General features: G+C 39.6%; 9 protein-coding genes and 2 long non-coding RNA genes across 14 annotated transcripts; 7 read left to right on the top strand and 4 right to left on the bottom strand.

Moving 5' to 3' along the window:
• Positions 1–666: 666 nt before the first annotated feature.
• LOC131125474 (uncharacterized) lies at positions 667–11,020 on the top strand. Its single transcript, XM_078791623.1, has 20 exons — positions 667–871; positions 972–1,024; positions 3,582–3,659; positions 3,768–3,905; positions 3,989–4,245; positions 4,333–4,417; positions 4,509–4,568; positions 4,734–4,868; positions 4,953–5,209; positions 5,307–5,391; positions 5,481–5,699; positions 5,784–5,921; positions 6,597–6,853; positions 6,932–7,016; positions 7,092–7,556; positions 7,685–7,893; positions 7,958–8,111; positions 8,194–8,498; positions 8,584–8,713; positions 9,701–11,020. Exons 1-20 carry the CDS (start codon positions 795–797, stop codon positions 9,841–9,843), a joined length of 3,330 nt encoding a protein of 1,109 aa, XP_078647749.1. The 5' UTR covers positions 667–794; the 3' UTR covers positions 9,844–11,020.
• An 8,265-nt stretch (positions 11,021–19,285) lies between these two features.
• On the top strand, positions 19,286–24,207 carry LOC144898573 (uncharacterized). The gene is made up of 5 exons (XR_013627461.1): positions 19,286–19,305; positions 20,489–20,506; positions 20,629–20,646; positions 22,719–22,786; positions 22,867–24,207. It is a non-coding gene; the product is annotated as an uncharacterized LOC144898573 (long non-coding RNA).
• A 7,327-nt stretch (positions 24,208–31,534) lies between these two features.
• On the bottom strand, positions 31,535–60,776 carry pax3a (paired box 3a). Of its 2 annotated transcripts, XM_058066749.2 has the most exons (10): positions 60,716–60,776; positions 60,453–60,558; positions 59,952–60,187; positions 59,708–59,837; positions 59,478–59,621; positions 42,851–43,050; positions 42,162–42,327; positions 40,253–40,476; positions 35,991–36,254; positions 31,535–32,581 (listed from the first exon to the last, which is right to left on the bottom strand). In XM_058066749.2, exons 2-10 carry the CDS (start codon positions 60,535–60,537, stop codon positions 32,564–32,566), a joined length of 1,467 nt encoding a protein of 488 aa, XP_057922732.1. In that variant the 5' UTR covers positions 60,538–60,558; positions 60,716–60,776; the 3' UTR covers positions 31,535–32,563. The 2 variants fall into 2 exon arrangements, with proteins under 2 accessions (XP_057922732.1, XP_057922731.1); XM_058066748.2 differs by having other exon boundaries at positions 60,453–60,772.
• LOC144898637 (uncharacterized) lies at positions 46,831–48,305 on the top strand. Its single transcript, XR_013627562.1, has 3 exons — positions 46,831–47,135; positions 47,657–47,732; positions 48,210–48,305. It is a non-coding gene; the product is annotated as an uncharacterized LOC144898637 (long non-coding RNA).
• Positions 60,777–71,549: 10,773 nt separating the features above from the next.
• Positions 71,550–72,298, top strand: LOC131126138 (RING finger protein 228-like). The gene has a single exon (XM_058068358.2). The coding sequence runs from the start codon at positions 71,658–71,660 to the stop codon at positions 72,204–72,206; it is 549 nt and encodes a 182-aa protein (XP_057924341.2). The 5' UTR covers positions 71,550–71,657; the 3' UTR covers positions 72,207–72,298.
• Positions 72,299–79,794: 7,496 nt separating this feature from the next.
• Positions 79,795–91,119, top strand: acsl3b (acyl-CoA synthetase long chain family member 3b). Its single transcript, XM_058068385.2, has 15 exons — positions 79,795–80,033; positions 81,389–81,862; positions 82,766–82,943; positions 83,576–83,685; positions 83,781–83,919; positions 84,501–84,651; positions 86,260–86,383; positions 86,475–86,546; positions 86,619–86,758; positions 86,965–87,137; positions 87,208–87,282; positions 87,353–87,544; positions 87,708–87,822; positions 88,771–88,928; positions 89,003–91,119. The coding sequence occupies exons 2-15, from the start codon at positions 81,512–81,514 to the stop codon at positions 89,158–89,160; spliced, it is 2,136 nt and encodes a 711-aa protein (XP_057924368.2). The 5' UTR covers positions 79,795–80,033; positions 81,389–81,511; the 3' UTR covers positions 89,161–91,119.
• Positions 91,120–95,774: 4,655 nt separating this feature from the next.
• On the bottom strand, positions 95,775–104,774 carry LOC144898574 (uncharacterized). The gene is made up of 3 exons (XM_078791005.1): positions 104,680–104,774; positions 104,473–104,549; positions 95,775–96,530 (listed from the first exon to the last, which is right to left on the bottom strand). The coding sequence occupies exons 1-3, from the start codon at positions 104,764–104,766 to the stop codon at positions 96,341–96,343; spliced, it is 354 nt and encodes a 117-aa protein (XP_078647131.1). The 5' UTR covers positions 104,767–104,774; the 3' UTR covers positions 95,775–96,340.
• A 582-nt stretch (positions 104,775–105,356) lies between these two features.
• scg2b (secretogranin II b) lies at positions 105,357–108,030 on the top strand. The gene is made up of 2 exons (XM_058068314.2): positions 105,357–105,459; positions 105,588–108,030. Exon 2 carries the CDS (start codon positions 105,605–105,607, stop codon positions 107,327–107,329), a length of 1,725 nt encoding a protein of 574 aa, XP_057924297.2. The 5' UTR covers positions 105,357–105,459; positions 105,588–105,604; the 3' UTR covers positions 107,330–108,030.
• Positions 107,399–113,674, bottom strand: ap1s3b (adaptor related protein complex 1 subunit sigma 3b). Of its 3 annotated transcripts, XR_009129113.2 has the most exons (7): positions 113,533–113,674; positions 111,620–111,798; positions 111,379–111,487; positions 111,157–111,294; positions 108,914–109,033; positions 108,751–108,812; positions 107,399–108,610 (listed from the first exon to the last, which is right to left on the bottom strand). XR_009129113.2 is itself a non-coding variant. In XM_058068316.2 (6 exons), exons 1-5 carry the CDS (start codon positions 113,533–113,535, stop codon positions 108,771–108,773), a joined length of 471 nt encoding a protein of 156 aa, XP_057924299.2. In that variant the 5' UTR covers positions 113,536–113,674; the 3' UTR covers positions 107,404–108,610; positions 108,751–108,770. The 3 variants fall into 3 exon arrangements, 2 of the variants coding, with proteins under 2 accessions (XP_057924299.2, XP_057924300.2); XM_058068316.2 differs by lacking the exon at positions 108,914–109,033 and having other exon boundaries at positions 107,404–108,610; XM_058068317.2 differs by lacking the exons at positions 108,751–108,812; positions 108,914–109,033 and having other exon boundaries at positions 107,414–108,610.
• A 167-nt stretch (positions 113,675–113,841) lies between these two features.
• dhrs12lb (dehydrogenase/reductase (SDR family) member 12-like b) lies at positions 113,842–118,579 on the top strand. The gene is made up of 10 exons (XM_058068315.2): positions 113,842–114,029; positions 114,323–114,456; positions 114,533–114,615; positions 115,467–115,562; positions 116,111–116,192; positions 116,279–116,340; positions 116,436–116,540; positions 116,611–116,701; positions 116,935–117,072; positions 117,145–118,579. Exons 1-10 carry the CDS (start codon positions 113,974–113,976, stop codon positions 117,309–117,311), a joined length of 1,014 nt encoding a protein of 337 aa, XP_057924298.2. The 5' UTR covers positions 113,842–113,973; the 3' UTR covers positions 117,312–118,579.
• Positions 118,580–118,755: 176 nt separating this feature from the next.
• LOC131126480 (cullin-3-B-like) lies at positions 118,756–127,457 on the bottom strand. The gene is made up of 16 exons (XM_058069062.2): positions 127,145–127,457; positions 126,546–126,743; positions 126,358–126,471; positions 125,348–125,508; positions 125,165–125,279; positions 124,859–125,087; positions 124,646–124,791; positions 123,030–123,206; positions 122,782–122,952; positions 122,596–122,703; positions 122,336–122,460; positions 122,160–122,256; positions 121,952–122,086; positions 119,487–119,673; positions 119,226–119,371; positions 118,756–119,136 (listed from the first exon to the last, which is right to left on the bottom strand). Exons 1-16 carry the CDS (start codon positions 127,202–127,204, stop codon positions 119,005–119,007), a joined length of 2,301 nt encoding a protein of 766 aa, XP_057925045.1. The 5' UTR covers positions 127,205–127,457; the 3' UTR covers positions 118,756–119,004.
• Positions 127,458–135,402: the final 7,945 nt, after the last annotated feature.

Consider the following 135,402-nt stretch of genomic DNA (forward strand, 5'->3'; position numbering starts at 1 on the left):
TATTATTATTATTATATTTATTTATTACTGATTTTCTTTATTCTTGATTTGTTTATTTATTTTTCATGTTATTTTGTGCAGAAAAATAAAAATTAAGATATTTGAGAACAGTGGAATGTTTTATCAGAGCTTTTATTGTAGAAAATCGGAACCAAAGCACTGAAAAAGTATGTATATTTTTCTGTTTTTAATAAATGTGGGTTTTTTGGGGGAAAACCTGATGCGGCCCAGCCTTGCCCAGACCCTAGCTCCAGTGGCCCCCAGGTAAATTGAGTTTGAGACCCCTGCAATAGCGGACATCCAAAAGGTTCTGGGTGTACATTTTTGGTCAGTTTGTCAGTTAGAATAATTGTACTATAAATTGAACTACGACTAACCTTCCGAAAGTCTGTAACTTTTTTGTGAACAGATTTCTGTATTATCCTGGTTAGTGTATCTTTGACGCTCTATGACGTTTATTTTTTATAACCCAGCAACACTAAAACGCTGACCTTATCTGTTGCCACTTCCTGTAAAACTGTGTTGCTGCCGTTGTCAGTGGAAGAACATTTCTTTTATGCCACAGCTTTTGACCTGTTGTCTCCACCCACTGCTGTGATTACGTGGTTCGGCAGTGGGCTATAAATGCCCCACGCCCTTCGTTTCGCTCTCAGACTGACACCAGCGTGTCCATCACAGTGCGCTGGCAGTTGAAAGGTCACGTTCATTATATTAAACACCCAAAAAAAAAAGCTAGTCATCAATATTCATACTGAAGCTCATCAAGGGGCACGTATTAGTAGCAGGGATCAGCCATGCTTGGAGGCTTCCACACAAATTTGTTAGTCACAGCGACTCTACTCCTTCTAACTCAGACTGGCACTCAATGCAGGTAAGTCGAACAATAACTTAAGCTTCTCCCTTTTATTTAAGCTCATATGGGTTTTGCAGTAATTTGTCAAAATGTTATAATATTCTTTTTCCATTTTCAGGGCAGAAAATGACAGGTCGCCTGTTACTTTACCAGACTGGAGAACAGATGCTGGTATTCACTGTTTTTGTCTTTACAACATACTGTAGATCATTTTCAAACAACATGGATTTTAAAAAGTAGACATAATTTGAACCAGGCCACAAAAAAACATTTAGATGTCATCAAAAAATCAATACACAAAGACCTTTTTTTTTTTAAATGATGTCGCATTCAATGTAAATTTATAGCTACATATAAATAATGTGGTTTCTTATTCATTCATTCATTTTCTAACGCTTATCCTCACGAGAATCTCAGGGGTGCTGGAGCCAATCCTAGCTGTCTTCGGGCGAGAGGCGGGTACACAATCACAGGGCACATACAGTGCATCCGGAAAGTATTCACAGCGCTTCACTTTTTCTACATTTTGTCATGTTACAGCCTCATTCCAAACTGAATTAAATTAATCTCTTACCTCAAAATTCTACACAAAATACTCCATTATGACAATGTGAAAAAAGGTTTTTTTGACATGTTTTGAATTTATTAAAAATAGAAAACAAAAAAATCACATTTACACAAGTATTCACAGCCTTTGCTTAATACTTTGTTGATCCACCTTTGGCAGCAATTACAGCCTCAAGTCTTTTTGAATATGATCCCACAAGTTTAGCACACCTATCTTTAGGCAGTTTTGCCCATTCTTCTTTGCAATAAGTCTCAAGCTCCATCAGGTTGGATGGGAGACGTCTGTGCACAGCCATTTTCAGATCTCTCCAGAGATGTTCGATCGGATTCAAGTCTGGACTCTGGCTGGGCCACTCCAGGACATTCACGGAGTGGTTCTGAAGCCAATCTTTTGAGATCTTGGCTGTGTGCTAATGTCTACTGTCTATATGGTCAAGGTACATGACCAGTCTACTGAGGTGAAGAGCGCTCTGGAGCAGGTTTTCATCCAGGATATCTCTATATATTGCTGCATTCATTTTCCTTCTATCCTGACTAGTCTGCCAGTTCCTGCTGCTGAAAAACATCCCCACAGCATGATGCTGCCACCACCATGCTTCACTGTAGGGATGGTATTGGCCTGGTGATGAGCAGTGCCTGGTTTCCTCCAAACATGGCGCCTGGCATTCACACCAAAGAGTTCAATCTTTGTCTCATCAGACCAGAGAATTTTGTTTCTCATTGTCTGAGAGTCATTCAGGTGCTTTTTGGCAAATTCCAGACGGGCTGCCATGTTCCTTTTACTAAGGAGTGGCTTTCGTCTGGCCACTCTACCATACAGGCCTGATTGGTGGATTGCTGCAGAGATGGTTGTCCTTCTGGAAGGCTCTCCTCTCTCCACAGAGGAACGCTGGAGCTCTGACAGAGTGACCATCGGGGCCTTGGTCACCTCCCTGACTAAGGCCCTTCTTCCCCGATCGCTCAGTTTAGAAGGGCGGCCAGCTCTAGGAAGAGTCCTGGTGGTTCCAAACGTCTTCCATTTACGAATAATGGAGGCCACTGTGCTCATTGGGACCTTCAAAGCAGCAGAAATTTTTCTGTATCCTTCCCCAGATTTGTGCCTCAAGACAATCCTGTCTCGCAGGTCTACAGACAGTTCTTTTGACTTCATGCTTGGTGTTTGTGCTCTGACATGCACAGTCAACTGTGGGACCTTATATAGACAGTTATTATATTTCCAAATCATGTCCAATCAACTGAATTTACTGCAGGTGGACTCCAATTAAGCTGTAGAAAGATCTCAAGGATGATCAGTGGAAAAAAGATGCACCTGAGCTCAATTTTGAGCTTCATGGCAAAGGCTGTGAATACTTATGTAAATGTGATTTTTTTGTTTTCTATTTTTAATAAATTCAAAACATGTCAAAAAAACCTTTTTTCACATTGTCATAATGGAGTATTTTGTGTAGAATTTTGAGGTAAGAGATTAATTTAATTCAGTTTGGAATGAGGCTGTAACATGACAAAATGTAGAAAAAGTGAAGTGCTGTGAATACTTTCCGGATGCACTGTATATAGACAAACAACCATTCACACTCACATTCATACCTATGGACAATTTGGACTGGCCAATTAACCTAGCATATTTTTGGAATGTGGGAGGAAACCGGAGTACCCGGAGAAAACCCACGCATGCACGGGGAGAACATGCAACAACAGAGATGGTAGAGGGTGGAATCGAACTCGGGTATCCTAACTTGCGCATGGTTTCTTGTTAATAATTAATAAATAAGCCAACTTTAAATAATGCTCCATCCCTTCCATGCATCCAGATGCACCAAATACCTTGTGTATTATTCAGTCATTTTGGATTAAAGTTAAAAGGAATGATCCGGACTTTCAATAACAGTAAAGACGCAGTTTCCATTTTCGTCCAATCACTTGTGTAAAACTGGATTTTTGGCCCTGACCACTACCAAAATTGGACTCTAATGCAAAATTGGCAGTAAAAAATAGGCTGCGCCTTTCACTCAAGCATATTATACTACACTGTTTTCATTTTCTCTCTAGAAAACTCCAGTCGGGGAGTCAATATTCATTTTGTGTTTGGTATGTTGTGTTATTTTATATTTTGCTTTTCTTTGTTTTCATTTCTTTGGTTTGTTTCATCCTACCCATTCAGCCGAGCCTGGAACTACAGAAAATCCTCCAGAAACGACTCCCTCTTCAACTCTTCCATCTCATACACTGGATCCAGCTTGTAAGAGAGTAACAAAAAAAATCTGAGAAAGTACACACACCTATTATTGTTTGTGAGCCAAGTATTCATAATTTAATGGTGAACTCACTGTAGTTGTTTGAACCACAGTATGTCCAATAAACTGCGACTTTGAGAAGAATCTGTGTGGATGGCAGCAGCTCATGCAGGACTCCTTTGATTGGACAAGATATTCAGGCGCCACTCCAACAAACGGAAGCGGGCCATACCATGACCACACCACTGGGGGTAAAATCCAAATGTCACCACCGCATCACATCATGGATGGAAGATTACATTGCGAGACAATTCTGTATGATTTGTCTTTCTAGCGGGCTTCTATCTGTATATTGAGGGGGACAGCGTAACCCATGGAGACTCAGCACGTCTGTTGAGCTCTGAGTGCCATTACAACGGCCCAGCCTGCCTCAACTTCTGGTACCATATGTATGGTTCAGCCACAGCCATGGCCCTCAATATGCATCTGCTCCAAGGAAATAAAGCTACCAAGATTTGGTCCATGAAGAACAACCAGGGACAGGAATGGCATCCAGGAAAAATCGATATCAACGTCACCAGCCCTTTCCAGGTAAGCTATGGACCTTGGATATTCTTGTTGCCAGTCAGTAACGTTGATTTGATCTTACTTTGTTTATTCTCATATTGACTATGCCAGGTCATTGTGGAGGGAATTAGGGGCTCTGATGCTCTGTCAGATGTGGCCATTGATGATATTTCCATTTACTTTGGAGCTTGCTCAAGTAATGTCAAACACATTTCTCATCAAATCAGTGAATGATACACCATAGCGTCTTATGATGTTAAAGTGTAATTCTTTATCAAACTCTTTAGGTAGCCTGGAGAGTGGAAACGAACCTCCCTCAACTGCAGAAGTCCTTCCCTCAGACCCAGGTTGGTGCCAAGAAAGCTCAACTTTATTACTCAGTACCTTCCGCTTTCAAAAAGTGGATGTGGTGTTGCGCATTAACATCGATGTTCTGTACTGTACACCGAATACGCTTTTGATGAGTTGATTAATAGCAAGTTATAATTTCCCATGTTTGGTTCCTCTTGTAGTTTGCAGTTTGAACTGTAGCTTCGACAGCAGTTTTTGCAGATGGAATCAGATGAGTACGGATGCATTTGACTGGACATGGAAAAGTGGCTCTACACCGACCTTAATGACTGGGCCCTCTGCTGACCACTCTGGTGGTAGGAAATAGAATAGAATAAAGGCTATAGAACAGATTGCCAAAGTCAACTTAGCTAACAAATAGAATCCTGTCTCCCATCTAGATGGTCACTACGTCTACATTGAGGCCAGTAGTGTGTACCATGGAGACACGGCCCGTCTCATCAGTTCTGAATGTTCTGCCATCGGTCCTCAGTGTTTACAGTTCTGGTACCATATGTACGGCTCAGCCGATACTATGGGCCTCCATGTATATTTGCTACAAGGGAAAAAAGCAGATGCTATTTGGTGGAAGAGGAATGATCAAGGTAACAAATGGCACTTGGCTCAGGTGGACCTGACCGCCACAAGAGCCTTCCAGGTTAGATATTTTTTATCAAACATCCAGTTCTGAGTTTTCAATCAGTACGGCTACAAATATGGTATACAGAATAATCTGTTATTGTTTCTGCCTTAAGATCATCATTGAAGGACGCAGGGGCTCCAATGAAGAATCGGATGTCGCCATAGACGATGTCATGCTTTACCATGGCCAATGTTCAGGTGTGGCACATGCATCCAGACATATACTTATGTATTGTTTACTGTCAGTTCCAAACTCTTTAAAATGATCTTTTTTCCTGCTTGTTTAGAGCTAAGTGATGTGGTGACCACGTACCCTCCTAAACCTGATGGAAACGCCACAGCTCCCCCCCATGTCACTTTGCCTGTAACTGCAGTTACAGAGCTTCCTGCAGTGAATGTTACTGATAAGTTCCCTGATACAGCTTGGCCACCTGTAGCAAATGCCACCCTACCTCCCATCATTGAAACAACTGATTCTATTACACAGAACAAATCACAACACTCAGGTACAGTGATGGTTCTATGACAGTACTGTAGGATTTTTACATTATTTGTTGAGGGTTACTAATGGTATATTTTTGATTTTCCAGAGTGCCAGCTTAGTTGTAATTTTGAAAAAGATTTATGTCAGTGGAGTCAGCTGCTTGCTGATGCTTTTGACTGGACAAGACACAGTGGGGCAACTCCCTCCTTGAAGACGGGGCCTTCTTCAGATCATACCACAGGACGTAATTAACCTTCTAACACATCCATCATGAAGTAGCTTACGTTGTTAATGAAGCCACAAAGTTAATCGATAGACACCTATTATACACCTATTATATAGATAGATATAATAGCCTTCAGGCACACCTTAAGATAATTTTTGGATGTTGATTTGTTTAATTTGAGTAGGTGTGTCACAATGCACTCAGCTCATGAGACAATACGATACATGATACAATACAAGGTTGAATATGAGACAATATTTTAACATTACTTTTAAGCAAAGTACAATGACAATATATAGGACTGGACAAACAGACTTTTTTAAACTGAGTCATAAAACAATGTATGTACATTTTTAAATGTTCTATAACTTTGCATACATGACCCAAATATTATGCTTTTAATTGTTCAACTAAAAATTATAAAACTTAAAATAACGATGGCAGTTGTAGCTGCTACTACTTATTATTTATGTTGATGTGTAGTTATGTTAAGACACATGTAAAGAGGATTGCAATAGATTAGTTTCATGTTTACACTTAAAGAATTGCAGTTCCCATGATGCTTAGAGTGCAGAACACAGAAATAGTGAATTGACGTTTTGATGTAAATGAATATTGTTTAATCACATGCCATTAATACTATAGAATATAATTCATATGACTAATCACACTCCTGTTTGATGCATGATGCAGATGGCCACTATCTGTATACTGAAGCCAGTGGTGCATACCATGGAGACACAGCTCGTCTCATCAGTTCTGAATGTTCTGCCACCGGTCCTCAGTGTCTGCAGTTCTGGTACCACATGTACGGCTCAGCCGATACTATGGGCCTACATGTATATTTGCTGCAGGACAAAAGAGCTGATGCAATTTTGTGGATGAGAAATAACCAAGGAAATATGTGGCGTCTCGCCCAGGTTGACTTCACCACAGCTGGACATTTTCAGGTGAGAAAAATCTCAGTGTTTAATGTGCCAGTTTTTACAGAAACGATGATAGGACGTAACATTTGTTCTTAATAACAGATCCTTATCGAGGGACGACGAGGTTCTACTGATCGGTCAGATGTGGCTATAGATGATGTATCACTATATCGTGGGCGCTGTGCAGGTAATCAAATACTTCAGGTGAAAGTCTCCTCTGGTTATAACCAGTGTATCTGATTCAGGTTGATCTATTTTGCAGATCTAACTAATCCAACGCTCCCTCCTCCCGTAACACCTGATTCGGTTACAGACATTTCAAACGTTACACAACCACAAAATACAAACTCTACATCAACAACAACAGACACAACTGGCGTAAACCCACAGACTACCGCAACACCTAAGACCCCAAATCCGAACGCCTCAACAACAATGTCAGCAGCTACAACCGACCACCAAGTAGATGAAGGAACAGAAGAACCGGAACCGGAACCAACAGCTGAGGAAATAACAACAGCGATTACATATCCCGAAACCACAGCAGGACCCCTACCAACTGGGCCCCACCCACAAACATCAATTAAACCAGAAACTCCACTCGGAACAGTAACACAACCAACAACAACCGATGAACAACAATCAGCAACATCCAAACCACAACATCCAAATGGAACTCAACCAGCAACCACTGCTCTACCGCAGCTTCCAACCACTGCTGGATCAAGTACGTAAGAAATTCCTGTAGTCACAACAACAGATTAAGTGTTGTCCCTGTTGCTACTAAATTGAGAAGTGCATAATGTTATATTGGATGTTACATTTATTATATATATTTTATATTTCTTTCCCCAGCGCCCCCCTGTCCACAGCATAGTCATTACACAGCTTGTATGTCCGCCTGCAGCCCGACCTGTCGATATGTCAATGGCCCACCACAATGCAATGACACTGAGGATTGTGAGCCGGGATGTGAGTGTGATGATGGCTATGTGCTGAAACGGGGCGTTTGTGTACCTGTCCGGCAATGTGGTTGTGTGGACGCAGATGGCAATAAATACAACGTAAGTGACTTTGCATCATTTCAATTAATATCATTACTACTGTGACGGCGTTCTCTTGTTTCAGTTTGGTCAAGTGTGGTACACCAGCCACTGCAGTCACAAATGCGAATGTCAGAGGGAAGACGACCTCGGGGAGATTGACTGTGATGAAGATGAGTGTGACGATAATGCTGTCTGTCTTCAAAATGATAAGGGAGATTACTACTGCCAGAAAACAGGTACCAAAAGTGACAACAATGTGACCAAGCTGGTTGTGCCTTTCATACGTATTTACAATCGTTGTAATTGTTTGCCCAACAGGTTTTGATACGTGCTTGATAAATGGAGATCCAGAGTACAGAACTTTTGATAACATGAAGCATGACTTTGAGGGTGAGCACTCTTATGTGCTGGTCCGAAGCAAAAATTTGCCCGGTAATCTCCCGGATATCTACATAGAGGGCAACAATGCACCCATTAAATATGATAAGGACAGTAGTAGTGAAGAAGATGACGACGATGATGATAATAACAGCAGTGAGGATGATGAACACCACAGATTACATGGGCTCACGATCAAGGTGTACAACCACACGGTGGAATTCAAGAAGGGTCGGAAATTATTTGTAAGTTCGAAGGACTTTTATAACTATGCATTTATTGTATTCTTAGTTACTTGTTCAAATGGTTCATGATTCTACTTCCTTATAGGTGGATGGAAAGAGAACTAAGACTCCGGTTTCACCATCACTTGGTTTGAAGATTCAGAAGCAGTCCTCTCACATCTACGCCAAGACTGACTTTGGTCTCAAAGTGAAGTTTGATGGACGCAATGATGCAGGTAACTATTATTTATCTCTTAGTAGCGTTTCAAAGTTCATATAGCATTGATATTTACACTAGAACCTTGATAAGCGTGTTTTTCGACAAATGTCAAAAATTTACACCAACATTTTGCCTCGATTTGTGTACATTTTCAAGTTTTAGTACAATATGGTGCAAGTCTTAGTGTGGTATTAATACACTGCATGAGTCCAAATGTGTTTTTTAATGTATTTTTATCAACAATGTCCTTGTTAGCATCCTTAGCTTGCTCACAAATTTCGAAAAACATGCATTCATTCATTTCTACCGCTTTTTCCTCACGAGGGTGACAGGGGATGCTGGAGCCTATCCCAGTTGTCTTCGGGCGAGAGGCGGGGTACACCCTGGACTGGTGGCCAGCCAATCACAGGGCACATATAGACAAACAACCATTCACACTCACATTCATACCTATGGACAATTTGGAGTCGCCAATTCTTATTTAAAAATTGAATATTTTCATTGTTAGCATAGAAAATTTGTTTGCAACCTTTTAAACACAGTTTTTAACATTATTAGAGCCGTGTCGCCCAAAAAACATGCATGTTAGGTTAAATGCCAACTCCAAATTGGTTTGAATGGTTGTTTTTCTGTGCCCTGTCTCTCGCTCGAAGTCAGCTGGGTAGCTAGTCAGCTAATATACAGTCAGCATAGCCCCGTGACCCTGGTCAGAATAAGCAGCATAGAAAATGAACGGATGTAGCACCTGCATTTTTTTAACTGATTGCCCAATGTGGGAAAAGTGTGTGGCTGTTCCACTGGGTTCTATTCCTCCATTGAAGAATGATGGCGGACGGCATGAGTGACAGTCATCAACATCTAGAATGTCACAATGCAGCTTCAGATAATAGAACCACACCATGTACTTACCTTGATTATAGAGCTTAGTGTCAAGCCACGGAATGTGATCCCAGTGGGTCAGCAGTTAATTAAATAATTATTTTTATTTTATTTGTTCCCACAGAAATAACTCTACCACGTGTATACAAACGAAAGGTTGGGGGTCTCTGCGGAAACTTTGACGGCAGAATGCTGAATGACCGGATGAAGCCTGATGGTACCATGGCCAAGACTGTTCAAGAGTTTGGAGAGAGCTGGAGAGTGTGACCATAAATTGGATGAAACAAACAGCTCTTAATAACTAACTCTTGACCTCCGATATACGTCATAGCTTGATAACATATCTGCATTCATATGTTGTTTTTTTTCTCTCTGTCCAAAATCTGACTCGTCATTTGCTTTGTCCACAGCTCACAGATTCATATTTTATTGAGAAATGTGTGTACTTTGCTCAACTGTTGCTAGAACTTAATAAAAATGCTATGTGCAGTATTTCAAGCGAATGCCACACATGATCCCATAACTTATTGTAACCAAGTGTACATGACATGCAGCATATTCAAGTTTGTTCTGTTTAGAAGGGTCTTCAGCATTTTGCTGGTGTAGTTGGGTCTCTGCAAAGATGCCACACTCATGTGAAAAAATTAAAAATGAGCTGTAACTCCTGCCTCTGCAAGCAGCCAAGCAACATTCCTTCGAGTAACAGTGAAGGGTGTGTCAAGTGAAACACATTATTTGACAAGAACTAGAACAAGACAAGAATTAGAACTTAATAACTTAGACACACATAAGGATAGCGTCAGATTGGTAAGACAGAGGCCACAATAAGCAGTCACACAATGATGGATCATTTGGGGGGATATTTCCTTCTATTGTTACTCGTACCTTCAACAATTGGTGAGTCATTTTCACTTGATTTAGTTGCTGTTGAGTATGTGTGGCATACCTCGTCTTTATTAAACAATTACAATATATTCATATAATATAATATAATATATTCATTCATATATAGTCACTATATTGGCAGTTACTATGGTACCCATTATGTCATTGTATGGTCATATCACCTCGTACTTCGGTACAAGGTGCATTATTAAAAAAAAAAAAAAATACTTAAACTGTATTATGGAAAGCAGGAAGTGAACAAATGTAACAGTTAGTGATTGTAAAAGTACCAGATGGAGGGGTAGGATTTAATAAACTTTGCTTCTTCCTACTCCTTTTTGACATGTGGAACTGATTATGGGATGCACTCAATTGTAATCTGATGCATGTTCAAATGAAATAAAACCATTACCATTACCATAATGCACATTGTAACATGGTACATGGCATCTCAATATAATCCAAACATTCGACATTCGATTATGTGTAAGTATCTAATTTAACATTATGAACAATGTGTAATTACTAGGGGTGTAACAGTATGGCATTATCACAGTTACCCCAGTTTTAATGATTCGGTTTAGTTCAATTACGGCACTGGATGGGAACAAAATGCAAAAAAACTGCTGTGTGTATATTAGTTATGTATTATAGTTTCTAACATTTTTTGGAGGAAAATGAAACAGTAATAATTTTAACTGTCTGAATTATTATTTTAATAGTTCCTAGCTAGTAGCCGCCATCACTCATCTGTACTGAACAGTGACGGAACAATGAAGTCAGCCTTCCTCCACATGACAGTTTTAGGTGAAAATGCAATCCATTCCACTTTTTATATGGAAAACACACCTCACTAAAACTCCACGCTTTCCGTGCAATCAGTTATTATAGCAGCACCATGGTGTGTCTATATAATTAGCAGAAAAAAACAAAATGTGTAGAACAACATCCAAGAAGACCAAAATGGATATAAGAAAGTTTCCAAGCAAAGTAACCTTTTTTTCTGTGCATTCTAAAGATATTAAAGCAACAAAGTCAGCTGGGATAGGCAAGTCTGTCACGCCCTGTGTGGGTTCCTAAGTGACAGTTTGGGTTTGAGTTTACGGTCTGGGCTTTGGTTTCCGTTTGGCACGCTCTTATTTTGTGTTTGACTTCCTGTTTCGCCTCATTTGCCTCCATTGTCATAATCATCCACACCTGTCCCTAATTTGCGTTGGTACAGTAAAGTCTCGTTATATCGATATCGGTTATAACGAATTACTACTTATTACGATACTATTTTCATTTCCCAGCAAATTTCTAGTCTTTTATGATATAATTAGTTCCGTTAGTACGATACACGGTTATTATGATAATCCGGTTACTACGACGCCCTTTTCATCTCCCGCCAGCCAATTTGGTCTGCTTATATCGATACAAAAGCAGCTTAAATCAATCTTTGCTTAAGGATTTCAATACCAAAAAAGAACACGGCGAACGGCTGCTTCCAGTCAACTTTATTTTTCACACTTCCACCACCAGAGCGCAGCACACACACCGATTCCCGCACTTCCTGGTTCACAGGTCATGCTCAACCCGCCCCACATAGCTGGCCAAACACATGCCTGCAACAGAAGAACCAACTGACATAGCATACACACCTATTCCAACGAAGACACAAGCGTACAAATACATGTATTTAATTGTGTTGTATTCAGATATCTTTTTATCGCTTGCAATAATCACTGTTTTTCATATGTACATGCTGGCGTTCGTGGTTTCTCTCGTGAGAGAAACCACGAACGCTGTTGCAGGCATGTGTTTGGCCAGCTATGTGGGGCGGGTTGAGCATGACCTGTGAACCAGGAAGTGCGGGAATCGGTGTGTGTGTGCTGTGCTCTGGTGGTGGAAGTGTGAAAAATAAAGTTGACTGGAAGCAGCCGTTCGCCGTGTTTTTTTTTGGTATTGAAATCCTTAAGCAAAGATTGATTTAAGCTGCTCGACATTGTTCTATACTATAGAACAATGTCAAGTGCATTATTGCCCACTTTTAATGCAGTTCGGCGCAGGATCGGATATATGGATAGCCCGGTTATATCAGTATTTTTTCCGACTCCCGAGAATATCGATATAACGAGACTTTACTGTATTTAGTTCAGGTGTGTGCTTCTCGCCGTGTGGGATTATTATCATTTGTCCTTCTGCTACCTGCGTTGCCTTTTTCCTGCTGCCGCATTTATTGCAAAAAATAAATATTTTTACCTGCATTCGGTCCTGCTCTCTGCATCCTGAGATGCCGAAACGTGACAAATTCGTTGGTTAGTGTATATTCTTTTAGGCACAACCATCACACCAGGCAATCTCCAACACCTCTATTTCACACAATTTATACATTTGTAACGAGGTAGCTACAATAGACAATATTTCCAAGTAACCAGCTACATTTACTTAACAGTCTCTGCTAATACTGTATGCTTTAAGATGTCTAAATGCCGACAACAGACAATCAAATATTCTCATACATTATTATGCTCCGCTAAAGTAAGCTAATCCATTTTACACTAGCTCTTGCTGAAAATGAGCTCATACAGTGAATCAAGTAACCAACTACATTGACTCAACATTCTTTGCCAATGTGCTTCAAAATGTCCAAATCTAGCCATTACACATGGACATATTATTGCAATTAACTACACAATTTGCTGAAGCGTCCATGTCAGTGTTTTTGTCATTGTTTTTTTTTCTTGTGTTGCAGTGCAACGCTGTAGTGGCAGGCGCAGAGCCGTCAGCACACACATGTTGCCAGTTGGTCATTGCCAGACCATAGCTCACGGTTTCCGCCTTGCCCGGCCTGCCCGGTAGTATGCTTGCTGTGTACTGGCTTTCGTTTCCATGCTAGTTGTTACCGTATCCCGCTTGGTCTTCCACCAGCGCTTTGTCTTTTTGCCTCGCTCATTCTTTAACCTTTTTTTTAACTTGTGGTATTTAGCTTAGTTTTTCCATATCAGCTCTGTTTCACTGAAAGTTATTGTGTGTGAGTATTTTTTCTGCTTACCTGTTTTGTTCCTTCCTTACCTGTGGACTCTTTTTGTATTTTGTTATCATTTGCACATTTCCCCTCCTGCAGAGGACACCTTTTGTTATTAAAGAGGACCTATTATGCTTGTTCTGCTCGTGTTGTGGACTCCGATAGAGCAGCTACACACAATAACCCACATAGAAATCTTTCTAGAATCTGCACATATTCCAGCTGTTTTTCCTTGGATTTCCAAAAACGATCTGACCAAAACAGACATGAACTAACGTGTTTCACTCGTTCAAATTTACAAGAAACAGATTTAGGCATTTAGGCATTCCACTCATATTAAAAAAGTAACATGGATTTATGTCTTCATTTGTAAATCTTGTAGGCACGACCATCTCACCAGGTAATCTCAACACCTCTGCTTGAGTTTTAAATGACCAAAACAGACTTGAAGTAGTGTGTTTTACCCACTCAAATTAAAAAAGTAACATGGATTTATGTCTTCATTTGTAAATCTTTTAGGCACGAACATCTCACCAGGTAATCACAACACCACTATACATTCTATACCTTTGTATTACCATTCCAATTTAAAAAAAAACATGGATTTATGTCTTCATTTGTAAATCTTGTAGGCACGAGCATCTCACCAGGTAATCTCAACACCTCTACTTGAGTTTTAAATGACCAAAACAGACTTGAAGTAGTGTGTTTTATCCACTCAAATTAAAAAAGTAACATGTATTTATGTCTTCATTTGTAAATCTTGAAGGTGCGACCAGCTCACAAGGTAATCTCAACACCTCTATACATTCTATACCTTTGTATTACCATTCCAATTTAAAAAAAAACATGGATTTATGTCTTCATTTGTAAATCTTGTAGGCACGAGCATCTCACCAGGTAATCTCAACACCTCTACACATTCTATACCTTTGTATTACCATTCCAATTTAAAAAAAAAACATGGATTTATGTCTTCATTTGTAAATCTTGTAGGCACGAGCATCTCACCAGGTAATCTCAACACCTCTAGTACTTGAGTTTTAAATGACCAAAACAGACTTGAAGTACTGTGTTTTATCCACTCAAATTAAAAAAGTAACATGGATTTATGTCTTCATTTGTAAATCTTTTAGGCGCGACCAGCTCACAAGGTAATCTCAACATCTCTACACATTCTATACCTTTGTATTACCATTCCAATTTGAAAAAAACATGGATTTATGTCTTCATTTGTAAATCTTGTAGGCACGACCATCTCACCAGGTAATCTCAACACCTCTGCTTGAGTTTTAAATGACCAAAACAGACTTGAAGTAGTGTGTTTTATCCACTCAAATTAAAAAAGTAACATGTATTTATGTCTTCATTTGTAAATCTTGAAGGTGCGACCAGCTCACAAGGTAATCTCAACACCTCTATACGTTCTATACCTTTGTATTACCATTCCAATTTAAAAAAAACATGGATTTATGTCTTCATTTGTAAATCTTGTAGGCACGAGCATCTCACCAGGTAATCTCAACACCTCTACACATTCTATACCTTTGTATTACCATTCCAATTTGAAAAAAACATGGATTTATGTCTTCATTTGTAAATCTTGTAGGCACGAGCATCTCACCAGGTAATCTCAACACCTCTAGTACTTGAGTTTTAAATGACCAAAACAGACTTGAAGTACTGTGTTTTATCCACTCAAATTAAAAAAGTAACATGGATTTATGTCTTCATTTGTAAATCTTTTAGGCGCGACCAGCTCACAAGGTAATCTCAACACCTCTACACATTCTATACCTTTGTATTACCATTCCAATTTGAAAAAAACATGGATTTATGTCTTCATTTGTAAATCTTGTAGGCACGACCATCTCACCAGGTAATCTCAACACCTCTGCTTGAGTTTTAAATGACCAAAACAGACTTGAAGTAGTGTGTTTTATCCACTCAAATTAAAAAAGTAACATGTATTTATGTCTTCATTTGTAAATCTTGAAGGTGCGACCAGCTCACAAGGTAATCTCAACACCTCTATACGTTCTATACCTTTGTATTACCATTCCAATTTAAAAAAAAACATGGATTTATGTCTTCATTTGTAAATCTTGTAGGCACGAGCATCTCACCAGGTAATCTCAACACCTCTACACATTCTATACCTTTGTATTACCATTCCAATTTGAAAAAAACATGGATTTATGTCTTCATTTGTAAATCTTGTAGGCACGAGCATCTCACCAGGTAATCTCAACACCTCTAGTACTTGAGTTTTAAATGACCAAAACAGACTTGAAGTACTGTGTTTTATCCACTCAAATTAAAAAAGTAACATGGATTTATGTCTTCATTTGTAAATCTTTTAGGCGCGACCAGCTCACAAGGTAATCTCAACACCTCTACACATTCTATACCTTTGTATTACCATTCCAATTTGAAAAAAACATGGATTTATGTCTTCATTTGTAAATCTTGTAGGCACGACCATCTCACCAGGTAATCTCAACACCCCTGCTTGAGTTTTAAATGACCAAAACAGACTTGAAGTAGTGTGTTTTATCCACTCAAATTAAAAAAGTAACATGGATTTATGTCTTCATTTGTAAATCTTTTAGGCACGAACATCTCACCAGGTAATCACAACACCACTATACATTCTATACCTTTGTATTACCATTCCAATTAAAAAAAAAAACATGGATTTATGTCTTCATTTGTAAATCTTGTAGGCACGAGCATCTCACCAGGTAATCTCAACACCTCTACTTGAGTTTTAAATGACCAAAACAGACTTGAAGTAGTGTGTTTTATCCACTCAAATTAAAAAAGTAACATGTATTTATGTCTTCATTTGTAAATCTTGAAGGTGCGACCAGCTCACAAGGTAATCTCAACACCTCTATACATTCTATACCTTTGTATTACCATTCCAATTAAAAAAAAAACATGGATTTATGTCTTCATTTGTAAATCTTGTAGGCACGAGCATCTCACCAGGTAATCTCAACACCTCTACTTGAGTTTTAAATGACCAAAACAGACTTGAAGTAGTGTGTTTTATCCACTCAAATTAAAAAAGTAACATGTATTTATGTCTTCATTTGTAAATCTTGAAGGTGCGACCAGCTCACAAGGTAATCTCAACACCTCTATACATTCTATACCTTTGTATTACCATTCCAATTTAAAAAAAACATGGATTTATGTCTTCATTTGTAAATCTTGTAGGCACGAGCATCTCACCAGGTAATCTCAACACCTCTACACATTCTATACCTTTGTATTACCATTCCAATTTGAAAAAAACATGGATTTATGTCTTCATTTGTAAATCTTGTAGGCACGAGCATCTCACCAGGTAATCTCAACACCTCTAGTACTTGAGTTTTAAATGACCAAAACAGACTTGAAGTACTGTGTTTTATCCACTCAAATTAAAAAAGTAACATGGATTTATGTCTTCATTTGTAAATCTTTTAGGCGCGACCAGCTCACAAGGTAATCTCAACACCTCTACACATTCTATACCTTTGTATTACCATTCCAATTTGAAAAAAACATGGATTTATGTCTTCATTTGTAAATCTTGTAGGCACGACCATCTCACCAGGTAATCTCAACACCTCTGCTTGAGTTTTAAATGACCAAAACAGACTTGAAGTAGTGTGTTTTATCCACTCAAATTAAAAAAGTAACATGTATTTATGTCTTCATTTGTAAATCTTGAAGGTGCGACCAGCTCACAAGGTAATCTCAACACCTCTATACGTTCTATACCTTTGTATTACCATTCCAATTTAAAAAAAAACATGGATTTATGTCTTCATTTGTAAATCTTGTAGGCACGAGCATCTCACCAGGTAATCTCAACACCTCTACACATTCTATACCTTTGTATTACCATTCCAATTTGAAAAAAACATGGATTTATGTCTTCATTTGTAAATCTTGTAGGCACGAGCATCTCACCAGGTAATCTCAACACCTCTAGTACTTGAGTTTTAAATGACCAAAACAGACTTGAAGTACTGTGTTTTATCCACTCAAATTAAAAAAGTAACATGGATTTATGTCTTCATTTGTAAATCTTTTAGGCGCGACCAGCTCACAAGGTAATCTCAACACCTCTACACATTCTATACCTTTGTATTACCATTCCAATTTGAAAAAAACATGGATTTATGTCTTCATTTGTAAATCTTGTAGGCACGACCATCTCACCAGGTAATCTCAACACCCCTGCTTGAGTTTTAAATGACCAAAACAGACTTGAAGTAGTGTGTTTTATCCACTCAAATTAAAAAAGTAACATGGATTTATGTCTTCATTTGTAAATCTTTTAGGCACGAACATCTCACCAGGTAATCACAACACCACTATACATTCTATACCTTTGTATTACCATTCCAATTAAAAAAAAAAACATGGATTTATGTCTTCATTTGTAAATCTTGTAGGCACGAGCATCTCACCAGGTAATCTCAACACCTCTACTTGAGTTTTAAATGACCAAAACAGACTTGAAGTAGTGTGTTTTATCCACTCAAATTAAAAAAGTAACATGTATTTATGTCTTCATTTGTAAATCTTGAAGGTGCGACCAGCTCACAAGGTAATCTCAACACCTCTATACATTCTATACCTTTGTATTACCATTCCAATTAAAAAAAAAACATGGATTTATGTCTTCATTTGTAAATCTTGTAGGCACGAGCATCTCACCAGGTAATCTCAACACCTCTACTTGAGTTTTAAATGACCAAAACAGACTTGAAGTAGTGTGTTTTATCCACTCAAATTAAAAAAGTAACATGTATTTATGTCTTCATTTGTAAATCTTGAAGGTGCGACCAGCTCACAAGGTAATCTCAACACCTCTATACATTCTATACCTTTGTATTACCATTCCAATTTAAAAAAAACATGGATTTATGTCTTCATTTGTAAATCTTGTAGGCACGAGCATCTCACCAGGTAATCTCAACACCTCTACACATTCTATACCTTTGTATTACCATTCCAATTTGAAAAAAACATGGATTTATGTCTTCATTTGTAAATCTTGTAGGCACGAGCATCTCACCAGGTAATCTCAACACCTCTAGTACTTGAGTTTTAAATGACCAAAACAGACTTGAAGTACTGTGTTTTATCCACTCAAATTAAAAAAGTAACATGGATTTATGTCTTCATTTGTAAATCTTTTAGGCGCGACCAGCTCACAAGGTAATCTCAACACCTCTACACATTCTATACCTTTGTATTACCATTCCAATTTGAAAAAAACATGGATTTATGTCTTCATTTGTAAATCTTGTAGGCACGACCATCTCACCAGGTAATCTCAACACCTCTGCTTGAGTTTTAAATGACCAAAACAGACTTGAAGTAGTGTGTTTTATCCACTCAAATTAAAAAAGTAACATGTATTTATGTCTTCATTTGTAAATCTTGAAGGTGCGACCAGCTCACAAGGTAATCTCAACACCTCTATACGTTCTATACCTTTGTATTACCATTCCAATTTAAAAAAAAACATGGATTTATGTCTTCATTTGTAAATCTTGTAGGCACGAGCATCTCACCAGGTAATCTCAACACCTCTACACATTCTATACCTTTGTATTACCATTCCAATTTGAAAAAAACATGGATTTATGTCTTCATTTGTAAATCTTGTAGGCACGAGCATCTCACCAGGTAATCTCAACACCTCTAGTACTTGAGTTTTAAATGACCAAAACAGACTTGAAGTACTGTGTTTTATCCACTCAAATTAAAAAAGTAACATGGATTTATGTCTTCATTTGTAAATCTTTTAGGCGCGACCAGCTCACAAGGTAATCTCAACACCTCTACACATTCTATACCTTTGTATTACCATTCCAATTTGAAAAAAACATGGATTTATGTCTTCATTTGTAAATCTTGTAGGCACGACCATCTCACCAGGTAATCTCAACACCCCTGCTTGAGTTTTAAATGACCAAAACAGACTTGAAGTAGTGTGTTTTATCCACTCAAATTAAAAAAGTAACATGGATTTATGTCTTCATTTGTAAATCTTTTAGGCACGAACATCTCACCAGGTAATCACAACACCACTATACATTCTATACCTTTGTATTACCATTCCAATTAAAAAAAAAAACATGGATTTATGTCTTCATTTGTAAATCTTGTAGGCACGAGCATCTCACCAGGTAATCTCAACACCTCTACTTGAGTTTTAAATGACCAAAACAGACTTGAAGTAGTGTGTTTTATCCACTCAAATTAAAAAAGTAACATGTATTTATGTCTTCATTTGTAAATCTTGAAGGTGCGACCAGCTCACAAGGTAATCTCAACACCTCTATACATTCTATACCTTTGTATTACCATTCCAATTAAAAAAAAAACATGGATTTATGTCTTCATTTGTAAATCTTGTAGGCACGAGCATCTCACCAGGTAATCTCAACACCTCTACTTGAGTTTTAAATGACCAAAACAGACTTGAAGTAGTGTGTTTTATCCACTCAAATTAAAAAAGTAACATGTATTTATGTCTTCATTTGTAAATCTTGAAGGTGCGACCAGCTCACAAGGTAATCTCAACACCTCTATACATTCTATACCTTTGTATTACCATTCCAATTTAAAAAAAAACATGGATTTATGTCTTCATTTGTAAATCTTGTAGGCACGAGCATCTCACCAGGTAATCTCAACACCTCTACACATTCTATACCTTTGTATTACCATTCCAATTTTAAAAAAAAACATGGATTTATGTCTTCATTTGTAAATCTTGTAGGCACGAGCATCTCACCAGGTAATCTCAACACCTCTACACATTCTATACCTTTGTATTACCATTCCAATTTAAAAAAAACATGGATTTATGTCTTCATTTGTAAATCTTGTAGGCACGAGCATCTCACCAGGTAATCTCAACACCTCTACACATTCTATACCTTTGTATTACCATTCCAATTTGAAAAAAACATGGATTTATGTCTTCATTTGTAAATCTTGTAGGCACGAGCATCTCACCAGGTAATCTCAACACCTCTAGTACTTGAGTTTTAAATGACCAAAACAGACTTGAAGTACTGTGTTTTATCCACTCAAATTAAAAAAGTAACATGGATTTATGTCTTCATTTGTAAATCTTGTAGGCACCGCCAGCTCACAAGGTAATCTCCGACACCTGTACACATTCAATGTAGCAACGTGCCAAATATGCTTTAAAAAGTCTGAATATAACCGCACTGTGATTTCCTTTGTCATCCCACCACATGTCAGAGTTTTTCTAACAATTATGAAACCCAACTTACAACGTAATTGCCTGAAGGGTAAAAAAAAAAATAAATATCAGTTGTGTTTTCTGTGTTAAATCTTTCATGTCGTAACAACTCATCAGGTAATCTCACAGGTCGCTACTTCAAGTATTATTTATTTTGTAACAATGATCTACACGAGGGGAACTTGGGCTTCTCGATAATTCCTCATAAATCATAGAGTGGCTACATTACACTGCATATACACTATCAAGACAAGTTATTACTATTTAGTATTTAATCATGAAAATGATTGAATGAAAAAGTCCTGCCACCAGCTAAAACCCTGTACTTTCCTGTAAAATGTTTCATAAACCATGTTCAGTAGTTTTACAAAGATGATCTATGAATATATGTTCTGCAAAGTATTATTTATCCATGCAGTGTTTTATCTTTGACCTACAGCTGTCAAATACAATGTGCAAACTTTCACTCAAAAATAAAATGGCAGTAAAATGCAATTCATGTAGCAAATCAACCTTGTGGTCACCACTTGTCACCACTAGGTGTCAGCAATACATCATCTACAATAGCCTGCCTGCCTGGCCAACACTAATAACAATAGAATAATAATTAAATACAGCAACACCAGTAAAGTGCATGTTTTTGCAATGGCATAAAGTATAACTAAAAGATCTATGAAGATTATCATTTGATTATTTCATGGTTAAACTTTGCATAATTCATTTTCTATTCACCATCAATGTGTCCAGTGTTTTTTTTAAATAATATTTTTTTTATGAAATTAAACCCAAGAAAAGGAAAAATTAGAAAAATAATAAAATAAAATAAATGTGAAAATAAAAATAACTGAGAAAACCCACGCACAGGGAGACCATGCAAACTCCACAAGTGGAGACCCAGGTCTTCCCGATGACTGTGTGACCAACATGCTAACCCCTTTCCACCGTGCGTATAGTAGTATAATATCTAATAATAACACAAAGCTCTGTTTTTAAATATATTACATATAACTTATTTTTGGGGCTGTCAAAGTCAACGGGTTAACAATATGGAGAAAGAAAAGAGTATTTTGATTGAAAAGTTAGCGTCAAAGCCCTGGCAGATGGCTCTTGTAGCAAGACAAACGTTATTTGTATCTACTGTCGCTGTGTTTGAGTTATCATGGATTACATCGCCTGCCAGAGAAAGTGAAGGTGTTGTTTTTATTGTCATATTCAGTGGTACCTTGGCATAAGAGTATCCTAACTTCCGCTGATTTGCATTTGTACATTTCATGAAGGAAAGGTGCATAGTGGCAAATATTTAATAATAATAATTTCTGAATGAATTTTCTACTCATAAATTTAAAAACAGTATCATAATAAACAAATCTTATTTTGAACTGACACTGTAATAAAAATATATATTTTGTGTCAGTCTGACAGGTCTCACTCGCACACATTTTGTATTTGCTGAACGTTTGTGATCAAGTTTAATATGCCAATTTATTCTTTCTCTTTTCCGGCTTTTCCCTTCAAGGATCGCCACAGCAAATCAATCTCCTCCATCCAACCCTGTCTTCTGCATCTGTCTCTCTCACACCAACTACCCTCATGTCCTCCTTCACTACATCCATAAACCTCCTCTTTGGTCTTCCTTCTATCAATATATTCACTATCTCTCCTCTGGACATCCCAGCTATCTCAGTCTGGCCTCTCTGACTTTATCTACAAGGCTTCTAACATGTAATGTCACTCTGATGTACTCGTTCCTGATCCTATCCATCCTGGTCACTCCCACTGAGAACTTCAGCATTCCCATCTCTGCTAAATGTCGTTCAATCTGCGTTACCTCTGGACAAAATATGATTAATTGACATTTTACAAAAAAACATTAAACTATGTTAAAAACATCATTGTGGCCCCCTGCAACGGCGCTTGGAAAACGTTTGATCAACAGTATTTTTTCTTCACCTTTCCCAACAGTGCTCGCACACTTCAAAGCTCAAGTGAACATGAACGGGGCTGCCAACACCACACAAGCTTTCCAAGATGTAAGTACACCAAACAACGTGCACAGTATTCTAGTGAACAACATGTTTTCACTCATAATTGGATGCGTTCTCTCCCGCAGTTCTTCAGTGACTTCATTCAAAGGTTCTGTCCAAATTGCATTGTTACCATTAGTCGTCGCACGCTGACCGCAGTCTGACTGGAATTGGGTATTGTACAGCATAGACGCTTTCTGCAACTATTTGCTTCCTGGCAGATGAAGTGCGGCACATCACATGTGAATATATAATCGATAGCAGGGGAGTATCGGTTTGGGATCAATACCAGCATGATGATATTTATATTTTGAGTTCTCTTTCATGTTTATTTGTGGTTTTTGTTCACTCTGGGCTTCAAATTCCCAAATTCACTCATGGTTTTCAAAGCTATATTAGTTTAAAAAAAATGCATATTGAATCAAATTTTACGTTTTTTTGGCCTAGACTTTCAAGCATAGAAATGGCTAAATTAGGTAAAATACATATATAAGTTATTCAGACATGTATTGCCACTGTGACTGCATGACAATGCAGTGGCAAAAAGTGTAAACGCCTCTTTATTTATTTATTATGTCTACTAAATTGGGTAATATGAGTGTAAAACTATAGGGATGTTATATTAAGTCAAGAGGGCTCTAATATATAAGGAATCCTACTTGACGGAAACTGACTGTTGGGTCTGGAAGCAATTAACCACAATAAACAATTGATTACTGTACTTATATATTGTTAAATTGATCTCCGTTCCTACACTCACCTGTGGTTATGAGCTTTGGGTAGTGACCCAATGGACAAGATTGCAGATACAAGCGCCCAAAATGAGCTTTCGCCATAGGACGGCTGAGTTCTCTCTTAGAGATAAGGTGAGAAGCACTATTACCCGAGAGAAACTCGCTGCTCCTCCACATTGACAGGAGCCAGATGAGGTGGATGCCTTCCGGACGCCTCCCTGGGGAAGTGTTCAAGGCATGTCCGACTGGTAGGAGGCCTCAGGGAAGACCCAGGACACATTGTCGACGAAGTAGCCGGGGGGAGGGAAGTCTGCATCGGCTTCCCTGCTTAAACTGCCGGCCCTGCGACCCAACCTTGGATAAGTAGAAGATGTATGAGTGGATATATTGTCGACCAAATCCAACAACCAATAGTAGTTTTGCATTTTACACTATTAATTTAGTTAATAAAATAGGAATAAGTTAATTATTTTTTATATTGAAATATTGTTAAATTCTTCACAAAAGTGTGTTGGCTGATATGTTTTTGAATCTAGTTTTTTATTGTGAATAAATCAAAATCATTCAGTGAGCTTGAAAAATGTACACATAAAAAGTATGATTATCTGCCATGCTGTTGGCAAATTGCCGAATTTGTTACTAAATCTGGTGACATGCCGAACCCTCTCTGCGACTTACTGCCTCACCAGCAACGAGAGACAAACTAGCTACTTTTTCTGGCAAAGGTTTCCTTCCTTCCTGAAGAGCTACGCTCTATTTTCCCTCTGATGCTTAATATTACCATTTTATTCTCAGAAATTTACGACATGCTCGTAATATTACAACTTTTTCTTGTAAATTTACGACCTTAGTCTCGTAAATCTTTGACTTTATTCTCGTAATATTACTACTTTTTTCTTGTAAATGTACAACTTTTTTTCATGAATTTACAATTTTATTGTCATAATATTACAACTTTATCTTGTAAATTTACAACTTTATTCTCATAAATGTACGACATGCTCGTAATATTACAACTTTTTCTTGTAAATTTACGACTTAAGTCTCATAAATCTTTGACTTTATTCTCGTAATATTACAACTTTTTTCTTTTTTTCATGAATGTACGATTTTATTGTCGCAATATTACAACAATTTGTGAATTAACAACTTTTTTCTCGCACATTTACAACTTTATTCTCATAAATTTACAACTATTCTGGTAATTGTACAGCTTTGTCTTGTAGATTAGCTGCTTTATTCTCGTTATATTACAATATACGACTTATTTATTGTAAATTATTCTTGGAAATTAACAACATTTGTAATATTACAACTTTTTTATAAAAATACTTTATTCAACAACTATTATTCTTGCAATATTATTATATTATTTTTCTAAACTTAAGACTTTATTTTCGTTACATTACAACTTTTTTTCTTGTAAATTTCTGACTTTATTCTCGTAATTTTTGACTATTTATGACTATTCTCATAATATTACAATTTTGTCTCAATAAGTTAATTAGTTAATAAGTTAATTACTCAATTAGTAATATTCTTTCTCATACATGTACGGCTTTATTCTCGTAAGAGTAGAACTTTTTCTTGTAAATTTCACGACTTTAACACGACTTCTCGAAATATCAGATTTTTTTGTTTTTGTTTAGTGTAGCCGTAATACTGCGTCGTACTTATTCAACCCTCTCCCTGATGAACCTTATTTGTGCCCTCCTGTCTTGTGGAGCTGCTAATATGACGCGTCCTCTCCCCTGTGTGTGCACTAATTAAAAGCGTGTGTTCTCTTTTAAACACAAGCCGGCTGCACAATTGAAGTTAATTCTGCAGACTCCGGTTCACATTTCGTCACCACTTTGTAAATTTAGATCATATGGGGTCATTGAGGGGTTGAGACAAGCCTGCAGCCGCATGTCGACTCTCCAAAGATCAGTTACCATGTAATGGTGAAGGAATGTCACCCAGTCTCTGGAGGTTATTGCATTTTTTTGTCTTAATTTTAAAGTTTACAGTGATATAAAACTGCAACACTTTGAGGTGGAACATAGGAGGGACAATCTACAAGAAACCCATTTTAAATGCTTTACAAATAATTGATTTACTATAGAAGTGAAAGAAAAAAATATCTCAATCATAATTATGCAAGATTTCCTCTGGGATTGTTTTTGAAGGAGTGTAGTGTTGGTGGGCTGCATGGGAGGGCAGACTGCAACAGCAAATGTTGTTTTTATTATGGCAAAAAAAAATGTATGTATTTATTAATATTATTATTTAATTGTTTTCAGCAACCATCAGAATGTGGAGAACATTGCAAAACTGTACACTTTAACTGAGAGCGATCACACACACTGGAATAGAGCCTGTGACAAAGTGTAACTGACAACATTTTAACAATGGCGGTTCTGGCTTGAATGACGCCCTGACAATATAAACAAAAATGTAAATATGTAAGTATCAAGTTATATGTTGCCATAAAACTTACTTGAAAAAATAAGCAAAAAAATATTCAACACACATTCAAGGGAAAATGTTATTTTGGGGAAAATGTTTTTGCAGTGAACAAATCCCTCAAGTACAACACTTCTCAGGCCTCAACAAACGTTTTCCAACGACTGAAATGTGCTTATTTCACAAACTCAAGATCCCCTTAAATTGTATTTGACTTAAATCCACATTTACACAATGAAAACTAAACAGCAGTTAGCTTATAGGCACCAAGTAGCGTTAGCTTATTCAAGCATATACACTCCATAATATGGTGTACATAAAGTGATGGTATAGGGCCATACCTTTATCTTTCGCCCGTTTCTCCTCTTCTTTCTAATTTATGCACCTGGTGGTGGCTTTGATTTGGTCTTTTCTATGTTTTGTTGACACAAATTAACGATATTAGCGATATTGTCATCATCTCCTACCGTCACTCAACAACCAGGCAAGGCTAAACCAACTTTCACTGTCACATTTTCAAAGTGAAATAGTATTTTTCAGGCTCGTGGTCTGCAACATAATAAAAAATTACATTGTATTAACAGTTAAATGTGTTTTATTTTTGAGCAATTACTGTTGTAAGTTCCATTTTTTACCTTATGATTAACCTGTAGGCCCCCCCTTGCAAAACTTGCATGGTTTCATCCACATCATGTGGTGGATTGGCGTTTGGGGTTGTACTATCACACGCCTGTAGAGGGCGCTCGTCTGTCAAGTGCTCACTCAATGAGGATTTGGTGTGCCGCTGAGCATTAGTAAATATGGTATGTATATATTTATTTCTACCTATGATTGAACCGTTAGCTTCAAAACCCTGGCAGATGATAAAATAACAATAAGCTACATCTATATAGTATATACCTATATATTCCTGATTGTTTTTTGTCACACTTACAGTAAATGTTTCAGATAATCAAACAAATTCAAATATTAGTCAATGACAACACAACTGAACACAAAATGCAAATCTTTCAAATCTAACATTTTATTATTAAGGGGGGGGAAATCCAACCCTACATAGCCCTGTGTGAAAAAGAGATTAACCCCCCTATTAAAACATAACTGAGTTTCATTGAGAAAAGGTTATAAAGCCATTTCTAAATCTTTGGGACTCTAGCAAACCGCAGTGAGAGCCAGTATCCACAAATGGTGAGAACATGGAACAGTGGTGAAAGTTCCCAAGAGTGGCCGGCCGACCAAAATGACCCCAAGAGCGCAAAGACAGCTCATGCAAGAGGTCACAAAAGACCCCACAACAACATCCAAAGAACTCACTTGCCTCAGTTAACGTCAGCGTTCATGACTCCACCAATGCACTCAAACTCTTTGAAGTATATTTTGCTTTTTCTTAGTCGTGATGGCAAAGAGAAAACGTGTGGTGACGTCCATTGAAGCATAAATGTAACATAAATGTAACATTTGGTTAATATGAACAATACAGTCAATTAGATGTCAAATACAGTACACACACAAATGACCAGTACTAATGCACAATACTTATTAATTACAATTATGCCTACAATATAATATAATTTAATATAAGGTCAAATGCAGCTTGGTCCCTTCTGTAAAGCATCTTCAAAGAGCAAGTAGTTTTACTTTATTTGAGTTTTATTTAGTTTTATTACCCAGTTAATTTCCCTTTGAAATTAGACCAACTTGGAAGTCAACTAGCGTCCAAACATAATGAAATATAATATAATATAAGGTCAAATTCAGCTTGGTCCTTTCTGTAAAACATCTTCAAAGAGCAAGTAGTTTTGCTTTATTTTTGTTTTATTTAGTTTTATGACCCAGTTAATTTCCCTTTGAAATTAAACCAACTTGGAAGTCAACTAGCGCCCAAACATAATGAAATATAATATAATATAAGGTCAAATTCAGCTTGGTCCTTTCTGTAAAGCATCTTCAAAGAGCAAGTAGTTTTGCTTTATTTTAGTTTTATTTAGTTTTATTACCCAGTTAATTTCCCTTTGAAATTAGACCAACTTGGAAGTCAACTAGCGTCCAAACATAATGAAATATAATATAATATAAGGTCAAATTCAGCTTGGTCCTTTCTGTAAAACATCTTCAAAGAGCAAGTAGTTTTGCTTTATTTTTGTTTTATTTAGTTTTATGACCCAGTTAATTTCCCTTTGAAATTAAACCAACTTGGAAGTCAACTAGCGTCCAAACATAATGAAATATAATATAATATAAGGTCAAATTCAGCTTGGTCCTTTCTGTAAAGCATCTTCAAAGAGCAAGTAGTTTTGCTTTATTTTTGTTTTATTTAGTTTTATGACCCAGTTAATTTCCCTTTGAAATTAAACCAACTTGGAAGTCAACTAGCGTCCAAACATAATGAAATATAATATAATATAAGGTCAAATTCAGCTTGGTCCTTTCTGTAAAGCATCTTCAAAGAGCAAGTAGTTTTGCTTTATTTTAGTTTTTTTAGTTTTATTACCCAGTTAATTTCCCTTTGAAATTAAACCAACTTGGAAGTCAACTAGCGTCCAAACATAATGAAATGTAATATAATATAAGGTCAAATTCAGCTTGATCCTTTCTGTAAAGCATCTTCAAAGAGCAAGTAGTTTTGCTTTATTTTTGTTTTATTTAGTTTTATGACCCAGTTAATTTCCCTTTGAAATTAAACCAACTTGGAAGTCAACTAGCGTCCAAACATAATGAAATATAATATAATATAAGGTCAAATTCAGCTTGGTCCTTTCTGTAAAGCATCTTCAAAGAGCAAGTAGTTTTGCTTTATTTTGGTTTTATTTAGTTTTATTACCCAGTTAATTTCCCTTTGAAATTAAACCAACTTGGAAGTCAACTAGCGCCCAAACATAATGAAATATAATATAATATAAGGTCAAATTCAGCTTGGTCCTTTCTGTAAAGCATCTTCAAAGAGCAAGTAGTTTTGCTTTATTTTAGTTTTATTTAGTTTTATTACCCAGTTAATTTCCCTTTGAAATTAGACCAACTTGGAAGTCAACTAGTGTCCAAACATAATGAAATAACCCTTTCAATAATACCCCAAGTAGAATGATTGCTCTAGTTGTGCATGTTCTACTTTTTAAGCCACACATGTGGACAACTGCAACACTACACAGCCATGTTGGTGAGGTATCGCTTCTTCCTGCAGTGGTGGTGTGTGTTATTGATCCTGATTGGGCCTCGCGGGAGGAGATTCCGGCCTGCCATTGACCCACACTTCTCCATGTTTCCACCCTTCCCTACGATCATCAGAGGCAGCTGTCTTCTCCTGCCAGCAGGCCGGCTCGTGTGACATTTCTGATTGTTAGATGTAACGGGGCGAAAAAGGAAGAAAAAAAAGTACCTCAGGTTTTTGCAAAATCACTAGCAGGTCTTGGCTGAAGTAGTCAGTGCTGACGTTTCCTTGGCTTGGAGGGCTGTCAAAACATTACCCCCCGCCTTTGCTTTCGACGAGATTGTGGCTCACAGGCGGCTCTCGTTTTCAAAGTCAAACTTGCCCATGTGGCCTGTGTTGAGTTTTTTTTTTTTTTTTTCTTGTCGTCTTCTTTTTCTTACAGGTTGTCATAGATCTCCTTGGAGCTGGAGGCGGCAGTCGCAGGCCGACGCTGGGAGCGGTCCTGTTGTCCATGTGGTGTCTGTTGGGGTCCTGAAGAAGCTGCTGGCATCTGAACAATAGAACAAACAGGAGGGGCTGTGGTGGAAGGGAGCTATTTAAAATGCCTAAAAAGGTAAGAAAGTGACACAATGAGCACAGCAGGTGGTGAATATCGTGAGTCTCGATAAGGTGCCGTTGCACTGAAATCACTTGGTTTGCCCTTGTTGCAAAGGTTCTCAAACATTTTACGGCAAGTCCCACCTCAGCAAGTGTTGAAACATTTTTGTTTTGCTAGTCCAGTGCCACGATTTGTTATATCATCGTTTGCCATCGTGGTTTGAATATGTGGCTTATACTTAGTTAATTGGCTTGTACCATGTGATGAAATTCAGTGGATACGTTTGCAATATAATTTATTTTTCCACTAATAGCACACCAGTGGTAGAACTCATGCCGTACTGGACACAACAACCATCTCATATGAGAGAATCGGCGCCCTATTTTTATGTTATTTCACCAATTCCATCCAAACCTACAGGCTACAATTAACATTCCACTCAGACATTGTCATTCAAAGCATTCTCGGCCTTTTTTCCTTTTGGAAACATTTCTTTGTCCTCTTTCCTTCACTTTCAATTCGAGTGCTTGGAAGCCGCACAGACTCTTGGATTGTTGTCACCTCCGGTCAAGTAGTCTACTCGTTTCAAAGAGGCTTGAGGTCAAAGGTTAAGTTGTCTCCAGTGTGTTGCTGCTTGACTGACACACCGGGCCCAAAGCATCCGTGGTGCCCTTTTTAAGCTATTGTGTCTTACAAGTTTAGCACGTTTTAAGAAATTTTAAAAAAACTAAAATGGCATTCAGACCTCTGTGTGCATCGGAATGGATTCCGTAATCAGGATTCATGCATTATTGAGAGAAATTCCGGAAAATACAGCCTTGTTCACGGTGTCATTTTTTTTAAATCCTCACCACAATTACACACAAATAATTAGAAATAAATAATAATAGCAAATAATAATTACTTACATAACATTTTATACAAAATACAGTATATAATAAAAATAACATTTTGGTTTTGTTCAATTAAATTTACCAGAATATATTCATTTCATTAAAACATAATTATCATCTCTATTTCATGAATTAGCCTATCATGGAAAAGCTACAAAATAATTGATACTTTTGTTGCTACTTTCTTCCATTCCAAGCATACAGCAATTTTTTTCCTACAAGGGGGCCGTTAGATTGAAATGATTGAAGTAAATACAAAAAAAAAGTGTGTTACTATTTTATTTAGTTTTTCTGTCGGATAAACTGCCCCAAATATCTTTATTTGATATGTATTTTAAGGCCAAACTGTTTAAATGTGAAAAAAACAGCAGTTTTTGTTCATTCGGGACACATGAGTGAGGATATAAACACTTGAGGGTTCATAAAATCTAAACATCCATGCTGAAGAATGTTTATATCGGACGTATGAATGACACCAGCAGCTGCACACCTGATCCCAACAATGGTGGGAGCGATAAAAAGTCACCAGTGATATTTGTAGGCTTTTGTGGAGGTGACCAGTGGTGTTTTCCTTTTCTTTGGGGGGGGGGGAGTGGGGAGTGGAAAAACCTCTGAACCTTGCGCAGTCGTGTCAGTGACTGATGTCCAAGTGTGTCTGTGGGCCACTGGGGCCCGGATAATTTACAGCAGCTCTGCTTTAGCCATTAAGGGGTGTCAAGGAGCCCCTAGAGAGCAGGAATTTGTCCAAAGGAGTGGTTATGAAATGGGATATATTTATGATGGAGTGCTTCAAGAGGGTGCAACAGTTGTGCGGATAGATGATATATGTTGAGTTGACTTGGGTTTGTGTGTTTCTATCATACGTTATTATTGACATCATGTACAGTAAATGACAAAAATCACAACTTACTTTTACATTCTTTATTATAAATAGTAAATAGTGCTGTATTGTACACAAAAAAGCCTTCCAAGAAAATCATTTTATGCCAAATAAAAATTATACAAAAACAACATGAATAATGAACATTGTTTAAGACTTACAGTATTTAAACATTTTGTAATTACAGAAAATACTTCAGCAACACTAAATAAATAAAAATATCAGAAAGTTCCAAATGAAAACTAATTTAACACATGCAAAATTATAAAAAATAAAAATAAAAATAAAAAAAAATAAAATAACTGTCCAATAGGAAATGTATATACCTGTAAGTGTTTTTTTTTTCTTTCTTGTTTTTTGGCTTCTCAGTTTAACACTGGGCAATGCACTCCACCCCAAAAATACTGTATGACAGACGTCATTTAAAATAAAATAAAAAAGTATGACTTGGAGGACATGTACATGTGATGGGTGCTCGTTCATGAGGTATGAAGGTATTGCACTTTCTTTGGGTTGCAGTGGTCCACTCAGGGTAGATTTACTGTCTTTTTCATCACTGTCAGCTTCGGAAGAACATCTGGCCCCTTTTGACAGGAATAAAAATCCGTTCTTCCTCTGTTAAAATGACGTCACTTATTTTGAAGAAAAAATGCTTTCCTTCCTTTCGGGTGTCTTTAAGAAATGGTGTGTTTTATGTAGAGTTTACTGACAAATACAGTTGGTCACAACTTTGACCTGACGAAAGCATGGCATTGGGTGGGGGGCAAAAAAAAAAGAGTCTGCCTCAAGTTGCAAAAATCAAATCTTGAATGTATTAAATCCGTCCCTCCTACCACAGCCCTTTTTTTTCCTTATCCTCTTCAAGCATGAACAAGCGGGCTTGCGTCCTCGGAGCATGACGAGACGCGCGAGGTAACTGGAGAGGCTGCACCTTTGGTCCTAATTATTCCAGTCGACCGTCGCCATCAGTATACCCTCCATCGAGGTGGTTTTCCTTTTTTATTTCTGGGAGGGAGCACACCTCTCCGTCTCCTCCGGTTGGCCTTGGAGAGGCTGGCAAAGACAGCCGAGTACCAAGTCGAGTGTCTTTAAATAATGAAAGGAACCTGAAGATGACAAGAAAAGAGAGAAATAAAGGTTAAACCAGATGGGTGGATGCATGGTGTTGGCTGGGAAAATTGACTCGGTTTAAGAGCAGGTGAGAATGGAAAGTGAGGTCCGAGGTTGAATAGTAAATCCACCAAAAAACAGGTGAAGCGCTTTGGGGATCTCTTGAGAGACCCCCCTTTGAACCCAGTGTGGTTGGCTGGATCTCTCTAGTTCTGCTCCGTTGATCAATAACTAAATCTGACCTCCACTTGGACACATGGTTCCAATACGGGCCTGCCAAGGGTCATAATCGCCCCCCTGTTAAAGAGCCCTTACCTTAACACACACAAAAAAAGCTACATGTGGTTTTCTGCCAGGACGGGCTAAATTAATGCGATCAAGATGTAGCCACTGATGGGGTAGTCAACATGTGCTCGTGTAGGAGCCACCCGCTCCCCTCCTGTCCTGTCAAACACACTTTTAGTGGCTTCTCTCTTTAAGTCAGGCCAACATGGGGGTCATTACATGGATAGGTGAGCTCCATTCTCATCATCACGGGGGTCATGAAAGGACAGTGAGTGTGTGTCGGTAAAAGCCTGCCACAAAATACCTCAGCACCAGGCTGTAGGTTTGATGATCCTAATGTAAACGGAGGTAACCTGCTGTAATTTCAGCACACAGCGAGCTGATTTGATGATTTGAGACTCATCAGAAGGGTCCGTGCAATTAACGTGGTTTACGTTAGGTAGAAATCCTAAACGCAGCAGTGCAAACCCAGGCGAGCCATAAAAATTCACTTCAAAAGAGAAGCTATATTTCGTCACTTTACAGTATTGTGATAATACAATGGAACCTACCTTCCAGAAAGCCAAACATGTTCACACAAAATGTGTTTTGTTGTTTAGTTAGCGCTTTGCATGCGGAAAACCCTTCGAAATGCGTATAAATGTTGAAGGAAATGGATTAATCAACATTTACCGTCAGCGGGATCCACTCAGACACCACCAGTTATTTTTCAATTCAGTTGTGTTTCTCAACGTCTGTATCAAAATGGCGGCACTGGCGTTATTGGGTTGTTTTGCAGTCACGATCAAAAGAAAAGAAGAGACGTGTAGCGTAACTTGTAGTTAGTCAACCGGTGATGATATTGTAAGACAGTCCCTGTTTTTGCGTATTAGCAAGCTAAAAATATTTTTTCAAAAGCTGTGACAATTTTGACTGATTTTTCTAGGCACACAGAATATTGATTTGACGACTACATAGACAAGGTATCTACCGAAAGAAAGGTTAGACTCGTATCTTTCATCATAAAAAAAAAAGTTCGTTTCTACCTTTTTCCGTTCTTTAGTAATCAGCAGTGGAAAATACATAAGTTTCAGGAAAATATCAGTTCCTAACTAGAAAATGAAGAAAAACAGCTTTTTGTGAAGATACATTTCAAGCATTACTTTCACATAGCCCTAGCGTAACTTGTAGTTAGCAAGTAATTACAGAGTCAACCGGTGATGATATTGTAAGACGGTCCCTGTTTTTGCGTATTAGCAAGCTAAAAATATTTTTTCAAAAGCTGTGACAATTTTGACTGATTTTTCTAGGCACACAGAATATTGATTTGACGACTACATAGACATGGTATCTACCGAAAGAAAGGTTAGACTCGTATCTTTCATCATAAAAAAAAAAGTTAGTTTCTACCTTTTTCCGTTCTTTAGTAATCAGCAGTGGAAAATACGTAAGTTTCAGAAAAATATCAGTTCCTAACTAGAAAATGAAGAAAAACAGCTTTTTGTGAAGATACATTTCAAGCATTACTTTCACATAGCCCTAGCGTAACTTGTAGTTAGCAAGTAATTACAGAGTCAACCGGTGATGATATTGTAAGACGGTCCCTGTTTTTGCGTATTAGCAAGATAAAAATATTTTTTCAAAAGCCGTGACAATTTTGACTGATTTTTCTAGGCACACAGAATATTGTGTTCAAGGACTACATAGACATGGTATCTACCAAAAGAAAGGTTAGACTCGTATCTTTCATTGGGAAAAAAAAGTTAGTTTCTACCTTTTTCCGTTCTTTAGTAATCAGCAGTGGAACATACGTAAGTTTCAGGAAAATATCAGTTCCTAATAAGAAAACGAAGAAAAGCAGCTTTTTGTGAAGATACATTTCAAGCATTACTTTCACATAGCCCTAGGGTAACTAGTAGTTAGCAAGTAATTACAGAGTCAACCGGTGACAATATTGTAAGACGGTCCCTGTTTTTGCGTATTAGCAAGCTAAAAATATTTTTTCAAAAGCCGTGACAATTTAGACTGATTTTTCTAGGCACACAGAATATTGTGTTCGATGACTACATAGACGTGGTATCTACCAAAAGAAAGTTAGACTTGTATCTTTCATCAGAAAAAAAAAGTTTGTTTCTACCTTTTTCCGTTCTTTAGTAATCAGCAGTGGAACATACGTAAGTTTCAGGAAAATATCAGTTCCTAACTAAAAAACGAAGAAAAACAGCTTTTTGTGAAGATACATTTCAAGCATTACTTTCACTTAGCCGTTTATATTTTTGCCAAAATATCCAAACAAATATGCCACGACATAACACAAAAAATGGTTGTTATACATAAAAATAACTTTTTTCACTTCAATGCTCAACACCCTGCATGCTATCCCTGTGCTTTTTCACTTCCTGCTGCACTAAACATGAGCTCTTCTATTGTGCAGTTGTGTCATCACCTCTTTTTGCCTCTTGCGCAAAAAAGACGAATGAGTTAAGAACGTGTATTACTGTACACAGTGTATTAACTCATTCAATACCAATGTTTATATATATTTTTTAGTAAAAAGAGGTGATGACACAACTACATACTAGTAGATGTCACTTTTACAGCAGTTTTGAGCCATAACAGCGGCCACAAGGTGACAGAAGTGCATTTGATGAGAGCTCGGCATGGAACATTTGCATGTAAAAACACAATAGACAGCAAGGAGGTCAAGGAAGAACATGGAGGAGTGTAGCATGCAGAAGGTTACGCATCGTAGGGATATTGTAACACATGCACACACACAGTTTAGTTCCAAATGTGAAAATTGTAAATACATGTAAAAACAGTGTATTTGTAAATAATCTTTCATTTGGTATGTTCCATGTTTAAATAGCCATAGAACACTATATTCTGTGTGCCTTAAAAAATCGGTCAAATTTGTCTCAAATGGCTGGTACTGAAGGGGTTGTCTTTTGAAAAATGGCTGGGATTTATTGAATGATTCACAAACAAAATGAAATAATTAGAAAATTAGAAAATAAATATAGAGTCCATGAGTTTGTTCTAAACTGTTTTAAATTTTAAATATCAAAATCCTTAGATTTTTAGAATGCAGCCCTCTGTGGAAAATGTTTTGCCTCATGTCTTTCTTCTGTGGAAACCTACCTTGCTCTGAGTGTACTGTCCATACTGGTAAGACGGGTGGTGGTCCACGGCGTAGGCTGGCGAGGTGTAGGAGGGCGGGCAATAAGACTGCGTGCTCGGCAGGGCGGGCATGCTGGACAGACCCGGTAAAGCCTCCAGTCGCTGGGAACCGTGACAGCTCGCAGCCATACCGCCATTCGGCTCTAAGCCCCCGGTCAGCGGGGAGAGAGCGAAGTCACTCTGGGGCTGATGAGGTACTCCTCCTGGGTTCAAAAGGCCCATCACCTGTGGGGGGAGACAGAAGGAAGGTGGGTGATTAGGAGAAAAGAATGAAAAGACATTCGATCAAATCCACTCGGGTGGGCTTGGTCGTCATTGTTCATTGTCAGACACACACTGGGCTCACCTAATACTTTCTTTTTATTCTGCTTCACTGACTGATGACCAAATAGACCTACAGTTTGTTTTATATAGATAGAAATCACTGGAAAATAAGTGGATGATGGAAACAATATGGTCACTAATACAAATAAATACAGTATACTAGTTATTGATAATGACAATAATATCAATTGCAGTAAAAACTACATATCTTGTGTGAATATGAATGCATGAAGTTATCGACTTGACAGCACCTGCATGTTTTGCCATGAGTTATTTCTTGAATTCAGTTGTTCTCACCTTCTTTGGCTCCATTTTGGGTTATTTTGCAGCCGTGAGCAATCAGAAAAGCAAATTCAACTCAAGAAATAATTCATGGTGAATAATTCATGGTGTGTCCGTGTTGATCTCGCTGGCGCAGTCAGTGTCGGTGAACGTACACTTAAATGTTCATTTATGTCTTTCATTCATCCTTTATATGTGTTTATATGCATTTGGAATTTTAAAAATATCATTGTACAACTATAAAAAACATGTTTGGTGATACCATTTTTGTCTTTTCAGAACAAATTAATTGTATTTGCGATGACAACACAAATATTTTTGTGGAAATTGTTATATAGCACTTTTAGTGCAATCGTGCTAACTAGAAATTAAACACCTACAAGCATTTAAAAATTGCTGAAGCAAACTTCTTGGCAATGTTTCATGTTACATTGTGCATCATAAAAACTCAAAATCTTTGTGCGACTTTTTTACTGAAAAATGCTGGTCCTATTCCATTTGTTTGTGAAGCAATTTTAGCATGATTGGACTAACTAAATAAAAACTAAAAGAGCGATGAAAACACATCTCCTTTGCAAAAATAGTAAAAAAAAAATAGCTGAAAATATGCCACTTTGAAGTATTTAAAATTTATGTTTGTGTCTGCCTTCAGACTGGTGCGTCTGTTCAAAGCAAGATACCCCTTGTTCACAATCTCTTGATGCCCCAAAATCACCGTGTCCTTGTGAGGCCTAGAGGCCAAAAGGGTACGTGGGAACGAGGGGTCAGTGTGTGTGTGTGTGTGTGTGTGTGTGTGTGTGTGTGTGTGTGTGTGTCGTCAATGTGTGGTACCCATACAACAGTACTAGTGTGTGTTGTTGTGTGTAGTCATTTTCTTAGCAGTTTTTGCTCTGATGTCTGGGCTGCAGTCGGTGTTGCTGGGGATACATCATGAACAGCTGCACGCAGGTTTGCGTGAGAAACAAAGTCATGAAATTGTCTTTTAAAAAAGGGGAGGGGAGGGGGTGGGGGGGTAACACAGCGAACAAGACTTCCAGAGAAAGAGTTACAGTCCGTGTAATGAAGAAAAGAGGTGAGAGAGTTGAATGGGAAGGCAACGGAAATAAAGTATGACAAAGATATAAATAAGGCAGTTTGATGCGTAAAACATGAGGCTTCCCACAGTGGCAGCCAACTGGCATTATGAACATACTGATGTGTCGTGTACAGTATAGTATGATAGTATGATATGATATGATATAGTATGATAGTAGATATCAATGAGCTGGCCTTACACATTTCAACACGCTGACACCGACAGTTAAGTAAGAAAATAAACAAGAGAATAAAAGACTTGAACTGGAACCATCCAACAGCAAAGAATGTTAAGAAAGGAATAAGTAAATATAATAATTATATCATAATTTATTTATGACTTTTCTGAATTTGAAGAAAATTATACAATAACATCATAATAAATGTTTATCAAATTAAATGACTATGTAATTATAGTGAGACATGATAAACAATGCATGTTTTTAATTAATACAATTTTTATAAAGCCTAAAATGCAATTTGCAAAATAAATTTGTAAAAAAAACAATTAAATATTATAGTTGATCACATTTTTATTATGATTACAGAAAATGTGAAAAAGATACTTAAGAGAAAAAGCGACTTGTGTTTCAACAAAGTAATCAAATAAGTACAATTATTTAAAAAAATATTTAAAGAAAAAACGTAATGACTAATAAATATAATAATAATAATAATAATAATAATAATAATAATAATAATAATAATAATAATAATAATAATAATAATAATAATAATAATAATAATAATAATAAAATATTATAGTTCATCACATTTTTATTATGATTACAGAAAATGTGAAAAAGATACTTATAACATACTTATAGATACTTAAAGATACTTATAAAGTGACTTATAATAATAATAATAATAATACAATAATGATAAATTATAAAAATATTTTGACACAAGTTAAACACTAGTATATCCCAATAAACATAATCTTAAATATAAAAACTATAATAATAAAATCTAACAAAATATGTTGAGTTATTTTTCAAGCCTTTCCTGTTATCTAATGATAATTTTAAATAATGAATCCCTTATCATGTTATGCAAATCAATCAGGAAACCTACACTAATATAATAATAAAATTCAATAACTTTAACTCTAACTTTATTTTTCTGAAGCGGTAAGGTTTGGAAATACGTCAACGGTTCTGCAGCCGCAGTTCGCAATGCCGTGTCTGTTTTGAGGTGGTTCCGGGGATTAGGTCTCAGGGGGGTGCAAATCCCAGCCGCTCGCTTCCTTGGTGAGAACGGATTGCTTTGGTATGCACCAGATCAGCAGAGGGATGTCGGGGACTCTTGCACCTAAAGTGGAAGACTCGCAGCGCTAACCCCTCCAACAAGAATCTCCCTCATCTAAAACCAACCTTTATCCATATCAGCTGCTAGGTCATGATATGACCATATCTGGAGTTAAGCGAACTTCTCAATCTTCTGATGGATGCAGAGTGGCGGGGAGTGAAGATCACTCGCAAAATTGGAGTTCCGATAAGCAAATAGGGGAGATTTAACAGAAAACGGTGCTGAGTTGGAAACTTTCGAATGTCTTCTGAATGTCATTGAATGTAATCACTCCTTCCTCTTTATTTAACCAAAATCAGCAAATTAATTATTCCTTAATCTGGAAAGGGCGCGAGTATGCATTCCAACAGCTGCAGTGAATACACAAATTAAAAGAAATTAGCCAACAAAGTGAATCATTTGCATAAATTACACACTGCGTTATAACAGGATAGAGTACTTCATTCGAATCAATTAAGAAGCTGTGTGATTGCAATTCCAGACTGACATTCCGGGAACTCCGTACCGCTGTAAGACCTTCTGATGAAGAGCTGCCCGCTAAAGGTTAATGCTGAAACCAGCCACTAGTCCACACAACCTTTGGCCTTTTTTATTGGCAGACCGGTCGCTCTGTGACCCTTTGAGTGCGCCACGTTCACTCTACGGGTCTCTAATTTTTCAGTTTCGGTACAAAAGCAACACCTTTCATGTGTATGACAAATGCATTGAGGACTTCATTTGGCCTCCATTCTTCATTTCAAAGGCAGCCATTATAATGCGAGGCACCTATCACTTCCTCCCAGTGCAGGCCATAATAAAGATACTTTAAATACATACATCCTCAGGCATTTTAGGTTAGTAACAAACCAGCCTGAGGCATTTCTTGTGTTTATCTGTGCCTGACAGGATGCAGAGATGCACTCCATCATGGGAATTAGTACCCAGCGTGCTTTGCATCTGGGCCCGGCCACCCTTTGTGGCGACTAAAAGCTCGTTTTCCGCCTGTTAGTCCATCTTCTGGCCCCGGTAGGGAGCCACTGATGGAGCCTGATGACTGTGTAATCGACCATAATTGTCTTTTCAGTTTTGATTTGTGTCATCGCATGGCATCCTTATATCTGCAGCCTTCCTCAAAGACTGACATTTGCCGCATTGCAAATTCATCAACCCGTCCGGATGAACACAAATGAAAAGCTACCTAACAAGGATCTCATCAATGTCAAGGCAATAACAAAGCAGCCGTGCAGACAAACCTGAGGTGAGAGGCTGTTGGCGATGGCGGCGGGGTTGACGGTGTTGGTGTGTCCGGTCGGGCCCACGAAGCCGTCCGAGTATCCTGAGAAGCCGTGGCGGCCGGAGGAGAGGCAGTATGCCGAGCTGCCGTCCTGAGAGCTGGACGATGAACTTAGGGCGCTCTGGTGTACAGAGGTGGGCGGCAGAGGCTGTGGCCGGTGGACCGTACTGGGCTGCTCGGTGGCTGTACGCATTAGAACAGAACCATTTACAAACATGCTTATGGCATGTATGAAAGATAACTTCAGGTACACCTGCACAATGTAATGAGGCTGTATGAAAATGTTGAAAAGATGATGTCATAATTGAACATTTGACAACATTAAACATTCACTAAACATTCAGTTTTTTTTTTACATCTTCACGACAAAAGTCAGAAAAAAAAAATTAGGACACCCCATCTGGATAACTGTACCTAACATTTTTGGCATCACTGTTCAAAATGCTTTATAAGACATGTGTGCATACATGAGAATCATATCTTACGGAGAATAGTTGCTATTTTTAATGCAATGAGGCTGTATGAAAATGTTGAAAAGATGATGTCATAATTGAACACTTGACAAATCCACTAAATTCCAGTGCAAATTTTACGTCCTTTTTTTTACATCTTTATGACAAAAGTCAGAAAAAAATTAGAAAAAAAAAGACAAAATTAGGACACCCCATCTGGATAACTGTACCTAACATTTTTGGCACCACCGTTCAAAATGCTTTATAAGACATGTGTGCATACATGATTTACAGAGAATAGTTGCTATTTTTAACCAATTTTCACCCTTTTTTAGATATATTTAAAAAAACTGCACCTCAGCTTTGTGATATACACTAGGAGAAAAAGCCTGTTATTAGTGTGATCTTTGGTCTGTGACCCCCCCATTTTTTATGTTTTTTTTTAATTTTCTTCTTAAATTATCTTTGTAGATTTTCTTTTTGTATTATATATTAGGACAGTATTCACATAATATTCAAACATTTTCCCTAAGCCAATTGTCTAAAAACTACAACTTTATTTGTTTTGTTTGTTAAATTCTATGCTAAAATGCTACAATTTTTCCTCATGATATTATGAGTTTAATCTTGTAAAATTCCTTCTTTTTTTCAGGTTTGAATCCAATTTTTTTGTCTTAATATTTTCACTTAATTCTTGGAAAATTCCTGAGGATTTTTATTGGTGGCGGCACGGCGGTCGAATTGTTAGCGCACAGACCTCAGAGCTAGGAGACCAGTGTTCAATTCCACCCTCGGCCATCTCTATGTAGAGTTTGCATGTTCTCCCCGTGCATGCGTGGGTTTTCTCCGGGTACTCCGGTTTCCTCCCACATTCCAAAAACATGCTAGGTTAATTGGCCACTCCAAATTGTCCATAGGTATGAATGTGAGTGTGAATGGTTGTTTGTCTATATGTGCCTTCGCCCCAAGACAGCTGGGATAGGCTCCAGCACCGCCGCAACGCTCGTGAGGTAAAGCGGTAGAAAATGAATGAATGAATTTTTATTGTTTGTTTTTTTTTGTATTCCAAATTGTAATTCTAACATGCTTTTATTTCCATTATATTTTGACTTCATTCTCATAATATTCTAGCTTTTCCCCAACTTTAATAGTTAGTAATATTAGTTTACTCTAATAAAGTTTATTCTTGTAAAATTGTGCCATTTTTTCCTCTTTTTGTGATTTTTTAAAGTTTATTGCAGATCTTACCATTTTTGTTGTTTTTTTTTCTTTTAGTTTTTCTGTTAAATTCTATTTTTAGAATGTGTATAGGCCGCAAATTGGACACCCCCGGCTTACACTAATGCACCATAAAGTATACACAACTCTAGTATTGAATCTGATGCAGGTGTGCCAGAGTGTACCATGCATACCCACCCTGAGCTATGGAGGTTGCGGGGTAGGGGCTCTCGGGCAGCTGATAGGGTTGCAGGCCCGACATGGCTGACGGAGGGAAACCGCCTGGGATGAGGTGGTTAAACGCCATCAGCTGATTGGCTCCCGCTTGCTTCCTCCAGCGTGCTCTTCTGTTGCTGAACCACACCTAAGAGAAGAAGAAGAAACACGCTTGCTGTGTTTATATATCAGATGACCTTGTTTTAAAAAAAAAAAAAAGTTGACTTTCACAGCACTATGTAAAGACCCTTCTGTGTCATTACAGGCAGCTGAACTGATAGAGATCTTAACATGTGGAGCGTGCAGTGAAACCACAGACATCTTTGTGTAGCGCGGCCAGTCAGAGGGTTCAAATAAAGCCAGAGGGCTGTTCCAGCTGTTAAAGCCTATATCAGCACACCATCTCAATGAGCCATCATGTATTTTGGGGATCTTTACATCGCCTATGACAAAAATAGGAAGCTGTCCTGACACACAGTGGGTGCAGTGTATGCGTCTGTCTGCATGTCTGGGGCGGGCGGCGGGTGGGGGGCTGGGATTGTGGAGGGTTGTGAGGGTTTAACACATGTCTAGGAGCGCTGTACGGAATGTGTGGCAACATCTCCAGGCATTTTAACACCCGCAGATCCGTGACAAGAGCAGCTCATCGCCTGACAGTCGAGATATCCAACCTGAACGCGAGCCTCGGTGAGTTTCGCCCTCTGAGCGAGCTCCTCCCTCGTGTAGATGTCAGGATAATGCGTGCGCTCGAAGGCCCGCTCCAGCTCCTCCAGCTGCTCCGCCGTGAAGGTGGTCCGACTGCGACGCTGCTTCCTCTTCAGCGGAAGGCCCGGCTCGGAGTCTACATCAGAGCCCTCGTCCGAGTGACTGGCTGGAAAACAAATAAAGTGTTACTTCAGGAGGCTCGCTAAGCTGCCACACAATAGCCAGCTCAGAGACAAAAGGTGTCAGTGAATGCAACACATGGTACAGAGCCACTTTAAATTGTCTTCTACTGCTTCTTTTAAACTCCTCTGTGGTTCCTGAAGGGATCAAAAGCCAGAGGCTGCTTGAACACGGATTAAAGAGGACTAGATCTCTCCGGGGGCTTCCATTCCCTGGGACACTGTGTCTCTCCTGGTCTTAGCCATGCTGTGCGCTATGCCGATAGGGTCCCAGAGTTAAGGGCACTTGGCTCTTTTGCAGGTGCTTCTTAATCTGTTTGTTCTGCTGAGGGCAGAGTGAGCGATGGAGGGATCGCTTTTGGGGTCTAATTCAGCAGAAGACGGGAATCAATGAAGGCCTGAAAGTAGAAGACGAGGACTATTGCCGAGTTCGGGGGGGGGGTTACCCATCTATTAAATAATGATTAGGCGCCGCAAACTGGCGTGACAGCCAGCTATTGTCCCCAATTACACGTATGCGGTCCCCCCTTCGCTTTCTCAGTCACAAACATGCATCTGCTACGTCTCGGCCTATGCAGGCTTTCGCTCAAAGAACACAGATGGACTCCAGAGAGAAAGAATCCACTCCCAAATCCATGAGGAGGGTTCATTGCACCTTTTCGACGTTGGAACACAAGAAGCGAGAGGTTAGAGCGAGCACCAGGACAGAGGCCGGTCTGTCTCCCCACTCTCCAGATGTAAAGCTTTAATTAAAAAGTGCCAAGTCAGACATAGAGGAAAGGGGGGGTAGAAGCGATCTCCCCTTGCCTCTGGAGCCTCCGGAGCCAAGCAGGAAATGTTTGCGCCGGTTGCTAGTGTGCGTCTGACCAGGCATTACACACGGCTTTGGGCCCCGGGAAGTCGCCGGCGCTCCGAACCGCCAGCACAGAAGATTTTGATGCTGAGAGGAGGTCTTTATTACATTTGTACAAAGGAGTGCCATGTGAGTGCCGGCATGGGGGCTCACACAGTCTGGATGCTTGAATCGTCTGTGTGGTTGGCGTTATGAAAACATCACTTGATACTCTTCAAACTTTTTGCAACGTCCCTTAATTGGCAGCAAACAAAAATTCTAAGGTAGATTATGGTAGCTCATATACACTCTTAAAAATACTGGGTTAAAAACAACCCAATCTGGGTTGTTTCCCAACCCAACGCTGGTTAAATATTGGACCAACCTCGCGTTGGGTTATTTTAACCCAACAAGTTGGGTTGGTTCTCTTAACCCAACAATTGGGTTGTACATTGGGTTGTTCATATGACCCAACGCTGGGTTCATATTGACTACACGGCTGGGTTATTTCAACCCAGCAAGTTGGGTTGCCAATATACCATATATATATATATATATATATATATATATATATATATATATATGAAGAGCTTGCAACCAAAAGGCGCTAAATCCAATTTTCACTAAGTTGCATGTTTTTCATGAGTTTAATAGACCTCTGTCATGTGTATCCAAATCACATATTTTGGTCTTGAAATCATTTTAAAAAATATGAAAAAAAGTGATACGAAATTTATGCTTTCAACCAAAAGGCGCTATTTCCATTTCAGATTTCAACCAAAAGGAGCTAAATCCCTTTCTTTATTCTTTATTCTGATTGGCCCAAGTTTCCCATCTATTGATAATCTGACCAATCAGAGAGAAGAATACAATTGGCACTGCACATACAGAAAGCCAGTATCAGTGCGCATCCTGTTTTGTTTGTGTACATTAAGTACATGTATGATAGTTACAGTATGTTATGCAATTCAGGAGAACACAAATTGTGTTTTTACAGTATTCTGTAACATGGAAGTTTTTTTTACACCATAAAAGGCCTGTCTCTACCTTGACACCAACTTTCATGAGAAACATTATTTTACTTGTACTAAAAAACATACAATGTAAAGAGTTTGTAATGAGATGATTTTTGTCACTGTCACCTTCATGGTGCAGTCAAATATGAGCACTGCTTTTAATAACATTTTTATTGTCTGCAAATTGTTATTTTTCATGTGTCGCTCTACTGCAGCCAACAGGTTGAATGCACCTGCAATGTATGACATGTCTTGTACCATTGTCTTGTATAATTGGGTATGTTGAGTTGTGTTAAAGCTGATCATCATGGAATGTGGATGATGTTAATGTGTGCTATAATATCTTAACAAAATTTTATCAGTAACAGTGTACTAGTGGTAGGTTATAACATTTTAATTAAAAATCATTGATTTTCTCGAAATCAGTCAAAATGGAGTTAGCGCCTTTTGGTTGCAAGCTCTTCATATATATATATATATATATATACATTTGTTATATTTGTTATATAACAACTCACAACATACAGTATATGTGTATACAGTGGACTATCGGTGGCTAACGGAAGCCCGCTAGCATGCAGCGGTCTTGCTTAAAAAAAACCCAGCACGCTCGTATTAATTCTATAACTTGATATCACATAAAATGGCAAATTGACGAGATAACTGACGTTGTCCTCATAACTATCACACATAGTGCATGTCTCTTGTAATTTCAACAACATAGTTTGGTTCCTACATAGCTCGCCAGCGAATGTGTTCGCTTGCCACTTTTGGAGGGAATGGAAGTTTGCTAAGGTTACTGATCGATTCCTAAAGCTAGTACTCAACTTACATTTTAACAACTTTATGAAGCTGATTATAAATATATAAATTCAATTCTACGGTAAAACAATAGTGGGAATGTAACAAACTTTGCTCCGTGCTGAAATTGGTCTCCTCAGATGAAATGTGCGGTCCGAATGAAGTAAGTTTGTGGGCGGTGCTTTTTTGCGCATGTCCAAAATTCTACCCAACGCTTTGGGTTGTCAATCACAACCCAGCAGCAAATAACTTAGCACCCAACAGAGATAACCCAGCGAATTGGGTTCTCAGAATACCCAATTCAATAAAAATTACCCAATTAAATGACCCAACAGGCTCAACCCAGCGGTTGGGTCAAAAAAATAACCCAGCATTTTTAAAGGTAAAAGGTCCTCATTGGCACAGTAACTCATGTTAACTGCAGAGTGGGGGTGGACCTCGCCTTCCTAGCCCCCCTATATTTCTCTCCCCCTCTCTTGTTCCTTGTTTTTATTATTAGAAACTGGAGAAAACACTCCGTCACAGACTGTCCCTTAATGGCGGATGACAGTGTTGCTTTTGTCATCCTCTCCTTTTCTCTTTTGCTCTCTTCCTCTCTTGCTCTGTGTCCTTCTTTTTTTTGTGGAAGTGATGTGGCCAAGTCTTTGTATCTTAGCAGGGAAAAGCCTGTGGCAGGGCTCTATTGGACCGATTACCACGGTCCATCTGTAGGACCCATCAGGGACGCCCGGGCCCGCATTCAGGGGCCTGTCACCTGCCCAGCAGGGAAGAGAGCGTGAGGGAGGGGGGGTTCAGTGGGGGAATGAAGGGTGGAAAAGAGGGGTGGGCCACAAAGGGGTCCAAGAAGGGCCACTGGGGGCTGCAGAGGGGCACAGCAGGGGATCACCCCTTCATCTCCTCCCTCGACTGCCTCGGGATCATTGGCTTTTTTTAAGGGGGGGATGGTGAAGTGAAAAAGGGGGTCGAGGCTGGTGCCACCTGAAGGTGCCCGGGAAGGCTTGCGTTGGGCGCCAAACTCTCTCTTTTGCTCTCGGAACGTGTCCACTCTCAAAGCAATCACCAGGCACACTGTCGCGAATTTGTTCCCACACATTCCCCACGGCAAGCAGCAGAAGAGGATACACTCTTAAAAATGCTGGGTTATTTTTTTGACCCAATCGCTGGGTTGAGCCTGTTGGGTCATTTAATTGGGTTATTTTTATTGAGTTGGGTATTCTGAGAACCCAATTCGCTGGGTTATCTCAGTTGGGTGCTGAGTTATTTGCTGCTGGGTTGTGATTTCCATTATATTGTGCTGGGTTATTTTGGACAACCCAAAGCGTTGGGTAGAATTTTGGACATGCGCAACAAAGCCCCGCCCACAAACTTACTTCGTTCGGACCCCACATTTCATCTGAGGAGACCAATTTCAGCACGGAGCAAGGTTTGTTACATTCCCACTATTGTTTTACCGTATAAATGTCTTTATATTATTATATAACGCTTCATAAACGTGTTAAAATGTAAGTTCGTGAAGCACTGTTGAGTACTAGCTTGAGGAATCGATCGGTAACCTTAGCAAACTTCCATTCCCTCCAAAAGTGGCAAGCGAACACATTCGCTGGCGAGCTATGTAGGAACCAAACTGTTGTTGAAATTACAAGAGACATGTGTGATAGTTATGAGGACAACGTCAGTTATCTCGTCAATTTGCCATTTTATGTGATATCAAGTTAAAGAATCTCGTGAATTAATACGAGCGTGCTGATGAACTGGTGTTTTTTTAAGCTAGACTGCTGCATGCTAGCGGGCTTCCGTTAGCCACCGATAGTCCACTGTATACTAATCAGTTTGGGCGCGAATTCGACGACAGTTTTGTAAGTTGCATATAAATGTTTGGACTACTGAATCTTATTTCATTTCATGGTATGTTTGTTCTTATGGACCCTCTTTGTGATGTTTCAGTTCGCTGAAAAGTATCTATGGATGAGTTTGTCAGTTCCAAATTGACTGAGTGGCAGCTACCGGGGCTGATTGAAAGGTAAGTCATCTTCATGCCTTCATTTTATGGGTATTGTTTTACAGTAGCTACTGTGCCTGCTATATGTTATAGACATAAGAAATGGCGGTGGGTCAGTCACTGTTGCTTGTACCAATACCCAAATTTTTAACAGGGTGAGCCATCTTGTGATTCCAATATATATTGCTGTTATATCAGCCTGCGAGTCAAAGTTTGCTCACCACTGCTGGAGACAATATTGACAAACCCTCTATGGTACACATTATGATCCCAATTGGTAAAAAAAATGTTTGGGGTGTGTTTTTGTGTTTTAATATAGACCAAGTAAACATAATCGAGACATTTTCTCAATATTATTTTAGGGTTGATTGCAATACGACAACACTGCACAGTAGTGGAACATATTGAAAACAGTTTTATCTAAAATTGTAATATATTATAATATTTAAAACTCATGTTCTCAACAATCTGGTAATGACACCCATAATTGTCCTACAGATGCCAGGGGAGAAGTTGCCCATGACGTTGCTGCCCATCCTGCTCCCTCCGCCTGTGTTTAAAAAGGGCAGGAAATTGGCCCGGGCGAGTATTCAGGAGGTGAAGAGAGCCTTCATCGATGTTAAGCTGGTAAGTAATTTACCTTTCAACAGAAATTAAAATGTAAATGAATTGTGACATGACTCCAGTTGTTCTTTTACACAGTTTTAAAGCAGGACTCTTTTTATGAGGAGCGACTTGAAAAGATTGTATTTCGTGGAATGTGTGACAGCGTAACATTTGGCTGTTTCTCATTTCATGAAGCACTATTCTTACAAGTTGGAACTTGGTGTAAGTTGTTACTCCATAGTGATGTGTGACGTATAAACCACAGACCAAACATTAGACTGGCCAAACCCCCTGAATAAATTGTTGAACACGCCATTGACTTTACAGGTGTCACACTTCTCCCCGTAGAATATACGTATATTGAAATAGCTTCAGTAGAGAGCTGATGACAATTGCTCTGCACTGCTAGAAATACTTACAAAATACTTACCTTTTTTTCTTTTCTCATCATAGGTCGGAGCTAACATGGTGGAATATTTGCAGCAGGCACAATCGCCTACCCATTTGTGCTGCTGCTCACAGAGCCTCTTGTTCTATGTATATATCACTCTCTCATAGCTGTCCCCCTCACCCGTTCTTAAAATGTAATTTTTTTGGACATAATTTGTTCATATGTGAAGGAAATGTTGTGAGTTGTTATATTTGTATGTTCTGGAAATGTAATATAAATATATTATATATAATAAATAAATATTTTATTGTTACATTGGTGTCATTGTAATATATTATTAATAATATTAGCATACAATAAAAATAAATAAATTATATATATATATATATATATATATATATATGGTATATTGGCAACCCAACTTGTTGGGTTGAAATAACCCAGCCGTGTAGTAAATATGAACCCAGCGTTGGGTCATATGAACAACCCAATGTACAACCCAATTGTTGGGTTAAGAGAACCAACCCAACTTGTTGGGTTAAAATAACCCAACGCGAGGTTGGTCCTATATTTAACCAGCGTTGGGTTGGGAAACAACCCAGATTGGGTTGTTTTTAACCCAGCATTTTTAAGAGTGTACTAAACACACAAAGGGAGGCCTCGCCCTCCTTACTTAAACACCCAAATCAAATTTTACGCTGGAGCTCAAGCTCTGGGGAGCTGAAAATACTTCATAGCCGCTCACAGTTTGGCTGCGGCTCCAACAAGAATCTTAATAGAAAGATAGATGATTACTCGCGGGGGCAGAAATTGAGCCTACAGCAGAATATCCTTAAAACGAGACATTTGCATTGGCTGCAACTTTGGAGTTTTTGGGGGTATGGTGGGTGAATTCAACAGGTTTATTAGTGTAGGGCATCAAAAAACAGGTGGATTATGCTAAGACTAACTCGAGCAACAGCACTGATAACGCCAAACATATTAACTCCTCAAGGTTAGGAGGATAGCTTCATATTCATATTTATTCATATTTATTTATTTAACAAGCCAATACAATACACTCATATGTGACTTTACTCATCTGTATACACCAGTCATTATTTGCACTATGACCCATTTATCATTACACTAAAATTAAAAAATATCTGCAATATGTCTGCTCCTGCATATGCTCCTGTGCAATACTATGTGTATATTTTGGATATCTTGTATTATTTATATATTTTGTATACTTTTTTTTTAACTTGACTACTACTGCACTGAAAGGAGAAGCTCTCCAATCTCGTTGTACATCTTGCATAATGACAATAAAGGCCATTCCATTCCATTCCATTCCATTCAGTTGCTTTAGTCACACATCCAATAGAAAAAGAAGAGGAAAGGACGCTCCAAAAGTTGCTTTTATAGGTTTGCAACAAATAAAATTATGTTACAAACTTCTAAAATAAAGTCAGGATTTATCCAAAAAAGAGCCCACATTGTCATCAATTTTTTGGGGGAAAAATCCAATAAAAATCCGCACATTTAATTTTTAATTGAAATAGTTGTATTGTATCACATGCAGTGAAATGTAGGCCTCCTCCGAATCCCGTCTAAGGATATGCATAATAAAGGTGACTATTATCCAAAACTGAAACTGAAACAAAAAAATACTGTGAATAACAATATAAAGTTGCAGCTAAACGGAATGGAACCCTTACTCATTTTTCTCAAATAACATAAAAATTGTTATATATATTATATATATATATTGTTATATTGTTATATGTATTTTTAGGGCTGTGAAATGATTAAATATTGTAATTAAATTGAGAATTTAAATATAATTAATTAATCATGATTAATCCTTTGCAACACTGTGTGAAATATGCCAATTGTTCCTGAATTTTATGAACATAACAATAAATGACAGGATGCAATTATACAGTATATATACATACGTATGTATTAACAGCTTCAAATAAACAGAAAATGTATATCAAGCTAAAAGATAACACGTTTTTTGGGCTAATATTTGTTTCTTTAAAGCCGCACAGTGCCCAAGTGGTTAGCATGTAGGCCACACCGTCGGGAGATCGTGCATGCGTGGGTTTTCTCCGGGTACTCGGGTTTCCTCCCACATTCCGAAAACATGCTAGGTTAATTAGCGACTCCAAATTGTCCATAGGTATGAATGTGAGTGTGAATGGTTGTTTGTCTATATGTGCCCTGTGATTGGCTGGCCACCAGTCCAGGGTGTGTCCCGCCTCTCGCCCGAAGACAGCTTGGATAGGCTCCAGCATACCCATGACCCTAGTAAGAATAAGCAGCATATAAAATGGATGGATGGATAGTTTCTTTAATAGTAGCAGAACATTTGAATTGTGTTGTGGTTGTGTTCAAAGGCACCACGTAATTTAAGATGAATTCACATTTAATTTCTCTTTTAGACCAATTTAGACCACACACACAGTACACACATAATGAAAACATTATAATGATGATGCATTCACAGACAAAGTGTCCATGTACTGATGCTGATGCGGACTAGTGATGTGTTTGTGGGTTGGCGATACAAATGTGTTGTTGGGATTCCACTGTTGTTGATATCTCCATGTCATAATAAAGTTATAAAAGAGTGTCAGACCCTGTGTGACTATGTGAGGGTACCAAACAGGGCACTAAAAAGTTTAACGTAATTCATTCATTCATTTTCTACCGCTTATCCTCACAAGGGTCGCAGGTATGCTGGAGCCTATCCCAGCTGTCTTCGGGCGAGAGGCGGGGTACACCCTGGACTGGTGGCCAGCCAATCACAGGGCACATATAGACAAACAACCATTCACACTCACATTCATACCTATGGACAATTTGGAGTGGCCAATTAACCTAGCATGTTTTTGGAATGTGGGAGGAAACCGGAGTACCCGGAGAAAACCCACGCATGCACGGGGAGAACTTGCAAACTCTACACAGGGTGGAATCGAACTCAGGTCTCCTAACCGTTTAGCCCTGTGTTCATTGTTTTTGCATAGTATAAAGCATTTTTATTTTTGCAGAATTTATATTTATTTATTTAAGATTTTTGAAGTACTGCGTATCAATCATGCAAATAACCAAAACATACATCAGAGAGTGTGAAACAGTTCTTAAAAGCAGCGACTAACAGAAGAAGTGTTAGCAAGGAGTGACGGGGGAGTGAAATCAGCAGTGATAGTGAGCATATGGGCCACTTTACAGCCTTGCCTCGGCCGGGGCCGGCTTGCCCTTCCTCCAAGGGCTCTTAATAGAGAAGGTAATTGAGCTGCTGACATGTGTTGGCAATGCAAAACAAAGGGCAGAAGAGACAAATGAACTAGTTATTTGCCCAGGGAAGTAGATCTGGCCCCTTTCAGAGCGCCGCTCATAGTGTGAGTGGGCACCCTGAATAAAATATTGGCAGGCCACTATAGAGTCAGTGCGAGCAGATGCATGGGAGGAAAAGAATAGTTAACTGACAGCTTATAGGCTCAGCTGGGGTTAACAGTTAAGGGGAGGGGGGGTAAAAAAAATGGGAGTGAGTGGGCTGCTCACTTGACTTGCTAAAGAGCCCCCAGGAACCTGCAGCTGCCTGGGAAAGCGGGGGGACTGTGATGATGATGGACATAAAAAGATGCAGTGAATGAGCCCCAACAAAGAACTTAGCGGGTGATGCGACATTGAATGATGCATCTCTGTCTGATATTGATGATAAAAAAAATCAGCAAATGGCACCGCATGGCCATTATACGCGCTCGGTGTGCGCCGCTTATTATTTAGTTCCACTTGTGGTGCAGTTAGGTGACAGTTTCACGGTGGTAGTTCTACCCTCGGGGCAGGGACAAAGCAGGCAGCAGACAACCCACGCGGGGATGCAGCAACAGGCTGCATGTTCCACTCAAACGGCCTGCTAACTAGCCTGCTTATGTTTGGGTTCCACCGGAGGTGTCCAAAGTCTGGCTCATTTTTAAAATGTTTTCCCACTTTCAGCTTTTCCGATCCATCACATGAATGGTCTTGACGGACACTCAAACACTGAACCCCGGGCCTCTGGGTGCACCACAAATATTAAACAATCATGTAAAATAAAACTAAATATGATTTTTGTGTGTTGTGTGTATACAAATATATGAAAAACGTCCAAACTAGTAAATCATTATGTAAAATATCAAAATAGGCTGTAATATGCATATGTTGGTTATCTTAGCCAGTCTTTTCATCTTAACATCTTAATACCGTGACCTACAATAGTTGGCCACTTTCAAGCTGAAATAACAAATAAAAATGATAATTTATCCTTATTAGGGTCAAGGGGGATGCTGGAGCCTATGCCAGCTGTCTTCAAGTACACCCTGGACTGGTGGCCAGCCAATCACAGGGCACATATAGTCAAACAACCATTCACACTCACATTCATGCATTAGGGTTTAGCTTGTTATGAGGACAAAATCGTGGCCAAAAATGTTTATAAAGACTTGAATTGAAGAATAAATAAAAAATTGTGCATTATTTACTACAATTCATTCAGACATAGCACATAATTCAGAATAAAAATAATAACATAGACGCAATATGAAGTAAAAACATGTTTATCTCTCTGACTACACATCAAAACGTAGTCGTCCTAAAAACAAACAACGTAGTTTCTACCTGTTTGTACTACCAAAATACACCCTTTGATCGTCCCCCTGAGGAGGCAAGTCATGCCGTGGTGCTTTTTCCTAAACATTATTCTAACCTCCTACATGGGGGCCTGATAGTTTTAACAGTCAAGTGACCCTCGCTTAGCCCCTGACCTTTTCACAGCTCCTGTGCAAAGATCGGTTCGCTTCTGACCCTCCTGAGTCCACTTCACCAACACTACATTCCCTTCTACCGGGACAGTTATTTATGATTTACACCATCACCATGTGTCTGACATAAAACAATGACCGCATGATTGATGAATTCCACAAGAATATTCCATTTAAAATGAACATTTATGCAGACTACTTTCATTTTCTGGGGCTCGAGGGTATTACAAGAATTGACATAAAGGAAATATACATAAATAGGAGTTGTGTTTGTGTGTGTTGATATAAATGGGAACTGAGTGGCAGACGGACAGGAAGTGACGTGGGCGGTTCAGAGTTGAGTTTTAGCTGCAGCAACAGTAGCCCGTGCTTTTATTAGAAATTAACATGCAAGATCATTCAAACCAGCAATAAAAGCCTGTTGTTCCGGCAGTCAAGTCTGGTGTTTGTGTCAATAACATTAACTCATTCAATACAAAGACATATTTATAAGTTTTTATAAACCCAAACATGCAATCTGAAGGAGTATTTATACGCATTGTAAGTTTTTTGTCAGCAGAAGTGCATTTGATGGATCATTTGCATGTACTGTATAAACCCACTGACAGAAAGGAGGAAGTGGAAGAGGATGGAGGAGTGTAGCGTGCAAAAGGTTATGCATTGCAGGGACATTTTAACACATACACAAAAGCACACACAGTTTAGTTGCAAGTATGAAAAAATGGAAATAGTTCCTGGTGTTGTTTGGGTTGTTTATTTTTTTAATATTGTTTATAGTTGTGGTATAGTTGTTTAAATATTTGAGCTGTCACAAAAGCAAAAAAATCTGTGTCAAAGTGAAAGTTACGCTTGAAATGTGTCTTTTCACAAAAAGCTGCCTTTTTTAGTCGGGAACTGATATTTTCCTGAGATACTGCTGATTACTAAAGAATAGCAAAAGGTAGAAAAGGTACTGAAGGGGTTGACTTTGAAAAATGGCTGAGATTGAATGAGTTAATTACACCTAGTGACCAGTGTGGAATACTACATATCATTCACAAGGTCTTTGAATGCATCTTTTGCATGCCTTGTATTTGTATTTTATTGCTTCATTTAGGCAAAAAGTAAGTAAAACTTGCATATTTTTAAAACTAAAAATAGGCCGTATTCAACCATGAAACAGCATTATTTATTCATGAATATATTTTAGACAAAATGTGAAGTCACAAAATTCAAACTGTAAAGCAGCGAATTTTACATAAACTGTAAATATAATATTCATCTAAAATCGCTTAAAGCTGAAAGTCTCCACGTTAGCCGTTTAACACAAAAAGAACTCCACATATGAAGGTGCTTGCTCTTTATGGACTTCATCCAAAAGGCATAACTCACACAATCGTCCCTATGCTGCTGGCGTGTCTATAATGTGCAATGTGCCAATGACCAAAAAAAAAAAAAGAGTGTGACCAAAAAAAAGAAAAAAAAAAGCTAAACAAAGTTAAGTGATTGACAACGCTGTCTGGCTTTAGTCAATTAACTATCCCATTGTGCTCTTCTTTGCAGAGTCTCCTCACCCCCCGACCCCCTTTTCTCTCTTCCCACTCCTTTATCCTCCCCATCACAGAGTTTTGCTTGGCTAATACTTCCAAGGAAATAAGAGGGTTCTTTTTCTACTGGGCCTCCTCTCCTTGACCTTCCATTGCTTCCATTGGCTTCTCTTTCAGCCACTTCACAGTGTCTCTGAGGTTAGAATGCCGAGTAGAGTACATCAGTGCTAAGGGGGCCGGCGCAGGGCAAGACCCCGCTCCATTACTTCAAAGTTGGCTTGAATTCATTAATTGTCCTTTGAATTAATATTGGGAGGATCACAATGCTGGTGCCAACGGAGAAAGAGGCTTTAATGAAGCATAGAGTCTGCATTCAGTTGCAGATCAGCCTTGGAGTGGATTTGCTTTCGGGTTTCTTTTTTGGGGGGCGCGGACTGAAGAGAGTCCTGAGAATCATTCCAATGAAAGTGTTAAGTGTGTTTATATAGGAGAAGAGGGACAGTGGGGATGGGGATGGGGGGGGGTCCATCATTCATTCTGAACATGTACAGTGCAAAAGTCTGAGACTGTCATTCCACCTGTTGCTTTATGCATGTATGACGACTCCTTATACTGCACCGTTTACACAATTACACCCCAAATCATTCCAAAATATTAATATAAAAAAATGCTTTATTTGTTGAAAGGGTATATTTTAGCTGCAAATGATGACATACATGACATATTTTCCAAGACCAAAATGTAAAAATGTACTGCCTATAAATGAGCATTATTAAGTTATATTGATTTAATTCAGTGCTTCATATGTAATTAAGATTGTTATTGTGCTTTATTTGAATGTACATAATTTAAACATGTAATTCTTAAGAGTCTGATTTGATTCACTAATAATATCACATGCAATTTGTTTGCTCAGTGTTATTGAGTAGTTGTGGCGTATCTGATGAGTGTTCTGATCCCAGGGGTCTTAAATATAATATTATATAGTTACAACTACAGTTATAGTTGCAACTCACGATTATTTTAAAAATTGATTAATCGGTCGATTATTTTTGGGGGGATTAATCAATGAATTTATTTAATATTTTTTACATATAAGAGAGCAAATAAAGTGCACAAACACCAGGTTGCTGCTTGAATATTCTATTCAAATAATGTTAAATAATAAAGTTTATCAAGTAGCTTCGGTAAAACAAAAATACAATTATCACCCTTTTCTTAGTCGAGTCACGCGAAGCTTGTTGTTTCAGTTAATGGGCCACAGACGAGCCAAATTACGATGAAGCAAACACCTCAAGTTAGTGGTTGGGTCCGTAAAGTATCAGAAAAAGTCAATCCTGATGTGTGTGAATGTCTCGTTTTGGATAAAACACAAAGAAAATAGTTCTACTTTCATGGATGACTAAGGAAATGTAAAAAATATGAATATATGAGAGGCTGAAATCAAAGTATATTTACATATTTAAATAAAAAAATTATCGATTAATTACCAAAATAGCTGGCACTTAATTGGGTGATTAACCATTGATTAATCGATTAATTATTGCAGCTCTAAACAAATGACTGCATCTCTTCAAAATAAATGAAATGTAGCCCTATAATTAATGCCATAACGTTGACTGTCATTTTTAAAAAGGCCAGCTAGTGGTGGCCCAAGACTTTTGCACACGATTTTGAATTTGTCTTGTTATTTCCCACCAACGTACTTGGATATTATAAGCCCTATAAACACAGCGAGTGAGGCCCACATATAAATTTCATTCCATTATCCTTGCCCTGAGAGGAAAAATGGAACTGTAGCCGTGTAGCAGACATTCCAGAGGCCACATTGAGGCCTATACTGTCTCGCTAAACATCCCATATTAAAAGACATTCACTGTGGAAACGCCATCACCCAATAACAAACACATAGAAATCCTGTTGGAGGCCTGGGTTGACAGTGTATGAGAGAAAAGTTTGTGTTTATATTCTCTTCTGAGAGTAAATGTTCAGATTGGATTATCATTCCGGCTAGTGCAATTTACACAAACAAAGTCCGGCTCGGTTCCTTTTAGCGACAAAAAGCGGTTCAATCTTTCATGTTTTGTCAGTGCCTGATTCCTCCCGGCCCTCGGGGCTGCTGGCCTGCACCATTGAGGCAGGGAGAATGGCAGCAGATTGTTGGAATGCGCCTCAATGAGAGCAATTATTACATGTTGACTGCGTTCACCATGGCACGGTAGGAAAAAAAAAGGGCAAAAAAAGAAATGGACCCTCATTGAACAGGGCACGGCAGGATTCCCTTAGAAAAAGAAAAGTTATCCCTTTGACTGTTTGCATTTCTGAGCTTTTCTGTTTCACTCCCGGCTCACCCCCGCTGCCATAAATGGATATTTGCAAGAGTGGCCTTTCATGGCCTGCTTCAATTGGTTCAATGAGGCTAAAATGCAAACAGCAATAAACAGCAGTGAGGATGCTATCACTTAATTAATACACAATCTTGCAACAAGTGGCTCAAACAATTCAATCGCATCTTTAAATTCCGCACCCTGGCATCCAAAACTAGAAAACAACATCCATGCTCTCCTCAGCCGCTTGCGTATGACATGCAGACCCCAGAGCAAAACTGGACCGGCACTTTTAGATGCATGTCCCGAACCTTTTCGCCGTTCTTTTCCCAGACAAATAAATCTAAATGAGTCAGCTTTGATGTGAGCACTTAAGGCAAGGCAACAATGGTGCTGCAGGAGAAAGGGGCAGAGAGCAACAGGCCTCTCTGCACCACAACAATGGCCTCTGCAAACACCTACTTAATCAATATTTGGCCAGAAGACACTCTCCCCAAACTCCCCTCCTCCTTCTCCCCCCCCCCACCTTTTCACATTCTAATGAGAAGCCATAAAAGGGAAAAACAACAACTACTTCCACAAAGACACACAAGAAAGATATACTGCTGTTCTGTATATGAATAGGAGGCAAGCATGCAGGCTGTTTGTATAGGATGTCATCTATTTGATGGAAATACTTCATATCGGGAGTTCATCATCACAGGTGTAAAAACAGACTTTTTTTTTACATATTAGGATATAGTGACTCCATACTTTTGTACGATTTTTGACATTTGAGGTTTTATACTTTTATTACTGAATTTGGGACATACCTCAGATGAACAATACATGACATATTACACTATCTTGATACTTATTTGTCAGGAATATTAACTTTATATATTTATTATTAGATTTATATATTTTATTTATATAGGATGTACCTTCCAATATGTATTTATGTATTTATTTACCAAGCCCAATATTGATTTTTTTATTCTAATTGAAACTATTTTATCTTGCATCCTTTCATTTTTAAAATGGAAAAAATGTAAACAATACAACCTGGTGAACAATACATGACATATTACACCATCTTGATACTTATTTGTCAGGAATATTAACTTTATATATTTATTATAACATTATATATTTTATTTATATCGGATGTAAATTTCAATATGTATTTATGTATTTATTTACAATCATAATACCCTGTATCTTGTCCACCAAGCTCAATATTGTTTTGAAAGTTTTTGTAACTATTTTATCTTGCATCCTTTCATTTTCAAAATGGAAAAAAAATTAAACAATATAACCTGGTGAACAATAAATTACATATTGCACCAAGTTATGAGCAAATATTTTTGTTTTTGGTAGTCCCATTAAAAAAAAGTCCTCTTAACAACATTTTACGACAGCGGCAAGTGTTTGATCATATATATTTATAGTGCTTATTTGCAATTTGTAAGCTTATTTCTGAAGGAGGAGGTGATAGGAAGTGCCTGCAGATAGTGCGTAAAAGAAGGTGCCTGAGGCGGGAAGGAAAAAGGAGGAGGAGGAGGAGGAGGGCGGCGGACTCCTTGTGGGAGATGAAAGTGAAGAAGAAGAAAAGGTTGGGATTTTTAATCTAGTGTGGAAAAGCGTGACAAAGCGCCAAATGCGCTATTTGAGTGCTGTCTTTTAGTTACATTTCTGGGTGGAAACGCAAAAAAAAAAAAAAAAGTTGTGGTTCAATCTGTGCGTAAATGTGCGCGATTCCACATCGAACACTGGGGAGTTTGTCATCAATCATTAAATACACACGCCAGCTCCTTTTGCGTGGGGAAAAACACTCCAACAAGTCTTAAATCAACAGGTGCCAAGTGGCTCCATGCACTGTACGCATGACACAAATGTCACTTTTTGGAGGGAGGGGAGGTTGAAAACTGAATAATTCATTGCTGCCTTTATAGAAAGACATTATGTACAAGCTTTTGGGTGAGTTTTTTTTATTATTGAGGGTTTATACAGACCTCAGAATTCGGACCACTGACCATTCTCAAATGGTGATTTAATATGTCCGATATAACTGTGCGTTTTTGTTCAAATCATCAAAACACATTTGAAACCAAATTGAATATGTAATAAAATTAGAATAAACTCACATCTGTCTCCCAGGATACCATCGATGCTGTGTTTTGTCCTGGGTTCGTTTTCCTCCATCTCCCTCTTCACCACGTCGTCCCCATCCTCATCATCGTCACCCACGCCGCCGAATTTGGACCTCATGATGCGACTGATGGCGCTCACTTTATTCATAAGGTACAAAAAATGGATTTCAAAGGAAGTGGTGCATTTTATTCTTAAAATATGTATATGTGGATTTTTTTTTTACCTGAAGGAACACTATTTCTATCACAGATGCCATCTTTTAGTAATTTATCCCTAATTTCCCAGCTGAACATCCCTGGGTTCTCCCTCTTGTACTCTTCAATCTTCTTGTCCACCTCTGGAGTTGCACTTTGCTTTAAAACAAGAAAATAATAAAAACATCATTTATAATAGTAATAATAATAACATTTCAGTTTTATTTTAATGCGTAATAATAATGACATTTAACTCAAGTTTTTCTTATTTACCTTTGGTTTGCTGCCTCCGATGGCTCCGGGCCGTATGGAGCCAGTCTCCTGGTACCGGCACAAGATTTTGGATACGCAGCCGTGAGAGACCCTCAGCTGGCGGGATATGACACAAGGCCGGACCCCGTGGTGGGCCATCTCTACGATTTTATGGCGGATGTGGTTGGGCAGAGGCCGGCCGTTGATGAAGACACCACCGAGCTGGTTAACGCGACCTTGACCCAAAGGGGTGGACACTGGACGGGGGAGGCGAGGCGACAAATATGGTTCAAAAAAGAATAAATACAATGCATAATATTAACACATAGTTTATGCGTTCATATTGAGTAAAAAGTAATTTTTCATAAATAAAAGAGCAATAAAATAAATAAATAAAATAAATAAATTAAAACAAATTTCTAAAGCAGGAAATAATTTTTAAACATTTTTTAAAGTGTCAATTTCATTTTAATAATTATTAACACAATTATAAAAATAAACGTGTCGTTAAAGTGGACCTACCCTCCAGAGAGTAGCCTCCCCTCGGGTAGTTCTGGTGCGGACTGGGTCTCATCATCCTCGTTAAACCTCCTGCCAGTGCTGTCATGCCTCCTGACCGTCTGTCAGGCTAAATTAAAAAAGAAAAAGTTCGTCCCAAAGTGCTTCTTCTTCTCCTTGTTAATCCTTCAAAAGTATTTGAAAAACACGCCACTTATGCGCAACAGGTTTCTCACACCAATGCGAGCCAAGGATAATAATAATAATAATAATAATAATAATAATACCCTTCAAAGTTCAGTCCGGTTCCGGTGGAGTTTGGGTCAAAGTGCAGCTCTCTACCCGTCCTGTGAGGATTGGGAGGATGTTTTGGGAGGATGGGGGATAGTCAAACATTTTTATCTGTGGTGGCTGTCCCCCCTCTGACTCGCTGCTGCGGCTCCCTGATTGGCGCAATGCTGCGGACGTCCACGGGCTGGAGGAGCTTTCTGATTGGACACACACACTCACACACACACACACACACACACACACTTCCTCTGGAGGGTGGCTCGACCTCATGAGGGTCGTCTGGTTGCGGTGTCACAAGCTTCATGCTGCTTGTACGTAACTACACACATATACACACAAAGACAAGGTAATTACGACATTTTACCTGATCGTTGTCTTGAAGGCACACGACAGAGTGCATATTGTCTTTAAACAGATGAGAGGTGTAAACTTCATTTCCTTGAGGGTGGGGGAGAAGGGGAGGGGGGCATAAAATCAAAACTGGACCGTTTATTTAGCAAAATATCCAAACGTTCAATAGATGACTTATTTAAAGGTTGACAATAATCATTTTTCAAATAACATACATACCTATTTGTTGTTGTCTTGCTGTATTGCAAATTACTGCAAAGTTATCAATATTTAAGTCATTCAAATTTGCGTATTGAGTTATTTTATTATTATTTTTTTACATATTAGTAAATGACAACTTTGTATTAAAAAAATACATTTATCCTCCGCATCCGGTTATTCAAGTATATTCATGTACATTACATTTATTCTCAATGCTTTATCTGTACATCTTGTTACATTTAGGACAATTGTAAATCCTTAAAATGTGTTTACAAATATACAGATTTGATATTAATCTCACATGGGGAAACAACTTCAAATAAATTACACTGCATTATATGAATGAATGTTGATTGTGCTGTCAAATTAACGCTTTTTTTCCCCGAGTTTGGACTGGTCGTTGCTGCTGTTATTATTATTCATGAAATTAAATAAATGACATATTGTCATCATATTGTGTGTGTGTTTTTTTAATTTGTGGATTATGATAAATGGAGCTGATAAATGAAAATGCATTTGGTGCGATTAATGTCGTAATTTTGCCTGCAATATACGTTATAAAAAAACATCATTTCATAACACCCCGGATGTGTTGTCGTGGGTTTTTTTTCCAGGTTGCGTGGGTTGGGTTTGAGCTGTAAAGTGTTGCGGGCTTGCACGTCACTACCAGGGCAGTAAACACCTTGCAAAGTGGTGCCATGTTTTTCACATTAAAAAGGAAATCGGGTGCACATACAGCGAATGCACTAAAATGTGATATATATATATGTGTGTGTGTGTGTGTGTGTGTGTATGTGTGTGTTTTACTACACAACACCCCTTTCAAAGTAAAAAAAAAAAACCTCCTTTAAAATAGTAGCAGCAACAATGGAGGGGGGGGGGCACGTGGTGCACCGACACACGGCAGTGTAACACATCCGTGCAAATGCTCGATTATGGACACATAGAAGCACATGAGGGATCATTTGACTTTGCTGAAGCCTTGTCAAGTTGTGATAATTATCATAATTAGGCGTGTTTAACAGACCGATGCATTTTTTTTTTTGGGACCCCTTTTTCTCCCCCAGGAATAAGACAATTCTGCAGAGTAGCCTGCATCTCCATGCAAGAGAAGACTGGTCATGACCTCCACAGCACAAACCAATGCATTGTTATATATAGATATCAAATCATTTTAAAAAGCCAAACACAAAAAAACATCATAAAACAAGCATTTTTCAGTCTCACACTGCATGAAATAGTTGCCTTATGTTTCTTTATGCAGACAAAAGAGTAAAAGGACAGAGAACATGTGGAAACATTATATGTCCATAAAAGTCATAGTAAAGTTTGACTATCATGAAAAGGACATTGGATCCAGCGTGTCAAATCAATTAGCAGGGCAAGCTGAGTCAGAAATGTACTGTGGCGGCGGACAAAATGCATTAAAAATCAAGTACAAAATGTCCCTGAAAAGACACAGTGTGTTGCCTTTACTGAACAACAAGAAGAAGCAATTGGGGCCTTTCAGTGGCGACTTTACAATTAGTCATTTGCTGTCCCTCAAAGACAAAGTTAGTTCATGTGTGGATTTTGGCATGTAGCGTGATAAGCAGAATGCCTACTTCAAAGGCTGGAATAAATCCTGCTTTTATTCAACCAGTCGGCATGCTTAAATTTAGATGAGTGCTGTGGTTGTGTGGAAAGCAGGGGTGTCCAAACCTTTTCCACCGAGGGCCACATACTGAAAAATGAAAGGAGGCAAGGACCATTTTGATGTTTTGAAAATTTCCTCAGAAGTTATTTCAAGAAAAAGCTGCATTTCAGCTTTGGGATGTAGGTGAAAAGGTGGTGTCTTTGGAACCCTTAGATGCATAAGTGGGTCAAAAATGACCCGGTCGGGTTGTTTTCTTGAAATATCTTCGTAATGAAGTCATTTCATATTCCTGATATTCCTCAAAAATATCTTTTTGATATCATGCCATTCACATTTTTAACTTACCTTTGATACATTTTAAGAATTTTTTGTTTTAGTCTTACTACCCCAACCTTCCATAAGTGGGTCAAAAATGACCCGGTCAGGTTGTTTTCTTGAAATATCTTCGTAATGAACCTTTTTATCATTTCATATTCCAGGTATTCCTCAAAAACATCTTTTTGATATCATGCCATTCACATTTTTTAACTTACCTTTTATACATTTTAAGAAATTTTTGTTTTACTCTTACTACCCCAACCTTCCATAAGTGGGTCAAAAATGACCCGGGCGGGTTGTTTTCTTGAAATATCTTCTGAATGAAATTTTTTTATAATTTAATATTCCAGGTATTCCTCAAAAAACATGTTTTTGATATCATGCCATTCACATTTTTAACTTACCTTTTATATATTTTAAGAATTTTTTGTTTTTGTGTTACTACCCCAACCTTCCATAAGTGGGTCAAAAATGACCCGGTCAGGTTGTTTTCTTGAAATATCTTCTGAATGAATTTTTTTTATAATTTCATATTCCAGGTATTCCTCAAAAACATCTTTTTGATATCATACCATTCACATTTTTAACTTACCTTTTATACATTTTAAGACATTTTTGTTTTAGTCTTACTACCCCAACCTTCCATAAGTGGGTCAAAAATGACCCGGTCAGGTTGTTTTCTTCAATCTGGATGGCTGTATCTTTCAGCACAAGATGTGAGCTCCAGTAAACAAGCATCTTGTTGAGTCTTTGTAGCGAAATGGAGAGCTAGGTAGCCACTCTTCCGTCTGTAAATGACGCTGAGATGAGCAGTTAGCGATGCATCCTGTTAGTCTGCAAGATAAAAACAGTTTTTCATGTTAGCTGCTACAATAATATTATCACTGTAGCTTGGTTAATATACAAGTCAGTCATGTAAATGGAACACTGTTGGCCTTTATGTGAGGGCTTTAGTGTTAAAATATGTATTTCCAATGTCGGTTGCTAGCTAGCTTATATTAACTTGTTTTCTCATGCTAGTGTGAATGGTTGTTTGTCTATATGTGCCCTGCGATTGGCTGGCCACCAGTCCGGTGGGTACCCTGCAGCTGGGATAGGCTCCAGCATACCCTCCACAAAGTGGCATAGAAAATAAAGGAATGAAAAAAAATTAGAACTTTTTCCACAACCCCCAAATTATCTAATTCGTTGTTGTTTGTTTGTCATAATATTTTTTCTTTAATACTTCAACTTTATGCTAGTAAAATTAAAAAATGTCCTCCTAATATTACGATACTATTCACATAAATTAATTTTTTTTCTCATTAAATTACTACTTTTAATTGGCCACTCCAAATTGTCCATAGGTATGAATGTGAGTGTGAATGGTTGTTTGTCTATATGTGCCCTGTGATTGGCTGGCCACCAGCCCAGGGTGTACCCCGCCTCTCGCCCCAAGACAGCTGGGATAGGCTCCAGCACCCCTCGCGACTGAGGATAAGAGGTAGAAAATGAATTAATGAATAAATTACCACTTTTTCACTTAATATTTTGACTTTTTTTGTTGTTACTGCAAACTTTTGCACTTTTGCTGTTGTTTTTCCTTGTTAAATGATAGCTTTAGAATATGCCACAGGCCAAACACTTTGGACACGCCTTCTGTAGCCAACACATCATCAGTCATGCACAACGGTATTCCATGTTTTTGCTTGAATGCTAATGGCATTCATCATAGGAAATGTCCCAGTACAGTCTAAAAGCCAAGTACTTCTGAAATATTGCACTCTTTCTGCAAGAAGATCAAGGCAATTTTATCATGTCATGACTTTGTCAGAAGATCACGACACACACTTAACGTCCAATCAGAGCAGGCCTATCTGCACGGTATGCGGGGATTGGTATCAAATGACGTGATGTATAGATAAGGTTGCGAGAAGAAAGGAGTGGCAAGTTTAGCACTCATCACTATCATTGAAAGCACTGTAAAAACAAGTATTTTGTACATCACGTGAGAAGAAGGGAGTGATGCCTTCACGCATCAGTTGATGTAATTCTGTGTCAGCGTGTGCCACACATACATTCACTACAACGTCCTGCTTCAAATAAATGCCGGATGAACTGTTCCAGTTGTGATGTGCCAATTTAGCGGGATTGCAGTGTCAAAAAGATTATGGGTCAGGGGTGTCCTAACTTTTTCCACCAAGTACTACATGATGAAAAGTGAAAGGATGCAAGGGCCACTTTGATGTTGTACAACAACACAAGTCGTATGTATTTCAATAAAAGAAAATGCATGTCATCTTTGTGATATAGGTCAAAAAGACTCTAGTCTTTTTTTCAACATATATTTTTTACATTTTTCAAATATTTCAATTTTCTTCTAAAATAATTTTCATAAACTTTCTTTTTGTAAAATTTAGATTTTATTCCTATATAATATTGGCTTTATTTCCATAATATTAGAAGAGGCGCGCCGTGGGTGGAATAAATTATAACAGACAGTTTTGGCAGAAAGCACAAATCAAAGGAAATACAGCTGGAATAGGTGCCGATTCGGGAATAAGTTTTCTGTGCGGGTTATTGTGTGCAGCTGCTCTATAGGAGACCACAAAAATGAGCATAATAGGTCCCCTTTAATATTACAACTTATTCTACTAAAATTGTTTTTTTTTATTTTTACATACTACATATAAACTACATATAACCCCCCCCCCTCATTTTCATTGCATTACAACTTCTTTCTCTTTGTATTTTGTAAATTGACCGCTGCTTTTTCCACTTTTGCTGCAGTTTTTTTTCTTAAATTATATGTTTAATAATATTATATTATAATTTATACGTGCTGCGGGTCAATAAAAAAAACAGCTGCCAGCAACAAAAATGATCCTGGGCCACACTACTGTTTTCACTTTTTTTCACTTTTGCTGGAGTTTTTTTTAATTCTTAAATTATATTTTTAATTACATTATATTATAATTTATACGTGCTGCGGGCCAATAAAAAAAAAACAGCTGCCAGCAACAAAAATGACCCTGGGCCACACTACTTTTTCACTTTTTTCCACTTTTGCTGCATTTTTTTTTCTTAAATTATATTTTTAATTATATTATATTATATTATAATTTATATGTGCTGTGGGCCAATAAAAAAAAAACAGCTGCCAGCAACAAAAATGACCCTGGGCCACACTACTTTTTCACTTTTTTCCACTTTTGCTGCATTTTTTTTTCTTAAATTATATTTTTAATTATATTATATTATATTATAATTTATATGTGCTGTGGGCCAATAAAAAAAAAACAGCTGCCAGCAACAAAAATGACCCTGGGCCACACTTTGGACACCCCTGTTAATATTTGTATATTTATAAAATACCTCCCCCAATTAGTTCTTACTATCTTCTACACTGTGAATGTATCTATTATAATAGTTATTTTGACCTCTTCTTGGAGGTAAACATTGTTGTTAAGAGGATGGCGATTAGAAAAGAGGAGGAAATACACTCTTGATTAGCGGCCTTGGGATGTTATTGTTACGAGGGGCCTCCGAAAAGAGGGCCTGTTTTTTTCCTGATGCGTTTGATGTGATCAAATACATGTGACCCACAACACTTGAGGGGGAGCTCAAACCGAGCTGTGTTTATCATCACAAAGGAGCCATGAGGTGAAGCCAGGTGAGCCGGCCGAGAGAAAGAAGAAGAAGTGCAGCGTTTGTTAACAAAACAGCCTGTGGCCATGCAAGGGAACGCTTAAGACTTCAACAAATGACGACTCAAAACACTTGAGCTGATTTAGTTTACGGTCTCATGATGAACATGCGCTGCTTGATTGTTATCTACCTTTACTTCAGGTGAGATGCTTCCTACAGAGCATGCTGTGTGTGTGTGTGAGACACCCACACCTTACATTGTATTTCCTGCTTCCCCACAGGCACTCCTAGCATGGCACCCTCATATATGGTGGAGATGGAATCTTTGCAGTATGTAGGATTGTATACTTTTAATTCCATGTATGTATTGTATGTAGAGCCAAATCACAACAATGTCATCACTTTAAACACGAATGTCACACTGATAAATGAACTAACTGATGGCGACGGAGGCAACGAAGGGCTCCCTCTGGGGAAGAAACCTTGAACAGAACCCAGTCTCTGTGGGGCGGCTGTCTGTCTCGACTTGGGTTAAAGGGGATGCTCATTTTTCGGCCCTTTGTATTGAGTTGTGGACTCCTATAGAGCAGCTACACACAATAACCAGCTTTCTAGATCTTCCAGAATCTGCACCTATTCCAGCTGGATTTCTTGCTTTTTTCAGAAAAAGGGTCGCTTTTAATTTATTCCACCGACACGCCCACTCCGCTGTGGTTGGCCACACTCCCAAGTGCTTCGGAGGACTTCCGGTGTTGCTGCCAAACCCAACATAATAGAAACGTTATGAGTTTTGAGTTGACTTTTAAACAGAAAGATGGTGTTTGTCCCCCTGGATTGTTTCATAACAGAGGAGCCTCAGAACTAAAGGCTCTATCCGCCATTTTATCCCTTCACCTTCTATGCCGCTGATCCTTACCTGCCATTCTACTTCTCAGAGTGGCAAGTGAGTGTAAATTCTGGGAGCGCAGGGTTCTACAAAAAAATGCTGTCCTGATTGAAGATGACACCAGGGTTTCTGACTGTACCGTGGGGGCGCTGAAGTGCTACGATTCCAGTCTTATCTGAGTTTAATAGTCCTTAATGTTTTCAAGACATGCTGGAATTTGGACAGCTGATTAGTTTCAGTTTTAGTTAGGTTTCATTGATAAGTAGAGTAGATAATGTGTGTCATCTGCATAGCAGTGGAAGTTAATGGAGTATTTCCTAATGACATTGCCTAAGGGGAACATATAAAGGTCAAAGAATACAGGTCCTAGCACGAAACCCTGTGGGATGCCCAACCTTCACGTGTTTGTATTCTTTATTATTAATGGATACAAACTGCCGGGGACCAGACAAATTCAACCGAAACCATGTTAATGCAGTTCCTTTAATGCCAAGGGCGTGTTCTAATCTCTGTGTTATGATTTGGTAATCAATTGTGTCAAATGCTGCTTTAAGGTCTAATTAAACTAATACTCAAATGAGGTCTTTGTCTGAGGCGGCCCTTTGTAATTTTTATGAGCGCTGTTTCTGTACCGTGGTGAATTCTAAATCCTGACTCTAAGACCTCAAGTAGATGATTGTTTTGAAGGAAATGGTTTAACTGTTTAATAGACAAAAATGAAGAGTTGGGTATTGGTCTGTGGCTAAGACATGTGACTCAAGGTTTTTAAGGTTCAAGGATTTTAAAGAAGCGTTTTTTTATTACAGACATTTTGAATGACTGTGTCACTTGCGACGTATTGATTATCTTGACAAGAGCTGTGTTAACTAGTGGAGTAAGTCAGTATAGGATGGAATTTAACCCAGAATTTGAGGAGTTTGAGGAGGAAATTGTTTATGACCCCTCTCAGAAGAGGGGCAACACGGTGGACGAGTGGTTAGCACGTTGGCTACAGTCGAATCCCCGGAGTAGAATTTGCATTTTCTCCCCATGCGAATGTGGGTACTCCCACATTCCATAAACATTCCAAAAACATGCTAGGTTAATTGGCGACTCCAAATTGTCCATAGGTATGAATGTGAGTGTGAATGGTTGATTGTCTATATGTGCCCTGTGATTGGCTGGCAAACAGTTCTCCACCTCTTCCTTCAAGTAAGCTGGGATAGGCTCCAGCATACCCCCGTGACCCTAATGAGGATAAGCCGGGATGGAGATCATAGATGGAGAGCTCAGAAAAGTTGATGGAGCAAACATTTTGGGGTTTTTTTGTTCATTTTTATATACTTTGAAAGTACTAAATATGAATGTAGGGTATATTTGCATTCACAATTGTATACAAAATGGCCAAAGTATTATGTCATCAATATTGCTATAGGAAATATAAAAATATTTTCATCATTAAGAATATTTTTAAATATTACTAATATTATTTTTAAAAATTATTTAACTATTAAGTTGAAAAAAATGTCCATACAGATTTATACGGCTGTACGAATGTTAACATTATCATTATCATTCAATGTTAGTCACTGCATTTTCCACACATTCTCCCTGCAAGTAAATGCATCAGCTGTTGTAATCCAGCTCCACTAAATGGCTGCATTGACAAATTGAGCCACAAGAGGGAACACTCACTAACACTAATTTACTGTCCATTAACTCTCAGTCATTTTACAACACAACACCAATTTGGTTCATTTTAAATATGCAGCAACATATGGAGCAGGCCATAGAATAAATATGAAAATCAGCAAACTACTGTTCAATTCTATGAAACAAGTGACCGCTATACTATGTATTATATTATATATATGTATGTTATATTATATAGTAACCACTTTCCCACATTTTCTGTTACAGAATAATTCCAAAATTGAATAATTCATTTTCTCCTCAAAATTGTACACACAACACCCCATGATAACAACATAATAAACGTTTTTGTGTCAACAAACTTATCATCCAACGTGACGATTGAGAGGTATTGCCAAGAGGAATGGGCGAAGCTGCCCAAAGATAGGTTCCCTCAAATTTAGCAAAGGCTGTAAATACTTATGTATATGTGATTTATTACTTAGAAAACATATATACTTTTCATGAAAAATATTTTTGTTCCATGTTATTATAGGGTATTGTGTATAGAATTATGAGGCGAAACCTCATTTATTCCATTTTGCAAAAAATTGAATAAAAAATGTGGAAAAAAGGGATATTGGATCCCAGTGAAGTGACTATAGTGAGCTTCTGTTAATAAAATGCTCACTCAATCCCAAGTTGTGCACAGTCCCTCACTATATCCCTCCATATTTTGCTTTTTAAAACAATAATAATAAATGTGGTTGACTATGGCCTATTATTAGTTTTTAAAAAATCGAAAGACAAGTTATATGTCGCATTCTGGTCACTGGGCATCAGTAAAGTAAAGTTAAGAGACATGACGGTAGACTACATTACCTTTCACACTGCATGGAGACTGCCCAATAAACCGGCAGAGCCGAGTAAACATGCCATGGCTGAGATCGAGTGCAGGAAAAAAGGTTCTCCTCTCATTCCCTGTGGAAGTGGTAAGTTTTTCGCTTTTTTCCCCCTTGTTCTTAAGTTTAGAATAGGTGAATTGGAAAGGCTAACTAGTTAGGTTGGTAGCATTCTTTGCTAGAGGTGGCTATCGCTTATGCCCCTGCAGTGATCCAAAACTGACTGGTGTTATTTCATGTCTGTATGGCTCTAATAATCTTAAAACCTGCATTCAGAAAGTGATGAACAGCCTTTCTATATGCTCTAACTCAGGGGTCTCAAACTCAATTTACTTGGGGGCCACTGGAGCTCGGGTCTGGGTGAGACTGGGCCGCATCAGGTTTTCCCCCCCAAAAAATGCATTTATTAAAAAAAAATTTTTTTTAAACTTCACTTTGGTTCCAATTTTCTACAAGAAAAGCTCTGATAAAACATTCCACTGTTCTCAAATATCTTAATTTTTATTTTTCTGCACAAAATAAGATGAAAAATAAATAAACAAATCAAGAATAAAGAAAATCAATCAATCAGTAATAAATAAATATAATAATAATAATAATAAACGGCAAATAATAAAAACTTAAGAAACCACATATAGTTGGTGGGTAGACAAATTATTTTTTTCAGATTAAAATGAACAAAGCATTATTAGAGCCCTGTAGACATGACAAAACACGACTATAGTCACATTTATACTCTTTTTATTTACAACATATTGCGCAACTGCAGGGTCTTGAGACACATGCTAACTCGCAAACTAGAGAGCTAGCGACTTAAACGGTAGCCTTCAAGTTATTTCCTTTAAACTTAAATAGCCAAAAACTTACCACTTCCACACGGATAGGGAGGATAACTATTAACAGTTATTTAACCTTTAACATGAACATTAATCAAACGTATGTAGAACAAGCGTACAGCATTTTAAACATCAACTTTAGTCCGAAACGTTGCAAAACAGAACAGGGCCCAGTGTCGCTGTCCCTCGCTGTGGTTCTGAAATCCAACACGAACACAAAGGTGGTGCTGTTATTAGCAGCTGCAGGCATTCCAATGATATTTTAATAATGGTAGCTTTACTTTGTACAGCACATGACGCCAACTTGTGACAAATTGGGGAAGACGTTTGGAAATCAATTTCCCTGCGTGCTTCATGATTAGGACGGTGCTTAGTTCTGCCGTCAGTTCCCAGTCCACGCGATGTGCCCCAGGCTGCTTCAACAAGCGAGTCATAGTCCAAACCCGGAACTCGTACTGTTTCGCGTTGCTTTAAATCTACAATGGCGCTACTAACCGGACTTCGCCCAGATCTCCAACAAAAAAAAAATACGTTTCATGAGCATTGTTAAAGATTACACAACGAGGGAACATGGCGGAAAAGGGGGAAGTGGACAGCAATGTCGCTGAGGAATATGAATGCACAATCTGCTACAACCACTTCGACGTGGAGCGACATGTTCCCAAAATGCTGTCTTGTTCCCACACCTTCTGCTTGGAGTGTCTGGAGGCTGTATACACCCGAGAGGGACGCGGCTGGAGGATCGGCTGCCCGTTATGTCGCCACCGAACGCCGGTGCCGCATCATATAGTGCAGGACCTCCCGGATAACACCGCGGCGGCTGAGAAGCTGCCACCGGGTACACAAGCGCACAGCGCGGATGAAGAAGAGCGGAGAGAACCGATCGTTCAAGAGAACCGTTGTCAGATATGCGCAAAAGTGGCATTTATAGCGGCTTGCGTGTGCACAATTGTGTCCTTCTCGGCCACGGTGGCTCTGGTACCGGTTGGCCTGTTTTTCATGCATAATGTCAAGAGCAGCAAGCCGGTGGGCGCCCTTTGCCTGGTCGGTGCAAGCGGACTGGCTCTCTTCTCCCTCATTCTCACCTGGTTGGCGTGCCTGTTAAAGCATCCGAGCTGAAACATGAACGAGCATTTTTTTCTTCCGCCTTGTTTGGATGTTATCCACATGGACTTTGTTGAAATTTTGTTTTTGTTTTTTACTACATTAATTTATGCAGCTATTTTTTAATCTTTGTTTATTCAGGATAATAAAATAAAATACATAATCTTTTTGGCCACTACAGTGTGTTGAAAATCATTAACTTACTCATGTGATTTTATGTTTAAAAAAACACACAGTTTAATTCAATATATAGGACACAAACAGACAAGAATAAAGTCGTCTTGTCTTACAAACAGTCACAATTTTTTAAGAATTAAAGTTATAAAATATTTCAAGAATTAAGCTGTAATATTATAAGGGGGAAATGCTACATGTCACAACTGCAAAGTTATTTTACAAAACTAAAGTCATAATATTAGAAGACAAATTTACAATGTTATGAGAATTAAGTGGGGTGAAAAAGTGTTCCCCCTTCCTGATTTCTGTCACATTTAAATGTTGCAGACTATCAAATAAATGTAAATATTAGTCAACAACATCACAACCAAACACCAAATACTTTTTGCGTCCTGATGTTTTTAAATGAAACTAGGCCACTCCAAAGTCTTCATTTGCTTTTTTCTTCATCCATTCAGAGGTGGACTTGCTGGTGTGTTTTGGATCATTGTCCTGCTGCAGAACCCAACTTGGTTTCAGTTTGAGGTCATAAACGGATGGCCTGACATTCTCCCTTCTTGGTAGAGACCAGAATTCATGATTCCATTTATCACAGCAAGTCTTCCAGGTCCTGAAGCAGCTAAACAGTCCCAGACCATCACACTACCACCACCATATTTTACTGTTTGTATGATGTTCTTTTTCTGCGGTTACTTTTATGCCAGATGTAATGAGAAACAACATTTCCAAAAAGTTCAACTTTTATCTTGTCAGACCACAGAGTATTTTCCTTAAGGTGTTGGGTGTCTTGAACCCAAGACTCTTGTCTTTCTTATGGTTTAGTTATGAACACTGGCCTTAACTGAGGCAAGTGAGGCCTGCAGTTCGTTGAATGTTGTTGTGGGGTCTTTTGTGACCTCTTGAATGTGTTGTCTTTGCATTCTTGGGGTAATTTTGGCTGGCCACTCCTGGTATTTTTTTCAGATTAGATAGACATGACAAAACACGACTATAGTCACATTTATACTCTTTTTATTTACAACATATTGCGCAACTGCAGGGTCTTGAGACACATGCTAACTCGCAAACTAGAGAGCTAGCGACCTAAACGGTAGCCTTCAAGTTATTTCTTTAAACTTAAATAGCCAAAAACTTACCACTTCCACACAGATAGGGAGGATAACTATTAACAGTTATTTAACCTTTAACATGAACATTAATCAAACGTAATAATTTTTTCTGGGTACATGATACCATACAGTATCCATATCAAACTTGCGCGGGCCGCACTAACATTAAACTTTCATATCAAGGCGGGGGCCTCAAACTAGTGTCCTGCGGGCCACATTTGGCCCATGGGCCGCGCATTTGAGACCCCTGATGTACAATACCACATGCATTCATGTGACAACCTGACGATGTCCACTAACTCACAAAGTCTCGGTCCACTGCTTTTCTTAACATAAAATTTGAGATCCGAAGGGGTCCTTTTTATGAAAATGGTGTGTTGGCGTCAACATTTGATGTATTGTCAACTTCCTCATTGTCCCTAAGCAGTGAGATAACTAGTGTCCAATTACACAGCAACTAAAATGCTGCCTAAAAAAATTAAAATGGAGGAAAACCATGTCAACAAACTTCCATAGGTTTAAAAAATCCCATTTTCCTGATGTCTTGGTTACGTCGACAACCACTGACAGCATGTTGACGTCAGTCAGACACTGTAAGGGGGGGTCAACATAAAGAGTTCCCGTTGTATTATTATTATTATTAAAAACCGTGTTCTAATAACAGAGAGAGCAATGTCAAATGTATTCTGATGGAAATTCCTCTATGATTTATTTGATCTGTGCTTGTGTCAAGGTGTGATTGATTCACTATTAAAATCCTTGCACCTCCACTTTTTTTTTTCTTACAACAAGAGCTATTGTGCCAATCACTGGCACCCCACGGTGGACCGGCCCAGCGGGGGGGTCAGAGCCAATGACCCTGAGGGGACATGTGCCTTCACAAGATGAGAGAAATAACTTTGGGGCAGGGGGCTAAAATAAGTAGTGTTGTAAAGTAGCGGCACAAAGGAAGTGCAGATGACCTCCCAGGGCTTTTAAATCATCTGTCAGCCTTAAGTTTGTTTTGAAAGTCATATAACCTGCAAGAATATAACAACTCCACTAACGAGCTGTTCCATGAACACATCACCTGGTTACAAGTTTTCTCAAATGATTCAATGTAAAAAAAAAATCTAGTGCGAGATCATCAGTGAACCTAAAAACTAGAAGGAAATCTCTTCATTGAGGAGGAGATTGACTTTTAATCTCTTATTTGTAGTGGGGCACGGGAGGGGGGGGGGGCACATTGATGTGATTGATGTGCTCACCAAGGATCTACCGAGGTATAGAATGGCAAATGAGCGCTTGCTCTCTGAAAGGTCTTCTCAATTGCAACCTGGGTAATTGTTTGTAATCAATACATGTTGCATAATTCCATAATATGTTTCACAATTGAGGAAAAACACTCACAATTTGACCAGACCAGTTCATACTAGACCACGGAAAAGAAAGAAAACCATAATAATTAATGGATTAATGCCATGTAGCAAGCTACATTACAACAAAAGTTGCATGACAATGCTGAGAAATGTTGTCAGCAAGTCAAATATGCAGAAAAAAATAAATGATTGTCAAGTATAACATTGGTTAATACTAACAATTCATAACAATTCCCAAAATATGAAGAAAATCTGCCCTCTAGTGGATAAAAAATCTCCTACAAAAACTAAGTAAATATTTTTGTCATTCATTCATTCATTCATTTTCTACCGCTTATCCTCACGAGGGTCGCTAGGGTGCTGGAGCCTATCCCAGCTGTCTTCGGGCGAGAGGCAGGGTACACCCTGGACTGGTGGCCAGCCAATCACAGGGCACATATAGACAAACAACCATTCACACTCACATTCATACCTATGGACAATTTGGAGTGGCCAATTAACCTAGCATGTTTTTGGAATGTGGGAGGAAACCGGAGTACCCGGCGAAAACCCACGCATGCACGGGGAAAACATGCAAACTCCACACAGAGATGGCCTAGGGGTGGAATTGAACTCGGGTCTCCTAGCTGTGAGGTCTTGTAATTTAATTAAGCCAAAAATTCTAATAAAGTAATAAGTTTATATCAATACAAAAACTAATATTTTTGTGCATTTAAGTTAAATTTCAAAAAGCAATTAAAAATAATGTTTGATCAACTTTTATCATTTTTATTATTATTATTTTATATAAATTTTTTATAATATTTTTAGCATTACACTACTGAAAATTCTGAAAGATTCTCCCACTCCATAAAAAACATTTAAAAAGTAGATGTAGTCAAATTAAAAATATACATTATATGTCATTATTACTTCTAAGGTTCATTGGTATTGATACTGTTAATATTGCACAACAAAATTAGGTACATACATTTGTCTTAAAACAGGGATATTTCTAATTTGAATGTAAAATATAAACTGCTAAAATGCTTTATGCATAAAATAAGCATTGTGGATGACATATAATAACGGTTAATGTATCATTTCATTGTTTACAGTATATACTGTATATTAAGGGTGCAAAGCGTTCGATACAGATGGTCACCTTTCGGTATGCGTGTAGTATGTATGTAACACATCTGGCAACACACTTCCGGTTGCCATCTTGGCGCGGCAGTGTGATCGTGTCATACCTCCTCCTTTGCGATAAGTACGTATCAGGGTGTACCTGCCCCTTGAAGTGCACATATTGAATACATTCATATTGATAATGCTGTACCAAATGAAGCACGAATTGTTTCATGAATTTATTTGATATGACTAACAATGACTTGATATGGATCTAGACGTCATTTTACTTGTTTAGACAGCAAACTAGTTGAGGTTTAATCAACACACCTCCGTTGGTCGCAACACAAGTAATACCCGAGTTGATTTAAGACACAATCATTACATAACAATTGGTTACACACAAATGACCAAAGATTATAACTCAATCAAAGTGTCAACTCTACATACATTATGTTGTTCATGTTCAGTTCTCACCCCTGACTGTATTTGTACTACTGTGTTATAATATGTGTCAACATTAGCATTTGAAAATAGGGGAATTTGTCCGCAAAATAAGGGAAGAAGCTCAAGAAAAAATGACCACATTTGTGTGTCCACTGCTAATGTACATTGCACTTGCAGATTGCTGTTACTCAAATCAGACTGCACTATACACTGCACAATAACAAAAAACATATATTTATACTGTAGTCTGTATATTTTGTATTTTCATTTTTTAATAGATGTGTCTGCACCTACTTTACCAAAACAAATTCCTAGTATGTGTTTGATCATACCTGGCAATAAAACCATTTCTGATTCTGATTTGTAGAGGATTTTTGTTTTAAATAAAAGATAAAATGTATGGCTACATTTTAAAATGGGACGGTACTGGAAAGGATGCCGAAATAAGGATGTTTGATGGGGAAAATGAGAGAATTGACAATATGGTGACATTTCTAAGAAATAAAAATGCATAATAATTCATAGAATTTTACGTTGAATGAAAACATCATACTGTGGGAGGTTTTTTTAAAGGGGGAAAAATGGGATTGTTAAAAATATGAGCATGTGAAACAATACATCAGTGTTTTTTTTTCTTATTAGATGACAATTCACAAAGATATCTGCTTTTGGATTAAGAGTGAGCGCAATCCAAGTAACACTGCGGGCATTTATCAGGGCTTAGTGTTGTTTTAAGAGGCGACACTGGTCTCGGGAGTTAAAATAAAATCCACCTCTTTCAGTCTCCTCAAAGGCAACCCTTCATTTGGTCATCCAGTCAGTGAGTAATACCACTTAAATGCCACCGTGACTAAAGCTGCAGAGAAAAGGAGGGGTGGCAGGCTACCACTGGGAGCCACAGGCAACACAGTGTCTGGGCCTGCCGGCTTCATTTCATAAGGGGGACCGCCGGGCTTAAAGTTAAAGATTACTTTGAAATCTGCATCCCCGGCCATCAAACTCTCCTGCTGTAGCCCACCCTCCAGCCGTCACTCCCCTCTTCCCAAAAAAAAAAGAAAAAGCTGTCGCCACAGAGCTGGGGAAGAGTTGGGAGTGGATCCTCTTTGATGACAGAGAAGGATCCTTTTGTTCCCTAATCCCCGCAAGCCTGTCCCCTCCTCCCCTTCTCTCGCCTTCTCGCTCCTTCTCGAAGTCAAGGGGCTTCATTATTACAAATTATTCCTTTACCTTTTTGCTTGTTATTTAACAAAGTTATCTCATTGCGGTTTGTCTTTCTAACAATCGGAGGGTCTAACAATAATAAAAGGATGCCTAACAAGTCACATGAACCAGGTCAAGTTGTCCGCCAAGAGGTGTTTCCTGAAGGAAGCGCCATTAGTCACTCAGGAAGAAGAGGTCACCCAGAAACAGACACCAACGCTTCCTGTCTTCCAAAGTGCGTCTTCACCTCATTATCACATTGGACACACACATTTCACAGGGGAGATGAAAGTGTTCCTCGCTTGCAGCAAACATCTGCCCTAGTCGAGATGATCTCAAAGGCATAGCCTGGAGGAGAGCAATCACTGCGCCTCCGCTCATCACGTGATCACGAGCTAATGCACGATTGTGTGCAACACGTTGGCTTTTTGAGGGAATATTCCATTGCACGCGGACATATGGCCTAATAACCTACACGAATACTCTAAGGAGCAGAGACAAGGGTTCAATGTCCAGGGTCAAATGTGAAACATGGATTACCTGGACATTTCACCTACAATCTGCCCACTGACAGATGGAGAAGAACAACTTCCTGTCTTACACACATTCATTGTCTATACAGCATCTTTTAAGAATTAAACAATACATGCACACTAACTCCCTCTAGCGTGTCAATAGGAGAATGCAACCAAAGCAGAAACACCGTTTGAATAATATACACTTGCACAGTTTAATTGACCACCAGTGCTCAGTTTAGACAGATGCCAGAGAAACATATACTGCATACTGTGTATATATTGCAGTAACTATTCACACCAGTATTCCATATGATGCTTAATGAGCTATGATGGTAATCTGAACTGAACTTTCTGTAACTGCACATCCTGCTCCATGTTTGCAGACTACTGTAGAAACTATAGATTTTTCACATCATATACATATTTTGTAAGGGTTTCTGCTACATTATTTTTAAATTCATACATGTCTGTAGAGCAGGGGTCTCAAACAAACAAACAAAAACGTATTTATTAAAAACAGAAAAATATACAAACTTTCTCAGTGCTTTGGTTCCGATTTTCTACAATAATAGCTCTGATAAAACATTCCACTGTTCTCAAATATCTTAATTTTTATTTTTCTGCACAAAACAACGACAAAAATAAATAAACAAATCAAGAATAAAGAAAATCAATCAATCAGTAATAAATAAATAAATATAATAATAATAATAAAACGGCAAATAATAAAAACTTAAGAAACCACATATAGTTGGTGGGTAGACAAATGATTTTTTTCAGATTAAAATGAACAAAGCATTATTAGAGCCCTGTAGACATGACAAAACACGACTATAGTCACATTTATACTCTTTTTATTTACAACATATTGCGCAACTGCAGGGTCTTGAGACACATGCTAACTCGCAAACTAGAGAGCTAGCGACCTAAACGGTAGCCTTCAAGTTATTTCCTTTTAACTTAAATAGCCAAAAACTTACCACTTCCACACGGATAGGGAGGATAACTATTAACAGTTATTTAACCTTTAACATGAACATTAATCAAACGTAATAATTTTTTCTGGGTACATGATACCATACAGCATCCATATCAAACTTGCGCGGGGAGCACTAACATTAAACTTTCATATCAAGGCGGGGGCCTCAAACTAGTGTCCTGCGGGCCACTTTTGGCCCGCGGGACGCGTGTTTGAGACCCCTGCTGTAGAGCATGCACAGTGTTGTCATTGTGTCGTCATGCTAGGCTAGACATTCACCGGTAGCTAACATCAGGAGCTAAACTTTGCTAAATTGCTATTATTAGCTGACAAGGCTTGCAAAGTTGAGGCAGGATCACGGTGGGTTTATGATGCAAAGTGGAAAGTTAGCATGCCACCATGGAAGACAGTACAAGACAGTACTTTTATCAGTTAGCACTTAGCATGGGCTGACCAAAGAAAAACATTGGCTTCATGTTGTTTAAAAAAACGATTACACCAAAATCAACTGCTTTTGTTTTAATTTTATACATTTCTTACTACATAATACGCGCAAAATGTGTTATTTTAGATTTTCATGTGCGAGTAAATACACTCGTGGATATCAATTTGAGCTTTTATTTCCAGTCATTTCCAGTGTTGACCGATAGTAACCCAACTGACGTCTCCCACAGCCCCAAGCACGCGCCACCGACACTCCTCCAATCACAAGCCGCGCAATGGTCCGACGTCACCCGTTCACTTCCGGGCTGGTAAACGCTACCCGGGTGACACGAAAATGAACCATTTTACCCAATTTTATACTCTTTTGTAAAATACTTGAAATATTAACTTGAAACACAAACACACAGCGCTTTTAGACGTTGCCAAAATAATGTCAGCGCTTTGTTTTGACGGGTAACAATACCTGATACGATCCGGCAAGAAGCGCAGGCATAGCGGCTGAGGTGAGAATGTATTGAAAGCTTTGCAGATGTTGAGCTGATTGTTAGCAATCGGGATGCTAACGCGCGCGGCATACCGTATTTATGCTAATTGCTCTGCCAAAATGCAACCAACAGTCCCATAAAGAGGTGGTTTAATTATGAGCAGTTAACATATTTGTATCGCATCAGCAGCTACAGTGAATGTGATCGTAAATCGATAAACATTAGCTTCCCCTTTGGCTAGCGTGTATGCAAGCTGCGTGCTAACTGCTCGCATGGAGTCCTGCAGCTTTCAAGCTATGATAATGTAGCCTCAGGCTACGTTTGTTGTCGACGTAGCAACTAATGAATGAAAACGGTGCTGTAACACATTCTTCAATATTATCAAACGTTTCAAATGTGTGCAAATGGCTTATCTGTTGTGTGACGTGCTCTTCAAGTGTCACCCGTCGCTCTCAAGGCCAAAGTAATCAATATATGATCAACACGACTTAATTTCCGGTAGCCTAGTGGAGCATTGGTTAGCTTTGCTAAGTTGTAGAAGACAGAGTGGAAGAACGTCTTATATTTGCCTCGACTAGATCTTCTGTATAACACCTCCCTTTCAATCAAAAAATGTTTTTTCTGGACTATTAAATAACTCAAAACTACTACCTAAACATAATTTCCCTTTGAAATAGCTTAAGATACTTTGTAGATTAGAAAAGTGATTATTTGCCTCCGCTGAAATCACACTTTGAAAGCTCCCAATTTGGACTGTTTATCAAAATATTGTAATGTTCAGAGACATATACTTGTTTGCAGTAATAGCTGCCACATAAGAATTATAGAGCGCTATTTAGTTTGGATTTGTTGCGTTGGCCCAACCCTTTTCATTGTGCAGTGTGAGATTCTTCTCCACATTCTTACTAGCCTGCTATAGGACATCTTCCATGTGATGTTTGAACCTCGGGACGAGTTGCTACCTTTTCTTCAGTTTGCATTGCACTAAAGCGTTATTAGGTGCAATAATAAGTACGGTATAGCAAGTAGTTTTACTTAGCATTTTAATTGTTAATTGTCAAGGGCCTATCTATTGTTTAAAAAGCATTTAAACAAACAGAGTGTTGGTTTTGTACCAAAGTCTAACATTTATTAGATCTCAAATATTAGTTTTGTTGCCGCTGACCACCCAAAAATGTTTGTTCTCTATATGGTCTGTGCAGCTGTGCACCAGATCTGCCAAGATAAGAATTGCTGACAGAGAAAATGAGCTAAGAATAGGCCAAGATGGCTGTAGAGGATTCTATTACCATTGTCTGCAGGATCATATTTGCTGTTGTTCAGTTTTGCTGAGGCAGGCTGTGTTTTCTAAGCTTCATGTTTCTGTGTTGCAGGTCTGGTTGAATCGCTGCAGAAAGCAACCACAGCCTCCAACCTTCAGCCGCAGCTGCAAGACATATTTTTGACGGAAATATTCTAGTCATCTTCTGCAGTGACTTTTTTTTTCCTCAGGAGAGATGAAATTAAAGGAGGACATCAACCCCCTGCTACTACAGGTCTTCCGCTCAGTGGTCTGGGTCTACTCAGTGATCACCTTCATACCCTGGTATTTCTTCTCCGGGGCCGGTTCCAACCTGGAGCGGGCACGCCGCATCAAAGCGCGGTCAGTTAGTGGGCATCCAGCCGGGCCGTACAGAGCCATCAACAGCCATGAGAACCTGGTGGCATGGCTGCATCCTGGGGTGGATACCCTGGATAAAATGTTTGAGTATGCTGTTAAGAAGTTTCCCCAGAGGGACTGTCTGGGCACCAGGGAGGTGCTGAGCGAGGAGGATGAGCTCCAACCCAATGGGAAAGTCTTTAAGAAGGTGAGCATGAAGCTACATACTATGGAACCTTACAAGTCCAAACATACTTCATTCCATGGGGGCAACAGTTGACAACTGTTCCTATGAATTTTTGTCATACTACTAAACTGTACATTTAACATTCTTAACTGTCATACAAGTGTAGAAATATGTCTGATCAACAACAATAATTACCATTTGATGATCAAGATGGGTGTGTCGCGGTCATGCATTGCACTTTTTGTTCTCCAGTGTGTTAACTGCTATAAAATAACACTAACAAATGAGTTCTATAGTCACTATAGTGAGCAGCATAGGACACAGACGTCTGTGCCACCTCCTACAATGCAATAAACTCCATTTCCAGCTCTATGGTTATCATCACACTTTCAGAGTTAAGATGCTCACTGATCTGAAGTCTTGCACAATGAATGGTTTGACCGCTATGTTTTTGTATGGCATGTATTCACCATACATTTTGTCACCGTAATTCATATTTGCTAAGGATTTCCAACTTTTATATGCAATTGAATTTAACTAGAAGTCCAGGATGTACCCCACCTTTCGCCAGAGCCTAATGAGGATAAACATCATAGAAAATCGATGGAGGGTTTATAAGTGCTACAACAGAAGCAGTTTTGGGCAGCCATGCTGTTGGTGCAATATCTGTAAGAGCCTGTGGGTGGCACAATTTCACTAGCTCAAACTTCACTTACCTTCCACATGAGATGAATGCCTGCAATGATTCAATATATAAATGTAGAGAAATGCACATACAGTAATTACATCAGCTTTGCTATGCTTCAACTTTAAATGACTTGTTAACCATTATTCACCCTAAACAAAATATTATGATGACATCAGACTACCTAGTCGTGATACACACTCCAGCACCAAGCTAAAGCGCATTTGCTTTATGTGTAGGTCATTCTCGGGAACTATAACTGGCTGTCATATGAGGAGACCTACCAGGCTGCCAGGACATTCGGAAGTGGGCTCGCATCTCTCGGCCAGAGGCCCAAGTGCAAGATCGCCATCTTCTGTGAGACCAGAGCTGAGTGGATTGTGGCAGCTCAGGCCTGCTTCATGTACAATTTCCAACGTGAGTGACACCACGAAAGAGATGTACAGTCGTCTCTCATCAAAAATACATTCATTAATAAATCTTCCAGTTTTGTTTTTTATGCATATCAAAGCAAATGTAACATTTTTGCCTAAATTAAGCATTAATCCATTATTCATTCACTCCTTGATCACATACTGGTGGCGGTAAGTTACATCTGTAGTCACAGCTGCCCTGAGATAGTCGCACCTATGGCTTCTCCAACCACCATCATACATTAAACTGAAAAATGAACTAAAATAAATATATAAGGCATTCAGAAGTCTCATCCAGAGACGGTGTGAATTACAGGTAGTATTCTATACTGGTCCCATCATTTACAGCAAGACACGCAAGCATGTACGTTTTAAATGGCCGCTTTACGAGTGTATGAGTGTAAAGGTGACTATAGGGGTGTTATTTCATGTGTAGAGGGCTTCAATAATGGTAATAATGATAATTTAAGGTGGTAAACAAGTTTTCTATGCTCTTAACTACGAAAATATTTCATTAATAAATAACCAAATTCACTTATCACAGGTGTGGAACACATCAACCGTTATAAAAGAGGAAATACTATATTTCAACTCTGGATGTTAAATGACTCACTTTGTTTTCTTTTTACTTGACAGTCGTCACACTGTATGCCACACTTGGACCCACGGCCATCGCCCATGGTCTGAACGAGACAGAGGTCACACACATCATCACTAGTAAAGATCTGCTGCAGGGCCGTCTCAAGGTACCTGAATGAAGCTGAATATAAAGCAGTGTAGATGCAATCAATCCCTATTTTTTTTTTTTATTCGTAACTTTGTCCCTGTCCACTCCTACCAGGCAATTCTGTGTGATGTTCCGAGGCTGCGGTACGTCATTGTGGTTGATAAGAAACTGTCCAGTTGGCAGGACATCCCCAGAGGCATCACGGTTCACAGCATGGATGCTGTGAGAGAGATGGGATCCAAGCCTGAAAACTGTGAGTGTTTGCGCAACCGGATTAAAAAGGTTTCTAATTTTGCCAGCGTACTGGAAGTACACTCCGGCTTAAAGCTGATGTGGAATTGGAGTGATGGGAAGCACAAAAAAACATGTTGCATCTGAATTATTCATTCATTGATTTTCTACCGCTTATCCTCACAAGTGTCGCGGGGGTGCTGGAGCCTATCCCAGCTGTCTTCGGGCGAGAGGCGGGGTACACCCTGGACTGGTGGCCAGCCAATCACAGGGCACATATAGACAAACAACCATTCACACTCACATTCATACCTATGGACAATTTGGAGTCACCAATTAACCTAGCATGTTTTTGGAATGTGGGAGGAAACCGGAGTACCCGGAGAAAACCCACGCATGCACGAGGAGAACATGCAAACACAGAGATGGCCATAGGTGGAATTGAACTCGGTTCTTTGCGCTAACCACGAGACCACTGTGCAGCCCGCCTCTGAATTAATGAAGGGAAAATTGAAGTGGAAGAAATGGCTTCCTGTCACATGTAAACACACCCCCACCTGTGGTCAGCTGTTGTCTAACCTTCATCTGCCATCCCATCCGCAGTAGCAACAGACTGCAGACAACCACAGTCCTCAGACATTGCCGTCATCATGTACACCAGCGGCTCCACGGGCATCCCCAAGGGTGTGATGATCTCCCACGGCAACATCATTGCTGGCATCACCGGGATGGCGGAGCGAATCCCCAACCTCAAGTATGCATACACTAAATTGACCAAACTCCTCTGAGACTTTCCTCTACTCAGTTTATGCTGAAGCTTCACTGCCTAGTGCTCTGATCTACAAGGTAAACCCTAATGACTCTGAGTCACACTATTAAATGTGCTAAAACAAGTGAAAAGACAAAAGTATTGACATACAAGAAATGAAAATAGGCTCAGGCCTCTATTAGGGGCATGGTGATCTTGGGCCCCCTTTGGAGGAATCACATGATTACAGCGGCCCTGTGGCAGGCATCCAAAACTTAGAAAACCCTTCTTTCAAATGGTTATTGACGTAGTCTTTTGTCTAAATAGCGGGCAACACAAGTGAGTATACCTCAAGTAAATACACGTGTGTCCAAAAGAGGCACCAATTTCAAGTCTGCTGTTAACTGAAAAGCGCTGTACATTAGAGCAGTGATTTTCAACCACTGTGCCGCGGCACACTAGTGTACCTTGAGAAACCGTCAGGTGTGCCGTGAGGAATTATCCAATATCACTTTTTATAATTAACATTTATTAATCATCATTTGCAAATATGATGTCAATATCCATTATGTCAATAGTATACATGGACCCAAATATTTCAATTCACTTTGGTTTATTTGCTCAAACAGAAAGAATTGAACAGGGATGGAATATTCCTTTCCCCAATCCAATTCAGGTATCTTGTACCCGTTCAATCGGAAAGTTGTCGGATTGCGTTCTTCTTCCTGGTGTTTTTCTTCTTCTGTTGTTTATTGGCAGTTGGCAAGCAGCTTTCGTATGCATTAGCGCCATCTGTGAAACAGAATCTAAACCCTTCTATACGCCATTCACAAGTGCAGTTTTATTAAAAAAGAAAATATATATCTATATAAAACATGTCCTGAGTTGAATTATAAAATATTAGCAAGATTGAATTTGATCTTTTCCTGTTTAAATTGATCCCGCCTGCGTTCTTTCAGCGCATGCTCAGATATGACGTAACACGCAGATCCAGACGTTCTTCACTTTTAAAAATGGAGGCCAGCAATCGGCACTGCACTAAGCAAAGTTTGTTTTTGATTCAAACTAAATTTCAAGACTGGACAGACGAAAAACTGGCAATACGGAGTTATTCCAACAAGTGAAAGAAAAACTTGGGGAAGCCGGTATCACGTGATGTTGATGTTTACGTTTTACTGGGCATGCCCTATTGACTATTCTGTTGGATTTTCACGGCGCATGTAGACGAGAGATTGGAATATTCCTTTCTATGGATACCATTGTTTCCAGAAAGGTCATTGGGAAAGAGAAAAAGTGGTGATGTAAAAACGTGGCTACTGTGGAGTGTCTGTGGTGTAAAGACTGGCAGAGCAATGTAATATTGGTCCGTGTGGCAACACCTACCTTGTTCCTCCCATAGACTTATTGATGCACGTGTGAGGCCGTGGTGACATTTTGGAACATTTTTGGTTAGTGGTGTGCCACAAGATTTTTCCAATGTAAAAAACGTGCCGAGGCTCAAAAAGGTTGAAAATCACTGCATTAGAGTAGAGGCCACCATTTGCTAAAAGTCAACAAGTGTCATACTCTGTGCAAAGTGTGGAAACTAAACAGCTGTTGTGAATGTGTTGGCAGCGAAACAGACACCTACATTGGCTACCTGCCGTTGGCTCACGTTTTAGAGCTCAGTGCAGAGCTTGTGTGCATCTCTCACGGCTGTCGCATCGGCTATTCCTCCCCTCAGACTCTTGCCGACCAGGTCAGTGGCCACCGCCTGCAAACAGATGAGCAGATTTTGCTGTTTGATGGTACATTCACAATCATGGGACATTAATGTTTCCTTGTTGCAGTCCACCAAAATAAAAAAGGGCAGTAAAGGGGACACCAGTGTGTTACGACCTACGCTCATGGCTGCTGTACCAGTGAGTCCTTAAACAACATTTGTGGTCTGTAAAGTGTTACATTTAATTAATAGCCTTTTTTATCATCTGCAGGAAATAATGGACCGTATTTATAAGAACGTGATGACGAAGGTGGAGGGTATGAGCAAATTCCAGAAGACGCTCTTTGTGCTGGCGTACAACTACAAGATGGAGCAGATCTCCAAGGGCTATAGCACGCCTCTTTGTGACAGGTGATGCAACACAAGAAATAGAAGCAAGCTTATTATTCTCAAATAAGTCAAGAATAGTAAATTAGTTTCTTCTAAAAGTACAATTCATTTGATTGTGTGTATGCATAATCTATTATCTATTTTCCCATATAAAGCTTAGCTGCATGCACTGAACACACTGAATATCCATAAAATGAAGACTGAAATACATTCTTTTCTTGTTTTAGTCTGGTGTTCAAGCGGGTTCGTGCACTGCTGGGCGGCAACACACGAGTGCTTCTCTCTGGCGGAGCTCCACTGTCGGCTGCCACGCAGCGCTTCATGAACATCTGTCTGTGCTGCCCTGTGGGGCAAGGCTACGGTCTGACAGAAACCTGTGGAGCAGGAACCATCAGCGAGGGTGAGGGCAAAAACACCTTTTTGGCAGTGAGTGATGTCATTTATAGCTCTTTAACGCTGAGGTGTTACAGTTTGGGACTACAGCACCGGACGAGTCGGAGCGCCTTTGGTTTGCTCAGAGATCATGCTGAAAGATTGGGAAGAGGGTGAGTCTAGAATAGAGTCCATGCGTGACAGGTCATCTGGTTTTGACGGTGCAGCCTTGTGCATCCATAGGCGGCTACTACAGCACAGACAAGCCCAACCCACGTGGTGAAATCTTGATTGGCGGGCCCAACGTGACAATGGGTTACTATAAAAACGAAGCCAAGAACTGCGAGGACTTTTTTGTGGACGCGAAAGGCCAACGGTGGTTCTGCACTGGGGACATTGGAGAGTTCCACTCCGATGGATGCCTCAAGATTATCGGTGAGAAACGACAGTATGTTGTGGATGGTCAGCATCTCTGTTGGATGAAGTTTCACGTTTTTTTTTATAACACAAATATTTTTTTTACATTCCTTCGTACTGTCTCAGCATACTATATACTCATATTACTACTATTCCTATTAACAATGTTTGTCTTCCTTAGATCGCAAAAAGGACCTGGTGAAACTGCAGGCCGGCGAGTATGTCTCTCTAGGAAAAGTCGAGGCCGTTCTGAAGAACTGCTCGCTCATAGACAACATCTGTGCCTATGCTAACAGGTAAAGTCGATCCAAGAAAGACTACTATTCAGGGCTCGACAATAACGATGTACCGATGGCCCGGGGCAAGTTAAAACAAAATTGGGGCGAGAGTTTTTTTAAAAGCGGTTCTTGTTGGGTGTTGGTAAAACACGGACTGCGTAAATCCGGTGGTAATTTGCAAACCAATCCTTGCAAATCTTGAAATGGACCAATCAGAATCCTTTATTTAGACCGCGGTCCGCGTTTGACCCACACCCGTTCTTGTTGGCGATCAACCAATCAGCGATGGTTTGACTAGGAAAACATCTATCATGGCGTCCCTGCCAACATGGTCTAATTCTTCAACAACTTGTGAAGGAAAACAGCAAAAAGTGATGAACCAGTGCCTCCTAAACAAGTATTTTATTAGCGGCAGCAAATCAAATGATGGCACAGGTGAGTGAATCACATTGCTGTGACAATTTGAAGTGGTCACAATGAAACACCACCGATTAGATCCAATACCAAGTGCTGATTTTGCACAAGCTACAAAATCTAGCGCTTCCATTTCTCTGTGGATTTTTCTCACCTTTGCTTCACAAATTATTGTTTGACCATTGAGCATTTTTTTCTGGATTAAAAACACTTTACTAGTACACAAATGTGTGTATTCAATAATGTTTCATTGTGGTGCACAGCTTATAAAAGTCTCTTGACAATCCAGATTTCCATGCAATGTCATGATCTATGTAGGAAAACAACCACAATAATTGATAATCATTTCATTTTTATTTGAGATTCTCATGTGATGCCACAAAAATGAGATGATATCATTATGGCAGTCTTTTCATTTTACATGGGGCAAGTTCGGGCAAGTAGTTCTCACCTTAAGGATTCCCAATGGGCAAGTCATTTTGGTTTTTAATGTAGAGCCCTGCTATTACTGTGCCGATGTTTTTAGTGACTTTCTCTGTGTGTTGTTTGTAGCGATCAGTCCTACGTGATCAGCTTCGTGGTACCCAACCAGAAACAGCTCCTGGCGCTGGCAGAGCGGATGCAGGTGCGAGGCACATGGGAGGAGATCTGCAACAACCCCGTGATGGAGAAGGAAGTCCTCCGCGTCATCACAGAGGCTGCTATTTCATGTAAGGCGTTCACTTATCTTACACTCACTCTGGCATGTCATGGTGGCTCAACTTCCACGCTCTCCATCGCACAGCAAAATTGGAGCGATTCGAGATCCCCATGAAAGTCCGTCTGAGCGCCGAGCCTTGGACACCAGAGACTGGCCTGGTCACCGATGCATTCAAACTAAAACGCAAGGAGCTCAAAACGCACTACCAAGAAGACATTGAGAGGATGTATGGAGGAAAATAGCACACACAATAAACACCAAGTATATCTGAGGTTGCTGGAAGGACCTGGAGGGGAAGCATTATGATTAAAATACAGTCAACATTCACACGGACACACAAAACAACCCCACCTGCTCTGCTTTCCAGTGGCCAGCAATGATCAATACATAGAGAAATCCAGCCTCATTGTCCCTTCTACCTTCCACCCAACCAGTGACTCACACACCAAGTCCACTCCTATCAATGTGCTGAGCTCTGAGTCGCCATGGCGACCAGGGCCTAATACGAACTTCTGCATGAAGTGAAATCAAATGTGAGGTTTATACGTACGTGGATCGGCGTCAGCCGCACTCCTCTGCTCCCTGGAACCGCCCCCCCGCTGGTACAACCTAAAAACTCAATAGGCGAACAAACGGTGGCGCATGAGTGCTGCCTTATACCGGGATCCCTCCTGTGCTTTAAAAAGCTCAATCTGGGTTTCTTTGTTTTTTTATTAATGCTCCATGATTGGAATCGCCAATATGCAAGTTTCAAGGTTCTTGTTCAATATTGGCCTGATTGTGATCATATATGAATGATCTATTTTATTAATTAATAGGGCAGATTGTAAAACATCAGAAGGATCTTTTGTAATGAGTAACGTTCAGGCTGGTATATGGGGATTGCTTGTTGTTTTTTTCTGTGTTCCTTGGTTGCTTCTTATTCTCTTTTTTTGTATGAGGAAAGTGTTACAAAGCCATGAGAGATTGATCGTGTAATGTTTTTTTTTTTATTAATTTAATTATATTCGTATTTTTTTTATTCACCATTTTCTGCTTTTGTGTTTTGTATTTTTCCTCCCCTAAATGACTAAGACACTCCACTAAAAGATCAAATGCCAGGGCTGGATAGTTGACGCTTGTCCCAAAGTTTGTTTACTTGAGTGTCTGTTTACTGATTGGTCTTCGGCCTCCTCAGTTGTGGTCTCAGGCTTTGTGGCGTTAGGTTGGTTTTGTTTTTTGTTTTTTTACACCTTTTGTCTCCAATTTGCGCTGATCTCCAATCTGAGGAGCTGAAGTTGCGTCTTGTTGGTTGGTTGGTATATTTAAAAAGTTGCCCTACCTCATGTTGATCATTTTGTTCCTCCCATCAAATTTACTGTTACCTCCCATTGGCGAGTTACATACTATGGTTCTGTCATCATGATACGGTTGTGGTTACTACTTACTACGTTATCTTCTTGTCATGATTTGCCCGCCATTCCTTTACTCTTGAATATAGCACGTTTGTCTCCCATCAGACTTCCCATGTTACCTTCCGTTTGTCATGAGCACCCTGACAGGTTGCAGTTGTGCGCTTTGTTGGAATGCAACTCATATACAAGCTTATGGTCGTCTGGTTATCATACACAATGTTGGGGTTTATGTAAACAATAAATGACCTAAGCGCTGAATGGCTTTCTCTAAGGAAACCGAGTTAGTTTGCCTTTCCTTTTTTTTGCCTCACAGTTACTTTTTTTTGTACAACAACTCCATATTTTACTTCTTCTCAGGCTTACATATGTTTTTTTTACTTGTGAATATAAAATACAAACAAATGTGCAATATTTATACACAAATTTTAAACATTATTTAGGAAGGTAACAAAACTTTTTTTCAAAGCCAGTTTTCTAGCGGTGTAATAGAGCGACATACGAGATGGAGGATGGTAGAGCGACACTGTAGGCTTGTGTGACGGTCGTGCTAACTCGTGTTGTATTTTAGGGTGGAAAGTAGCGATGGACTGAATTGAATAAGAAGTCTATTTGTCTATTGTGGATGTTTTGAAGTAGTTGAAAGTTAGATGGTGTGTGCTACTCGGCTGCAACCAGTAGAGGTCCTACATACAGCCACTCTACTTTCACTCACTACAACACTGGCATGGAAACAGGAGTTCAAAACATTTGGAAATAAGTAAAATTAATAAAATTGAATGCTCGTATTTTACAGATTGCCAGTAACAGGTTTGTGTGTGTGAAAGTGTATATAAAACGGTTCTGCCGATTTCATATTTAAAGTCATGTACATTCATAACTACTGTAGCTTTGTGGTGATAATAATGAGCATATTTTTCTGTATGGGGACACTTTTTTTTTTTTTTCTTACTCCCACCCCTCCCAATCTATTCTGTTCAGACGTCAGCACTCCTCTCCTCCCATTGCTGCCTGGAATGCAAATTCTGCTTGTAGATATTTAGCATGTTATTTTTTTTTACCATACTGCCGAGAGGTCCGTAGCTTACTGTGCTGTTTTGCTGCTCTTCCTCTGCCTGACTCAAAGCGGCTTGTTGCCTTCTGACACACGTGAGCTCGTATTCCAGGGCTCCTACGAATGTGACATCACAAATCCAGCCCCATTCCTCACAATTATTTTTTACAGTGGAATGTCAATTACTGGAGAGGGATTTGTCCAAGTTTTTTTTCTGTGTATATTCAATAATATCTTGATTACTTTTTTTTCTTTGTGTGTGGGGGGGAGCAGAGAGGGGCCCTTCCAGTTGGCGACAAGAAAGTGTCTCTTTCCTTATCTCTTTGTGATTTGGCCTTGAAAATGATGTAATGAAATAAAAAGGTTTGTGTTGTAACGGCAGTGTCATGCGCTCTTTTGTGTGTGTCGTGTGAGGCATCTTGATTACAGTCACCCTGAGACTAGTGTTGCTATAGCAACCAAGCCATCGGGTGAATATCTGTGTTTGCGAGAATGTATTTTGTGTGTGTCGACGCTAATGGAACATGTCGTTCTAGGAGCTCTTGAGTCAGAGCTAATGAGATGATTCTTTTACTGTTGGTTGCTTTTCCTTGAGTATTATTCAAGATGCCAATTTAGGAATACACTTTTTAAGTGGGAAGGACAATTTGTCCCCTTTCTGATTTCATATTTTTTTGTATGTTTTTCTAAACAAAAATTAAGGTTTTAAATTAAACTTTTTATTATTAAGGGAGAAAAAACCTAAATGGGCAGCACGGCGGTCGAGTGGTTAGCACGCAGACCTCACATCTAGGAGACTAGGGTTCAATTCCACCCTCGGCCATCTCTGTGTGGAGTTTGCATGTTCTCCCCGTGCATGCGTGGGTTTTCCCCCGGGTACTCCGGTTTCCTCCCACATTCCAAAAACATGCTAGGTTAATTGGTGACTCCAAATTGTCCATAGGTATGAATGTGAGTGTGAATGGTTGTTTGTCTATATGTGCCCTGTGATTGGCTGGCCACCAGTCCAGGGTGTACCCCGCCTCTCACCCTTGTGAGGAAAAAGCGGTAGAAAAGGAATGAATGAAAAGAGAAATAAATAAACAGTGCTGAGGTCACCTCTGCTGCCCGGTTTTATCATCACTCGTTACCCCCCTAATCCCCCATCATCCCTTTCTGTGTTGTTTGTTGCGATGGACCACACCTTTACCACGGTGCCCCAGATGTAATTATTGTTTCCTCCAGCTGATACCCACCTCTGTGATGGCGCTATCCTTGGGTAAACTTCAACATGGGCTCACAGTGGAGCGTGCGCACAGAGAACCTCTGAGTCATAAGTAAACAGGAAGAGGGAGGGAGAGCAGAGTTGGACTCGTTAAATTAGCAGGACAGCAAACAGAGAGACTGCGTTCATATAATATGGAAGATGTTTCCTGTAGCTCTTGGTGCAGTGGTTGGCTTTGTGGTGCAGCGAGAGGAACATTACATCTCAGTCACAGGAGAGGAGAGCTTAAAGGAGAGGTCTCAAACTCAATTTACCTGGGGGACACTGGAGCTCGGGTCTGGGCTAGGCTGGGCTGCATCAGGTTTTCCAAAAAAAAAAAAAAAAACGCATTTATTAAAAATAGAAAAATGAATAAACTTTGCTTTGGTTCTGATTTTCTGCAAGAAAAGCATAAATAAAGGTAAAACATTCCACTGTTCTCAAATATCTTAATTTTTATTTTTCTACACAAAATAAGATCAAGAATAAAGAAAATCAATCAATCAGTAATAAATAAATATAATAATAATAATAAAAGGGCAAATAATAAAAACTTAAGAAACCACATATAGTTGGTGGGTAGACAAATGATTTTTTTCAGATTAAAATGAACAAAGCATTATTAGAGCCCTGTAGACATGACAAAACACGACTATAGTCACATTTATACTCTTTTTATTTACAACATATTGCGCAACTGCAGGGTCTTGAGACACATGCTAACTCGCAGAGTTACTTACCACTTCCACACAGATAGGGAGGATAACTATTAACAGTTATTTAACCTTTAACATGAACATGAATCAAACGTAATAATTTTTTCTGGGTACATGATACCATACAGCATCCATATCAAACTTGCGCGGGCCGCACTAACATTAAACTTTCATATCAAGGCGGGGGCCTCAAACTAGTGTCCTGCGGGCCACATTTGGCCCGCGGGCCGCATGTTTGAGACCCCTGGCTTAAAGGAACCTTTAATTGTGAACAAAATATACACAGAGCCTCATCTTTGGCTCTGCACACCATCTGCCATGTTGTCAACAAAGACAAGAAGGCTAAATTAACACGAGTGTTGTGTTGTCAGTAACACGGCAAGTAAATAGCAGAGTGCATTGTGGGTGCTGAAAGTTTCATTCCTCAAAATCTGAAAATAGCTCAGCCTTTTTTTTTTCAAACTATCCCAATGGAACTGTTACCCGAAGTTAAATTGTACCTTCGTACACGCCATCCACGTTTATCATTCAACAAAGTGAAATACTCATCATTGTTATTGCTTTGATTGACATTTCTAACTTTCAATTCAAGCACATTGGAGATCATTTTTGTGTCTCTGCTGAAAGAATTTGATCCCATCAAATACTAGTGAACTAAATGCAGAGATTCTCAACTGGCAGATCTGTAATCTAATGACCCGATGTCAGTAAATGCACCTTGCATTTACTGTGTCTGTGCTAGTCGTCTTGGTCAAGCTTGAGCAGGAGGGGATGGATAAGAAGGAGGGGTTGGACATCAAGTGAGCTGCAGATACAGTAGTGTGCAAAAGTGTTTGCCCCCCTTCCTGATTTATTTTTCTTTTGCCTGTTCGTCACACTTAAATGTTTGAGATCATCAAACTAATTTTAATATTTGTCATTGACAACACAACTGAACTCAAAATGCAGTTTTCACATTTTTTATTATTAAGGGAGGAAAAAAAATCCAGCCCAGTGTGAAAAAGTGATTGCCCCTCCGTTGCCCCCATACCCCAGAAGGAAAGTGATTGAGATCTAAAGGTTAGAAACCCATTTGTAAAGCTTTGGGACTCCATCAAACCACAGTGAGAGCCATTATCCAAAAACGGTGAGAACATGGAACAGTGGTGGATCTTCCTAGGAGTGGCCGTCCAACCACAATTACCTCAGGGGTGCAGCAGCGACTCATCCAAGAGGTCACAAAAGACCCCACCATAAGAAAGACACTGGGCAAAAATGGCCTGCATGGCAGAGTTCCGCGACGAAAACCACTGCTGAACAAAAAAAACATTAAGGCGAGACAAAAAGTTGAACCTTCTGGAAGGTGTGTGACCCATTACATCTGATATTTCTGAATCTGATTTCAGAAAAAGACCACCATACAGTAAAATATGGTGGTGGTAGTGTGATGGTCTGGGGCTGTTTTTGGTGCTTCAGGAACTAGTAGAATTCTGCTGTCTACCAGGAAATCCTGAAGGAGAATGTCTGGCCATCTGTTGGTGACCTCAAACCGAAACCAACTTGGGTTCTGCAGCAGGACAATGATCCAAAACACACCAGCAAGTCCACCTCTGAATGGCTGAAGAAAAACCAAATGAAGACTTTGGAGTGGCCTAGTCAAAGTCCTGACCTGAATCCTCTTGAGATGCTGTGGCATGACCTTAAAAAGACTCAAAACCCTCCAATGTGGCTGAATGACAACAATTCTGCAAAACTCCTCTTGTAAGAGACTCATTGCAAGTTATCACAAATGCTTGATTGCATTTGATGCTGCTAAAGGTGACACAACCAATTAGCTTTAGGGGCCATTTAGGTTTTTTCATTCATTCATTTTCTACCATTTTTTCCTCATGAGGGTCGAGGGGGTGCTGGAGCCTATCCCAGCTGTCTTTGTGTGAGAGGCGGGGTACACCCTGGACTGGTGGCCAGCCAATCACAGGGCACATATAGACAAACAACCATTCACACTCACATTCATACCTATGGACAATTTGGAGTGGCCAATTAACCTAGCATGTTTTTGGAATGTGGGAGGAAACCGGAGTACCCGGAGAAAACCCACGCATGCACGGGGAGAACATGCAAACTCCACACAGAGATGGCCGAGGGTGGAATTGAACCCTGGTCTCCTAGCTGCAAGGTCTGCGTGCTAACCACTAGGACACCGTGTCGCCCTTTTCTCTTTATAAAACCTTTTTAAAGGTTTCAAAGATTTTTAAAAGATTGAATTCAAGTAAAAACATAAAATTAAAAGTTCTGGTAATCTGACATGTTTTGTCTGAGGACCTCAAGTGTGAGTTTTTGTTTACAAAATGATGCATGAAAATCAATGTTGCTGCTAATCCAGTGTTCTTCCTACGAACTGGATGAACCACCACAAATAGAGTTGGCAATACTTGTTTAATCCTGATCATAAACCCATTATAATGGGGCTGTCTGTGAATGTAGAGATGAGACAATACACAGGATTGGGTCTATGAGAACGAGATGGGATTTTAACATTTAAAAACCTTTTGGTTAATTGGCGACTCCAAATGCCGCTGGGATAGGCTCCAGCACGATCCTCGTGAGGATAAGCGGTATGAATGAGTAAAATGCTAATATTCAGACTAGTCTGTCAAGGAAATGTAGTCAAATGCCTATCCCTGCATCTTATATTACAGTACATAATATAAAATAACACTGCAATATTAGCCAACATTGTTTGATTGGGTTCTGTTGGATTCTACCCACCCCAAATGTTGTGTTCCCTAAAAAAGAAATATCTATGTAATTACATTTCCATGTTATTGTCATTTTTGTGTTGACTTTGGAATGCATCAAAATGACCTTTCGCTAATGCCGGGCCAACATGGGGGGTGAAAAAACGTGCGAGGTGTTGAGCCAAAATGTGAGCGAGCGTGATGATGGCGAGCCAAAGAGAAAGAGAGGAGGGGCTGGGAGGAGGGGGACAAGTGATACGTCTGGGCGATGACTCACCCATGCTGGGTATTTATAGCATCACTGAAGCAGGAGGGTGGGTGCCTGGAAGGTGGAGGACTGCGTCATCACACGGCCAACAGGGAGTGGCGGGCGGAGGCAGATGAGAGTGCAAGCGGGGAGGCGAGTGGAGGAGCTTATGGGCCAAAGCAGCAGAGTGGAAGATGTGGGCGGGGATGAATGAAGATCTGTTGAAGGATGAGAGGATGAACTGCAGAGAAGGAGAAGGCGTGACACAACTAGAAGTACACCATTTAGGAGTAAAAAGTCACTTTAAAAAGACCAAAATGAAGGACATACTGCAGGTGGATAAAATCATTCCCATAATAACCAAATGTATCCTTACATTTTGGATTATTGATTGATGGTCGCTTGGTGGGACATTGTTTCCCATCCCACCAACCAGCCTGTTTCGCTAATGACGTCAGTGAATGCGTCACACTCCCCCCCACCCCTCGACATCCTCCTCCCTTCATAGACTATAACATAATGAGTGCGTGTGTACGTCTGCATGCAACAGCATGGATTTGAAAAGGGATGAACAGCACAGCACCAAGGAGAGCTCCCACCCACATCCACACCAGCGAGTGTGAAAACGAAGGAAGCGTGTGGATGCTACAATTTAAGAAAATAGATGCACGGCACCCGAGTGGTTAGCGCGCAGACCTCACAGCTAGGACACCAGGGTTCAATTCCACCCTCGGCCATCTCTGTGTGGAATTTGCATGTTCTCCCCGTGCATGCGTGGGTTTTCTCCGGGTACTCCGGTTTCCTCCCACATTCCAAAAACATGCTAGGTTAATTGGCCACAGGTATGAATGTGAGTGTGAATGGTTGTTTGTCTATATGTGCCCTGTGATTGGCTGGCCACTAGTCCAGGATGTACCCCGCCTCCAGCACCCCCACGACCCTTGTGAGCGGTAGAAACCGCTTATCATATAGACACATTTAGACAAACAACCATTCACACTCACATTCATACCTATGGACAATTTGGAGTGGCCAATTAACCTAGCATGTTTTTGGAATGTGGGAGGAAACCGGAGTACCTGGAGAAAACCCACGCATGCACGAAGGGAACATGTAAACACAGAGATGACCGAGGGTGGAATCAAACTCAGGTCCCCTAGCTGTGTAGCAATGTAAACATACTATCAACAAGTAAAACAGGTTAGTCGTGAAATTGACAAGTCAGTTAAATAAATGCCGGCAACTATACAATTTAAAAAGTTGCACATTTGTATGTGGCACAAACATCAGTATAAGTAAAGTGCAAAGTATGCCGGCAACTATACAATTCGAAAAGTTGCACATTTGTATGTGGCACAAACATCAGTATAAGTAAAGTGCAAGGTATGCCGGCAACTATACAATTCGAAATGTTGCACATTTGTATGTGGCACAAACATCAGTATAAGTAAAGTGCAAAGTATGCCGGCAACTATACAATTCGAAATGTTGCACATTTGTATGTGGTACAAACATCAGTATAAGTAAAGTGCAAAGTATGCCGGCAACTATACAATTCGAAATGTTGCACATTTGTATGTGGCACAAACATCAGTATAAGTAAAGTGCAAAGTATGCCGGCAACTATACAATTCGAAATGTTGCACATTTGTATGTGGTACAAACATCAGTATAAGTAAAGTGCAAAGTATGCCGGCAACTATACAATTCGAAATGTTGCACATTTGTATGTGGCACAAACATCAGTATAAGTAAAGTGCAAAGTATGCCGGCAACTATACAATTCGAAAAGTTGCACATTTGTATGTGGCACAAACATCAGTATAAGTAAAGTGCAAAGTATGCCGGCAACTATACAATTCGAAATGTTGCACATTTGTATGTGGCACAAACATCAGTATAAGTAAAGTGCAAAGTATGCCGGCAACTATACAATTTGAAAAGTTGCACATTTGTATGTGGCACAAACATCAGTATAAGTAAAGTGCAAAGTATGAAACTCTGCACCAATACAACAAGGGAAACCATTCCATCATGAGCTAAATGTTTGGCTATTTGTTAGCTGGTTGGTTCATAGAGGATGGAATAAGACAAAGACTGTACCGTTTTTTGTAAAACAGTTCTACCACAACACAAGCTAAATTGTTAGCTTCTTAATTGTGACAAATATAGACATTTCTTTGTTAATTATGCTCTCTTATTTGTCATGTATGCTAGCCACTGTGGTGGTGGTCTATTTTTTGGTTGAAAAAAAAATAATTTTTAGCCGGTGACAGCAGCTTGTGTATATTTGGCAAATAAAAATGGTCATTAGCGGTGAAAAGAATAGAGTCTCAGCTTGTCTCATTAATGCAGAAATATTTCACCCACCCCTTCCCTCGTTGCCGTCTTGGTGTGTGTGACATTACATGGACATGTGGCCTTTTCAAAACAGGAGCCGCCTGCAAAGTCTCACGCTACACCTTCATCCCTTTTCATCTCCTCAAATAGTTCTCTCCTCTAATTTGCTCCAAACATTCTTGAATTCTCAATTCTACCTTCTGACGGCCAAGACGACACATTGTCTCTTTGCACACTAATTAGTGCGTCAGAAAAGTAAACGACTTGGAGAGAATGTACCTGATGGAGGAAGGGCGAGAAACAAGAGGTGGAGGCGATTGAAAGGCTATGAGGCGGCGTCACCATGGAGACGTGGGATGAAAAGAAGACGTGCCATGACAACGGGTGTGCCGTTCTCTCCCCTGCTCTCCGTCTATCTATGATGGCTTGGCGGTGATGAAAATGAGGATGAAAACAAACAAATGAGCACCGCTCAGTTTTTCTTGTCACAATGAATCATTTATTATTCCAAAAGGATTCCAAATTTGGACTGGTTGAGTCATAGGTCCTTGAAGCACACAATGGAGAACAAAGAAAAAAAAATTCTGACTGGATGACGATCAACTGGATTTTAAAGGTCCTCTATCATGAGTGAAGAAAACAGGCTTTTATGTTTTATGTTATGCTTTCTGTTAAAACAGTAATAAGTGTCTGTTTATGAGCACCAAATGTGAAAGCCCTCAACTGAGAGAAGAGGAGGCACTAGCTTTTTCAGGTTTTCATGACATCATGAAGAAATAACCCTCTTCCTCATGGAGATGTAAAAAAAAAAATTTTTTTTAAATCAGGCTTCACTATGCTCATACATATATATATATATATATATATATATATATATATATACATACATACATACATAGAGTATATATAGTATATATATGAGCATAGTGAAGCTATATTTATATTGTGATTTATGTAATTATATATTTATATATATTTATATTGTAAAATATATTGTAAAAGTTTTTAAAATATATTGTAAAAAGTTGTTATATAATATATATATATATTGTAATTAAAAAAGTTGTAAAAGTATATTGTGAAAAGTTGTTATGTATTACAATGTATATATATATATATATATATATATATATATATATATATGAGCGTAGTGAAGCTATATTTATATTGTAATTTATGTAATTATATATTTATATGTATTTATATTGTAAAATATGTTGTAAAAGTTTTAAAAATATATTGTAAAAAGTTGTTATATAATATATATATATATATTGTAATAAAAAAAGTTGTAAAAGTATATTGTGAAAAGTTGTTATGTATTACAATGTATATATATATATATGAGCGTAGTGAAGCTATATTTATATTGTAATATAAAAAGTTGTAAAAGTTTATTGTAAAAAGTTGTTATATATTACAATTTATATATATATAAATAACAATATAATATATATGTATAGTATATATGAGCGTAGTGAAGGTATATTTATATTGTAATTTATTGTAATTATATATATTTTTTATTTTTTATTATTTTAGTTTTAAAAATATATTGTAAAAAGTTGTTGTATATTACAATGTATATATATATATATAACAATATATAATATATACAGTATATATATGAGCATAGTGAAGCTATATTTATATTGTAATTTATTGTAATTATATATTTATATAGTAATATAAAAAAGTTGTAAAATATATTGTAAAAAGTTGTTATATATTACAATATATATATATATAGTAATATAAAAAAGTTGTAAAAGTATATTGTAAAAAGTTGTTATATTTTACAATGTATAAATATATATATATAACAATATATAAATATATATATATATAAAACAATTTTTTACCCAACCAAATGTACCAAAAATGTTAATTTTATTTTGTTTTGTAGTTTTGTATATAATTCCGTTACTATTTCTACTCCATGCTACCAAAATGGCATAATTTTTTTCATATTACATATTGGGCTGGAGTTTGAATTTGAACAATTCCGGTTACGATTCTGATTATCGTTTTGATTGCGATTCCTTTCAGGAGTAGGCTGATAGATGTCTTACGGTGCAGAATAGACCTAATAGAGTTCCTACTAACCTGCAGGGAGGAAGTTGATGGTTTGATTTAGAATATTTCACTTTTTAAGAAAAAACTCTCTTCAATGCAATAGTAATTTATTGACGGCCCCTTGCATGTGAGTGGGAACGACATAGCAACAGCAGCGTCACTGTTGCTTTGGAGCCATACAGAATATCCAACTGCCAACGTGAAATTAACAATGACAAAGATGAATATATGCAAAATGAAAAACTAACTTCACCATGGTAAACAAGTAAGGGGAATGGAGTAACACTTAACAAGTCATCTGGTCAACTTGCTGGCTAAAGCTAGCATTAAAATACACAGCATTGTGTTAGCTGGATATTTGCATTGGCCACCTTATTCAGAGTATAAAGAATCATTTGTTTGCTGCTTCAATGTTTGCATAGGATGGACGTAATTTATAGTTTTGCTTACATGATTGGTTGGAAAAAGTCAGGCGTAGCCGTCAAAAATGGGGTGGAAAGTTAGGTACGGCAATCATAAACGGGGCACCCTCCGTAAACCCAGTGGTGTTTCAATGGATGAACACAAACCTGCTGCATCTTCTTGTTTGGTGTTACGTCGCTGGCCAATCACCGAATGTAGGCACTGGATGTTTTTTAAGAGTTCCTGATTCCCTACCAGGATTAGGGACTGTGACCAAGTACAGCGGAGTGTGCGTGCCAGGAGGCGGGCCTTGGTTGTTTTTCACGTTTAGCGCGAAATCCAAAGAAATACAGCTGAATGGGTGCAGATTCTGGAAGAACTAGAAAGCTTTCTGTGCTGGTTAGCACATTTGTAGCTGCTCTATAGTCTTGGTTGTTTTTCGCGTTTAGCACGAAATCCAAAGAAATACAGCTGAATAGGTGCAGATTCTGGAAGAACTGGAAAGCTTTCTGTGCTGGTTAGCATTTGTAGCTACTCTATAGTCTTGGTTGTTTTTGGCGTTTAGCACGAAATCCAAAGAAATACAACTGAATAGTTGCAGATTCTGGAGGAACTAAAAAGCTTTCTGTGCTGGTTAGCATTTGTAGCTGCTCTATAGTCTTGGTTGTTTTTGGCGTTTAGCACGAAATCCAAAGAAATACAGCTGAATGGGTGCAGATTCTGGAAGAACTAGAAAGCTTTCTGTGCTGGTTAGCACATTTGTAGCTGCTCTATAGTCTTGGTTGTTTTTGGCGTTTAGCACAAAATCCAAAGAAATACAACTGAATAGGTGCAGATTCTGGAAGAACTAGAAATCTTTCTGTGCTGGTTAGCATTTGGAGCTGCTCTATAGTCTTGGTTGTTTTTCGCATTTAGCACAAAATCCAAAGAAATACAACTGAATAGGTGCAGATTCTGGAAGAACTAGAAAGCTTCCTAGAAAGCTGCTCTATAGTCTTGGTTGTTTTTCGCGTTCAGCACGAAATCCAAAGAAATACAACTGAATAGGTGCAGATTCTGGAAGAACTAGAAAGCTTCCTAGAAAGCTGCTCTATAGTCTTGGTTGTTTTTCGCGTTCAGCACAAAATCCAAAGAAATACAGCTGAATAGGTGCAGATTCTACTAGAACTAGAAAGCTTTCTGTGCTGGTTAGCATTTGTAGCTGCTCTGTAGTCCACAATTCAATACAAAAGGGTCGAAATTGCAGCACCGAGGCTAGATTTTGACCAATGTACTATTGTGGGACCTATGATGCTTATTTAAAATTGTTGAAAAATACTTCAATATGAGACCTTTTACAAATCAACAAATCTGCAATTTTTTACACGACTTTGTGTGTCTGTTAAAGGACTGTGGGCAGAATTTGAAGATGAATTCACATACCTCATAAAAAATGGCAGACAGGGGGTCTGAGAGGGCTGTTGTAATTACTAGTTACATTACATAGTAATTACTATGTTTTTAATACGACCCCGACTTCCACTGCGATAGTTTTACTTTCAGTATTTTGAGAGCCTCACCAAATTATGGCCACTATCACTGCACTCCCTGGCCCAAGTTCAATTTAGTATGATTTCTAGGTATTTAGACAGGTCAAACACCAGTCTAATGCCAGTCTGCCAGTCAAAAAATGATTCGGCATTAGGGACCGAGCTCATTTTCAGTTAGGTATTTCCATTGGTCATTTTGACTAAGGGTGACTTCTGTTTCAACCTACATGGAACGTCATCATGTTTAACGACAGCTCATTAGAGACCCCTCAAAGGACTCATTTTCTTCCAGTTCCTCTTCAACCATTTTGAATTTTTAATCTCTTGACCAGTCATCAAGAACCCCCACAACCCCCTTTGGGAACAAATATATTAAAGCAGAGAAATGTGCCACACAAAATATGAGTATCCTGCAGTGAATAATAACAAATAGTATTGCCGTCAGAAAAAGGCTTGAGAAAAGATCCTTATATTATTACTGTCACTTACGCTTCCCAATCCCCCCCCAGTCACCAGCAAAGCATAAGGGACCACTTTCTTCTTTTGCATGCCTGATTCAGTGTTACGCATATTCAAGCAATCTGCTAATGGGCACACAAGAGAAGCAGTGAATAACAGCAGTGTTGGCTGGGGATTGGAGGGATGTGATGTCACAGCTGGGGTGATGCTGTGGGATTAGATGACACTTTTTATGAAAACACACACTCACTCTCCTCTTTTTGTCAGTGATTCTTCCTCTTCCATTCCCTGGGCCATTTGAAGCCCGTGGGCTCTTTTTTCATCGGGCATTGGCACATTAAAAATACTATTAAACAAGAAACTGAAGTAATTTTCACAAATGCTTTGAATAAAGTCATAATATTAAAATACATAAGTTGTTTTACAAGACCTAAGTTCAATCCCACCCTCAGCCATCTCTGTGTGGAGTTTGCCTGTTCTTACTTTGCACTTTACTTATACTGATGTTTGTGCCACATACAAATGTGCAACTTTTCAAATTTGTATAGTTGCCGGCATTTATTTAACTGGCTTGCAATTTATAATGACTAACCTGTTTTACTTGTTGATAGTGTGTTTACATTGCCACACAGCTAAGAGACCTGAGTTCGATTCCACCCTCGGCCATATCTGTGTTTACATGTTCCCCCCGTGCATGCGTGGGTTTTCTCCGGGTACTCCGGTTTCCTCCCACATTCCAAAAACATGCTAGGTTAATTAGCGACTTCAAATTGTCCATAGGTATGAATGTGAGTGTGAATGGTTGTTTGTCTATATGTGCCCTGTGATTGGCTGGCCACCAGTCCAGGGTGTACCCCGCCTCTCACCCAAAGGCAGCTGGGATAGGCTCCAGCACCCCCGCGACCCTCGTGAGAATAAGCGGTTGTTGTTGTTGTTAGCATATACGTACATATGGATGTGTTTACAAAATGAAAATCAAAGTCCCCCACCCGCATCCTTTGATTTTCCAGTATGAGGCCCTCGTTGGGAAGAGTTTGGACACCCCTGCACTACACTCTGGGTCTGGCTTGGGCACGCGTGACACTTAAAGTCTGCTTCATTTGACTATTGTGAGCATTCCAATCCGGAATCAAGCATGGTACGCTTCTCTCTGGCCCAAGGTATGAGCCTGGGCCAATTGTCACGCAGAAGCACACATACAGTCTCCCCCACTGATGCTAAGATTTACCATAATGGAAACAGAATTAAGGAATTGATTGCACCTCCTGCCAGTTATCTATGAAAGACCATGATTACTTGAGGATTTAGCAAACGTGGTCTTAATGAAGACTGCAAAGAGAAATAACATGGTAACATTCTGGATAAGCGTATACTTACAACGTTGTAGAATCAACTGGAGAAAAGAAGAGCTTTTTCCCTTTGGTTTCAGCCTCCATAAAGAGCAGCCCGTTGAACTACAACAGAGATTGTGACACATGAGGCCATTCAGACGTTACAATTGGACCAAGGATGTGTACGTCTAAGGTGTCCCAATACTTTTGTGTGTTTGGTGATACAGTGGGAAAGGTCTTTTTTTATTCCCACCTGTGTGACCCCCCCTTGGTGGGAGCCACGCTGTGTCCTCTTTATCTTGCCACTCGTGGCGGTGTGTAACACCGACTGCCCCCCCATCCAGTCGCTCAGTGGAGGGTGTTTATCACTGGCTGGGTGGGTGGGTGGGCGATCTCAGGGAAGAGGAAGAAGCAGGGAAGAGGAGGGGGAGGAGGAGCTGCTGAACTGCGACAGAGCCTGTGAGTCATGCTGGAGGGTTTAACTCCTGAGGTGCCATGGAGAAGAGACAGTGAATGAGTTATGATAAATAATGTGCAGGTTTAACCAAGTACAGGAAGGTACAGTGGCTTTAAAGGCCAGTCATTCGTCCTGTGGGGTAGATTGGTGACGATATGACTCCAATTATTGATTTAGACACACACATTTATCTAACAGTGGCTTTTCTTTCAAATATAAAGGCAAAAACATATCCTGCACAAGTCGCTCATTGATCGTGTGACGCCAATATGCTCTCGTAGCGGATCAATAACTCTCACTGAGCTGTGCCGTGCAACAGACAGCGTCGAGGGCTATTTTTAATGCAGCCAGCTTCTTTTGTATGCCATACCATAAACGTGAATGATTTATATTGGCTCTTTTTAAAGGGATAGGCTCTTGCGTGTGTTCGGTGCGATGACGTGCAGGTCATGTGACTCTTCTTATATGGAGAGGAGCTGTCCAAGTGCTGCACACACACACACACAAACACAACACATACAAAGCAGGAGGAAAGAGGACATGCGCGACACTTTTACTGCTGTCTGAGCGGAAAAGGTAAGCGTTTTGACTTCAAAACGTGTTTCTATCGAATCATCTTTGCTATGAAAGGATGCTTTTTACTTGATATGAGTCGAAGTGAATGTTGCTTTTACCATGCGCCTCAACCGTGTCTTTGTTTACAGGTGATCAATAGCCTATAATGCTGCATTTCCACCACAAGTTGCCCTCGGGGGTGGCCGCAGTCCTCCTCGCCTTCCTTCTCCACGGATGCGCGGTGCAGGCAGCGTCTCTCCCCCGCCACTACCGCCTCCGCGGCGGGGAAGGCGAAGAACAGCCGGCGGGTTCGGACCTGCTGAAAGCCTTAGAGTACATCGAGAACCTAAAGCAGCGTAACGGGGGGCGACCTCTGCCTGTGGACTACGACGAAGTGGATAAGTTCCGGATGTTGCTTCAGCTCGCCTCGCAGCAACAGCAAGAAGATAATGGTCCAGCGGATCGTCAGGATATCACAGCGGAGCAGCTGATGAGAACCCTCCTCAAGTCCATCCAGGATCAGGCCAAGCTCGGATCAGCATCCGCGCCCCGGAACGACCGCCGCCTGCACCGACACCGCACCAAAGACACTGAAACCCCGCAGAGCTCACCGGCAGACTACGCCAACTACCCAAGACCCCACAAGAAGTACCCGTTGATGTTTGAGGATGAGGAGAACACGGATGCATCCAGACGGGCGACAGAGGACTTGGACCAGCAGTACACACCGCAGAGCCTCGCCAACCTTCGCTCCATCTTCGAGGAGCTCGGGAGGATGCCTCTGAAGAGAGACCTGTTTGGTGATGACGACGAGGAGGAGGCTGATGATGAGGATGCGGCCCCAGGAGAGGAGTGGGTTCCTGTGGAGGAAAGAGAGGAGACAGAGGAGATGGTGAATGGGAGCCACGAGGAAGCAGATCGGGCACTTGGGGACCAGGAGGAGGCTGCGGAGGCAGAGGAGGTGCAGCGACGCTCGGGTCAGGATCAAGAGGATGCGGATGATGACACCAAGCTGGTCGATTATTACTTGCTGAAGGTTCTGGAGATGACCGATCAGACACAGAAGAGGGACCAGACTGGAGAGCAAAAAAAGAGACTCATCCGCCCTTCCATCGTGGACCCTCGCACAGTCAAGGAGCTGCTGGAGCTCTCCTTGAAACTCCATGTCCCGCCACAGGACCTGATTGACATGCTGCTTACAGAAGAGCTCCGGAAGCTCCACCGCAACCCTCCTGCCTCATCTCGCTACACGGTAGGAACCACCCCCAAAGTCCGCTACTTTAGTCGCAGACTGCCAGTGAAGAGCAAGACGGCCCCCGAGGACATGGACCGAGAGGACTTTCTGGACATCATCGGTGTGGAGACCATCAGTAATGAGTATCCGGTGATGCAAAGACCTGCCAAGACGTCCTTGGATAGAACACCGGCGGGGTCCAATGTCGCTCCCAATGCAGGATCTGTTAAAATCCCGTCTCCATCCGGACGTAGAGAGAACCTGTTCTTATCCGAGCTCAACAAGATGCCCCTTAAGCGTCAGGCTGATGGCGGCGATGACGCAGACGACGATGACGTGGAGGACGAGGTGACCACCTACCTGGCAGCCAAAATCCTCACAGAGTATCCGCCCAACAGCATCGCTAAGCGGGACACCCAGGTGCAGATGAAGGGCGGCTTCCCCTATGAGCTGTACGAGCGAGCCGTGAAGGACTACTTGGGCCAGGCAGACTCTGGAAGCAGACCGGTGGCCAAAAGGGAGGCTGAGGGGGTTGCGGAGGAGAAGCCCACAGAGGTGCAGAGCAAGGAGGAGATGACGGTGAAGACCTCAGCCCCGCAGACCGTGCAGGGTGAAGGAGGAGAGGAGCACCACGACAAAGCTGTGGCTGGAATGTAAAGGCTATGAATATAGTATTTCTCTCTGGTGGATGTGATTTAGTTTACAAATTTTAATTGTATGAATCATAGCTATCATCACCCTAATAAAAACAACAAAAAAAATCCATAAATATAGTCCCTATTTGCTGCAAGGTCATTATATAATTATAGTGACATCATAGGTCATTAAATTAAAACACAGGGTTTGTTCCTTCTCATGCTCCTGAATTCAATCAGCACGTACTCACATTAAATTACAGTTTACACATGTTTTGTGATGCTATTCGGTTTGTTTACATTGTTTGTAGACAGACTATCACATTATAATCACAAGTAATTAACATGTCAAACCACGTATGTTACTATAGCTGAAAATGACAAAAAAAAATACACCCTAAAAGGAGTACTTTCTAACATAATATAGAGCTATCTATGAAGAATATCATCAGTTATTTTGAATTAGCGGCTGGCTGGAATGCTGTGGCTCCACGTATATTCAGGGTCTGTGAAGTTGTTGTTGTTATGATTATTAATATGAATAATTATTTCAAAGTCTAGACATCAGCCTGCCTTCCAAACATTTTCATACTGCAAAGCTCCGTATTGTTGGCCTATACCAGTGGTTGTGCTAAGTATGCTCATTTTTAAACCATTTTGTACATGCTCAATAATGTGTGATGAAGCACAGATGAATAAAGCATCAGATGTATTATTTTTCTTCTTGCTGAGTTGTGTTGATTATTAAATGTAAAAAAAACCTCACAGGATTCCTCGCAAGGTTTTTGTTTTTTTTTTTATCAAAAGTTGCATTTAATTATAAGCTCCAACATTGTATTTTCTTGTCAATGTTTTTCACACCCACGCTAGCGCAAAGAATAAACACCAATATATCTGAGAGATTAATACAGAACAAATATGCATCAATTTCATTCAGGAATGGCTTCCTTTAAATAGACACAAATCATAAATTATCAATTCCAATATATTATTAATAGCAATAACATTCAGCAAATCTCTAAAATAATTTCATCACGACAATGTTTTTACCTCGACTCTTGTGTTTGCAGTTAAAAAGAACATCCCTTCGACTTCCAAAACAGTGCTAGAGAAAGAAATATATTTACTTGTACGGCAGATATTCCAGTTTCTTCCAATAAAAATGCTTTGGAGAAGTTACTCTAGTTCCCATAGAGTCTTTGACTCATACACAGTATATTTGGCTTCTGCATTCTCCTGAGTACCTTCACGTCCCCTTTCTCCTGCATCAAAATGCCGGTTTGCTCATATATTCCTCCATTGTCTAGAAAAGAAGAGAGAGACAAAGGAGAAAGGATAAATCAGCATCTAAGTGAATTATAGTTAATATTCAGAGGTACACGTTTAACACCTGGAATTAAAGAACACCGACACACAGTCACTAACACAAGCAGAACATCTAACCTGTCTGTCCATATTCAAGGTCATCCAAACAGCTCCACCTCATACCAATCACTGTTGCCATCCTGAAGCGATAATGATCACAAATCAATAGGAGGCTACACTACAGCACACATTCTAAATTCAGGTGTTAGTCAGGCCTACTGAGAAGCACAGAGGAACACACCCAGGAAACGACTTGACCACACACAGCCGCCATAGCCTTAATGGGGAGCAGGAAGTGTCACTAAAATTACAGTAGGCCCCCTACTTCCAGGCAAAACCTGTCTCTCGCTTGCAACTAACGCTGGCAGAGAGAGGGAGAGAGAGAGTGATAGACCGAGAAAAACACACACATAGGTTAAAAACAGGCAGCAAACACACAACTATACACACAACAGCAAACATCCAGAAGCCTATGAGCTACATAAGAAAGACACACCGGAGGCGGCATCGGCAGCACCATGGTTAATTACGTCAGACTGACTACTGGAGATGCTTGGTGCCACATTCACACTCACGACTACACTAAAACAACACCTTCCCATGCTCAATTTAAAAATACACAACATAGGAGGAAAGGTACTGTTAAGAAAAATATTCATATTCAGTTTGAGGTCATAGACTGTGTACTGGCAGAGTGCATGCCTAACTAAGCACTGGATTCAAACGTGGAATAATTTGACACAATATATTAGTCACTGTGCGTGACAGGTGTTGCCTCCACCTCATGTGTGTGTATCTGTACGTATATGGTAGTGCTTACATGGATAGCAATGTTCCATTTGTAACCACGTGTAGGCAAAATTTGCACAAGACACCGATATGCAGTATGTCAGATGAAGCAACAACTGCAGCTGTGTCTGCACATACATGCCATTTCTAAAACATATCTTTAATTTTAGGATTGACAAGAAAAAGCAACAGCTGAAGCTACAAAAACACCAACCAAAACACAAAGGCAAATCATGGAGTGATTTTACTTCAGGATTACTAGTGTGGTAAAAAGGCAAAAGAGCCAATCAAATAATTGGGAATGTTTTCAGTGAACTAAAATCTAGTTTGTGTGTGGACAAAAGTCAAAAACAGATCTGAAGGTTGTACAATTGGGAAAAATATGCCTCATAAAACAAAGGTCGAAACATCAGTATTAGGGACATCTGTTAAACTCATCTCATATCAGCATAAAAATGTTATAATTGTGTCATTTTCATATTTCAAGCTTGGTAGCTACGTATTTATTTCCAAGTAAGGCGTCTTCATTTAATACAATACAAACACGCAGCTGGCGTACCATGCAGCAAAAATAATAAGCGATGGGAGACATGTTGCATAAACCCAGTTTATAATTTTGCTGATTATTCCAGAGTTTCATATTTTGCGCTTTACCCTGTACTTACGTATACAAATGTTTGTGCTTCGTAGAAATGTGCAGCTTTCCAAAATGTACAGTATTGCCAGCATTACTGAATTAGATTAGATTCAACAAGGTTGAAAATGATAAAGAATTAAAACTATTGTGACTTTTCCAGAAATTACTTTCTTACAGTATTTAAATTGATTACGTTTGATTCTACCTTATAGTGCCACCTGTAGCGTTGGCATATGCTTGACAGCCAGCAATTGCATTTTTATTTGGAGAAATTACTGAGATTTGTATTTTATTGTATTTTTTTTTTTTTAAAGAGTTTTTTGTTTTAAACACCCAATCCACCCAATACCCTTAATGCAAAGGTGTTAATGCAAAGCACAGTAGCTTCAGAAAAATAATAAAAAACATATTTCAATGATTCTAAGCCAAGCTCAGTTACATATGTTTAAAGGCAAAATGGTTTGATTTTTAGTTTCTATAGTTAGGGAGTAACAAATATGGTGTGAGGTCACAACCGTATGATACGCTCTGAGGGGAGACTCACAGTGCCACACTTTGCGAACCCCTGCCTTAATATATGCATGACCATACAGTAATACTGTATTATGTGGGGACATATGTATTCTAGAAAGCAACATAGACATAGCCAATAAGTCGGCCATTGCTTGTCCATGTAAATGTCTGTCTATAGTGTCCCAACTCAAAAACTACTTTGGCCGTATGGCAACCAAGACAGTGTACAACAACCGAGATATAGTTTTAGCAACTTTTTTTGTTGAAAACCAAATCTTACAAAATCCGTGGCATATGGAAAAGTTCCACTATACAGTGAACTTGTCCAAAACATACTACAGTATGGCCTTTTAGGAAGATTTCGTCTTACGGCCTCTCAGATTGCTAACAACTCATCCAAAATGAAAACAGATCAACTAATTGTCGTGTTTCGCTTGACTTTGTGGCTGGTGTTTTTAATGACGTAGAGCCTTGCAACAGACGCTCATGCCACACTTGCGAGCCACTTGCTGTTTTGAGTTCCGTTGTGCGCCAGAGCGTCTCACCTCTTGTAGCATGTCTGAGGCTTCAATGGAGCGGTTCACAATCTGTTTGGAGGTTTCTTGTATTTCCCCTCCCATGAGGAACTCGTCCAGGATAAAATAGGCCTTCTCAAAGTTAAAGATTATGTCCAGCTCACACACCTAAGAGGAGACAACGACCAGTGTGGAATGTGCTTAGGACTACTGTTTGAAAATGAAGTGAGGGGGGTAAGATGGAAGAAATACATTGCCAAAATATCTGTCCAGCAGCTCCACATAGCGATGAATAACCTCCAAAGCTAGCAGCTCATTCTCTTGGTTCTCTATCGCCAAGCAGAAATACAAGCTTGCATATCTAAAGAGGGGAAAAAGGGACAGTTTTAGGCTGAAAGAGTACATTGTTATACTATATACCTAAGGTGTGTATCTAAGAGTAGTGCACTGGTAATTCTAAGCGGTTAGACAAGAATGCAGACGTTCCACCCACCTCTTGTAAATAATCTTCAGGTCTTTCCACTGCAGGAAGTTACAGGTGCGTGGTTGCCGTGCCAACACGGCTGTGGTCATGTCCCTGATGATTTTTTTCTTCTCCCGATCAGACATGGGCGTGTACCATTTCTGCAATCGCAACTTGCCCTGGCGGCTAAACAGCAGCAGGAAGCGCATCTGACGACATGGACACATAGCGTGGAGGGCAGGGGAGAGAAAAACAGGGGGAGGACATGTCTTCTTTACCAGAGGACATCATTAACAAGAGCATGTTCTTCTGTTGTCATGGCTGGTTAAATAATAACTTCACTGCCCAAATATCTCACTATAATTAGTCTGCAGTTATATGGTACAAGATAAAGTAAGAGCTTTTTGTGACATTGTTACAACAATTGAGACCATATTGTCAAACACAGTCCATGTAATAACCAGATTCAGAGTCTGCTCTATAATGGTGAGAGCTGTTTGTAATATTTTGATAGCTATACAAGCAAGGTAATCTATAACTTACAGGATAACTTATAAAAGGAATCTTCAGTATAAGATAGGGAAGTATTTTAAAACGTGTTGCTTCATATTGTTTACTTCAGTACGTATTTTGTCTCAGTGAAGAAAAGCACAGTCATCCCTCGCCTCTTTGTGGTTCATATTTCACGGCATGGTTTTTCAGAAATATTGTAATTAATAAATCATGCTGTTTCGTAGCTGAATACAGACTATTATTAGTACAAAAAATGCACTTTGAAGCAAATTTTACCTATCCACACACCACTCAGCTCCCTTAGGGATCACATTTAAGCAACACACATAAACACGACTCTTATTTATATCCTAAACGGTTATTTACTCTTATTATGTCCTCTATATTTAGAAATACGAGTGTAAAGCTAAATATAGGGGTGTTAATTCATACCTAGAGGTCCCTAATTGTATTAAACAGGTTTTCTATGCTCTAACTAACGTCACAAAACATTTACTGATCACGGTCGGGTTTGGCAACAATTAACCAAGATAAACAAGGGTCTATTATGCTGTGTAAATAGTGGTATGGTTCACAGCCTTATACAAAGTGCAACACACTCCAAAAGAATAAAACCTGTTGTGCTGTGGAGAATCCTTCTAAAGGATGAAACTGGGTGGTGTGTTCAATCAGTAGTATGAGGTGGTTTTAGAAACATTTTGGAGATACTGATAAAGCCTTTTCCAATGCGCTCTGGACTTACTGTACTACAACTAATTTGTAGTAAAACGATAAAGATGATTGGTGAAAATGCAGAATACCTAACCAAGAAGAAAACTGCTTCTTGCCATATCATTAATCATATAATCTAATATGAGTATGTAATATATGGCAAGAAATGCACAAAATGCAAGTGGCAGTTGTGTTTTTCATGTATACTGTTGTTTTATTTTAAAAAGCGCTGTTCCAGTCATCAACAAAGAAGAGAGGTGATGAATGAAAGAATTGGCAAAACACCACTGTGGCAGTGATGTCACCCAAGACAATTAATTAATACAACAACGTGGAAGTTGTATTTTTGTGCTTCTCTGGAAGACTTCAGTGTGGAGGCGGTGCTTGACAAAAAGGTGGCTATAAGATCTCTGTCAGGTGACATTCAAATGAAGGCGGAAGGCCACTAAGTCGACGCAAAGTGACCAAACCTGTTTTACTGAATGGCCTGTTGGATTACATTACCATTAACTCACACATTACGTGGTAAACTGTGTGTGGTAAACGTGAAACACAATGAAAACACACAAAAAGTAGAAACCTCGACGATATATTTCTTTAAAAAAAACAAACAAACAAACCGGAAGTAGCATAAAAAGCGTCAATTCTGTCGGCGACAACAGGTGCATTACAGGTGACGCTAGCTTTTATATTAAAGTTCACGCTGATGATTCACTTACCATTTTGCCAGATTTTAGGGTGCCAGAGTTATTAAACCGTACTTTAACCCTATCAAAGGGTTAAAATACCCTTTTGGAACACATATCCTTAATCTGTAGCCGTCGTCTACCGTCGGTTGGTAGCAGTAGAGTGAAAGTTGCTAAGCTCCGCCCTTCCTGGCCAGGGGGCGGTGCCTGTTGCTTGATTCAGCGTACACCTCGCTCACCTACAAACCGGATTGGATGTTTAAGTTTAAGGATCACGTGACCTTTGCCGCGTATTTAAAAAACTAAGTAGTTATTGTGTAGCGGCAGTACCGTGTAGTGCCTACAGAGGGCGCTATTACATGACTTCTCCTTGCCTTTGCTTGCTTCATGTGACGCTCATCTGTCACAGTGGTGGACAAAAGCAGCACACTGGCTTCTTCAGGGAAGGCTTCCTCAAAGTTATCATTTGATAACATGTCCCTGTACCGAAATACCGTCTGGTTCCTAAATGGAATACACCATTACACAAGGTCAGTCAACTCTTTCATTAATGTTCTATGCTTAATTTATTGCCATGCATTACTGTTTATTAATGTGGGGTGTATGTATTTCTTTAAACAAAGCAGGCTTGTTTAGATGAATTACGAAAGGCCTCATCACCGAAGGCACCACACAAACTCTCCCTTATGTGTCATCACAATAGTCCCATTGACAGTTGTTTTTTCTTGAGGATGACATCAACACAAAAAACACAATAGTCTTAAATAGTCTTAAATCAGTATATGTTTGGATTCTCCCAAATTTGCATTCACTTTGTATTTAGGAATGGATATGAAGCAGCATCGAAAAACTTTGATCCACAGGACATGGATGTGTCCGTTGTGGGAAGGACTTTTATGGTCACTGGAGCCAACAGTGGAATTGGGAAAGCGACTGCCATGACTATAGCCAAGAAAGGTACACAACAACGGGAATGGGTTCTCCATCATGCACATTTATGTCAAAATAAACACAATTTATGTTGTGCTTGCAGGTGGAAGAGTACACATGTTGTGTAGGGATAAAGATAAAGCTGAAGAGGCCAAGGAGGCGATTATTCTTGAATCTGGGAATACCGTAAGCATTGTTTTTGAAGGGTTCCATAAATGTCCAAAATCTACCCTTGACACTGGAATTTAGACATGTCTAGTTAAGTCCTACTGCAGTGCTGTCCAAACTGTTTCCACTATAAAGGCCACATCTGAGTTGAAGTCTCGCAACATTCAGAACACAAAAGTTTGGAGCGGGACTGTCTTGCAATACGTCATGAACAACGGTGGTCTGAACTCCTTTTTTGTTTGACTTTTGAGGCACATTTTTCCTGAACATTTCCAACTCCATATTGTTGGGGGATATGACTTTGGAGGTTCTACACTTGTAGGATTAGTCCAATAGGGTTGGAAAGGGATGACAATTTTTATAAAATTTTTACAAATACTCACTGGTAATGGGTAATTTTGGAAGTATTCAAAACTGGGCATGTTAGTGAAAACTATTTGGCAGTTTAGCACATTTCTGGTTTATTTCCATGAACTTCCATAGATTCCTGTTAATTCCCAAGTAAAGCTGAAAACTTGCATAATCCTACTTATCAGTGATTGCATAGTTTGTGTGCAAAAGTTAAATAATTAGTTTCCTCCCACATTCCAAAAACATGCTAGGTTAATTGGCCACTCCAAATTGTCCATAGGTATGAATGTGAGTGTGAATGGTGGTTTGTCTATATGTGATTGTATGTATATATGATTGGCTGGCGACCAGTCCAGGGTGTACCCCGCCTCTCGCCCGAAGTCAGCTGGGATAGGCTGACCTTGTGAGGATAAGCGGTAGAAAATGAAGGGTGGAGGAAAAAAAAGGATGAAGAAGGTTAAATAATTATGAATGAACATGAAAAAGAAGTGTAGTAATAATGGATCATTCAATTCCAGGAGATATACATCCATATTGTGGACTTGTCAGAGTCACGCAAAGTCTGGCAGTTTGCTGAGGACTTCAAGAAGCAGTATTCATCTTTACATGTGTTGGTGGGTACTATATGGACCTGACTAGATGACAACCTTGCTTTTTCAGGACGTGCTTTTGGAAAAAATAATAATATAAATTATAATAACTCTATACGGTCGAGTGGTTAGCGCGCAGACCTCACAGCTAGGAGACCAGGGTTCAATTCCACCCTCGGCCATCTCTGTGTGGAGTTTGCATGTTCTCCCCGTGTATGCGTGGGTTTTCTCCGGGTACTCCGGTTTTCTCCCACATTCCAAAAACATGCTAGGTTAATTGGAGACATAGGTATGAATGTGGGTGAGTGTGAATGGTTGTTTGTCTATATGTGCCCTGTGATTGGCTGGCGACTAGTCCAGGGTGTACCCCGCCTCTCGCCCCAAGACTGCTGGGATAGGCTCCAGCACCCCCGCGACCCTCGTGAGGAAAAAGCAGTAGAAAATGAATGAATGAATGAATGACCACCATTATCTTAACATTAGCATTTTTCCCTTTTTTAAATTGCTCCAAAACGTCATATTTGGCTGAACATTTCTTAGCAAGGCAGGTTTTAATTTTGTATATTCAACAGATAAACAATGCAGGGTGTATGATACACAACAGAGAGGTGAATGATGAAGGCCTGGAGAAGAATTTTGCTATCAACACGATGGGTAAATACTCCATCTACTGTACTTTTTACCCAGGAGATCATCCTCATCCATGGAATCACGCTTGAATCTGGTCTTTGTCTCTTTAGGGATGTATCTTCTCACTGAGAGTCTCATACCACTTCTAGAAAAGAGCCGGGATCCCAGGGTGGTAAAAAAAAATGACACAGAATCCAATTTGCTCATCATGTGGGACCGCACAGTGCCACTTTTGTGCTCGTCTTAGCACACTGTGTCTCTGTTTAGATCACCGTGTCATCAGGAGGCATGCTCGTCCAGAAGCTGCAGATTGATGACTTACAGTCGGAGAAAGGGTACTTTGATGGTGTCATGGTCTACGCCCAGAACAAGGTAGCTAGGAGGGATCGGTGACTTCATTGAGAATGAATGTGCAGGATTCATTCTGTACCGTTCCTCTCAGAGACAGCAGGTGGTGCTGACAGAACAGTGGGCCAGAGAGTACCCTGCCATTCACTTTTCAGTCATGCACCCAGGCTGGGTGGATACACCAGGTACTCGTTCACAACTTATAAAACTGCAAAGAAGAGACCTGCTCTGAATATGTGATAACACACCGAGAATGTATCAGCATAAGCCAAATAATGACACTGGTGGTTAATACATACTGTATCATTTATGCATTATTTATTTTCTGTAAATTGTCTCAATGTTCACCAGGAAAGCCCAATACTTCTAAAAGGAAGCCCCAACTGTCATGTCATTAATACATCCTTCTTACTTGCAGCTGTGTCCACATCCATGCCTCAGTTCCACAGTATGATGGGAGGCAGGTTACGCACTGCAGAGCAAGGAGCAGACACGGTGCTTTGGTTGGCTTTGTCCCGAGCTGCCAGCAGAACCCAAAGTGGCCAGTTCTTTCAAGGTAGGCATCGTTTTCAGAACACCGGCATAGAGCGTCGTCCTTCACTTTTTCTGATCTTGCACACACATACAGATCGTAGGCCCGTCTCTACCCACCTCCCCCTGGCCTGGACTCGCAGCTCTACAGTGGAGGTTCTGACTTTCATCGGTCACCTGGAGATTCTGGCCAAAGCTGTACAGTCGCTGCCTGATCCACAGCTCAGTAATCCACGGGCCCCCAGCACCCCTCATGTCATATAAGTGTCAATGATTAGAACCAATAAAATCAGTTACTGGGGAATAATACACATAATTTTTCAAGACTACATAATGACATTTATTGTATTAGCACCAAGTTTAAAATGCACAGTATATTATTTCACAAAAGTGAACACAGCCATAATATTTCCATGTTATGACAATATATGGTCTAAAAAGGACAATACTACAGAAATTAAACTTGTAAATGTGTTCCGGTGTTAGGGGAGCTGAGTGGGGGGCGGACAGAAAGTGTCATAAGCGTTTCACAGTATGGTTTTAGCTTGACATGGGTTTATGGCTGCAACAGTTTTATTTGGGATTATTGTTCCTTTTTTGGCATAATTCAAACCTGCAATAAAAGCCTGTTGTTCCAGCAATCAATCACTCACACCTAGCGTCCCAATACCTTGTACTTGTAGGGTCCGCTCTTTTGTGAGATACTCTCTAACAGGGGTCTCAAACACGCGGCCCGTGGGCCAAGTGTGGCCCGCAGGACACTAGTTTGAGGCCCCCGCCTTGATATGAAAGTTTAATGTTAGTGCAGCCCGCGCAAGTTTGATATGGATGCTGTATGGTATCATGTACCCAGAAAAAATTATTACGTTTGATTAATGTTCATGTTAAAGGTTAAATAACTGTTAATAGTTATCCTCCCTATCCGTGTGGAAGTGGTAAGTTTTTGGCTTTTTAAGTTTAAAGGAAATAACTTGGAGGCTGCGGCACGGCGGACGTATGGTTAGCGCACAGACCTCACAGCTAGGAGACCAGGGTTCAATTCCACCTTCGCCCATCTCTGTGTGGAGTTTGCATGTTCTCCCCGTGCATGCGTGGGTTTTCTCCGGGTACTCCGGTTTCCTCCCACATTCCAAAAACATGCTAGGTTAATTGGCCACTCCAAATTGTCCATAGGTATGAATGTGAGTGTGAATGGTTGTCTATATGTGCCCTGTGATTGGCTGGCGACCAATCCAGGGTGTACCCCGCCTCACGCCCGAAGACAGCTCGTGAGGAAAAGTGGTAGAAAATGAATGAACTTGGAGGCTACCATTTAGGTCGCTAGCTCTCTAGTTTGCGAGTTAGCATGTGTCACAAGACCCTGCAGTTGCGCAATATGATGTAAATAACAAAAGTATAAATGTGACTATAGTCGTGTTTTGTCATGTCTACAGGGCTCTAATAATGTTTTGTTCCTTTTAATCTGAAAAAAACAATTAGTCTACCCACCAACTATATGTGGTTATTATATTTATTTATTACTGATTGATTGATTTTCTTAATTCTTGATGTTATTTTGTGTAGCAAAATAAAAATGAAGATATTTGAGAACAGTGGAATGTTTTACAAAACAGGTAAATTGAGTTTGAGACCCCTGCTCTATAACGAGGAAATGACTCAAGATGTTTATTGTAAACTGTATGAAATACAGAGAAGAGCAACACATTTATGTAAAAAACTACAAAGCATCAATACTCTTTATTTTTGTTTTACAATCTACATTTGAAAATACATTTTTATACAGTATTGAAACAACAAAATCGTGCAACATTAAAATTTGTCCCTAGAAGTTACTAACACAAATACAGGAAGACTATAGGGTACTTTTTTGCGTAGTTTTTCCATACCATTTCGGTTTGTAGCAATTGTTAAAAACAATGTTTTGTCCGGCAATTCAAAACCTCCCTTCTGGTCTCATTTATGCGACATAGGTGTATATATTACGGTCCTCTGGTGTCCTTGCCAAGTATTCTCTCTCTATAAGTACCTCTATGCGCTTTTTGATGACCACGGGGCTGGGGAGGAAGTGTGCCTGCAGCTGCTGAGTCACCTGAGGACGCACAAGTCAGCCATATATATATATATGAGAGGTCAACACCTGAATAGGAAATAAAACAAAATGGAGTGGTGTGTTGTCACCTCAGCCACCAAGATGTTGTGCTGTATCTTCTTCCTGGACTTCATGATGCGCACAATGGCTGCGTCGATCATAACCTTCCTGTCATCATCCACTTTCTGCCGTGTCTCTTTCCTCTCAGGGTCGGACTCCCCTTGTTTAGCAGCGACTAGAAGTACAAAGGCACAAGTTGACATTGAAACAGCATATTTGATTTGTATATAAACACACACACACTTTGCACTGTTGGCAGACAGAGCATGGCGAGTGTGTGTCATGCATACCTGTCTGTATTTTGACTCTGTGTACTTTGGCAGTGAACTGGTCATTGACTGTAAAGATGTGCCCGTTTTCGATCTCCTTGGACTTTGGCTCTTTGGTGAGGACTCTTTGTGTGGGCTTCCCACAGGCCAAGGACTGCAAGGCTCGCACTAACTCCCATCTGGGTATATCTGTCTCATGGTGGATCTCCTTAAAAAAAAAAAAAACAGATTTATTGAAACATTATAAGTAGGGATCGACCGATATGTTTTTTTTCTCTGGCCGATGCCGATTTTCCATCACCCTTAGCCGATGGCCGATTTTGCTTGGGCCGATATTGCTTTTGCTTCCTCAATTTATATGAAAAAATGACAATGATAACATTACAGGTCTCATGTTTAAACAAATATTTATTGAAATGTAAACACTGAACACAGTAGGATTCAGCTTTCTTAAACACATTTAAACAGCATTATCAACTTTAAAAGGAATAAATATTCAACCATGTGCAAAACATTTATGTCGTAGTTGAAGTTTTATCTAGCATCCATGTGATGACCCGCCTCCACACACAAACACGTCACACTGACACAATTTAGTAAGATATATAAAACATTTCTCTCATCATTAAAGTTGGTGTTGTGCACGATAAAGACCTCTCATAAGCAGACATGGCTGCTCCAATTCCTTCTGTGTGTGTGTGTGTGTGTGCGTGCTCGGAGAGAGCGCACACACATAACACGACACGCATTTAACCTCAGCCTGGCATTGGCTGAATGAAACTCCTCCAAACACCATAGGACTGAACTGCCAAGGTTGCCGTTAAAGCGGTGTTGGTAACAGCTGTACATATTAGCCTCCAACTACATCAACAGCTCCTAATTCCAACGGTAGGCACTTTTAAAGATGAAGCATTCAGCAGCATTTTCACACCCAAATTAAACTATATTGTAGCGTCGCTGGGAGCACTTCCTGGTTCCCAGCATGCTTTGCAGCACCGTCGATGTAAATAGTTCGTCAGTTTGTAGTTAAAGTTGCATAGTTGTTCATTCTTGGTCTGCTCAGCTAGTGAGAGTGCTTTTATTCGTCTGTTGCGTTTTTATGTGATGTTTTTGGGATTTCTTGTTGTCCCACCATGACTTAACATTCCTCTTGTGTTAGCTTTCTGGTATCATCTCTTATGTTAACGGGTCGGTTTTGACGCATGTATTATATAGCTATAAAATACACTAAAAACAATAAGTTACAATCAAATTTGCTTCTCATGTCTTGGTTACCTTCTTAGGCTTCCTCATCCATGAAAATGTTGGTTTTAATACTTTTGGTGTGGGCATGGAGGCCTTTTTTTGTCACTATACCCCTCCATTTCAATTTCCAAAAATGGTTACATGAACCTCAAAAGAATCATATTCATAAATTTAATTCTTTTGTTACCTGGCTATTACTGAGGGATATAGAACATATCTCTTAAATCAATTAGTTTTATTTATGTTCTCATTTTAGTATTAATCACTAAAGAAACATCTATGGTGTTCGGGTGAATTTTGACCCATATATATTAATGTCAAGAAAAGGTAGAAAAAGTTATTGTTTTCAGCAACAGAACTTTAGTATAAAGTGAAATGAAAAAGCAGAACAGGTCCAGATCTTGGTTCACTGTACTTCTTGCCATTCTTTCCATGATCCAAATTGTAAATGTGAAATCAGCCATCAGTCAAATGAGTGAATTCACCTCACATGTCTGGACCTTGTTTTTCTGCTGGTATACTGGAAAAGCGGTCAAAATGAGAATCCCCTGAAGCTTCCATGATGAGAAGAGGAGCTGGTTGTCATTGTGTTGGCTAATTCTACACTTATGATTTCAGTTGTGGCTCAAAATGCTTTATAGTCATATTATTATAACCGGGTCGAAACCGACCCTAACAATACAGTGGTCATAATTTCAACCAGACCATTTTAAAATGTCGTAAAAATATTTTTTTTGGTTTTATTTTGTTGAAATAGAGTTTCCTGACAAAGTCAAAAAGCCTTGATGCAATAAACAAATGTTATGTGATTCTTTTTATGAATTAACATGTAAAACGGGTCGGTGCCGACCCTAACCCAAGAGGAGGGTTAAACTATTATGCCTTCACTCAGTGAAATATGATGGGCTATGTATGGTATAAAAAGCAAGCTTATTCTTTTACTTGGCATTCATGTTACCTATTTCAATGTGGCAATGTTTCAACTGTGCCTAATTGATAGAGGCTAATTCAAAGTTTAAAAAACGTACCCTTGATATGATGTGGCGGCGGGGTGTCGCAACTGCGTGTGTTGCTGGGTCCTCCGGCAACAAAGAGCTGCCCGGCGGAAAAATATATTGGCGAACCCACGCGCGTATCGAGTGATACAGATTCAAGTAAAGAACGCAAATATCGGCCCGATATATCGTCCGGCCCTTAATTATAACAGTGTGTGCACAAAAGCTAGGAATTCTGCAACAAACCTCAAAAGTGCAGGTTTCTCTGTGGTTGAAAAGCATGAGGATGGTCATCTGGAAGGTGGACACCTGTAGTATGGTCTTACGAGAGTTAGAGCTTGCCATTTGGGTCGCTCCTACGCCTGCTTCGGAACCTTCCTCCTGCACATGAGACATTTTGATATTGCCCTTCATGAAAGTGAGTCATATTAATCAATGACACTGATTCACTCACCTTTTTCAAAGCACCATAGAAAGTTGCGATTAGATCGGCCCCGCCCATGTGATGCTGCAGAGTGAGCTGTCTCCCAGTGTGTTTAGCAAGGTAAAACCTGTTGTAAAATAACATTGCGCTTGTGAACACACACTACAAGGTATTACATAAATCAGGCAAATGATAAGGACTATTACCTCCTGAAGACCTCAAACGCGTGTTGGGGGGAACATGGGATGGTGCATCTTGGTGTCGCAGACTGTGTGGGCCAGTAACCAGTAGTGAGGACTCGGACAGTGAGGTCTACACCGCACAGAGAGGCCTGGGAAAGGAGTTTGAATTTGAGTTTGGGAGACACAAACAAGCATTCATTATAGCACAAACTGCAATCGGGAAATACAAATAGCCAAATATAATGCTGACTGATTCATCACACGTGGGATGGCAGCTTTCCTACCGGCGTGGACTGTATGTGTCGCCTGAACTCATCCATTGTGGTGTTGGAGATGGTCATATCTCGAAACATTCCCTCCAGTTTTGATGTAAACTGACAGCCGCATTCCGTCTGTAAAGAGCAAAAGACGGACATCCGTGAGCCCAACCAGCAGACACCACTAATGTAAGACAACTGACCTTCTCTTACTTTGAGCTTGGAAATCATGCTCTTCTCCAAATCGTCTGAGACGCTCTTGTTGCTGAGCAGTCTCCGGCCCAGGTGCTGCTTGTAGTACCTTTCAAACACATCCTTCTCTTGCAAAAACCTGAACAACACCATTGTCTTGTCCAGGATTGACTCCACCTCCTGTTCTGTCAACTAAACAAAGAGAGCAGAGACGCAAAAATAATCAATAATCAATTAGAAATATTTCTATGCTCACTACAATAACATACCCCTCGAACGCCTTTCTTGAGCTTGTCGTCAATGAAGAGCGATAGGTACTCCGGTGACCGTGAGTTGAGGTTGAGGAAATACTCAAAGTCTCCAGCAATGGTTTGTTTGAACTGTTTGTCATTGATGAAGGACTCGTGAAGGAAATGGTCAAATACCGTCTTCAGGTCAAGCAGGCCCTGTTGAGGAGATAACACTTAACGCAAGTTCCAGCAGGGTGCTTTCCTTCACAAAGATGAAGATAACTGGAAACAAGTGGATACAACTCACAGCGTGCATGTCCAAATTGTACCCCAAGTGTCAACATTTTGTATGAAAACAGCTTCATAATGTCACTATTAACATTTCGTATAAAGAACTGCACCTCCCTAGTACCGACAGCACTCATGCAGCCACAGATCACAACACTACCTTCACGACTGGTTTCCAACTATTTAGACAACAATGACTATATGTGGAGTGGATACAACGCAGGGCGGGCTGCATGGTGCCGAGTGGTTAGCTCGCAGGCCACACAGTTAGGAGACCAGAGTTTGATTCCACCCTCTGTATGGAGTTTGCATGTTCCCGTGCATGCGTGAGTTTTCTCCATGTACTCCGGCTTCCTCCCACATTCCAAAAACATGCTAGGTTAATTGGCCACTCCAAATTGTCCATAGATATGAATGTGAGTGTGAATGGTTGTTTGTCTATATGTGCCCTGTGATTGGCTGGCGACCAGTCTAGGGTGTACCCTGCCTCACGCACAAAGACAGCTGGGATAGGCTCCAGCACTACTGCGACTCTCGTGAGGATAAGCGGTAGGAAAAAAAAAAAAAGAATGAATGACTACGCAGGCCATAAACTGACGACTTTAAAGTATACATAAGTTTAATTTCTTATTATTCCTTCAGAAGGTATACTGCAATAATGTAATTCAGTTACGAGTGATCAGGATGGCCAAATTGGTTGCCAATTTTTTTTTGTGCATAGGCAAATAGTCGTAGTCAGTCACAGCAACTCACAATTCACAATGTGTACATAAGATGAGTACAGGTAATACAGTATGTCAGTCAAAATAGCTATGTAGTGTTAATAAGACAGTTCATGTATTAACATTTGCTACAAAACATAAATATACAAGAAATAAAATTGATCATGCCAACCACAATGCAGCCAAAGTCAAGGCAACATATTAAAAAGGTTTCAGCAATGGGCGCATTTTCCAACTAATCATGAAAACTATGACAAACTATGACAAACTATATACTATAGTGTAGCTCAAGACGTGCAGCAAAGCCATCAAACAATTCCCTTTTTTCTACATAACTAGCCGCTACAATTGAACAGGAAACATTTGCTATTGAGGTATCTTACTGCTGAGTTAGTTTATCTGTAACTGGAATAATAAAGATGAACGTCGCATCTCTGTAGGTTGCGACGTCTGTTTTTACTTTGTTCACCACATTTACAAAGTGCCGTTTACACGGTGCACACAAACTACCTTCGTAGCTCGTGATCGATGTAATGGGCACCCCTGACTGATTATTGTAAAGGATCCAATGAATGCCCCTAATCAGTCTCCTATTGTGGTCTACATCAACAATTGATAAAACACATGAGACCCAATAAAGCTTACCTGAATATATTCGACTGGGTTTTTGCCCTCTCCTTCCTCTGACACTAAAGCTCTCCCTTGCTCTCGCAAATACACACTCATACAGTCACACATAGTTTTTAGACCATTTGGCACACGGCTGAATAGCTTGTACATGCAGGCCAGGTCTGTAGTTGAAACAGAGAATAAGTATAAGCAACAGGTTGTATGCACATAGAAAAGATTACCTTCTACCTTCTGTTATGCCATTCCTGAGCATGTGGACCATCCCGGAGTTCTCCATCTCCACTATAGTTTTCATGTGTTTTGTTATCAGCTCTCTTTCCACCACTTTAACAATGGAATCCTCTGTGGACTTGTCCAAGCAGTGAATTACACGCTCTATCTCTTCGTTTATTCTGGCCTCCACCTTCTTGATATAGATGCTGGTGCTGTTTTCCGCAAGAAACCTTTGGCTTTCCATCTAAAGCAGGATATTAGTATTTACTTGATATTCTACGAGTACATTCTAAAACACACAGGTACCCAAAAGAGACTCACCTGGTAGAATCCGGCTGACATTTCTAAGAATGGGCGCTCAAAGTCTTCCTCGTATACAGACCTGCTGTCCAAGCCGAGAACCATCAGCATCTGGCAGGTGTTTCTAATGGACCCCCTGCAATTACATTCAAATTGTAATTAACGGGTCATTTCTGGAGATCTACAATGCGGGTGATGCCTAACCTGTCAACAACCTCCCCCCTCCTCTCGCGTTTAATCATATCCAGGAGAGTCTGCCATAAGTGGTCTCGAACGGCACTGTAGTGAACCACCTGCTCTCTGAATACGATGAGGCTTAGGTTGTACACATTCTCCACATTGCTTTGCTGGACGTAAACCCGGTCCTGGAATGACACAGCAGAAAATGAAGCACATGTGTAGGAATCAACACTGATAACACCAGTAACTTTTTCAAAATCATCAATCTTGCATGAATACAACCCTCACATTTCATTAACCACTTACAATATATTTTCTAAGGGGGCAATTCCATAGAAATAAAACCTGGGATATACTTGAGTGTAATCCATGTGCAGCTTCTATAGCCATACAGGTTTACTATATATTGAAACTTTCTCAAAATACAACCATTATGAATAGGCTTATAAATAGGCTACAGCCAAGCATGAATGCTGTGGCAGCTATGGGGAGCTGTGGTTCATTGAAGGAAAACATTCTGAAAAAGAGGGGAATCCTCAAGCAGGTGTAGAAGCACAACATCTCTCAGCTTCTACTCTACTCTTCCAGCATCAACCTGTGCTGTGGTGAATTCCATGCAATGCTAGATAACAATTGTGACACAATTGGGACATTGGTACCGTGAGGTGTAATCGCTTGTGTTGCCAGTGCGACACCCCTAGATTTGGTATCAACCCATACCATATAAATACAGGGCCAGTATCACCGATATTGATAGATACTTAAAAAAATAAGGTGGTGGCACCATCAATATGAATCTTTTTTGTATGACACTTAAAATTCGGGATCGATATTAGTGATATTTGGATTGATCCGCCCACCACTAGTTGCCAGCTGTTTTTGACAATCATGGCTGTATGTTGGGTCATTTTCAGTGAATAGAAAATCTACACTCTTATACAAGATGTATAGCCACTACTCTAAATGCATGCTTCATTTCTACAGTATTGATTAAGCGGCAGCAGAAACATAAGGGTCTATAAGCGCCTACTTACCATGTACATGAGAATGTCTCTGATCATAATGGTGGCAGTCTGATGATCATTCCACTCTTGATTGAGGATTTGCAGAAATTTGTTATTGAGAGACTTGAGGACATCGTGCCGTACCTTCAATTAGAACCTAAAGTTAGCACAAGTAGCAAGCATCTTGAAAAATACACAGACTAAGTATATTTCTTTACTTTGTGGATGAGATGCTCAGTGACAACCTCTGTCAGGCCTGTGTAGAGCTTCTCCCCATGCTTGTGGAGCACCATGGTGTAGGCATTCCTGTACAGCTCCTCAAAGCTTAGGCCACTGTTGTTCTTCCGCTGGATTTCCTGGATGGCGTTCTTTAGCAGGGCCCAGATGTTGTCCACATACTTCTCATCCATTGTCATCTACAATGGATGGACAAAAGGGGTAAAATAGGAGTAAAAACAAACAAAACACAGCTTTAAGCAGCAATGTGATCCAATCACAAATGTGGTTTACTATGACAGAAACAAGAAGCATTTGCAAGATTGACAGCAGCCAAAACGATCATTTAATATAGTGGTATTGCAAAACATTTCTGCTTCCAACCAACAAAATGGATGCAACTATAAGACTCCAATCCCTTATTTTAATCACGTAAAGCAATTTTCGTAACTAGAGACCAACTCACTCTTGTGCCTGGTATGACTTTTGGTCATACCTGGTTTGTCCTTTTTATGGCAACTGTCACTTGCCACTGGTATGTTATTGTTTGTCACATGCTAATCTGTGGGGAGGTTTCCAGCACTTTTTATAACATACTTACAGGGAAAGCTCGTATCCTCATTTTGACCTCCTTCTTGGCTTCACCTTTTACATTGGCCATGATTCTAATGGTCAAGTGACGCTCCCAAATAATAGAGACCGCATGGGATGCGTTTGGTGGCTAGCTTTGTATAAGGACGTGTGCCGGGCCGACATTTTGCCTTTGTAACAAACGACAGTATGGCGCCATAAGCTCGCCATGTCGGATAAATTACGTAGCTGTTGCTGGTCTCTTGGCAATAATAAAAATGACGCCTTTCGTTTGCTAACACCAAAGTTGGCAAGAATGGACACGCGCACTTGCGAGAACCGACTAAGGGCGGAAGCACCGCGCCGGGCATTGGATTGTGGGATATGACGCTGGCACAAGCTCCTATCACATGGCTGAGCAGACTGATGGCCATGATGACGCGTTTACACATTAAGATATCGCGAGATATCCGCCCTGAGAAGCCAGATCACGTTGAAGCTAATCAGTTCGGCAACATGTAAGTATTTTGTTGTTCAGTAACAAGTCTTGCCAATGATTCAGAAATAACAAACCAAGATAAAAAGTAATGGAAGAAAAAGAGTTACATTTTGCGATCATGCTTAATTTGACACATATTTTTACAGTAGTTTAATTTTGAAAACATCGGCCCAGACTTACACATAACAAAACGGTAAACGCCTTATATATTCAGTAGACTAGATACACACATTAAATTTTTTGCTTGTTCTAGTGCTTGTATTAGACCCTCTTAGTGAAATTAATAACAATTCCAGATTAGGGTTTTTCAATGTGGATGGATGGCTGGAGAAGCCCCCCCCCTGGGAGGCGCCAGAGGGCCTGAATGGAAAGTTGATTTTTGGTTGTTCCTAAGCCACAGGCCATTTACCTGAGAGCATATACAGTACACCAGGGGCCTCAAACTCAATTTACCTGGGGGCCACTGGAGCTAGGATCTGGGCGAGACTGGGCCGCATCAGGTTTTCCAAAAAAAACCAAAAAACGCATTTATTAAAAACAGAAAAATGAATAAACTTTGCTTTGGTTCTGATTTTCTACAAGAAAAGCTTTGATAAAACATTCCACTGTTCTCAAATATCTTACTTTTTATTGTTCTACACAAAATAAGATCGAGAATAAAGAAAATCAATCAATCAGTAATAAATAAATATAATAATAATAAAACAGCAAATAATTAAAACTTAAGAAACCACATATAGTTGGTGGGTAGACAAATTATTTTTTTCAGATTAAAATGAACAAAGCATTATTAGAGCCCTGTAGACATGACAAAACACGACTATAGTCACATTTATACTCTTTTTATTTACAACATATTGCGCAACTGCTGGGTCTTGAGACACATGCTAACTCGCAAACTAGAGAGCTAGCGACCTAAACGGTAGCCTTCAACCGCAGGCCGCACTAACATTAAACTTTCAGCCGCATGTTTGAGACCCCCGCAGTACACCATCAAAGCTAAACCACAATGGCAAAAATAGTGGTACTTCCACCCATCCATTTATTTTCTATACTGCTTACCCTCTTTAGTGTCCGGTAAATTGGAGCCCATCCAAGCTGACTGGGTCTGATGTGGCCTGCGGCCTGCAGTTTGCCCATGCTATTAATATATGTATAATTGATAAATACAGTAAAGTCTCGTTATATCGATATTGTCAGGAGTCGGAAAAAATATCGATATAACCGGACTGTCGATATATCCGATCCTGCACCGAACTGCATTAAAAGTGGGCAATAATGCACTCAACTTAAATCAATCTTTGCTTAAGGATTTCAATACCAAAAAAGAACACGGCGAACGGCTGCTTCCAGTCAACTTTATTTTTCACACTTCCACCACCAGAGCACAGCACACACACCGATTCCCGCACTTCCTGGTTCACAGGTCATGCTCAACCCGCCCCACATAGCTGGCCAAACACATGCCTGCAACAGAAGAACCAACTGCGTTTGTGGTTTCTCTCGCGTGTATAGAATCTATACCAGGGGTGGGCAAACTACGGCCCGGGGGCCACATGCGGCCCACCAAGTGTTTGAATCCGGCCCGCCAGTTGCTTTTTCAGTATTTCAACTTTTAACATACAAACTGGCAACATGTCTTATTTAGTCATTTTTTTTTTAAATGTAAAATTTAGTGACATAGTTTGATGTTTAAAGTGCTCCTGAAAAAAGCCACATGAGAACATACAGCTACAATTAGACAAATCATTCAAGGAAAATGTGTGTGTTAAATACATGTTCTGGCCCCCTGGACAATTTTGTTAACTCAATGCGGCCCACGAGTCAAAATATTTGCCCACCCCGATCTATACACACGAGAGAAACCATGAACGCCAGCATGTACATATGAAAAACAGTGATTATTGCAAGCGATAAAAAGATATCTGAATACAACACAAAAACGCTTGTGTCTTCGTTGGAATAGGTGTGTATGCTATGTCAGTTGCTCTGGTGGTGTAAGTGTGAAAAATAAAGTTGACTGGAAGCAGCCGTTCGCCGTGTTCTTTTTTGGTATTGAAATCCTTAAGCAAAGATTGATTTAAGCTGCTTTTGTATCGATATAAGCAGACCAAATTGGCTGGCGGGAGATGAAAAGTGCATCGTAATAACCAGATTATCATAATAACCGGGTATCGTATAATCGGGTAACAGAACTAATTATATCATAAAAGACTAGAAATTTGCTGGGAAATGAAAATAGTATCGTAATAAGCAGTACTTCGATATAACCGATAGCGATATAACGAGACTTTACTGTAACATACTACTTTAATAAAATACAGACAGGCCCTAGTTTATATTAGCATTTGTTTTGTCAGTGTCAATTTTCAGTGTCTCTTTTTTCCTTGTTTGCATCCTTCCCATCAATATTCAACCAAAACTGTAACCCTTCTGTAAACAAACAGTTTATCCTCCCAGCAGCGTGCTAGTTCATTCACCATTTTGTTTTTAAACTCAGTACTTGATGACGTGCAAGCATGCACTTGCCTACATGGCAAACTGAAAGGATAATCATTCAGTTTGTCTTCTCCCATGTCCTATATTAAGGATTCCCTGCTTTTTTTGAAGTAGCATTGTAAATGTGTGTAGTTCCTCCCTCTTTCACATTGTAGGGTGTCTGTCTGCTGATAGCAACCCCCCTCAGCCACCCAGAGATAAACTGCCTGTAGATGCAGCCATGTGACAGGCTCACAGACACGGCAGAAGGCTCTGCAGTGTGTGAGATACTGAAATTAGTACATGCATTGTCATTGCGTCCATTTCAGTTTGTTTGCCACATGTAATATACAAGATGTCCTGCAGGTGGCGTGCATTTTAGGTGTCCGACAATAGTGGCGCCTCCATGTGCAAGATGATCATGTGCTTTTTGTGAACATGACAGCATAGCTAGAAGTAATATTTTTTTTCTTGCATTGCAGCATATTTTAATACCTTATTTTTCATTTCATCGCTGACACCAAAGGGGTCAGGACAAAAACGCCACTCCCCTCACAATCCTGCACTCATCATTTTAAACAAGTCGTTGTTGACCCGGCGCCAGCGGCACAAAACAGGACAAGTAATTTAATTTGCTGCTGCTGCTGACCTTGAAGCAGGGTATGTAGGCTACCAGAATCCCAATGGGGTAGCAGGATTGTCTCACACAATCTCCTCCAAGCATCTCAAGGAATACTTTTTGTCCTTTAGTATGTCCGACAGAGATAATATGATGATGTTACCAATAATTAAATTAGATTTCTGTTACTGACAGATGTAAACCGAATTGATTCTTTGCTCTTTTTTTGTTTTGTTTTTTTGTGAATGAATACAGCAAAATGTTTAATTTACTGTAGGATGTAAAACTAACTAGTTCATGTTGCAGGTTTTAAAAATGTTTTCAAGCTGTGATTCTGCAAAATAAAAAAAAATTCTGTGCAGGTTATTGTGGGTAGCTGCTCTACAGACCACAACTCAATACAAAGGGTCAAAAAAATGAGCATAAAAGGTTCCCTTTAATTTGATATCGATTTTATACTTGCCAAATGCATTGAATTTTTGCTTTTATAAGTTGAGCTCTGGGCAGCAAGGCGGTCGAGTGGTTAGCGCGGAGACCTCACAGCTAGAAGACAAGGGTTCAATTCCACCCTCGGCCATCTCTGTGTGGAGTTTGCATGTTCTCCCCGTGCATGCGTGGGTTTTCTCCGGGTACTCCGGTTTCCTCCCACATTCCAAAAACATGCTAGGTTAATTGGCCACTCCAAATTGTCCATAGGTATGAATGTGAGTGTGAATGGTTCATTTCATTCATTTTCTACTGCTTTTTCCTCACGAGGGTCGCGGGGGTGCTGGAGCCTATCCCAGCTGTCTTCGGGCGAGAGGCGGGGTACACCCTGGACTGGTGGCCAGCCAATCACAGGGCACATATAGACAAACAACCATTCACACTCACATTCATTTAACCTCAATTAACCTAGCATGTTTTTGGAATGTGGGAGGAAACCGGAGTACCCGGAGAAAACCCACGCATGCACAGGGAGAACATGCAAACTCCACACAGAGATGGCCGAGGGTGGGAATTGAACCCTGGTCTCCTAGCTGTGAGGTCAGCTGTGAGGTAAATGAATGTGAGTGTGAATGTTTGTTTGTCTATATGTGCCCTGTGATTGGCTGGCCACCAGTCCAGGGTGTACCCCGCCTCTCACCCGAAGACAGCTTGGATAGGCTCCAGCACCCCCCGCGACCATCGTGAGGAAAAAGCAGTAGAAAATGAATGAATGAATGAAACTAATCCATGGTAGCACTGCTAAACTATTGTTTGTTCCACCAAAATTGTTTTTCTATTTGTACATCCTTTTGTTTTCAGGTGTCTCTCTATTGCTGATCTCAACCACACAATGCAATGAAAAATAGGACTTGGGTAAATGTTTGAAATGTTTGCCTTGGTAGGATAGATACCAAGGATGGGTCATGGGAATTCAGTCACTTAGTCCAGAAAGAATACAAAAGACACCCGAGCATCTCTGTTGTAGCGAGTCAAATTGTTTATTGTAAATCATGCAACCATTCAATGACAAAATGACTTTAACAATGCTGGCTACATCCTGGTGATGTTGTGTTACTTTGTTTATGTCTTTAATTGCCGGCACCTTGCTCATCACCCATCACCTGAGAGTTTGGAAGTGGCAGAACAAATATACCAGTGTCCTATCTCAGCCATGTGATGTGGGCTGCTTGTAATTACGGTCATAACTTCTTACCCCATGGAAGTGACATTTTTAATCACCCCGGTGAAAACATTGTGTGTCAGAATTCGATATTGGTCATAAAATCTAAATATAGGGCCCCGGAGGCAGAGCTGTGGAACACACACATACGCACAGGGTAATAATAAAAAAGATTCTCAATGCTGACAAGGGAGCCTCTGCTTTTCGGATTACGACAAAAGTACTTACTAAACGTCTACAGCCATGTTTTGCTATTTAAAGACTTACAGAGTTGGACTGACTTTAACCGTGTCCTATTTGTTGTCATCATTCCGCATGGGGTCCAATAGGTTTTCCAGCTTGTCTGTAATAACATAGTCCTGTCCCCACAATGACTCATAGACTCATAGTAATCATAGACTTGACTCTCTTTTGGTCTCATCTACTCCGTCTTGTTAAAGTGCTCCATAAAACTAAATGTTTGCCTCTGTGTGCCTTCCTTCAAGCAGAAGAATCCAGTAGCGAACCACTGAAGAAAGCGTTTGTTGACTTTTTCGGCACAAGCGTGTGTTCGGTTTGGCGAGCCGTCTGTTATTTATGGCTCAAGGTCTCTTGCGATTGGCTGAGGAGATATAATTATGTCTGGGGCTCGGCTTGGCTAGTTTTAGAATTACAATTCTAAAAAAGTGCCATGTCGAGTTTGCTGGTTGCTAGGTTACTAAGTGGCCTGTTGACTACCTCACTGATGATGTATTCCCTCTCTCAAACCTGACAATCCCTGATGAGTCAAAGTAATTAACTTAACAGGATATTCTTTGTATGATTAGTGCCTGGGAATATTCAGTTCATGTTCATGCCTAGGTAGGACAGCACGATTCGAACCTGGATGGCCCTTTGCAATTGATTCAACACATTAGCACTTCACGTTTACGTATGGCGTCTATATCAGGGGTCTCAAACACGCGGCCTGCAGGACACTAGTTTGAGGCCCCTGCCTTGATATGAAAGTTTAATGTTAGTGCGGCCCACGCAAGTTTGATATGGATGCTGTATGGTATCATGTACCCAGAAAAAATTATTACATTTGATTAATGTTCATGTTAAAGGTTAAATAACTGTTAATAGTTATCCTCCCTATCCGTGTGGAAGTGGTAAGTTTTTGGCTATTTAAGTTTAAAGGAAATAACTTGAAGGCTACCGTTTAGGTCGCTAGCTCTCTATTTTGCGATTTAGCATGTGTCACAAGACCCTGCAGTTGCGCAATATGTTGTAAATAATAGACTGAGAGTGAGAACATGCAAACTCCACACAGAGATGGCCGAGGGAATTGAACCCTTGTCTCCTAGCTGTGAGGTCTGCGCGTCTGTCGCTCAACTTATAAAAGCAAAAATTCAATGCATTTGGCAAGTATATAATTGATATCAAATTAAAGGGGACTTTTTATGCTCATTTTTTGACCCTTTGTATTGAGTTGTGGTCTTCTGTAGAGCAGCTACACACAATAACCTGCACAGAATTTTTTTTGATTTTGCAGAATCACAGCTTGAAAACATTTTTAAAACCTGCAACATGAACTAGTTAGTTTTACTTCCGTACAGTGAGACAGTCAACTCAATTTGGGGTGAGCTGAAGACATCCCATAATATGCTCCAGAACTTAGCACTGTAATTATTCACCACTCCAACAACAACACAATTTCCTGTTTACATTCCAGCGCTCACTGACCAATTGCAGAAGAGAGTGGCTCGCTGTGATGCATTGAGGTGCGCTTGGAATTTTAAATGTGTGAAAAGGACCCAGGCCGGGGGTGGGGGGGTTTAAAAGCACAACTTGTGGTTTTATTTATTTATTAATGTAAGCATTTTCAAGCATCAAAATGGCATGAAATAAATGAATTAAAATACAAAAGTAAGGCATTCAGAAGACACAAGTATTTCAAAGTCATTCAAAGTATTGAAAGACATCTAGTATTTTACACTGGTTACAAGGTGTCAGTAATGTTACTGGAATATTTGGTGAGACACACAACAGACTTGATTGCCAGCGCAGCAGGTGTTTATTGCAGGTTTGAATTTAATCTCATAAAAGGCACAATAATCCCTAACAAAAGTCCATACTTAAAAAAACAGGCTACTGTTGTAGCTGTAACCCAACTCAACTCGGAACCCACGTCACTTTCACTTTTATGTCTCTTCTTATTTACTCTTATATCTTCTATATTGGGTAATATGAGTGTGAAGGTGACTGTAGGGGTGTTACTTAATGTCTAGAAGGCTCTAATAATGTTACATACCATTAAGTAGGTTGTAAACAGGTTTTCTATTCTCCAACTCTGAAAATATTTCATTCATAAAAGAAGGATTTATACTTTGTGGAAATGTATTTACCACGGTAAAACTAAGTATAGTTGATGGCGAAATACAACAACCTTATTTGGCTGAATGATTGTCGTTTTTGCAAGATTATAGGTTGTAAGAAGGCATAGTAGTGCCATAATTTACGTTACTGTTTTTCACTTCACTGACTTAGTGCCAGTAATTACATCATTCAATTATGATAAGCTTTTCAGAACTGCTAGTCAAGGAGTTGACCTCCACTCAAAGATATTACATTGAAGTTCCATCAATAACATGAATAAGCATTTCCTGTTGAGTGGAATTTAATTGAATTATTTCTCCTTCAAAAGGCTGAAGTTCTTACTATAATCTGGGGTGGTTTTTTTTTTGCCCACATCATCTTATTATAACGCGCTGCTAGAGAGGCACTTTGGATGGATTTATGGGATTATAAATTTGAGTTGGTCTTTGCTGAGATTATAACACGGATTTACTGTTCAATTATGACAATATACTTCCCTCAAGAGGTGAAGAGGAAAATGGGGTTTTGATGATATCTTACCTTACCTGCAGTATGTTACCTTTTATGTTTTAAGCGCTAGTGTCTGAGGAGGTGCATTAAAAATCAGGTAAAAATGAAACAAAATAAAACCCCTAACCTTACTTTAGAACAGGGGTCTCAAACTCAATTTACCTGGGGGCCACCGGAGCTAGGTTCTGGGTGAAGCCG

This window comes from Doryrhamphus excisus, linkage group LG6 (assembly GCF_037039965.1).
Source record: "Doryrhamphus excisus strain RoL-2023G ecotype Guam linkage group LG6, RoL_Dexc_Guam_v1.1, whole genome shotgun sequence".
Lineage (NCBI taxonomy): Eukaryota > Metazoa > Chordata > Actinopteri > Syngnathiformes > Syngnathidae > Doryrhamphus > Doryrhamphus excisus.

Bases quoted from the DNA above. Each gene is read 5' to 3' on its own strand.
- LOC131125474 (XM_078791623.1), top strand. From the start codon at position 795: ATGCTTGGAGGCTTCCACACAAATTTGTTAGTCACAGCGACTCTACTC. The intron at 3,660-3,767 runs GTAAGAGAGTAA...TTTGAACCACAG, and splicing joins TCATACACTGGATCCAGCTT to TATGTCCAATAAACTGCGAC. The intron at 6,854-6,931 runs GTGAGAAAAATC...TCTTAATAACAG, and splicing joins CCACAGCTGGACATTTTCAG to ATCCTTATCGAGGGACGACG.
- pax3a (XM_058066749.2), bottom strand. From the start codon at position 60,537: ATGACAGCACTGGCAGGAGGTTTAACGAGGATGATGAGACCCAGTCCG. The intron at 40,477-42,161 runs GTGGGTATGCAT...TAATGCGTACAG, and splicing joins CGCAACCTCCATAGCTCAGG to CCACCGAGCAGCCCAGTACG. The intron at 36,255-40,252 runs GTTTGTCTGCAC...CTCCCCCCACAG, and splicing joins CCAACAGCCTCTCACCTCAG to GTGATGGGCCTTTTGAACCC.
- LOC131126138 (XM_058068358.2), top strand. From the start codon at position 71,658: ATGGCGGAAAAGGGGGAAGTGGACAGCAATGTCGCTGAGGAATATGAA.
- acsl3b (XM_058068385.2), top strand. From the start codon at position 81,512: ATGAAATTAAAGGAGGACATCAACCCCCTGCTACTACAGGTCTTCCGC. The intron at 82,944-83,575 runs GTGAGTGACACC...TTTACTTGACAG, and splicing joins CTTCATGTACAATTTCCAAC to TCGTCACACTGTATGCCACA. The intron at 86,384-86,474 runs GTCAGTGGCCAC...TCCTTGTTGCAG, and splicing joins CTCAGACTCTTGCCGACCAG to TCCACCAAAATAAAAAAGGG.
- LOC144898574 (XM_078791005.1), bottom strand. From the start codon at position 104,766: ATGGGGGGGCAGTCGGTGTTACACACCGCCACGAGTGGCAAGATAAAG. The intron at 104,550-104,679 runs GTGGGAATAAAA...TCTCTGTTGTAG, and splicing joins ACCAAGGGGGGGTCACACAG to TTCAACGGGCTGCTCTTTAT. The intron at 96,531-104,472 runs GTAAGTATACGC...CCTTCTCTGCAG, and splicing joins CCAGTTGATTCTACAACGTT to TTCATCCTCTCATCCTTCAA.
- scg2b (XM_058068314.2), top strand. From the start codon at position 105,605: ATGCTGCATTTCCACCACAAGTTGCCCTCGGGGGTGGCCGCAGTCCTC.
- ap1s3b (XM_058068316.2), bottom strand. The intron at 111,488-111,619 runs GTGGGTGGAACG...TCCCCTCTTTAG, and splicing joins CTGAAGATTATTTACAAGAG to ATATGCAAGCTTGTATTTCT. The intron at 108,813-111,156 runs GTGAGACGCTCT...TTATCGCTTCAG, and splicing joins CCTCAGACATGCTACAAGAG to GATGGCAACAGTGATTGGTA.
- dhrs12lb (XM_058068315.2), top strand. From the start codon at position 113,974: ATGTCCCTGTACCGAAATACCGTCTGGTTCCTAAATGGAATACACCAT. The intron at 114,030-114,322 runs GTCAGTCAACTC...CTTTGTATTTAG, and splicing joins GGAATACACCATTACACAAG to GAATGGATATGAAGCAGCAT. The intron at 114,616-115,466 runs GTAAGCATTGTT...ATTCAATTCCAG, and splicing joins TTCTTGAATCTGGGAATACC to GAGATATACATCCATATTGT.
- LOC131126480 (XM_058069062.2), bottom strand. From the start codon at position 127,204: ATGGCCAATGTAAAAGGTGAAGCCAAGAAGGAGGTCAAAATGAGGATA. The intron at 122,461-122,595 runs GTAGGAAAGCTG...CTCCTTTCCCAG, and splicing joins GACACATACAGTCCACGCCG to GCCTCTCTGTGCGGTGTAGA. The intron at 119,674-121,951 runs GTTTGTTGCAGA...TTTTTTTTTAAG, and splicing joins GAGAAACCTGCACTTTTGAG to GAGATCCACCATGAGACAGA.